Source organism: Oncorhynchus mykiss, chromosome 30 (genome assembly GCF_013265735.2).
Source record: "Oncorhynchus mykiss isolate Arlee chromosome 30, USDA_OmykA_1.1, whole genome shotgun sequence".
In the NCBI taxonomy this organism is placed as follows: domain Eukaryota; kingdom Metazoa; phylum Chordata; class Actinopteri; order Salmoniformes; family Salmonidae; genus Oncorhynchus; species Oncorhynchus mykiss.
In genome coordinates this window covers 40,878,041-41,011,330 of record NC_050570.1, presented here as the reverse complement: position 1 = coordinate 41,011,330, position 133,290 = coordinate 40,878,041, and the positions used below count along the sequence as shown (strand labels likewise).

At 43.6% G+C, this 133,290-nt stretch overlaps 1 protein-coding gene across 8 annotated transcripts; it reads left to right on the top strand.

The window, feature by feature from the left end:
* The first annotated feature begins 15,663 nt into the window (after positions 1-15,663).
* Positions 15,664-130,252, top strand: LOC110521826 (myomegalin). Of its 8 annotated transcripts, none has more exons than XM_036968460.1 (40): positions 15,664-15,883; positions 25,902-25,954; positions 27,927-28,000; positions 56,728-56,838; positions 63,093-63,169; positions 67,519-67,624; positions 67,821-67,999; positions 70,658-70,772; positions 76,696-76,749; positions 100,616-100,753; positions 101,005-101,124; positions 101,370-101,462; positions 101,838-102,047; positions 102,180-102,338; positions 102,445-102,549; positions 102,745-102,882; positions 102,970-103,149; positions 103,368-103,562; positions 103,786-104,053; positions 107,002-107,108; positions 107,298-107,464; positions 108,423-108,792; positions 108,884-109,073; positions 109,199-109,315; positions 109,501-110,011; positions 110,466-110,713; positions 111,559-111,613; positions 120,466-120,719; positions 120,833-120,964; positions 121,196-121,420; positions 122,026-122,268; positions 122,686-122,817; positions 122,930-123,049; positions 125,554-125,743; positions 125,824-126,068; positions 126,313-126,590; positions 126,809-126,949; positions 127,268-127,406; positions 127,882-127,928; positions 128,151-129,610. In XM_036968460.1, the coding sequence occupies exons 1-40, from the start codon at positions 15,840-15,842 to the stop codon at positions 128,397-128,399; spliced, it is 6,579 nt and encodes a 2,192-aa protein (XP_036824355.1). In that variant the 5' UTR covers positions 15,664-15,839; the 3' UTR covers positions 128,400-129,610. The 8 variants fall into 8 exon arrangements, with proteins under 8 accessions (XP_036824355.1, XP_036824353.1, XP_036824354.1 ...); XM_036968458.1 differs by having other exon boundaries at positions 67,519-67,642; positions 128,151-129,609; XM_036968459.1 differs by lacking the exon at positions 15,664-15,883 and adding an exon at positions 23,793-24,138 and having other exon boundaries at positions 67,519-67,642; positions 128,151-129,609.
* The last annotated feature ends 3,038 nt before the right edge of the window (positions 130,253-133,290 follow it).

The following is a 133,290-nucleotide window of genomic DNA, read 5'->3' as shown; positions in this document are numbered from 1 at the left end:
AAAACTCTGTACCACCTTTACTCTACACACAGAGACACGTACAAAGCTCTCCCTCACCCTCCATTTGGCAAATCTGACCATAATTCTATCCTCCTGATTCCTGCTTACAAGCAAAAACTAAAGCGAGAAGCACCAGTGACTCGCTCAATACGGAAGTGGTCTAATGACGCAGATGCTAAGCTACAGGACTGTTTTGCTAAAACAGACTGGAATATGTTCCGGGATTCTTCCGATGGCATTGAGAAGTACACCACATCAGTCACTGGCTTCATCAATAAGTGCATCGATGACGTCATCCCCACAGTGACCGTACGTACATAACCCAACCAGAAGCCATGGATTACAGGCAACATACGCACTGAGCTAAAGGGAAGAGGTGCCACTTTCAAGGAGCGAGAATCTAACCCGGACACTTACAAGAACTCCTGCTATGCCCTCCGATGAACCATCAAACAGGAAAAGCATCAAAACAGGACAATGATTGAATCGTACTACACCGGCTCCGGCGCTCGTTGGATGCTGCAGGGATTGCAAACTATTATGGACTACAAAGGGAAGCAAAGCCGCGAGCTGCCCAGTGACACAAGCCTACAGTGCCTTGCGAAAGTATTCGTCCCCCTTGAACTTTGCGACCTTTTGCCACATTTCAGACTTCAAACATAAAGATATAAAACTGTATTTTTTTGTGAAGAATCAACAACAAGTGGGACACAATCATGAAGTGGAACGACATTTATTGGATATTTCAAACTTTTTTAACAAATCAAAAACTGAAAAATTGGGCGGGCAAAATTATTCAGCCCCTTTACTTTCAGTGCAGCAAACTCTCTCCAGAAGTTCAGTGAGGATCTCTGAATGATCCAATGTTGACCTAAATGACTAATGATGATAAATAAAATCCACCTGTGTGTAATCAAGTCTCCGTATAAATGCACCTGCACTGTGATAGTCTCAGAGGTCCGTTAAAAGCGCAGAGAGCATCATGAAGAACAAGGAACACACCAGGCAGGTCCGAGATACTGTTGTGAAGAAGTTTAAAGCCGGATTTGGATACAAAAATATTTCCCAAGCTTTAAACATCCCAAGGAGCACTGTGCAAGCGATAATATTGAAATGGAAGGAGTATCAGACCACTGCAAATCTACCAAGACCTGGCCGTCCCTCTAAACTTTCAGCTCATACAAGGAGAAGACTGATCACAGATGCAACCAAGAGGCCCATGATCACTCTGGATGAACTGCAGAGATCTACAGCTCAGGTGGGAGACTCTGTCCATAGGACAACAATCAGTCGTATATTGCACAAATCTGGCCTTTATGGAAGAGTGGCAAGAAGAAAGCCATTTCTTAAAGATATCCATAAAAAGTGTTGTTTAAAGTTTGCCACAAGCCACCTGGGAGACAAACCAAACATGTGGAAGAAGGTGCTCTGGTCAGATGAAACCAAAATTGAACTTTTTGGCAACAATGCAAAACGTTATGTTTGGCGTAAAAGCAACACAGCTGAACACACCATCCCCACTGTCAAACATGGTGGTGGCAGCATCATGGTTTGGGCCTGCTTTTCTTCAGCAGGGACAGGGAAGATGGTTAAAATTGATGGGAAGATGGATGGAGCCAAATACAGGACCATTCTGGAAGAAAATCTGATCGAGCCTGAGACTGGGACGGAGATTTGTCTTCCAACAAGACAATGATCCAAAACATAAAGCAAAATCTACAATGGAATGGTTCAAAAATAAACATATCCAGGTGTTAGAATGGCCAAGTCAAAGTCCAGACCTGAATCCAATCGAGAATCTGTGGAAAGAACTGAAAACTGCTGTTCACAAATGCTCTCCATCCAACCTCACTGAGCTCGAGCTGTTTTGCAAGGAGGAATGGGAAAAAATGTCAGTCTCTCGATGTGCAAAACTGATAGAGACATACCCCAAGCGACTTACAGCTGTAATCGCAGCAAAAGGTGGCGCTACAAAGTATTAACTTAAGGGGGCTGAATCATTTTGCACGCCCAATTTTTCAGTTTTTGATTTGTTAAAAAAGTTTGAAATATCCAATAAATGTCGTTCCCCTTCATGATTGTGTCCCACTTGTTGTTGATTCTTCACAAAAAGTACAGTTTTATATCTTTATGTTTGAAGCTGTGAAATGTGGCAAAAGGTCGCAAAGTTCAAGGGGGCCGAATACTTTCGCAAGGCACTGTATCTAACTAGTTCAATTACTTCTATGCTTGCTTCAAGGCAAGCAACATGGAAACATTCAAGAGAGCATCAGGTGTGCCCGACGACTGTGTGATCACGCTCTCCGTAGCCGATGTGAGTAAGACCTTTAAACAGGTCAAACATTCACAAAGCTGCAGGGCCAGATGGATTACCAGGACATGTACTCCGAGCATGCACTGACTAACTGGCAAGTGTCTTCACTGACATTTTCAACCTCTCCCTGATCAAGTCTGTAATACCAACATGTTTCAAGCAGACCACCATTGTCCGTGTGCTCAAGAACACCAAGGTAACCTTCCTAAATTACTACTGATCCATAGCACTCACATCTGTAGCCATGAAGTGCTTTGAAAGGCTGGTCATGGCTAACAACACCATGATCCCAGAAACCCTAGACCCACTCCAATTGGCATACCACCCCAACAGATCCAATGATGATGCAATCTCTATTGCACTCCACAGTGCCTTTTCCCACCTGGACAAAAAGGAACACCTATGTGAGAATGCTATTCATTGTCTGCAGCTCAGCATTCAACACCACAGTGCCCTCAAACCTTCCCACTAAGCTAAGGACCCTGGGACTAAACACCTCCCTCTGCAACTGGATCCTGGACTTCCTGATTGGCTGCCCCCAGGTGGTAAGGGTAGGTAACAACACATCTACCACACTGGGCCTCAACACAGGGGCTCCTCAGGGGTATGTGCTCAGTCCCCCCCCTGTACTCCCTGTTCACTCATGTCTCCATGGCCAAGCATGACTCCAACACCATCATTAAGTTTGCTAACGACACAGCAGTGATAGTCCTGATAACCGACAACAATGAAACAGCCTATAGGGAGGAGGTCAGAGACCTGGCAGTGTGGTGCCAGGATAACAACCTCTCCCTCAACTTGATCAAGACAGAGGATATGATTGTGGATTACAGGAAAAGCAGGACATAGCACACCCCCATTCTCATCGACGGGTTGTAGTGGAGCAGGTTGAGAGCGTCAAGTTCCTTGGTGTCCACTTCACCAACAAACTATCATGTTCCAAACACACCAAGACAGTCGTGAAGAGGGCACGACAATGCCTATTCTCCCTCAGGAGACTGAAAAGATTTGGCATAGGTCCTCAGATTCTCAAAAAGTTCTACAGTTGCACCATCGAGAGCATCCTGATTGGTTGCATCACTGCCTGGTATAGCAACTGCTCAGCCTCCGACCGCAAGGCAATACAGAGAGTAGTGCGTACAGCCCAGTGCGTCACTTGGGCCAAACTTCCAGCCATCCAGGATCTTTATACCAGGCGGTGAATAAGGCCCTAAAAATTGCCAAAGAATCCAGTCACCCAAGTCACAGACTGTTCTCTTTGCTACCACATGGCAAGTGGTACCGGAGCACCAAGTCTAGGTACAAAGGCTTCTTAACAGCTTCTACCCCCAAGCCATAAGACTCCTAAACAGCTAATCAAATGACTACCCAGACTATTTGCATTGTCCCCCCCCCCCCCTCTCATTTTTACGCTGCTGCTACTCTCTGCTTACTATCTATGCATAGTCACTTTACCTCTACCTACATGTACATATTACCTCAACTAACTGAGTCTGTACTGGTACCCGCTGTATATGGCCTCGCTACTGCTTTTTTATTGTTGCTCTTTAATTATTTGTTATTTTTCTACATGCTTTTTTCTTTTTTTACTTCAGTTTATTTTAGTAAATACTTTCTTAAAACTTATTTTTCTTAAAACTGCATTTTTGGTCAAGGGATAATAAGTAAGGGTTTCATGATGGCACATGTGACAAATAACATTTGATTTGTGGGGATGGTATTCTCAGGGTGATGAGAGGTGTTGGGTTTGCGCCAGACATAACATTTTCCTTGATGGCCAAAAAGCTCAATTTTCATCTCATCTGACCAGAGTACCTTCTTCCATATGTTTGGGGACTCTCCCACATGCCTTTTGGCAAACACCAAACATGTTCGCTTATTTCTTTAAGCAATGGCTTTTTTTTCTGTACACTCTTCCATAAAGCCCTGTGGAGTGTATGGCTTAAAGTGCTATGGACAGATACTCCAATCTCTGCTGTGGAGCTTTGCAGCTCCTTCAGGGTTATCTTTGGTCCCTCTCTGATTAATTCCCTCCTTGCCTGACCCATGAGTTTCAGTGGGCAACCCTCTCTTGGCAGGTTTGTTGCAATGCCATATTCTTTCCATTTTTGAATAATGGTGCTGTGTGGGATATTCAAAGTTCCTGATATTTTTTTATATCCCAACCCTGATCGGTACTTCGTCACAACCTTGTCCCTGACCTGTTTGAAGAGCTCCATGGCCATTTGCTTTTACCTTTAAGTCAGTTAAAGAACAAATTATTATTTTCAATCACAGCCTAGGAGCAGTGGGTAAGTGCCTAGTTCAGGGACAGAACGACAGATCTTTACCTTGTCAGCTCAGGGATTAGATCTTGCAACTTTTCAGTTACTAGTCCAACACTCTAACCACTAGACTACCTGTGCCCCTTGATTAGTGGTGTTTTAAACTCTGGGGCCTTTCAGAACACGTGTATATATACTAAGATCATGTGACAGATCATGTGACACTTAGATTTCACACAGGTGGACTTTATTTCATTAATTATGTGACTTCTGAAGGTAATTGGTCACACCAGATCTTATTTAGGGGCTTTATAGCAAAGGGGGTGAATACATACATATGCACCAATTTTCAATTTTTTATTAATTAATTTATTTTTAAACAAGTTATTTTTTTCAATTTCACTTCACCAATTTAGACGTTTTTGTGTATATCCATATAAAAATCTATTTAAATTACAGGTTGTAATGCACCAAAATAGGAAAAACGCCAAGGGGGGTGAATACTTTTGCAAGGCACTGTAAACCGTTGTTTTAAGAGTGAAATGTCACCCACAGTATTATGTCATCAACCAAATTTCAGCATAAACAAACCTTGTATAAATGATGTGGCATTTATACCTTTAAAACGACATCAGATCTTCCGTGTTATGTCCACGATCCGAAAAAAAAACTATATGCTGGGAAGCACCTCCTACTGGAGAATTGATATATTTACAGCAGGGGTAGGAAACCCTTTTTACAGCACTTAAAAACGAAGTAGATTCACCATTGCTATCAGAGCAAATTAAAGGCCTCGGCTTTCAAATTCTGGTTGAATACAATATGCCCAGGGTTTCAAGTTCTGATTGATTACAAATGAAATAATATTTATTGAAAGAATAGGACTGAATCAAATCAAACTTTATTTAAAGTGCATTTAAAGTTTGATTTGATTTATTTGATGTAGTCCTCTTCTTTAACTTAGATTTTTGTTTGAGATGGAGACATGAATCCAACATATCATTTATTAATTTGTAGACACACTGAAATTAAAGCCCGATTAAATCAGATTAACATTTAACATTTTAGTCATTTGGCTGACACTTATCCAGAGCGACTTACAGGAGCAATTGGGGTTAAGTGCCTTGCTCACAGTGATGTGTATTTACTTAATTCTCCGTACTGGCCAATGATTAATATATAAAAAATATATGCCTTAATTTGACATGCTCCTATGAACTTCACATCTTTGTGCTCACGGGTCCTTTTACATGGAAATACCCAATAGGATCTACTTCCCAACAGTCTTAGAATAGACATTATTGGCTTCATGTTAGTCTATTGAGCGATTCCACATCAGGAAGGCCCCAAAATATTTTTGGTATCTCAGATTGTTCAGGCAATTCTCACATAGGAACTAAATTGTGAGGAAGAATGTTTGATATCCTTTTTACATTTGTATCGAACAATTTTTTGGGGGAAATCATGATAAAAGTGACAATTTTAGGCCGCTTTTTAGACCTACACATGTTTCCTGTAAGACCCTATGATCTGTGAAATGTGAATGATACGGACAACATCTTGATGTCATTATACTCCTTATAGTGTGCTCTAAGATATGTATGTCTACATTCTGAAATAAAACAAATGCCATATTAATTTGACATAAAAACAAAAGTACCCTTTTTGATTTAGCTTCTTTTTAGACATAATGTTTGGAACAATTTAATCTCAAATTTCCAGAGTTAATGTATCTAGCTAGACATACTCCATATCTTAGAGCACACTATAAGGAGTATAATGACATCAAGATGTTGTCTGTATCATGCACATTTCACAGATCATAGGGTCTTACAGGAGAAATACGGAGTATGTAAAGAGAGAAAATCTAGCGTTTTATAGTAGATCCCGAATCTACTATACTGACCAGTTGTATCCAATCAGAAAAAGACACATTACCGGGATAGGATTAAATCTACCTAGCTGTTCTGTATGATCTCTGTGTTTGATCACTGTCTAACTCAGGAAGTGAGTATTTCTTTCTCTTTCTTTGAAGGCAGTTCTAGTTTTCAGTAATAGTTTAGTTTCTTCTGGGTTGTGTGTGTGTAAAGCACTTGGTATAAATGGGGGCAATCTCTGAAATAAATATAACTGTCACATCTCGTGCCAGAGAAATTCCCTTTCCAAACGAGCAATTTGGAGCCTATGCCTGCCATGGAAAATCTGCCTTCAATTTGCCACTCTGACGGATTTGCATGCACTCTCACTCTCCGCCTCTCTCTTTTGCTAATACACACACATAGTGTACATGTAGGGGCTCACAGGCGTACAGTGATAAGCACTCACAATCTGTTTCTCTCTCTTCCCTTTTTCTCTCTCCCTTTTTCTCTCTCCCTCTCTCTCTCTCTCTCACACACACACACACACACACACACACACACACACACACACACACACACACACACACACACACACACACACACACACACACACACACACACACACACTGCTCGATTTAGCTGGCTCACCTCAGCAAGTGGACCCCAAAGTTATTTTCTGTCTCAGTTATCCATTTAGTGTAAGTGGCAGGCTCATGAGGAGATGTTTTTTAAATTCTCTTTATTAAACAATTACATTTAACTTAATACCTGATTATATTGCGTGAAACACGTCCTGAAGATAACAATCCCCAACTGATTTGTTTCTTTATCATTGAATGGTAAGGTTACAGTAATTTCCTTTCACTACTACAGGTCCTCTGGACATTTGCTTGAGGGTTGCCTCCTGAACTATGCTGAATGGTACGTTAGAATTCTTAGTTTCCGAACATTTCAGGCCTATTTCTGGCATTAGGCCTAGCTACTTTGTTCAGGACTGAAACAAGTTTTAAATGGCATCCATTTGCAACATATCCACACACACGTGTGAGTGTGTGTGTTATTCACATGTAATATTAACAAGATTAATCAGTACATGGCTGATTTAACACATATCATTGTAACAGCTACAGTGTACATCCATGTGGAAATCATACATTGGTGTGGTCCTATGTATGCATTGAATATGTGGATTAAAATAAATGCATTTCATATTGAATTTGCAGCAAATCATATGGTAACACTTTATATTAAGGTTCCTTAATAAACCATTTATAAACAGTTTGCAAAGAGTTTACTTGCCATTTATTAATCACTGTTCCTACATTTGTAAATGTCAATAAGCAATCTCTAAAGAGTTTACAAACACTATTTAAAATGATTTATGAATGATTTATAAGATCATTAATAAAGGGTTTGATTATAGTAAGTTCACAATTTGGAAATGGTTAATCATGTACTACTAATGTATTTATAAACCAGTTATAAAGGTGTCATTGTTAACTCATGAGACTATAAGCTTGTTAATGGTTGATTAATACGTTGACTCACCATTTATTACATGTATTTATATATGCCATGAATGGCATAGTTATTAATTGTTAATTGTTCATTCTCATTTGTAAATGAGAGTACATGTACAGTTGAAGTCGGAAGTTCACGTATACCTTAGCCAAATACATTTAAACTCAGTTTTTCACAATTCCTGACATCTAATCCTAGTAAAAATTCCCTGTCTTAGGTCAGTTAGGATCACCCCTTTACTTTAAGAATGTGAAATGTCAGAATAATAGTAGAGAGAATGATTTATTTCAGCTTTTATTTCTTTCATCACATTCCCAGTGGGTCAGAAGTTTATTGCCTTTAAATTGTTTAACTTGGGTCAAACGTTTCCGGTAGCCATCCACAAGCTTCCCACAATAAATTGGGTGGATTTTGGCCCATTCCTCATGACAGAGCTGGTGTAACTGAGTCAGGTTTGTAGGCCTCCTTGCTCACACTCACATTTTCAGTTCTGCCCACAAATGTTCTATAGGATGAGGTCAGAGCTTTGTGATGGCCACTCCGAATCATTGACTTTGTTGTCCTTAAGCCATTTTGCCACAACTTTGGAAAAATGCTTGGGGTCATTGTCCATTTGGAAGACCCATTTACGACCAAGCTTTAACTTCATGACTGATGTCTTGAGATGTTGCTTCAATATATCCACATAATTTTACTACCTCATGATGCCATCTATTTTGTGAAGTCCACCACAACAGCATGATGCTGCCACCACCGTACTTCGCGGTTGGGATGGTGTTCTTCGGCTTGCAAGCCTCCCCCTTTTTCCTCCAAACATAACGATAGCCAATATGGCCAAACAATTATATTTTTGTTTCATCAGACCAGAGGACATTTCTCCAAAAAGTACGATCTTTGTCCCCATGTGCAGTTGCAAAAGTGGCTTCTTCCTTGCTGAGCGGCCTTTCAGGTTATGTCGATATAGGACTTGTTTTGCTGTGGATATAGATACTTTTGTACCTGTTTCCTCCAGCATCTTCACAAGGTCCTTTGCTGTTGTTCTGGGATTGAGTTGCACTTTTCGCACCAAAGTACGTTCATCTCCAGGAGACAGAACGCTTCTCCTTCCTGAGCGGTATGACGGTTGCGTGGTCCCATGGTATTTATACTTGCGTACTATTGTTTGTACAGATGAATGTGGTACCTTCAGGCGTTTGCAAATTGCTCCCAAGGATGAACCAGACTTGTGGAGGACTACAATTTATTTTCCGAGGTCTTGGCTGATTGCTTTTGATTTTCCCATGATGTCAAGCAAAGAGGCACTGAGTGAAAACAATTGTTGGAAAAATGACTTGTGTCATGCACAAAGTAGATGTACTTACTAATACATCAGTTGATGATTCATGTAGATCCTTATAAACCATTTACTAATTATTAATACATTTTTTTACCGGTGCTCTTTCCATGACATAGACTGACCAGGTGAATCCAGGTGAACGCTATGATCCCTTATTGACAGGTTAAAGAATTTTTAAACCTTGAGACAATTGAGACATAGATTGTGTCTGTGGGCCATTCAGATGTTGAATGGGAAAGACAAAATATGTAAGTGCCTTTGAACAGGGTATGGTAGTAGGTGCCAGGCACACCGGTTTGTGTCTAGAACTACAACACTGCTGGGGTTTTCATGCTAAACAGTTTCCCATCTGTATCAAGAATGGTCCACCACCCAAAGGACATTCAGCCAACTTGACACTAGTGTGGGAAGCATTGGAGTCAACATGGCCAGCATCCCTGTGGAACACTTTCAACACCTTGTAGAGTCCATGCCCCGACAAATTGAGACTGTTCTGAAGGAAAAAGGGGGAGGGGTGAGTGTGTGCTGTGTTCGTGTATGCCTGCGTGTATGAATGCATGTGTGCATGAGTGTGCACGTGTGCATGGTGAGCGACAGCGCGTGTTTCAGTTCTCCATGGAGTCTTTGCATTGCTCTGAGGGGAGCAGGAAGGAATGTGATGCATTTCCTGTTTGGTGAGTTCTCTGCCAACTCCCAGCCACAGACCTCTGCCACATGACAACCTCCTCACACACGGTTCTCCACGGACACAAGAGAACTGATAAGTAACCAAACAAATTCAATGGAGGGGTATGTTAGGAATGGTGTAATATTAAAAGTCATGTGAAAATGTCAGACCTGTCATATGTGTCACAGTCTATTATGACAACTTCAAACAAACTGCAGGACTGACGGCAGACCAAGGGAAACGTGATATTACAGGCACACACATGCCTTCATGTGCACGCATGCACTCACAGGGCACACACACACACACACACACACACCTGAATTCAATGATTCAGCCCAAGCCTAATAAGAGTTGGAACTGAAGTGAGATGTGAATACCTGTGAATTGTCATTAAGCAATGGGACTTTTCACAGGAACTAACTGCTGACGGACCGTGTTTAAATCCACAGTAATTGGCTCTGCAGCCAGGGCACTGGGCCAATGTATAGAGCAAAACTGCCCTATTATACATGCAGTATACTAGTTGCAGCTGGAAACATTATGAGCTGGGCTCCGGAAAGTATAATAACCCTATGGAGGGGAAATCACTATGTAAGTAGGATATTTGTGTGTGTGTGTGTGTGTGTGTGTGTGTGTGTGTGTGTGTGTGTGTGTGTGTGTGTGTGTGTGTGTGTGTGTGTGTGTGTGTGTGTGCGTGCGTGCGTGCGTGCGTGCGAGTGAGTGAGAGAGTGCTTGGCTTGTGCACTTTGGAATAGTTTATGTTTGAAAGTCTAAAAGTTATGGAGAGAGTGAGAGAGAGCAGAGTGGTCCAGTAATTCCCTGCTCTGTTACAGTTATGTAACCTATTCTCCTCAAGTCTCCTGTTATTTCCCCAGAACCTCTAACTTATTCATATCTCCATTCTTTATGAGTGTGCAGGACGAGGAAAGACACAGATGCTATTTTGGGTTTAATAATAATACCCAAGGACTGCAGCTAGCAATGGATAGAAACGCTTGCAACATCTCTTTGGTTTCAATGTTAGATTATTGAATATTTACAAGCATCAAGATGTGGCAGTGATGGAGTACTTCTTACTCTAATGATAGCAGCACAGCTACAGTATACAGCTCCTATTTGTCACAGTTGAATTGAAACACAACACAATACCTTTGCTTCTTTAACAGAGGTGGTTCGGTGAACCATGTTCACCACACATGTCGTAACCTTGCCAGAGACCCGAAGAAGTGCAATAGCTTCCAGAATAATCCCTAGGATTTAGCTCACTGGGCTAAAATACCTTTGTGGCTACGGGAGACCCAGGTTTGAACCCAGTTGGTAACACTTCCATAGACATAGACTTCTTTCTGTTTTTGTTGTGCAGGTGACTGACCAACTGACCTGATTCCAGTGCCATGGTAATTACTCTGGTGTATTTCCCGTAGGCTAAATCAAATAGCTGTGATGTAAAAATCTATATACCACCGACATCCATCCGCTCCCCGCCTCCACACACATGTTGCTGTTGCCTTCAGTCACTACGCAGGTTTACATCGACCCAGGTTAATTTGACAAAAGCAATGTCACAAAGAATCTTTGCCACATGTGTAATGGAAATGACAGATAAATGTGAAATCTTCCAAAGATCGACAACATTTTTATCCTGTCACGACTTCCGCCGACGTTGGTCCCTCTCCTTGTTCGGGCGGCGTTCGGCGGTCGAAGTCACCGACCTTCTAGCCATCGCTGATCCACTTTTCATTTTCCATTGGTTTTGTCTTGTCTTCCATCACACCTGGTTCCAATCCCATCAATTACATGTTGTGTATTTAACCCTCTGTTCCACCCCATGTCCTTGTCAGAGATTGTTTCTTGTAAGTGCTTATACACGGTATGCTGGTATTTACCGGGTTTTGTTGACGGTGGTTTATGGATATTAAACGACACCGTTGTAAATCAGTTTTCACTCTCCTGCGCCTGACTTCTCTGCCGCCAGTACACACCTCACTACATATCGTTCATCAGGGGTGGATTTTTCTTTTGACTAACTTTCTTTATTGTGACAAATGATGATGGAAACTGTGTTTTTTTTAAATATATAAATTATGATAGCCAAATCATTTTAAAGGTACGCGGGCATTTGACTTATTAAGTTCCACTCCACATTTAATTATAAATGCCTACTGCTTGCAAAATAAAAATGTTCAAATATACAAATTATGTTTCTTTGCAGCACAAGGATTGTCCTGACTTTCAAGAAGACATGAATTGCTTCATCTTGTTTTTCTGGTTGGCTGGCAAGTTTCACCATCCGATTGTTGCAGCCTGGCCTCAAAGACTAGACGATGCCGATGTACCAAGTCTGGAACAAACAGGACCCTGAACAGCTTCTACCCCCAAACCATAAGACTACGAAATAGTTAATCAAGTAGCTACCCGGACTATCTGCATTGACTCTTTTTTGCACAAACTCTTGTGATTTATCACATACACTGCTGCCACTGTTTATTATCTATCCTGCTGCATAGTCACTTTACCCTTACAGTACTGTCACGTTCTGACCTCTATTTCTGTTGTTTTGTATTTATTTAGTATGGTCAGGGCGTGAGTTGGGTGGGCAGTCTATGTTTGTTTTTCTATGTTTTGGGGCATTTCTATGTTTTCGGCCTAGTATGGTTCTCAATCAGAGGCAGGTGTCATTAGTTGTCTCTGATTGAGAATCATCATTATTAGGTAGCCTGGGTTGCACTGTTTGTTTGTGGGTGATTGTCTATGTTGATGGCTTGTTTCAGCACAGTCCATATGATTAGCTTCACGGTTGTTATTTTGTTTACTGGTTTTGTATAGTTTTCAGTGTTCACTACTTTCTTTATTAAAGATTGACCATGGACACTTACCACGCCGCGTATTGGTCCTCAGATCCTTTTCGCCTCTCCTCTTCAGATGAAGAGGAGGACGACCGTGACAAGTGCCTATATGTACATACAGTACCTCTACCTCAATTACCTCGTAACTCTGCACATCGACTCGGTACTGGTACCCTGTGTATATAGCCAAGTTATCGTTACTAATTGTGTATTTATTCCTTGTGTTATTATTTTTCTATATTTTTCTCTTTGCATTGTTGGGAAGGGCCCTTTTAAGTAAGGCAAGGTGACTTAAGCCCAAAATGAAGGAGGGAGGTTGGTCGGGGAGGGTGGGTACCATGTTCAAATCACATCACGGACAACTTGAGGATATTAGCAACTTTGCAAATACGTACTAATTTTAGCTCATTTGCAACTACTTAGCATGTCAACTAACCCTTCCCCTAACCCTAATGCTAACACTAATTCCTAATCCTAACCTTAACTCCAACCTAAACCCTAACCCCTAGCCAAGCTAACATTAGCCACCAAGCCACCTAGCTACCGTTAGACACAACAAATTACAATTTGTAATATATAAGTATTGCAATTGGCATATTGTACAACTTGCAATTCTTAACATATCATACAAATTGTAATTTGGAACATATGAAATGGATGATGGACATCCACAAATTAATACAAACCATAAGAAATGGAACATATCATACTAATTTTAGTGTCACAGATTTACATTTACTGTGTTACGTCTACCCCTAAGTCCAGGTTGCAGCCAACATTAAAGATTTTCCGGGAGTGCACGTTTGTAACGATGTGCGCTGAGAGTCGGGAAGCAAGTTCAGGGAGTGAGTGTTTGAATAAATAAAAGAAACAATGAACACGAAACACAAACAATGCACCAACATGAAAACAGAATCAATAACACCTGAGGAAAGAACCAAGGGGAGTGTCATGACTGGCCTCTGAGGATCAGGTTACAGTGTATCACAGTTCTACAGAGATATCTCTCCTTCCCGCAAGGGGGGAGAGGCATGGTGGGGGGTTTTATGACCTCACACCCATCGAGTCAATAACACTTGAGGAAAGAACCAAGTGGAGTGACTGAAATAGGGGAGGTAATCAAGAAAGTGATGGAGTCCAGGTGAGTGTCATGAGGTGCAGGTGCACGTAACGATGGGGGCAGGTGTGCATGACGATTAGACAACTGGCGACAACGAGCGCCAGAGAGGAGGAGCGGGAGTGGACCTGACAGTCACTCCCCCTCCTCCTCTCTGGCGCTCATTGTCACCAGTTGACTTATTATTACGCACACCTGCCACCATCGTTACACGCACCTGCGCCTCATGAGACTCACCTGGACTCCATCACTTCTATGATTACCTCCCCTATATCTGTCACTCCCTTTGGTTCTTACCCCAGGCGGTATTAGTCCAGATGCTATTATTGTTTTGTATTGTTCCATGTGCTATTTAATTTTAAATTCACCCCCTGTACTTTCTTCCTGACTCCCAGCGTCTGCGTTACAGCACCAAATGTCCCAGATTGGTGTAGCGAAAAATATGTTTTTCTAATCAGGTCCCATGGCTTTAAAACACTCCCGAAAAAACTCCTGGGCTTGGGGAGGTTGAAAACCCTGTCAAGTTGCAGCAACCTTCTACTTGTTCATATGAATTATATTTTTAAGAAAGACTAGGAGGGTTTCCTATACACAGTCAAAGAAAAAACAACATGATTGGACAATAAAACTGACAGGGCTGAGCTTTTCTTAAGAGCGATTTTCAGGATGTCTCCCGGTCTGACAAACACCTCTGGGATTCCCTTCATAATCTGTGATAGTTTGGCAAACCCTGACACATCTGACGAGCGTCAGAGCCGGCGTAGTAGGATTCAGTCTTCGTCCAGTATTAATATTTTGACTGTTTGATGGCTCGTCAGAGGTCGTAGCGGGTTTTATTATAAGCTTCCATATTAGTGTCCCTCTCGTTGAAACCGGCAGCTGTAGCCTTTAGCTCAGTGCGGATGTCAGAGGAAGGCAAGTCATAGACTGCTCTCTGTGCTACCGCAGAGCAAGCAGTACCGGTGCACCAAGCCTGGAACCAACACCTGAACAGTCTCCACCCCCAAGCCATGAATCTGCAAAATTGTTTAAATAATTAACCAATAGCTTTCCGGACTATCTGCATTGACCGTTTATGCACAAACTCTTTGTACTCATCACATACGCTGCTGCTACTAGTCACATTAATCCTACTTACATGTACATATCTACCTCAATTACCTCATAGGCCTACCCCTGCACATTGACTCGGTATTGGTACCCCATATATATATAACTAAGTTATTATTCATCATTGTGTATTTATTCCATTCCTCATGTTATTATTTTTCTATTATTTCTCTTTTTTTCTCTCTGCATTGTTGGGAAGGGCCCGCCAGTAAGCATTTCACTGTTAGTCTACACCTGTTTACGAAGCGATTTGATTTGAGTCTGTGAATGCAAAGGTAGGCATAGGAACACTGAGCAGAGCAGTAAAAGCTTATAGGCTAACATTATTTTAGGAACATAGGCCTAGTACGAAATCCATGTTTGTCAAATGTAAAAGGTAAATCTGTTATTATAATATTTCATTCATAGAATAAACTAGTAAAAAGTAATATCATTCGAAAACCCATGTGATCCTTTTTTGCTCTCTCATGGATGAGTCTTTGTCATGCGCGCAATGGTCCTCACCCGCGCGCGAATGTACTGGGGTCCTGGGTCCGGCTTCCTTTGATCTCGGTGCACGTGCACAGACGAAGTGCATAATATGACGCATTTGAAATCAGCCAGCATTTATTGGACCGTGGGGGCCACTGGCAGCTACCGACCAATTATAACGAACTGAAAGCATCAGCCGCTTTTGTACAACATTTCGCGGATTCCGTGAGATATTCGCTACCTTGCTTGGAGAGATTCGGTTGGATGATACAGTATTAATGGTTAGTAACGGGAAGATTCCAACGTGAGGATTCCCCCGTGATAAATCAGTATGGATTGGACAGTGTCAGAAAGCACTTTGAGAGGAATTGAAAGGTAATGTAGGCTATGCCATCTAATCAGTCATTGCAATGCTGTAAATATATGATTGATGATTCAACTGAGCAGATATTAATTGCATTACAAAGTCATCTGTGAGTGGATTGCAATTAGTTTTTTCATGCAAAGATGCTCTTTTGAAAATGATATATTTTGCACTCTGAAATGCAGAACAATAATGTTCTCCTAATTTAGCAACATTAGGATTGTGCCCAATGTGGTTGTGCAAGTTTGGAAGCTACATGAAGAGTGTTTCCTGTTGTACATATTGACATCTTCAAAATGTGTCCAGTTGACAGCTGCTATCTATCTCTTGCATGTTGTCATTACATTCCTTGTCCTCATCTAAAAAGGTAGACTAGCATAGACTATATTCAAAATAACGTTGCATTATTATACAGATGAATTGTTGTATAAAAGGAGCAGTAATATCGTTTTGAGTGATATAGTGGCTTCCCTAAGCCATATATAGTTTACTGGCACACTGGGCTGAAACACTCAGGTCATGCTGTTCCAATGGTGTATGTGTATTCACTCTGGTGTGGTCAGTACTAGATGGGAGGTTTAAGAACAGGGGTCTTGTCTGTTTGTCTAACCCATGGCCATTTGATTTCTGATGTACTTTGACCTGGTCTGGCCCCTCTACCAGCTAATCTTGGAACCCAGAACCCTAGCCTATCGACTGCTTGCTCCCCTTGTTTAGGGCCTATATCAATCCAGCAATCAATTAGTCGATTGATTGTGGGGTCTATAGGTGATAACTGTCATCAGACTTTAAAAGGAGTATGTTTCCATTAATGACACCCCCCCCCCCCCCATTATATTTAAACCTTATTTGAAAAATCGATCGGTGATACTTATTGAACTGCCAAGCTTACATTTTGACAGTTGGCGCAAACCTTGATGCAAACCTTGTTGTTGTACACGTGTTGTCATCATCGTAGCTAGCACACCCATTACAGCTGTGTGCCACACATTGGAAGTGTTAAAAGCTCTCATTAGCAGCTTGTAAAAACGTGACACAATGAATTAGACAGTCGGCTACATCTCCCCCTCTATCAACACAGGGAAGGTAGCAGGAACAGACCTAGCTGGTTCTAATCAGTAGGCGCCAAGTGAGCCATCCCATCGACTGTTTGTCTGGGCTTCATTCAGTACAGATGGCCAGACACACAGCTGAGCTCAACTCAGAGAAGGATATTATCTACTGTACTCAGATCAGGTGTGTGTGGGCTTGTAGTGAAACATATGATGTGTGTGGGCTTGTAGTAAAACGTGTTTGTGTGCTGCCAACGATGCTTGATGGCAACATATTGGAACTGCACTGTCTGACTCCAGCACATAGAAATATAATAACATAGAATATAATATATTCTGTTTCTATGGTCCAGACCAGAGCCATATATGCAATAGTATTATGGGTTTGGTCCAGACTGTCATTTTTCATGGCAGTGTCACTCTGAATCCACACTTATTAGCTTCTTGAATAGGACCTTGTTCTTTTTCTGGAACCTTTTGGTGACTCAAGGTTTTCTGTCTGTCAGTGGGCTGCTGTCATAGCAGCTGGTTCAGAGCAGCTGTTTAAACACAGTAGGAGAGGTGATGGGGAAGAGGGAGGGGGAAGGAAAGAATGGGGGAGGGAGGGGAGGGGGTTGAGTGGTCGGGGTATTTACAGTGACCTTGTTGTAGTAGAGCCAGACCAATACATTACTCCCTCTCTCTCTCTTTCTCTCTCTCTTTATATGTCTTTATTTCTCTCTCTCTCTCTCTCTCTCTTTCTCTTACGACAGATCATAGGTTGATTTGCACTGTCTGAACTTTCTCAGTGCAATGACTGATCAGTCATTTTGGTCCCATTTATTGAACCGATGTTGGTTCAATAAATCATGATGTCATGTATTTGAGAATCAACCAAAGGTCAGTAGTGTACCTCTTGTCCTGAATTGACCTGACCTGGTATTGGATACTCTTCTCGGAGCTCTGTGTGAGATTTCCCATGGCCAGCAGAAACACTGCAGGCAGGGAGTGTAACCACGATTGGGATGAACTCAATAGTTATGATGATGACGACAATGTTTGCAACGCAAATGACGTTGCCAGTCACGAAAGGAAAGAAAGAGTTGAAGGAAGGGGGAAAACCACAAGACACGTTAAATCACATACACAGTGAGGTGTTTTGATTGTTACATAACATGATAACAGCCCAGCACAAAACAGTGCAAATAAATCACAACATCCTCCTCCTCCCCTGTACAGACATGCAGTGCAGCAGGGGCATAGCTATCTGGAGCCTGCCCAAGCTGCATGTGGGAACCTCCTCTCTTCTCCCCTGTTCCACAGTGGTTAGACTTGTGAAATGCCAGACAGGTATGCGAGTTAGAGAGGGCAGATGCATCAGAGAAGGGTGGGGGCGGGGGGTGAGAGAGAGGAGGGAGACAGACACAAAGAGAGAGATAAGGAGAGCTAGAGGGTGAAGGGTGGATGAGGGGGGCGGGTGTGTGTGTGTGTGTGTGTGTGAGAGAGAGAGAATATTCATAATATGCATAATCTAAATGACTGCTCCTACCCACATATACAGTGAGGGAAAAAAGTCTGTACGTTTGCCCACTGACAAAGAAATGATCAGTCTATAATTTTAATGGTAGGTTTATTTGAACAGTGAGAGACAGAATAACAACAAAAAAATCCAGAAAAACGCATGTCAATAATGTTATGAATTGATTTGCATTTTAATGAGGGAAATAAGTATTTGACCCCTCGGCAAAACATGACTTAGTACTTGGTGGCAAAACCCTTTTTGGCAATCACAGAGGTCAGACATTTCTTGTAGTTGGCCACCAGGTTTGCACACATCTCAGGATGGATTTTGTCCCTTTGCAGATCGTCTCCAAGTCATTAATGTTTCGAGGCTGACGTTTGGCAACTCGAAACTTCAGCTCCCTCCACAGATTTTCTATGGGATTAACGTCTGGAGACTGGCTAGGCCACTCCAGGACCTTAATGTGCTTCTTCTTGAGCCACTCCTTTGCCTTGGCTGTGTGTTTTGGGTCATTGTCATGCTGGAATACCCATCCACGACCCATTTTCAATGCCCTGGCTGAGGGAAGGAGGTTCTCATCCAAGATTTGACGGTACATGGCCCCGTCCATCGTCCCTTTGATGCGGTGAAGTTGTCCTGTCCCCTTAGCAGAAAAAACACCCCCAAAGCATAATGTTTCCACCTCCATGTTTGACGTGGGGATGGTGTTCTTGGGGTCATAGGCAGCGTTCCTCCTCCAAACACGGCGAGTTGAGTTGATGCCAAAGAGCTCCATTTTGGTCTCATCTGACCACAACACTTTCACCCAGTTGTCCTCTGAATCATTCAGATGTTCATTGGCAAACTTCAGACGGGCATGTACAGTGCCTTGCGAAAGTATTCGGCCCCCTTGAACTTTGCGACCTTTTGCCACATTTCAGGCTTCAAACATAAAGATATAAAACTGTATTTTTTTGTGAAGAATCAACAACAAGTGGGACACAATCATGAAGTGGAACGACATTTATTGGATATTTCAAACTTTTTTAACAAATCAAAAACTGAAAAATCAAAATTATTCAGCCCCCTTAAGTTAATACTTTGTAGCGCCACCTTTTGCTGCGATTACAGCTGTAAGTCGCTTGGGGTATGTCTCTATCAGTTTTGCACATCGAGAGACTGACATTTTTTCCCATTCCTCGTTGCAAAACAGCTCGAGCTCAGTGAGGTTGGATGGAGAGCATTTGTGAACAGCAGTTTTCAGTTCTTTCCACAGATTCTCGATTGGATTCAGGTCTGGAATTTGACTTGGCCATTCTAACACCTGGATATGTTTATTTTTGAACCATTCCATTGTAGATTTTGCTTTATGTTTTGGATCATTGTCTTGTTGGAAGACAAATCTCCGTCCCAGTCTCAGGTCTTTTGCAGACTCCATTAGGTTTTCTTCCAGAATGATCCTGTATTTGGCTCCATCCATCTTCCCATCAATTTTAACCATCTTCCCTGTCCCTGCTGAAGAAAAGCAGGCCCAAACCATGATGCTGCCACCACCATGTTTGACAGTGGGGATGGTGTGTTCAGCTGTGTTGCTTTTACGCCAAACATAACGTTTTGCATTGTTGCCAAAAAGTTCAATTTTGGTTTCATCTGACCAGAGCACCTTCTTCCACATGTTTGGTGTGTCTCCCAGGTGGCTTGTGGCAAACTTTAAACAACACTTTTTATGGATATCTTTAAGAAATGGCTTTCTTCTTGCCACTCTTCCATAAAGGCCAGATTTGTGCAAAATACGACTGATTGTTGTCCTATGGACAGAGTCTCCCACCTCAGCTGTAGATCTCTGCAGTTCATCCAGAGTGATCATGGGCCTCTTGGCTGCATCTCTGATCAGCCTTCTCCTTGTATGAGCTGAAAGTTTAGAGAGACGGCCAGGTCTTGGTAGATTTGCAGTGGTCTGATACTCCTTCCATTACAATATTATCGCTTGCACAGTGCTCCTTGGGATGTTTAAAGCTTGGGAAATCTTTTTGTATCCAAATCCGGCTTTAAACTTCTTCACAACAGTATCTCGGACCTGCCTGGTGTGTTCCTTGTTCTTCATGATGCTCTCTGCGCTTTTAACGGACCTCTGAGACTATCACAGTGCAGGTGCATTTATACAGAGACTTGATTACACACAGGTGGATTGTATTTATCATCATTAGTCATTTAGGTCAACATTGGATCATTCAGAGATCCTCACTGAGGAGGGGCTGAATAATTTTGCACGCCCAATTTTTCAGTTTTTGATTTGTTAAAAAAGTTTGAAATATCCAATAAATGTCTTTCCACTTCATGATTGTGTCCCACTTGTTGTTGATTCTTCACAAAAAAATACAGTTTTATATCTTTATGTTTGAAGCCTGAAATGTGGCAAAAGGTCGCAAAGTTCAAGGGGGCCGAATACTTTCGCAAGGCACTGTATATGTGCTTTCTTGAGCAGGGGGATCTTGCGGGCGCTGCAGGATTTCAGTCCTTCACGGCGTAGTGTGTTACAAATTGTTTTCTTGGGGACTATGGTCCCAGCTGCCTTGAGATCATTGACAAGATCCTACCGTGTAGTTCTGGGCTGATTCCTCACCGTTCTCATGATCATTGCAACTCCACGAGGTGAGATCTTGCATGGAGCCCCAGGCCGAGGGAGATTGACAGTTCTTTTGTGTTTCTTCCATTTGCGAATAATTGCACCAACTGTTGTCACCTTCACACCAAGCTGCTTGGCGATGGTCTTGTAGCCCATTCCAGCCTTGAGTAGGTCTACAATCTTGTCCCTGACATCCTTGGAGAGCTCTTTGGTATTGGCCATGGTGGAGAGTTTGGAATCTGATTGATTGATTGCTTCTGTGGACAGGTGTCTTTTATACAGGTAACAAGCTGAGATTAGGAGCACTAGTTTTAAGAGTGTTCTCCTAATCTCAGCTTTTACCTGTATAAAAGACACCTGGGAGCCAGAAATCTTTCTGATTGAGAGGGGGTCAAATACTTATTTCCCTCATTAAAATGCAAATCAATTTATAACTTTTTTTGTTGTTATTCTGTCTCTCACTGTTCAAATAAACCTACCATTAAAATTATAGACTGATCCTTTCTTTGTCAGTGGGCAAACGTACAAAATCAGCAGGGGATCAAATACTTTTTCCCTCACTGTAGCTCCTCCTCTGACCACACCCTAATATTTTGATCAACATTTCCATGGGAATGGCATTCACCCTCTGTTGGAACAAACCCAATGGAATGAACCCCTTTGTCTTCTCAACAGTTGTATCAGTATAGCGTGCTTAGGTGACAGCCATAGCTTCTCTTAGCCCGATGACAAAAGACATGATAAAAGGTGAAGAATAAATTGCAGGTTTTTCACCCGTAAGTTATCTATAGTGAAAGGTTTCTTTAGAGCGACACCAAAGATCTGAAACCTAGTCGGCGCATGACTTGCAGTGGACCATCCAGCGATCACTGTTTTCAGTTGGAGAGGAGATCATCTCCTGATCCCCTGTTTTACCTGCAGCCTCTCTGAACCTGTCTTGTTTCATACATACATACATACATACATACATACATACATACATACATACATACATACATACATACATACAATGGGGCAAAAAAGTAATTTTAAACAAATGTACACTTCAACTGTGACAGACAAAATGAGGGAAAAAAATCCAGAAAATCACATTGTAGGATTTTTAATGAATTTATTTGCAAATTATGGTGGAAAATAAGTATTTGGTCAATAACAAAAGTTTATCTCAATACTTTGTTATATACCCTTTGTTGGCAATGACAGAGGTCAAACGTTTTCTGTAAGTCTTCACAAGGTTTTCACACACTGTTGCTGGTATTTTGGCCCATTCCTCCATGCAGATCTCCTCTAGAGCAGTGATGTTTTGGGGCTGTTGCTGGGCAACACGGACTTTCAACTCCCTCCAAAGATTTTCTATTGGGTTGAGATCTGGAGACTGGCTAGGCCACTCCAGGACCTTGAAATGCTTCTTACGAAGCCACTCCTTCGTTGCCCGGACGGTGTGTTTGGGATCATTGTCATGCTGGAAGACCCAGCCACGTTTCATCTTCAATGCCCTTGCTGATGGAAGGAGGTTTTCACTCAAAATCTCACGATACATGGCCCCATTCATTCTTTCCTTTACACAGATCAGTCGTCCTGGTCCCTTTGCAGAAAAACAGCCCCAAAGCATGTTTCCACCCCCATGCTTCACAGTAGGTATGGTGTTCTTTGGATGCCACTCAGCATTCTTTGTCCTCCAAACACGACGAGTTGAGTTTTTACCAAAAAGTGATATTTTGGTTTCATCTGACCATATGACATTCTCCCAATCTTCTTCTGGATCATCCAAATGCTCTCTAGCAAACTTCAGACGGGCCTGGATATGTACTGGCTTAAGCAGGGGGACACGTCTGGCATTGCAGGATTTGAGTCCCTGGCGGCGTAGTGTGTTACTGATGGTAGGCTTTGTTACTTTGGTTCCTGCTCTCTGCAGGTCATTCACTAGGTCCCCCCGTGTGGTTCTGGGATTTTTGCTCACCGTTCTTGTGATCATTTTGACCCCCCGGGGTGAGATCTTGCGTGGAGCCCCAGATTGAGGGAGATTATCAGTGGACTTGTATGTCTTCCATTTCCTAATAATTGCTCCCACAGTTGATTTCTTCAAACCAAGCTGCTTACCTATTGCAGATTCAGTCTTCCCAGCCTGGTGCAGGTCTACAATTTTGTTTCTCGTGTCCTTTGACAGCTCTTTGGTCTTGGCCATAGTGGAGTTTGGAGTGTGATTGTTTGAGGTTGTGGACAGGTGTCTTTTATACTGATAACAAGTTCAAACAGGTGCCATTAATACAGGTAACGAGTGGAGGACAGAGGAGCCTCTTAAAGAAGAAGTTACAGGTCTGTGAGAGCCAGAAATCTTGCTTGTTTGTAGGTGACCAAATACTTATTTTCCACCATAATTTGCAAATAAATTCATAAAAAATCCTACAATGTGATTTTCTGGATTTTTTTCTCATTTTGTCTGTCATAGTTGAAGTGTACCTATGATGAAAATTACAAGCCTCTTTCATCTTTTTAAGTGGGAGAACTTGCACAATTGGTGGCTGACTAAATACTTTTTTGCCCCACTGCCTCATACTGAATTGCCTGTTTGGTCGGGAGTGTGCTGGAACAGATCTGTCTTTCATGCTGAACCAGAAGCGCACACACACTTTACCTCTTCCTCCCTCTCTCTATCTGAGTGTTTGTGTACCTTTGCTCTGGTGCTGTTTTCCACTACTCCTCCCTGTGTGTGTGTGTTTGTGTGTGTGTGTGTGGGGGGGGGGGGGGGGGGGGGGGGGGGTGCTTCACTGGAATCCTGTCTTTCTCTGGCTGGCCTGCCACGTCAAATGACATGTCCTCAGGGAGCTGTGTGGCCGAACAGCCTGGCTGCGGTCTCTAGTCTGGGGGTCTGTACAGGAACAGGACTGGCTCTTACTGAGGTCTGAGGAGGACAACACTGATCTCAACTGAACTGGAGTAGCCATTGAGGAGATACTACTGCTCTGGAGGAATCTTATGGGATACCTTGCTTCTTGAATCCTGTGGAATCGTCCTAGTGCTTTTTTTAGTCTGTTTTATTTAGATTTACTGTGAACCGTTGGTTGGTTGGTTTGGCTTGGATATGAATGGTTTTCTGTACAGGGGCAGGTAAGGTGTTCACTCTGCTGCCAATGATATACACTCCCCTACGTATTTATTTGGAGAGGGAAGCTAAAACTTTGAATTTGCCTCATAGAATATTTTTCTGAACACTTCGACATTAATGTGGATGCTACCATTATTACGGATAATCATGACTGAATCGTGAACAATGATGAATGAGAAAGTTACAGAGGCATAAAGATCATACCCCCCCCCCCCCCCCCAAAAAAAAAAATGCTAACCTCTCACCGTTACCAATAACAGGGGAGGTTCAATATATTGATGGGCTATGATCTTTATGCCTGTAACTTTTGGTAGCAACCACATTGATGTAGAAGTTTTCAGAAACATATTCTATTCTTATTTACAATAAGTGACTCGAAATTGACACAATCAATTATTTCCCAATAATTTATATTGGGCACAACATAATCCGAAACACAACCAAAAGAAACGCCAAAGGTATCCAACAAGTTTGAAGACTCGCAATCAAATGGGGGGACTACATACATAACGTGCGTACATTTTTTAACAGTAAAACAGATAGGTATGAAAATACCCTCAAATAAAAGGTGACATTCTGTACTGTCGCCTCAAATAAAACATTTCATCTCAAATCCTAAATGCTGGAGTATAGAGCCAAATAAAAATGTTCAAATAAATATGCAGGGGGGGGGGGGGGGGGTACAGTACATGTGGACTTGGCTGAATAACTAGTTGTAGGTTTAAGTCGTGTGTAGCTGGTATGTGTTTTTTAAAGGAAAATCAAAATGTATTTTTACAGTTTGTCTTTGAGCAGCTTGGCGTGCTTCTGTTTGTTTTGAAGTCTTTGTGTTGTTGTGTTAATCTAAGGCTATCAATATACTGTATTATGTAATCAAAGTAATCACTCTCATGGGAGAACAGACAACCCATATCATCAGATTTTTTTGGTTAGTCATTAGTCACAACACTGATTGGATGATTCGTTTCATCTACTGGGAAAGTTTGTTCCTATAGGAAGGACTACATTGAATGACAAATAGAAACACTAGTGGCAGCAATACACATGGGAAAATCCCAAATTGTATTGATGTAATCATAATGAAATGAAATGATGTATACTCATTATTTTGATCACCGTGTTGATTACTCTGACTTCCCTGTTGGTCCCCGTGGCAGGTGCTGATGAGTAAGGGCTTAAGTTCAGCTTTGTGGGAAGACCTGCTGTTGTTGTAGTAACAGTGACCTGGTGGTCTGTCTGTCTGAATAGTTATTAGGCTTCTTCCACGGCTAGAACTAACACACACACACTCAGATGCTGCCTATACAGGCCAGCTGTTCCCCCAGGCGCAAGGTTAGGAGAGGTGTTGGCCTGGGTAGGCCGTCATTGTAAATAAGAATTTGTTCTTAACTGACTTGCCTAGTTAAATAAATAAATACAAATAGAAGTGTGTGGTTTAAAAATCAGAAAGTGTAATGTTCAGTATGTGCTTGCTACATGTGTGTGAACACATTCAGCTCAACCCAGTCTCTACTCCACTGCTCACTGTGTTCCACATAGTTTAATCACTAGTGTTATTTCATTAGTAGGGAGTAGGCACAATAGTTTTTCCTGATCACATGACCCGAACCAGGAAATACTTTCTGGCCCTACTCTCACCTCAAACAGTTTTAGCACTTTTTTTGTTAGTTTTGGATGTGAGTAAAACTATATTCCAGTCTATCCGAGGTAATAAAAACCGGATGTTCGATGTTATGTGTGTTTGACTAAAAAAACTCTGTTTCAGGCACTATGCTGGTGATCGGCAGGCCCGGACCAAGAGTATAGGACACATGACTGGTAAGTGGAGATTCACACTGGCTCTGTCATTTACACACACACACAATATTCCATTCACGTTCTGTGACTGTCTCTCTCTCTCCCCCTCTCTCTCTCTCTCTCTTTCTTGCACTAAAATTGACTTTTCACCCTCTCTTTCTATCCTGCTGTTTTTCTCCCTTCCTGTTTGGTCAAACACACCTCTTACACCTCTCACTATATAACTCTTTTTAACTCTTTATTTATTAACCCACCCAGCCCATACAAGGACATGTCTAGACCATACGGCTGTTATTAAAGACACTTAACAACTATTGCCTCTGTGAATTACTCTTGAGTACAAAAAAAAAAGTGTTAGAATGTGTTTGGATGTGCCCCCTTCCTAGTTCCTGTGTGTACACGTTTGGCACAGTGCAGTCGTCAATCATATGGGTGTTGTATAATTTCTCGTAGCCTGGCCTGGCCTGTGTACCAGCAGTTACACTTTAGGCCCGGGTCCAGGACATCTTCTGTAGCCTAGCCTACACTCTACACAACGCAACGCTCTTTAATAATCTGTAATGAGCTCCTACTGCGATTTTAAAGAACTGTCAGACGTTTCAGCTCTGCCAATGGTTCTGTGATTAAGCCCCTCGGGACCTAACCCCGCATCTCCCCACTCATTCTATACCCCCCTCCAAAATCTGCCAAACACCCATTCTCAAGGAACAAAACACACATTATTGTATCCCTGTGTGGTTTTCCTGGGAATGATCCTGGTATTTAGTCGTTTTAAAGAGAAGTTTGGCATTAGGCCGTTTGGAGCAGTTTCAGCTGTAACGGACCATACCATGTTGGCTAAGTACTTAACAGGGCCCAGGGGTGATACAGTGCATTCCGAAAGTATTCAGACCCCTTGACTTTTTCCATATTTTGTTACGTTACAGACTTATTTTAAGACGTATTAAATTAAACATGTTCCTCATCAATCAACATACAATACCCCATAATGACAAAGGGAAAACAGGTTTTGAGACATTTTTGTACATTTATAAAAAATATAACACAGTTATAGTGCTGTGGGGATGTTTTTCAGCGGCAGGTACTGAGAGACTAGTCAGGATCGAGGGAAAGATGAATGGAGGAAAGTATAGAGAGATCCATGATGAAAACCTGCTCCAGAGCGTTCAGGACCTCAGACGGGGGCAAAGGTTCACCTTCCAACAGGACAATGACCCTAAGCACACAGCCAAGAAAACGCAGGAGTGGCTTCGGGAGAAGTCTCTGAATGTCCTTGAGTGGCCCAGCCAGAGCCCGGACTTGAACCCGATCTAACATCTCTGGAGAGACCTGAAAATATCTGTGCAGCGACGCTCCCCATCCAACCTGACAGAGTTTGAGAGGATCTGCAGAGAAGATGGGGGAAAGTCCCCAAATACAGGTGTGCCAGACGTCATACCCAAGAAGACTTGAGGCTCTAATCGCTGCCAAATGTGCTTCAACAAAGTACTGACTAAGGCATCTGAATACTTATGTAAATATGATATTTCCATTCTTTTTTTTATCAGCAAAAGTTTCTTAAAACTAGTCTTTGCTTTGTCATTATGTATCGTGTGTAGATTGATGAGAAAAAATTTCAGAATAAGGCTGTAACGTAACAAAATGTGGAAAAAGTCAAGGGGTCTGAATACTTTCCGAATGCACTGTATATAAAACACTAATAGGAATTTAATGAGACAACGTAAGTTCCACACCGTTACTAAGGCCGGGATTCAAGTAATTGCAGATTGTGACTTTTCAGGATAGCTGCAACACACATGCTGTTGTTTTGCAAGTCAATCACACTTCTGCAAAGTGCAAATCAATTCACTTGATCCTAACAACCCTGTTAAGAGTTCTGACTGAGCGATGGCCTGGTGAGAATCCAGAGGTGTTTTTCTTAAAACTAAATACGATTTTTTTTTTTACCTGACAATTATTGCAGCTTTCAGGTGTTTCATTTTATTTTTTCCAGATTTCTTGTGTAATGAGACAGAGAACGGCCCTCCTCCTCCTCTCCAGACCCACAGCCTCAGAGAGTTTGAACAGGTAAGGGCTTGTCTTCCTCTCTCCTATTCTTATGGTCTGGTACAGTGTGGTAGTCAGTGGAAAGAGGTGTTCAGGCCTGTCAGAATTGTCTGACAACTTGTTTTTAGGTGGGTTGGTGATGATCATGTGGTAACGGAACCTCTGACTATGAGTCAAGAAGACTATGGGTAAAAAAGATTCCGGTCTCCTGTAACTTTCCCCAATCCATATCTTTGCTCTCCTCACCTTATCCTTCCTGCATAATGGCCACGTAGAACTGGACTGTAAATAGCCCATACACTCAAGCACACAAGTAGAGGAATCTAAATATATGATATTGTGTTAATGATGCAGTGTAGCGCTGGTATACTACTATACAGTAAGTGGTGTTTATGGTTGTGGATGGAGGAGGTTGGTTTCTCTCTCCTCTAGTGCTCAGACATTGTAATAGGTTCTGGGCTAAGCGCCAGGCTATTATGGTTCTGATATAACTCTAGAGGTGCTTGCTTCAATTACCATCGTCTTGGCGAAGGACAGGACTCCAGGGGAGGGAGGAATGGGGAATCTGTGATTTGATATGGGGGTTAGGGGGAAAACGTGGTAGTGGGGGCTGGATGGTTGAAGTAACGTCAATAGGGAGGGATAACAGTGTAAGGGTGATTTTGCCTGGAGGTTACAGGGTCGTGGTTTGTTTGGGGGTTAATCATTTTGGAAACCAGGAAGCCATCGCCTGCAGTCTGATCACTCGGTGTAATCCAAGGCTCGCTTTCCCCAACGAAGTCGACCGTGTAGCAGAGTCCCCAAACCAATCTAGTACAACGCATTGAATCCTGGGAAGTGACGTGGGGGCTGACTGATCCAGTGTGTTGGCTTCTGGAGGCGACTCCGGCTGCCTTTTGAAGTCTGTCTGCAGCCTGCAACTGGCTGCTTCATAGAGGGGATAGGATTAATCACGCGATGCAGATGCTCGAAAACCAAACCCTTGGCAACGGAGACTCTTAAGCTAGAGCATTTGAAAAGCAATGCGGGCATCTAGAGAGACTACTATACAGATACAGACCCAGTTACTGGGAGGAGAACTATGCTAACTCGGTCTCAGGCTGGACACACACTGGTCCTGCATTTGGACTGGAGAAGATAAAAGTAGAGACAGAGAACAGTGGGGACAAATTTCAGTTCAGGGAATGTAATTTCCTGAGATAATCTAGATAGGAAATCTTGTACCATATGCTCTGGGTGGTAACAATGGATTTTGAATGCCAGGGTTTGGGTTGTCAAGACGGTTGCCTCCACCATTGGGGTTTTGTTTGCATGTCATTTCATATGCATAATATTGACAACAGAAACCACTGATTCATAAAAACGGCTTCACTATGTCAGTCATAGTAACAGCAGGTTCAATCTGTTAAATACACCTCTTTCTCTAAATATATTTTTTTTATCAAACTTTCTGTGTCACTGGAGGTGCTATAGCAGTGATGGTGATTTAATATAACACAGTATCTCTGTTGAACTGAATGTGTGTTTTTTTCCCCACTAAGCTCCCTGTAGAGCAACAGAGACTAGTGCTGTTGTCTTAGCGGAGGGATCTGAGAAAATATATGTCAGGTTACAGAACGGCCTGTGTGTGTGTGTGTGTGTGTGTTTGTGTGTCCATGCGTGCGTAAGTTTGTCTTCTTTCCAAATTTGTGTCAGTTTAAAGAGTCAATCTTTCCCCTTCTAGCTCAAAGAAACATGAACCTGCCAGACTAGCATTTGTAACTGTCAAACATCTCTGGACTACAATCCTGAGGTTTCAAGGGAAAAAAAGTCAGAAAGTCAAAATACCCTTTCTCAAATAGCATTTATTAGTCCATTTGAGAAATTGAAGGCATATGCCTGCCTATAAATGTGAATTCAAACCGACCACAGAAACACTTAAATTGATATAAGTGTTGGGTATAATTTAAACCATTAAAACCTCACGACAAATTACAATTGCTAATCTGTTATGTTGCCCTTAGCCTGAATGTGCCGTACTCCAAAACCACATTATATGAAAGGTCTTTTAAAGTAGAATTACTGTAGAGTGGAGTGGCAGCCGTATACAGTCTGTCTGCCATACACCCAAACAATCCCACCCAGACCCACAGCCCATAGAGTTCAAGGCGGCAGAATTCGGTGCCTTATTTTTCATTCTTAATCTCCATAGCTTGTTTTCTCTCTCTCTCTCTTTCTCTCTCTCTCTCTCTGTCTCTCTGTCTCTCTTTCTCTCTGTCTCTCTGTTTCTCTGTCTCTCTGTCTCTGTGTCTTGGTGTAGTTTTTGTTTGCCTTGTGAAAATAGGTCAGTGTTCTCGGTGACCAGCTAGCTGGCGCACGGCTCATATCAGCCCCCAACTTGTCGGATGGGAAGCCATCGCATCGTGAGCCAGTTTCTCTAGCTGCTCATTATAATGCTGTAGAATTTAGAGTGAAACACTGCTTGAAAGGTTATTGTTTAGTAGACAATGTTAATCACGAGTGACCTTCATATTTACAGTACACTCTAACAAAAAAAGGTGTAGGAGAACCCTTTGAATAACAATTTTTGGTTCCAGGTAGAACCCTTTTGGGTTCAATGTTAGAGCCCTTCTACATGGAACCCAAAAGGTTTATTCTATGGCGACAGTCGAATAACCCTTTTTTTCCCTAAGAGTGTATACAGCTGATTATATGATTATGACAAATGTTTTTATTCTGCTCTTGAATAACACTGGGGGAAAAAATATTCTCGAGGTTAGTAGTGTATTCACGTCAGTCTGTCTGTGTCCTGATTGAGCAGACCGGTCTCTCAAGTTGTCCACATGTTTCCCAGACGAAACAGTTAGGGAGAGTTTGTACGCATATTATGACGACATTTTGGGATGTTTTTGTTAGTTTTGGACTCTGGTAAGGTTTTTTTGAGCTGTTTGGGCACACACAATTTTTTTCTCGAGGTAAGCCGAAGTCTGTTTAGCTGAAGTCTACGCCCCTTTGTTAGTGATTGGTCAACAGAATGTTTGTTTTTTTATAAAGACTACTCGTTTTCATGCAATTTTTTTCAATGACAAATACTCCACCAAACATTAGTTATATGTAAAATTAAGCGACTAAGATCTCCTCTGCAAAATTTCAGAATTAATGACCGATTTCTTGAGTTATCTTAGATTAATTCAGTCTATTTTGAGGTAGTGTATACTAGCTATGGCGTCTCCATGGACAAACAGTAATATTGCTGCTTTTTTCTTGTTTTACAAGCAAAGGTCTTTTAAGGGAGTATGTGAGCACACTCATTTGGTTCGCCTAGCCGAGTTCGGCTAGCCGAACTGAAGCATGCTCACCCCTATAGTCTTCCCTCCACTGATTAGGCTAGAGTTGTGTTCCCTTGCGCAGGCGAGACGACGCAACAACCAATGGGTAATTTCAAGTGTGCATCCAGGTATACTTAGGTCAACTTATTTGAATGACATACTCTAAATAATATGATTTCGTACGTGATATAAACAAAGTGTGCTCTATTTGAAGTAGAAATGGACAATATACTTTATTACGTGAAACAAAACATCTAATAATTTTGAGACTGGTTGACTGCTATGTTAAACAACTGCTGTCATGGTTGCTTTGGTTGTCAATAGCCTTCTGGCTATTGTAGTCTTTTGGCTGTAGAAAAACAGGAACTTCCCAGGTGAGACAGGCAGGAGCAACTACGGCTGCGCAATGAACAGTCTGGGGAGGAGAATGCACACTATGTCTTCATTCACACGTCGATATGGATCTCAGACCCGGTTCGCCCTTGGTAATTGGTGTGCTTACGACAGATGGATCAGGTTTCTGTGGAGCAGCAGCAGCACTCTGGCTGTGTGGCACAAGATCGATACATAGAGCCCAAACATCAGCTCGGCTCACCTTTCCAGCTCCCCGTGCTACATCCTCTCTCTAATATGTATGGTTCGCTCTTCTTCCCTTTTCTCTCTCTCTCTCTCTCTCTCTCTCTCCCTCTCTCCCTCTCTCTCATATAATAGAGAAAGAAAGAGAGAGAGGCCTACATTACCGTAGAGTGTTTAATAGTTCTCATGCCAGAGCTGTAAATCTGTGCTCCTCTCCAGTGGGTCAGAGACGTCATATTGAGCTGATCAGGATGTCGGTCATGGAGGATAACTGCTGCCTTACACTAATCTGCCTCCTCACTCCCATAATGTTACTGTAAACGTCCTCCTCAGTACCATACTGTAGGTAATGGAGGTGGAAATAAACTGTTGTTTACTGTGGAACTGTACCACCAGTTCAGCTTGGCTGTAAAATGGTGATCTTGAATACCTGTATGCTGTCCCAATGACTGTGATGAGGATTGGTGTGTTGGTCTGTACCCTGTATGGTTTTTGTGTTGTTGTGCATCCTGTGTCCGCTATCACAGTTCCGACATGGCTGGGTGAAATCAGCTGTAGGCACTGCACAATGTGTTTGTGTCACGAGAGCGTGGTTGTGGGTGTGTGTGTGTCGTAGAGCATGACATTTTGTCAGCCGGTTATTGTCATGCAAATGAGTGCCGGTCTCACGGTAATTGACCGTTAATTAACATAAACATGTTTAGCATCTCCAGGCCACCACGCGTACAAGCCGCTGATGCGTGCCTTTTGGAACATCTACGCTTTAAAAAGTCTAATAAATCCATTTAATATACACCATCACAAGAAATCCATTTATTTATTTTAGGCATGCAGATTTAAGAAACATTATCATATGAAGAAAATGTATTTCAGAAGAGTCGGCCTATTGTATGTTATCTGGCTATGCGCCATGTAGGCTAGTTCACTTAGCAGACAAGATGTGCTTATAGGTCCTGTGTCATTATTTTATATTATAAGATTTTATTGTAAGAATAACATAATGGAACATAGCTGAATAAAATAGAAAATGTATTTTTCCCATTCCAGATTGAGTGCTCAAATGAAGTGGCTATGTTGAGCGTAAAAGGGATAATTTGAAACAGGTCCTGTATGCCAGATTTAGAGTTATTTGGCAACTTTAGTTGTGAATGATACAAACCTTAAAATGTCTTAGAGATCCAAACATATATGGGTTGCATGGTGTGACTCTAGGCTATTGACTATTTGGAAAGTCGCAATAAAAGCAAGCACTCCTGTACCTTGTCTCCGGCTGCAAACCCTGTTCTTTCATCAAGTGATAATATTTTCAGACTATTCTCAATTTAATCTTGTCTATACTGATATGTACAATTAGTTTAGATTTAAAATGGCCCATTATCAAATAGGTAGGAACAGGTTCAGGGGAAAACAGTAATCCCAATGCACTTGAATGGCGAATGGAGGCTACTCCAGTTTTATAGCGACTGCAGCTGAGAAATAAATATAGATCACCTGGGGATCCTCCTCTTTTTAGTGGCAACCATCAAAACTCTGCTTTCACATGGGATTGAATATAGAAAATGTCTGGGCTTATAATAACATTTATTTCACTTCACGAATCAACCACTGTTTGAGGAGCATGCAGCCTCTCGCTGCGTGACAGTTGATATTCCGCCCAAGTTCTGTATGCCGTGGGCTCTCCAAACATGTGCCTGCAGCTACCCAGTGCTTAATTCGGGAAACCAAGTGAAATCTGTTCGGGAGAATCGATAGTGACATGTTTTCACAATGAAACATATTTAATTAAACTGTTGATAGCCCCTATCACTGATCTCTGGAGAAAGGAATAAAGGAGAGAGGGGAGGAGATGGAAACACACAATGATGAGATATTCTGTAGCTAAAGGTAATGTGTCTATTAATGATGAAAAAAAATACAAATGCCATATTACTAGGCTATTCAAACTCAAATACAAATTCACTATAATTGTAGCCGTCCTGCACAATCAGTGAACCAGCAGTATCGCCAAGGGCTATACATTCTCTCCCAGACTCATGGATAGAAAGTTTGAAGTGTAACATAAGGTAAACAGTCCATCCAGTATGCATAATAATATAGCCCATACTCAGCCCATACTCGATTATTAGAATTGGTTTAATTTTGGAGTGTAGGCTAGACCAATTATGTACCAAAGACATCTTTAATCTATTTTTTTAAAATGTTTTTCTGCCATGTGTAAAATGCGATAGGCTATAAGGCTTTGTATTGTATAAAGGCACAATCATTATTTTAATTCCGTTTTTTGGGGGGGCTTGTGCGCACATACTTAGTGGACAGTTTATTAGGTACACCCATCTAGTACAGGGTTGGACCCACCCTTTGTCTCCAGAACAGCCTGAATTATTCGGGGCCTGGATTCTACAAGGTGTGGCATTCAAACGTTGCTCAATTTGTATTAAGGGACCTAATGTGTGCCAGGAAAACATTCTCCACATAATCACACCACCGCCACCAGCCTGTACTTTTGACACCAGGCAGAATGGGGCCATGGACTCATGCTGCTTAAGCTAAGTTCTGACTCTGCCATCAGCATGACGCAACAGGAACCAGGATTTGTCGGACCAGGCAATGTTTTTCCACTCCTCAATTGTCCAGTGTTGGTGATCACTGGAGCTGCTTCTTCTTGTTATTAGCCAATAGGAGTGGAACCCGGTCTCTTCTGCTACCATAGCTTCTGCTACAACAGCCCGTCCATGACGAGGACTGACGAGTTGTGCGTTCCGAGATGCAGTTCTGCACACCACTGTTGTACTGCGTCGTTATTTGCCTGTTTATGGCTTTCACGATTCTTGCCATTCTCCTTCGCCCTCTCATCAACGAGCTGTTTTCGCCCACAGGACTGCCGCTGACTGACAGGATGTTTTTTGCTTGTCGCGCCATTCTCGGTAAACCCTCGACAACGTCATGCCTGAAAAGCCCAGGAGGCCGGCCGTTTCTGAGATACTGGCACCGACAATCATACCACGCTCAAAGTTGCTTAGGTCACTAATTTTGCCAATTCTAACATTCAATCGAACAGTAACTGAATGCCTTGATGCCCGTCTACCTGCTTTATATACAGTGCATTCGGAAAGTATTCAAACCCCTTTTACTTTTTGCACATTTTGTTACATTATAGCCTTATTCTAACATTTATTAAATCCTTTTTTTCCATCATCAATCTACACACCATACCCCAAAATTACAAAGCAAAAACAGGTTTGTAGAAATGTTTGCAAATGTGTTAAAAATGTAAAAACAGAAATATCACATTTACATAACTATTCAGACCCTTTACTCAGTACTTTGTTGAAGCACCTTTGCCATTGATTACACCCTCGAGTCTTCTTGGGTATGACGCTACAAGCTTGGCACACCTATATTTGGGGAGTTTCTTGAATTCTTATCTGCAGATCTCTCAAGCTCTGTCAGGTTGGATGGGTAGCGTCGCTGCACAGCTATTTTCAGGTCTCCAGAAATGTTAGATCGGGTTCAAGTCCAGGCTCTTGCTGGGCCACTCAAGGACATTCAGAGACTTGTCCTGAAGCCACTCCTGCATTGTCTTGGCTGTGTGCTTAGGGTCGTTGTCCTGTTGGAAGGTGAACCTTCGACCCAGTCTGAGGTCCTGAGCGCTCTGCAGCAGGTTTCATCAATAATCTTTCTGTACTTTGCTCCGTTCATCTTTCCCTCGATCCTGACTTGTCTCCCAGTCCCTGCAGCTGAAAACATCCCCACAGAAAGATGCTGCCACCACCACAGGGATGGTGCCAGGATTCCTAAGACGGGACGCTTTGCATTCAGGCCAAAGAGTTCAATCTTGGTTTCATCAGACCAGAGAATCTTGTTTCTCATGGTCTGAGAGTCCTTTAGGTGCATTTTGGCAAACTCCAAGCGGGCTATCATGTGTCTTTAACTGAGGAGAGGCTTCTGTCTGGCCACTACCATAAAAGCCTGATTGGAGGAGTGCTTCAGAGATGGTTACCTTATGGAAGGTTCTCCCATCTCCACAGAGGAAGTCTGGAGCTCTGTTAGAGTGACTATTGGGTTCTTGGTCACCTCCCTGACCAAGGCCCTTCTCACCAGTCTTGGTGGTTCAAAATGTATTCCATTTAATAATGATGGATGCCACTGTGTTCTTGGGGACCTTGAATGCTGCAGAAATGTTTTGGTACCCTTCCCCAGATCTGTGTCTCGACACAATCCTGTCGCGGAGCTATAAGGACAATTCCTTTGAACTCATGGCTTGGTTAATGCTCGGAAGAACCCTGAAGAAGGCACAGTGATGCCGAAACGTTGGTGATTTACCCAATAAATGGCTGGGAATTTATATATGGTGTGCGACTCTCTTTATTTTTGTAGCTTTTGGTTTCTGCTCTGACATGCAGTGTCAACTGTGGGACCTTATATAGACAGGTTTGTGCCTTTCCAAATCATGTCCAATCAATTGAATTTACCACAGGTGGACTCCAATCAAGTTGTAGAAACATCTCAAGGATGATCAATGGAAACACGATGCACCTGAACTCCTGAGCTCAATTTCGAGTCTCATAGCAAAGGGTCTGAATACTTATGTAAATAAGGTATATTTGTTTTTATTTATAATACTTTTTCAAAAAACCTGTTTTCACTTTGTCATTAGGGGGTATTGTGTTGGGTATTGATTAAAGTTTATTTTTTATTTAATCAATATTAGAATAAGGCTGTAACGTAACAAAATGTGGAAAAAGTCAAGGGGGGGTCTGAATACTTTCCGAATGCACTGTAACAAGCCACTGCCACGTGACTCACTGTCTGTAGGAGCAAACCATAATAAGACGGTCATCGCAACTGCCATAGCTTATGCGTGTGTTTCTGTGTGTGTGTGTTTTCACACTCTGAGAGAGGATATTTATGTTGTGTATTTCAACATTTATTCATATAGGAATTATTACAAACAAAAATGTAAAGAAAAAAGTATTTTATAAATCGCTCTGGTACTTAGTGGCTGGCTGGGTGGGGCCTGCAATTACTCTACAATAAAGTCAACTTTCTTTACCAGGGTCTGAGAGACAGAAAACCATATAGACTCTACAGTCAAGTCAGTTTGACCAATCAGTATAGCACACTCAATCAATCAGACCTATCAAAACAGTACACTCAGTAAATCTGACCAATCATCTTCCAACAACCGATGAAAAACTAGAGTTAGAGTCACATCTGCCGATCTTTAACGAGACACGGGCTATTGAGTGACCTGTTGATGATGACACCCGAGTAACGGACACAATTATGGTAGTTTGTTAGTTAGTGGAGAAAAACCGTCAAGCTTTTGAAATACTGAAATACAGCGTCGTATGACTAATTGAATCTTGTGTGTTTGCACGCCAGCTGTAATATATCACAGACCTCTGAATAAGAGCGTAAGTATATCACAGAGCTGCGAGGGCCGACTGCTGGCCTGGCTAACTAAGCACGGACTGTTACACTGTGACCTGGATACATTTTGCTTGGACATCTAGGTATCAGAAGGCTCTCTATCTAGACTTTATTGGTTAAAGGAGAAGGAAATATCCAATGCAAGATAATACATGATATCCTATAAGCTCTCTGATGTACCAGAGACAAATATGTGCTTTTGTGTTATTTCAGGGAGGCACACACCCCGTGGTTGTGTCGCTAGCAATGTTCCCTGGACGTTGTGATTATTCTGTACGACTTCCAGCCCACGTTTGCTGTGGACACAGAGGCTGTACCCACTTTAAGTTACAGTTTTGACCGTGGCCATGTAGGCTACTGTGGCTATTTGATCATAATTTAGGCCTACCAGAGTGACCTACCATTAAAAAACAAACAAAGGAGAAAATGCATCCCATACCATTATAACGTGGAAATAGCTGTTCTATCGTTCAAGCTACAGTAGCAGCCAATGTGTGGTGTTCACTGTAGGCCGAAGTTCCATGAGTCTTTTGACATTAACCTGTTTATCCACTTGTCCTTCAGACAAGGTGACTGAAAATGTTGTTTGATGCAAGAAACCACTTTACAAAATAAATGCATTATTATTCCCACAATTATTACAGAAAAACAGACAAATTATGCTACCCTCTGCCGATTGGTTATTTAGCTTATTCAAGCCTGTCTCAAAATACAACACTGCCCCTTTCAGACAAAAGATGCTCTTTACCTGACTTTTCAAAGATGTCTAGAATGGTATGCATTTTGTGCTCTTGTAGGAAGCAATCACTACCATATTGCTGACTACAAATGATCTATAACTGGGCTAATAACTCACTAACTAGTAAAGGATATTAACAAAATGTGCACACTGGCTACATGCAGCTCTCTTATCTCAAAACAAGCGCATCTACTCACGACCGCTCATGCTGTTAACAGTCCAGTTCAAAGTAAATGGCACAGATCCGTATATAGCGATGGTCAATTTGCATATAGGCCTACTGCGTCTCTGATTGTTTATGCTGCAGGATCTGTGTAGAGTACGGGCTGCATAGCGCGTGTCAATGTAATAGAGTCCTACTCTATTCTGCCTACAACAAAATATCTTGCATAGTTCGTTTTGTTTCGGTATGTTGCATTGAAAGTTGCTAATATTGCGTGTATTAAAAAACGTAAACCTATGCAACATTAACCAATTAAAACAGTACTGTAGCAATGAGGTTTGTGTAGTAAGCTGTAGGCCCAATACAATATAACCGCATATTGGTTTTGCTTGAATTGCCTTTCCAATGCATTGTTGTTCGGGCCATTTAAAAAAATATATATATATATTAAAAAATTTGAGGCAGTCCATACGATCACATCTGTAATAGATCTGTTGTTGTATTACTTGTGAAGCACAGCTGAGTGAGCATACATTTAAATAATTGACTTTTAAATAATATTTTACTGGGTTCATGGTGCCTGCATCTGATGGTCAGTCTCAGCGGAGGGAGAGAGCAGAATCCGTCTCTCAACATCCCTCCGCTCTCCCTTTCCCCCACTCACACTGACCAAAAAGTGACACGGTCTTTCAGATGGCGAAACTCGAGTCGCATCGCATTATTTCTGCCTCATGCACAAATTCATGTTGTCACTACCATGAACAGAGAAAGTGAAATATTCCTTGATATAAAAAAAGACCCAAGTCGCTAATAATAACAACAACACAAGCCAATAGACTTCCCTGCTCATTCATTATTGCTGCAGTGCTTGTTGTAGGAAGAACGTGCATTTTATAGCATATGAAAGTGTTGAATACAAAGTGTTGACAGTGCTAAGTAAGAGCTTAAATATGAACACACTCATAAAAACAGCATATCTTTGCTGTATTCGTTGACAGTCTATCTCTAGTCATGGTTTTAAACGTTTAGAAATCTCACAGTATCATCTTTGCCGTAACCTTATTTTACGCATGCTACGTTATTCCAGACACGGTCATCTGAGCCATTCGATTGGCCAGAGGTAGACCTATAGAGATTTGCTCTCTGGGCCTACCGGGAAGGCAGTGTTTGTAACTTCAGACACATGAAATGGTTCAGAATGGCAACGGTTTGCCTACCCGGCGCGCATTGCAGCTGAATCGGGGGCACCTACCGACAACAGCCCGAGACAAAAAATAATAATAAATAGTAACACAAGGCTTTATCGTTGGTGTTTTTGCGGAAATGTTTGGCGATTGACTAGGAATGCCTTGAAGATCGACCTGCTGATCGCGATGACTGGTTGGTGACCACTGCTCTAGAAAGTTGAGTGAAGTTCAATCTGGTGCTTCTCTCTGTGGGTTGATATTTCTGCTTGGCAGTCTCAGGGCTACTGCGTGCACGCTCGCAGAGGGAACAATGGTCTCTAGTTGGGTTTTAGATCAATATGCCGCTTGTACTAACACATTACTGATGGACTGTTTGATGCTCTCCATTTGTTATTCCTTTCTATAGCTAGTCTCTGTCGCTGGGCTGGTAATGAACAGATCTGTCTGTAATCAAAGACAGGTCTGGGATCAGATATATGCTCTGAGTGTTGGGTTACACATGTGCACAACAGGCCTCTGACAGACAGAGAGAGAGACAGAGGGAGAGAGCTAGCGTCAGTGAGCGAAAGACTTCGAGAGGGAGAGAGACAGAGATAGAGCCCCTCTCACGCCTTCTCCAATCCTCCTCACATACCAGAGAAAACCCACACGCTAGCCAGAGAAAGGACAGAGAGAGCGAAAAATAGAGAAATTGAGAGAGTAATACAAAGAGGGAGAGAAAGGAATTAGAGAGTAAAAACCTGGAACATTGTGCATACCATTTATTCCCAGTGAGAGGTTCCTGAAAGATTAGAATGCTGTGGTGTTGAAATAGTGGGATAGTGCTGGTATGACAGACAGCCCACTGGGCACAGACATCAGTTTGACGAGTTATCAACGAACGTGAATTCAACATGAAGTCAACAAAACATTTCACCATGTTATTTGGTTTTAGGTACAAAAAAAAGGAAAGACGAAATGCTCTTATGTTGATGACTTTTTGCAAATCCAATCCCTTTTCTACATTAATTCAACGCCATCATATAGATTCTTTGTTGTTGAAATGATGTTGAAACAACGTTAATAATATATATATATTTTTTTAAAGTCGATTCAACCAGTTTTTGCCCAGTGGGAGGTGCTTCTAGGTAAAGGAAGCATCTATGACTGATTTCTTAGGATCCTGCAGTGTATATTGTGTGATTGGTTGCAGAGAGAAAGATGAAGACCGGGAGCAGAGCAATACCTGACTCTCATCAACATCCGACTCCTATCCATCCATCCACTCACTCACTCACTCACTCACTCTTGTTCCTGCTCTCCTCTCTCTCAGTTCTCCCCTGTCAAGACTCTTCAATAACAACCAGGACTTTGTTTTGAACCAAGGAATTATTGCACGACCAACCAACCAACCATCCACTAATGTAATTATTTCAGCAGGAAGGAACATTGTGCTCTATTGTTCTTTGTGGGTACATTCCAAATGGAACCCTGTTCCCTATTTAGTGCACCACTTTTGACAAAGGCCAATAGGGGACCGATTGTTGGGACTTAACTTGTTTCTCTAGACTGTCTGTCTGTCCAGAGTGACTCAGACCCATACTGCAGTGCTGACTGAGTGAGGTCATATGTAATGGCCCTACATTTAACTCACAGGACTTTTTAAATCCTGCATGGGGATACTTAAGTGGCATGAGCTCATGTTTTTCTGCAATCCTTCTCCCCGACCGGGTCTTGTGAGTGAGTGAGTGAAATCACTGGCCTGTGAGTCTCCGAAATGGCAGTTATCCCATTTTAAAACATATTTCGAAGTTGAACTTTTTCTTTAACAACTTTGCTCAAGTAGCCTCCACCCCTGTGAAAATATTTTCACTGCCTATGAAACATTAGAATTGAACCAGCAAACTCCTTGTTAAAGAGAATGCTGAGCCCCTGCTGTGGATGTTGTGTAGGGCAGGGGTGGACTGAATTTCTTATGGGTAGGTGCAGTATATAACATATCTGACCCAGTCCAGTCCAGCTCAGCTCAGGGTCGTGTTCAAAAGGCACAAAACGTAAGAAAGCGGTTGAATCGGGGACTTTCCATTTGAACTCATCCAATAAGAAAAGTTCATTGTGGTTTTTGCTACGTGTGCCCTAATGAACACAACCCAGCCCAGGCCATGCAGTCAGAATTGGGTAATACTGTTTGTAAATAACAGCCCAATTATCCCTAACGAGGGCCTAATAGGAACCAGATGAATGCTTATTTAATTTGTCAGAAAAAAGTTAGGGAAGGAGAAAAGGAAGGCCAGCTTTCCCCAGAGCTCTGCTCCCGGTAGGATTAAACATTGCAGGAGGAATAAAACACAGGCCCCACTGGGCACAGATGTCAGTTCAACGTCTAGTTTTGATTTACATTTGGTTGAGTTGTCAACGATCGTGAATTCAACGTGAAATCAACAAAAATATCATTGGCTTTTAGGTTAAAGGTTTGGTGAAAAAAGACCCATTTCCCTCATGTTTATGACTTTTTTCAAAGTCAATCAGTTTTCCACGTGGAAACAACATTGATTCACCAGTTATTGTCCAGTGGAGCATGCCAATTTGTTGCGTAACGTTTATCCTTTTCATACCATATATACAACATAGACAGACATTTCACAAAGCAGGGGATGTACAGACCAAATATGTTTGAAATTAAAATATTGTACAGTAGGCTATTTCTGGAAACATTTTGTGCCAGTGTCCCTTATTACAAATAATGTGCTAACCAAATGTTTTTCAAACCATAAAATCTCAAACATTCAGAACATTCAAAGCCACTAACTGTTCATTGGACGCTGTGTCCTAAAGTGGCCTAACTCCCAGATTGTACTGTTCTTAACTTAATCATATGGTGGCCAGGCAGCAACACACAGAGAGAGTGACTAATTGTTGCTTTGACAGCACAGCAGTGGATCAGAGGTTATGAGAACAGGTTTAAAGAGATTCTCTGGTACTTTTGTATACTTTTTAGCCAGTAGTTATAAAAGTAGCACTCAAGCAAAAAGTGGTCTCTGAAAATTGTATACTATGTCACATACAGTAGCAGTCAAAAGTTTGGGCACACCTAATCATTCAAGGGTTTAACTTTATTTTTTAAAACTATTTTCTACATTGTAGAATAATAGTGAAGACATCAAAACTATGAAATAACATATGGAATCATTGAGTAACCAAAAAAGTGTTAAACAAATCAAAATATGTTTTTTCCTTTGCCTTGCTGACAGCTTAGCTGTCACACTCTTGGCATTCTCTCATCTCTCATCAGCTTCACCTGTAATGCTTCCCATAATTGCTGAGCACTTGTTGGCTGCTTTTCCTTCACTCTGCGGTCCAACTCATCCCAAAACATCTCAATTGGGTTGAAGTCTGGTGATTGTGGAGGCCAGGTCATCTGATGCAGCACTCCATCACTCTCCTTCTTGGTCAAATAGCCCTTACACAGCCTGGAGGTGTGTTGTGTCATTTTCCTATATAAAAACGAAATTATAGTCCCACTAAATGCAAACCTGATGGGATGGCGTATTGCTGCAGAATGCTGTGGTAGCCATACTGGTTAAGTGTGCCTTCAATTCTAAATAAATCACAGACATTGTCACCAGCAAAGCACCCACATACCATCACACCTCCTCCTCCTCCATGCTTCAAAGTGGGATCCACACGTGCAGAGATCATCCATTCACCTACTTTGCGTCTCACAACAACCATTGCTCGTCCATTGCTCATGTTTCTTGGCCCAAGCAAGCCTTTTCTTCTCATTGGTGTCCTTTAGTCGTGGTTTCTTTGCAGCAATTTGACCATGATGCATTTATTTGGGCTGCAATCTGAGCTGCAGCTAACTCTAATTAACTTATCGTCTGCAACAGAGGTAACTCTGGGTCTTCCTTTCCTGTGGCGGTCCTCATGAGAGCCAGTTTCATCACAGCGCTTAATGGTTTTTGTGACTGCATTTGAAGAAACTTTCAAAGTTCTTGATATTTTCCGTACTGACTGACCTTCATGTCTTAAAGTAATGATGGACTGTCATTTCTCTTTGCTTATTTGAGCTGTTCTCGCCATAATATGGACTTAGCCATATTAGGTAAAAGGCCATCTTCTGTATACCACTCCTACCTTGTCACAACACAACTAATTGGCTCAAATGCCTTAAAAATGAAAGAAATTCCACAAATAACTTTTAACAAGGCCCACCTGTTAATTGAAATGCATTCCAGGTGACTACCTCATGAAGCTGGTTGAGAGAATGCCAAGAATGTGCAAAGCTGTCATCAAGGCAAAGGGTGGCTACTTTGAAGAATCTAAAAACACTTTTTTGGTTACTACATGATTCCATATGTGTTATTTCATAGTTTTGATGTCTTCACTATTATTCTACAATGTAGAAAATAGTAAACAAAGAAAAACCCTTGGATGAGTAGGTGTGTCCAAACTTTTGACTGGTCATTACTCTCTCTTGTCTTTTGAGCCATTGGGCCCATCCTGCAACATCATTGGATTTTATTTTTTACCAGGTAAGTTGACACATTCTCATTCACAGCAACGACCTGGGGAATAGTTACAGGGAAGAGGAGGGGGATGAATGAGCCAACAGTAAGCTGGGGATGATTAGGTGACAGCTTGGGAATTTATCCAGGACACCGGGGTTAACACCCCTACTCTTACAATAAATGCCATGGGATCTTTAATGACCTCCGAGAGTCAGGACACCCATTTAACAACCCATCCGAAAGACGACACCCTACACAGAGCAGTGTCCCCTGGGGTATTGGAATATTTTTTTTTAGACCAGAGGAAAGAGTGCCTCCTACTGGCCCTCCAACACCACTTCCAGCAGCATCTGGTCTCCCATCCAGGGACCAACAAGGACCAACCCTGCTTAGCTTCAGAAGCAAGCCAGCAGTGGGATGCAGGGTGGTAACGCTGTGCAGGTGACTTGCTTGCTTTCACTCAAATGTAAGGGGCTGAAGCTCATTAGCTAGAACTCAAATTGCTAGGGGGCTGGCCCATGTGGGGGGATATGTACAATATGGTGCAATTGCAGACTGCAATTGGGGTCGTTCCTTGATTTCAATAAATGCCCATTGGTGCCTGCCATTGGTCAGTTCCAGTGTTATAAGACTGATGGTTTCTTGACAAAGATTCGTTTTTTTACATAGCAGGTTAGGATAACTAATGTGGCAGGTTAGGATAATTAACATGGCAGATTAGGTGAATTAGCGTGGCAGGTTAGGAGGATGAGGTTAAGGTTAGGACAGGATGTAACTTCTGCTTCTCAACATCAACACAGAGATTGCTGAATTCCTAAGACAACACAGAGGAAATTCTTGGATACAGTTGATAAGAAGAGTCACTTCGGGGACTGGGCCGCAATACATAACTTGACATCAAGAAAAGGCAATATTAGAAAACACCTCTAATTGAGGTCTGCATTTACACCCTTATCAAAATGTAGGGAAAATGGCGTGGCACAGCTTCAAGAAAATGGTCGCTTTCAAACTAGGGATTTCGTGGCTATTTGAGGAAGCTAAGACAGTAATTCTGCTCATAGATTATGTATGTATGTACTACACATTGACATGTCCACCCCCCCCCCCCCCCCCCCAAAATAAAATAAATAAATACTTTCTTAGACGCCAAAGTACCGGAGCATGCCATTAATGTTAGTGAACCGCAGCTCCCAGAAAGACCGACCGAGAGAGGCTTGATGTTAGTGAACACAGCTCAGCGAAAGACACACAGAGGAAGAGATTCCCTCCTCTCTGCCTGCCATGACTGTACACTTCCAGTTACATAAGAGGTCTGAAGAAGAGAAGTTAGTGGAAAGCAGCAGTAAGCTGTGTGTCTCTGTTAGAGGAGTTAGGGATGCACCCCAGAACAGGGTTTCTTAACATTTATAGGGATCGGCAAAGCTTTGATCCTTCCTAATAATAAACTTGAGTCTTTGTTTGAATGCTGTGGTTAGGTGTGTGTGTGTGTGTGTGTGTGTGTGTGTGTGTGTGTGTGTGTGTGTGTGTGTGTGTGTGTGTGTGTGTGTGTGTGTGTGTGTGTGTGTGTGTGTGTGTGTGTGTTCAGTCATTGAGTTCTACAGATGTGCCCTTTATGGAAAATAATGGGAGCAGAGACCATGCCTTTAACCCCCCTTACTATTCCACCCTCTCCCTCCACTCACCCCAGGCCCCTTTACACAGTAACGTTACAGTCCCATCCTGCCAACTGATGGTTCAGTGCAGTCAATGGGGCCCTCGGGCACAGCTCTGTGTCCCTTTGATTTATTTGCATAGACAACAAAGGAGGTCATGGTTCCAGCACACACACACACACACGCGCATATAGTATACATCAGATAGATACTGGACACGTGTCTACGCATGCATTACTGTAGAGTACTGTAGAATAGAGTCGAATATTATGTGTCGCTTCACTTACTGTCCATCCGAAGATGATTACATCACAGCACACGTCATATATACACAGCACACGTTCATCCATCCGTCCATTGGTCCATGATGAATCTGACATCTGTGCTTTACTACCAGACCTTTTCATACTGTACATTACATGGCATACTCTGCACACACACGCACTGTATCTTAAACATATGCACACATACAGCCCATCCATTTCAGACACCACCGAGGTCAAGTTCAGCCAGGCTCTTCATGGGTTTACATATTTTAAATTACAAACCCCCCTGTCTCGTTACACACACAACACAAGCCACACATGTTGTCGTGCTAGCACGCATGTTGATCAGAGAAGGTGTTTACAGCGTAAATGTGTTTGTTTACCACGCTAATTACAGGGGTGAGACTGTCGTGCCCACCACATGCCACCATACAGTACCACCCATTGCCATCTCTTGGATCTATTGGGCGTTGCACTCTTCAATGAGAAGCACAGTTTCTACTTGGTTTGTGTGTTCAACCACAGTCACACACACATCCACTCACACGGACGCACACACTTGTTTTTTTTTTACACTGCTGCTACTCACTGTTTATTGTCTATGTCACTTTATGTACATATTACCTCAATTACCTCAACTAAACCTGTACCCCTGCACATTGACTTGGTACCGGTACCCACTGTATATATAGCGTCGTTAATGTTATTTTATAGTGTTACTTAAAAAAAAAACTTTCGTTTATTTAGTAAATATTTTTTTAACTATTGTTTTTCTTAAAACTGCATTGTTGGTTAAGGGCTTGTAAAGTAAGCATTTCACTGTACTTCACCTGTTGTATTCGGCGTGTGACACATTTAATTTAATTTCACACACACACACACACACACACACACACACACACACACACACACACACACACACACACACACACACACACACACACACACACACACACACACACACACCTATATATACACACACAGGTATATGTTTATGGCCCTGGTACCCCATCCCTAATCTGTTCTGTTTGTCAGCTGGGCTTCATTCACAAAACTGTTCCGCCGGCGGCGTTTCCTCCCTTCGATTTCTATTTGGGGGGCGAAAACACATCACTTTGTTCCATCAGTTTATGTTTTTTTTTTTCTTCAAAACTGCTCTCCCTGTTCGGCCGAAATGAATTTGAGCGAAGAGAGAGAGACTCTGGGAAAGATTGGGTTACACGTCTGCGAGAGACAAAAGCGGCCGGTGGGAGGGGTCATGACAGTTGGCAGTGGTTTGGAGAGAACTCGATACCATAATTTAGACCCTCCATAAACACACTGAATCAGAGACAGATTTACTCTGTGATATATGGCTCTGGGAACAGCGGCACCTTTCCACAAAGCAGACCTTTCCCTGTAACATGAAATGCATGCTTTTATGATTACGTGCAATGTGTTTATGGTTGCTTACACAAACCTATGGAACGTATTTAGTTGAACGTAACAGCACGGACTGTGTAGATGAACTGTCATGAATTAGAAACAAGAGCAGCTATTGACTGTCTAGCCTGAAAGATTGTGATGTAATCAACTCTATTTCGAAATAACATGTTAGAGTTAGTAGGGTAAGGGTGTGTGTGTGTGTGTGTGTGTGTGTGTGTGTGTGTGTGTGTGTGTGTGTGTGTGTGTGTGTGTGTGTGTGTGTGTGTGTGTGTGTGTGTGTGTGTGTGTGTGTGTGTTCACCTTGTACATATATATCCTGTTTCGACCCTCAGACTTAGCAAAAGATGACCTAGCGAAAGAGTAGCTTAGTGAGATTATTTCCTGACGCTCCAGCAGAAATCAAGCCTTTTCCAATCAGACAGCCAATAGTCAGCAGACAGCACAGCACAGCAGCAGCATGCAACTACAAACGGTTAGCTCATCTTCTCTCTCTCTCTCTCTCTCTCTCTCTCTCTCGCTCTCTTTCTTTCTCTCACTCACCATATTACCTCATCTTCTCCCTATGTATTTGTCTCTGTCTCTCCCTCCCCACCCTCCACCCCACTCTCTCTGATCCTGCCTCCCAGTGGAGAGTAAGGGGAGCTGGGGTGAGGTGTTTGGAGGCGGAGAGGCTCAGAAGGTTCATTTGTGGACTGAGATTCACACCGAAAGCTATTGATTGGAGCAGCAGGAGAGACAGGGGTGGGGGTTGAGTTGTAAGTGTTTCCGCTCCTCTGATTCATATATGATAGATTACTATGTGTGGGTGTGATGTGTGATGTGTGATGGAGGTTGTCAGAAAGGTTGGACACGGAGGTGGGGGGGGGGGGGTTACTGCTACCGCCAAAGTGATTACTGATAATATCACCTGGATAATTGACCTACAATGGCTTCCTAATCACTCCCAGTTGCATTGTGTCTACAGCCAAAATGACTCTGAGGGAATTCCTCAACTAGGCCATCAGAGAGCCATTGAGGATCTATTTGTTTTCTTACCTGATTCATTGATGGAGTCACTCTTTCTCCTCCGTAACTGCCTATTGTCCTCCCAACTCGCTATTACTACAGGCAGATGATGCATGACTATGTATGGAGGGGGATGATTGAGTGGAGGAGATGCAGAGATGGAGGAGCTCAATCAGATGTTTCTAGGATTTGAAGATGACTAACTTCTTCTTAAGTACACTGTAGTCATCCTTTTGTTCTGCAAGTGAGTTTATGATGAAGGTAACATATCCCTCCTTGTCTGCCCAACTCCTGCCCCCCCTCCCTCCCATACACCTCTCTGTTTGGCTCCTAGGCCTCAGCTGCTGCAACAAGTCTTAATGGAATAGAGTGGTACTTAGTGCTCTCTTTTTCTCTCTCTCTCTCCCTCCCCCTAACTCTAACTCTAACCTCCCGATCCCCAATATTTTCTGCTTTAATCTTAGCATTGATGTTGAGTGCCTCCCCCCCTTTCCCTCCCTCCTAGACTTAGGTAATTTCCTGTCTGGCTGACTCACAGCAGTCACACCTCTGAATGGAGGGCGTGTTATGAAAGAGTGGATGGAAGGAGCGCTAAAGAAAAGCGTGTGGTATGTCAGATCTGTGTCCATACTAGTCCACGTTGGCCTCAGCCTCTCTTTATCTCCCCCTCTCTCTCTTTTATACACACACACATACACCGCCCTTCCACAGACACACACGCAGACAAGTATCTCTCTCATCTGCTCGTTGTCCCTTTCGTCTGTCTAATCGTGTGACAATCTTGAAATTTGCAGATGCACACAGGCAGGGTCCATTTGCCCAGAACTGAGCTGGCAGAGTTCCTTTCCTGTCTAGTCCCTACCCAGTAGCCGTAGTGTTAGCTACATCAGCTGCCTGAGTCAGGGCACTGCTGCCCTCTCTGGGAGTATCACTCTGCGCTATTGACCAGAGCTCCAGGCTAAGGGCCATCCGTCACAGTCTGCCCAGGGAAAGGCTCACGTCCGGGGGTCGGGTATCACAGACAGCCTGGGTCAGGAAGACCGGCGCTGAAACTTTTGATCCCAGGCCAAAGAACGCTCCATGAGTCCGGATTCGGTTCCAGTTTATTAAGTCACCCGTTCAGTAAATAGTACGGTCTGGGACATCTGAGTTCCACCTGGTGAGAATACGCCATCCAGTACCTAGCAGGGGGTTGATATAAAGCATGAGGTTAATGTGGCGTCGACAGAGAGGTGGACTTCTCCATTCATTGATTACACCCAGTAGTTTAGCATCCAGCTACAGAAGATGTTGTGAGACCATGCTGCCCTGCATTAGTTACACTATTTATTACTCTCTCCCCCCCACAAAATACATGACATCAGCTGTGTGTGTTCTACTCAGAGAGAAGCAGTAATTCTAACAAGAGCAGCCAATAGCCTCTTTAATCTAGCATCAGTCTCTGGTCGTATGAACTACAGCGTACAGATACCAAGTGTTTGTGTTTCCTGGGTTTGTATAAATCCTGCTTTATTCGTGCTCCTTTCCCACTTGGCATTAACAAGCCCAAACAACAAATGTACAAGTACTGTAAATACCCATGGAAACGCAGCGATGCCTGTAACCAAACACTGCCTGCGGCGGCGAGGGCTCCCTAAGCCCTAGAGTGTGACCCGCTCTTTTCCACCACCGCTGGGTTCTGCCCCTGTCTAGGCCCAGTGTGTGTGGGTGTGTGTGAGTGTGTATGTGTGAGAGCTATAGGTGTTGTGTTGCAGGAGCTGTGGGCAGCAGCATATGGGTTAGTGTTTGATTGGGTCTGTTTTTCAGGTCGTCATTGCGAGCAAGGAACGTGACTTGCCATAGGGGCTCTTTTTGGAGCACAGTGGGGTTGTCAGGCGGGCTGGAAAGTGTACGTACCCCTGATGGGAGGCTGGCACAGGGAGAGAGCCTCCCTCCTACCGCCTTTCCCCCCCACCCACCACCCGTACACTACTTCATCCTCCACTCACATACCACTGGCACCCTGCTCTGCCTCCTCATCTGGGATGGATTTAACAGAGAAAAGGATGGCGAGAGGGAGAGATGTAGAGAGGGGGGAATAGGGAAGAGATAGGGAGGGGGCCTGATGCTTGATGAGAGAGGGGGAGAAGTAGAAATTGAAAGATGATATCCACCCCTCACCCTCTCGGTGACTTCCCCGTGTTACCATGGCAACATAAGTCGACTGACAGATTGAGGCAGTGAAGAAATGGTTGATCTAGCTGGTATTGGATCAGTGATGGATTATATGTACGTATAGCCCGTAAGGATCTGCACGTATTGCATTGCATTGGGGTTGCTGATTCAGAGTGCTGTCACAGGTTCCGTTTTTTAAAATTGTTGTTCCCTTGTGTTACCGCTGGAGGGCACCCTTGCCTCGTGTTCTAGTTTCCGGATTACCCTAATTATTACTTATTGGTTTCACCTGGTTTTGATTACCTTCTCTATTCACCTGGTTGCCTTGCTATTTAGGTTCCTCTGTTGCTTGTATCTGTGCTTAGGTCTTATGTTTTGTTTAGTGCACTCTTGTGCTGTTGCTTTGTTTTTGTCAAGACTTTAAGTAAAGAGCTGAATTTACCTTTACCTCTGCTTGCTGTGTTTCTTTGCGACTGGGTTCGAGTTCGTACAAGCATCCTTGTAACAGGAGATCTAAGCCAACAATGGACCCAGCAGAGATTTTTCAGTCGTCTGAGGAACATGCTGAACTCCGCCATTTACGGTCGGCTGTCACCCACCATGGAACTGTGATTGGCCGCCATGAGGCGTGGCTGCAGGCATTGTCGGATGATTTAAGAACTCTTGTGCCCACTCTTCACTCAGCCTTTCTGAACGGACTCAGGGAAGTTCTCAAGGATGAACTGGCTTCCCGGGACAACCCTGACACTCTAGATGAGCTCATCGTTCTGGCCATCCGGATTGATCCGGACATTCAGGAGGCTAAACGCATTCAATCCCTGACCAGCTCGTTGGGCTCTTTTCTTCACTCGGTTCAGATTCACAGTATCTTACCGCCAGGGTTCTAAGAACGTGAAGCTGGATGCCCTGTCTCGCCAGTTCCTCAGCTCCAGTGAGGATCGGCCACTTGGATCCATCATCGCCAAGTCGCTCATCCTCGCGCTTGTGTCCTGGGGTATAGAGACTGTAGTGAGGGAGGCACAAGGTAGGGGGGCAGTTCCTGATAAGTTGAGGGACTATCGTGTGCAGTTATATACTATTTGTTAATGCTACATTTGAAGTTAATTAGCTCAATTAAAATATTTTATTCTCTGTACTGCACCCATTCAAGCATACATACTCATGTGACCGACCAGAGAAATATAGAGAAATGGTTACTTGTATAGTGGAGTATTTTGTTTAGACATGTTGCTAGCTTGCTAAACAATTAACCATTATCCCAACTCATACCATTACTACCCTGCATGAATCTGCAGGTACTTAACCAACCAGGTTCAATGTTAGCTAGTTAGCTTACATTAGGCTATAACTAGCAATGCAAATGGCTCTGAGATTCGAATAATATTACAACACAGATCAGTAACTCTGATCACTCTTAGCTATGATGTGGGCGTGCCCCAAGGGTCAATACTGGGGCCCCTCCTGTTCAGCCTGTACATTAATGATCTGCCTTCTGTCTGTACTGGGTCTGAAGTTCAAATGTATGCAGATGATACAGTGATATATGTGCATGAAAAGAGCAAACAAGCTGCACAAGAACTCACTACTGTAATGGTCCAGGTTAGAAAGTGGCTCAGTGACTCGTGTTTGCATCTCAATGTGAAAAAAACTGTCTGCATGTTCTTCACAAAGAGGGCAACAGATGCTACTGAGCCAGATGTCTATGTCAGGGGAGAAGTTCCAGGTGGTATCTGATTTTAAGTACATTGGCATCATACTTGATTCCAACCTCTCTTTTAAAAAGCATGTAAAAAAGGTAATTCAAATAACCAAATTCAACCTAGCTAATTTCCGATTTATACGAAATTGTTTGCCTACAGAGGTAGCAAAACTGTACTTCAAATCTATGATACTCCCCCACTTAACATACTGCTTGATTAGTTGGGCCCAAGCTTGCTGTACAACATTTAAAACCTATTCAGTCTGTCTACAAACAGTCTCTCAAAGTGCTTGATAGGAAGCCCAATAGCCATCATCACTGTTACATCCTCAGAAAGCATGAGCTCCTGAGTTGGGAAAATCTTGTGCAATACACCGACGCATGTCTTGTATTCAACATCCTAAATGGCCTGGATCCCCCTCCACTCAGAAAAAAACAGAAAACCCAAACATTGATTTATGTTTATATCCCTTGATATAAACAGCTTGATTTATATCCCTTGTAGATAATCTACAAACAGAACAGTGGCATTTATGCTTGTCAGCCCAATTTTTATACGCATAATTATGAGCCTTGCGGTGTAAGATTGGAAAAATTGAAATAAACAGAAGCGGTGTCCCAGATTTTCTTTGAGTATTTTACATGGTTGTTAAACATTGATATTATTAACTGGTGTTTTTGTTAACAGTGTGAGAACAGTAGCACACATTTCCTTTTGCATATTATTGCAGATATATTGGCAGTTGGAAAAATCCACATCAGACTGTATAACTAATTTAATGATGAGGATTTGGAGTGAAAAGTGTTTGTTACTTCAGTATCCTCTCTTCCAGTGCTGTGTGGTCTGACTTTATTTGGTTCATATTCAGGGGGTTGTGTCATTCTACTTTTAGTGTTGGCCCTCCAGAATGACATCTTAGAACTAATTTAATAGGATGGACAAACTCAACGAGCTAGTTTTACATGGCTCAGTTGGTTGAGCATGATGCTTGCAACACCAAAGTTTGCGGGTTTGATTCCTGCTGCGCCCGATTTGGATAAAAGTGTCTGCTAAATCGCACACACACATATATTAGTGTTTCCATTCACTCAGGTGAACAGAAAATGAGAATGAAGCTATAGCAAAGCAGAGTTACAGCCATAACTTTACTTCCTCTAAGGTCCCTTTCCCCTTCCCTCTACTTCTCCTTCCTCCCAAGCTCTTCTGTGGTTAGTTCTTGGTCTCTTGTTGCACATTCAGTTTGACAACAACATCCTAATTAAAGCACCATGGAAATGCGCAGCACGCAGCCCGGCTCTGCTTGGCGAGGGACGTCACCGTTGGAAAATGTTTATGAGCTGTGGCTGGTGTGACGTAGGAACCTTTCACTACCCGGATATTTATCTGCACGTCTTTAATCCAGTCTGATTGTAATAATGGATGGTTAGATACACCCCGATAATATAAACCAGTGGGGTACAATTTAGAAGTTGGTACGGGAGTCTGGAAAATGTCTGGATGTGCTTTTTTTTCTCCTGATGTGCTAGAGCCACTAGACTATGAGCGGACGTTAGAAAGAGAAAGTAGTGAGAGTGAGAGAATAGGGATGATTTAATTTCACATCCAGCTCGTTTGGTAATAAATGCAATGATTTCTTCTGAATGAGACCTAATTGGGTTGTAATCGGTTATGGGTGTACTGTTGTTCTCTCCAGCTCTGCCGTAGCCTATCCAGTATGCTGGAATACTTTGTGTTTTTTAAATGTTTTATTGAACCTTTATTTAACTAGGCAAGTGAATTAAGAACAAATTCTTATTTAAAATGACGGCGTAGGAACAGTGGGTTAACTGCCTTGTTCAGGGACAGAACGACAGATTTGTACCTCGTCAGCTTGGGGATTATACATAGCAACCTTTCGGGTTACTGGCTCAACGCTCTAACCACTAGGCTAGCTGCTACCTGCCGCCTACCTGGACTGGACTGGGGTTCTCTACCTATTCAGTGTTTCCCAACTCCAGTCCTCTAGTACCCACAACAGTAAACATTTTCACTGTAGCCCTGACAAACACACCTCAATCTACTTGTCAGCTAATCATCAAGCCCTCGATGAGTTGAATGAGGTAAGTTTGTCCAGGGGTAAAACACACATGTGTACTGTTGGCGGTACTCCAGGACTGGAGTTGGGGAAACACTGACCGATATGATGGAATACAGTGGTACCACTGGCGATGATCATTCTCTGACCTGTTTGTGTCTCAGCTACTCAGTCACTGGCCTGGCCTAGCCATTGCAGTCTTGTTTGGTTAAGGTTTGTGTCTGCTAAATGGCATATATATATATATATCCTCCTGTATATATATATACAGTACCAGTCAAAAGTTTGGACACACCTACTCATTCAAGGGTTTTTCTTTATTTTTTACTATTTTCTACATTGTAGAAAAATAGGGAAGACATCAAAACTATGAAATAACACATATGGAATCATGTAGTAACCAAAAAAGTATTCAACAAATGAAAATATATTTTTGATTTTAAATTAATCAAAGTAGCCACACTTTGCCTTTATGTCAGCTTTATACACTCTTGGCATTCTCTCAACGAGCTTCATAAGGAATGCTTTTCCAACAGGCTTGAAGGAGTTCCCACAATTGCTGAGCACTTGTTGGCTGCTTTTCCTTCACCCTGTGGTCTAACTCATCCCAAACCATCTCAATTGGGTTGAGGTCGGGTGACTGTGGAGGCCAGGTCATCTGATGCAGCACTCCATCACTCTTACTTCTTGGTCAAATAGCCCTTACACAGCCTGGAGGTGTGTTTTGGGTCATTGTCCTGTTTAAAAACCAGATGGGATGGCACATCACTGCAGAATGCTGTGGTAGCCATGCTGGTTAAGTGTGCCTTGAATTCTAAGTAAATCACTGATAGTGTCACCAGAAAAGCAACCACGCATCATCACACCTCCTCCTCCTCCATGCTTCACAGTGGGAACTACACATGCGGAGATCATCTGTTCACTTACTCTGCGTCTCACACAGACACGGCGGTTGAACCAAAATTCTCAAATTTGGACTCATCAGACCAAAGGACAGATTTCCACCGGTCTAATGTCCATTGCTTGTGTTTCTTGGCCCAAGCAAGTCTCTTCTTGTTATTGGTGTCATTTAGTAGTGGTTTCTTTGCAGCAATTCGACCATGAAGCGGTGATTCACGCAGTCTCCACTGAACAGTTGATGTTGAGATGTGTCTGTTACTTGAACTCTGTGGAGCATTTATTTGATCTGCATTTCACTGCCAATTTCTGAGGCAGTGAACTGTAGCAGAGGTAACTCTGGGTTTTCCTTTCCTGTGGCGGTCCGCATAAGTGCTAGTTTCATCATAGCGCTTGATGTTTTTTTTCTGACTGCACCTGAAGAAACTTTAGAAATTTGTCGTATTGTCTTAAAGTAATGACAGACTGTCATTTCTCTTTGCTTGTCACACCACAACTGATTGGCTCAAACTCATTAAGAAGGAAGAAATTCCACAAATGAACTTTTAACAAGGCACACCTGTTAATTGAAATGTATTCCAGGTGACTACCTCATGAGGCTGGTTGAAAGAATGCCAAGAGTGTGCAAAGCTGTCATCAAGGCAAATATAAAATGTATTTAGATTTGTTTAACACTTTTTTTGGTTACTACATGATTCCATATGTAGTATTTCATAGTTTTGATGTCTTCACTATTATTCTACAATGTAGAAAATAGTAAAAATAAAGAAAACCCTTGAATGGGTAGGTGTGTCCAAACTCTTGACTGGTACTGTATATATCAGTGTTTCCACTCACTCGGGTGAACAGAGCAGGAGAGTGGAGCTATAGCACCTCCTTATGGTCATAAAGCATGTAGTCACTCCGTAGTGTTGATATTCATATCTCAAATGCTTCACTGGAGATATACATGCACGTACAGAGTTGTTTCAGTATTTATGGTTCCAGTTCAACTTGTTTAGGTGCTTTGCCTTTTCTGCCTGTATGTCTACTGGTATGAGGTGGAGTGTTGGGAGTTCTTGGAAGCAGCTGTTGTGCCTAGCTCAGCGAGGGTTAGGGCACTAACCATCAACTTGTCTCCTAGATCAACACAGTATGTGATCTCAAACTAGTTAGCAACCTATTTCTTTCCATTACAGTTCCAGATCAAATTGAAGGCTACTGCCCAAGTGTAATCGCATACAGTATGTTTTCCCTATCAGCTACAGTAGCAGCACACCACTTGTGTCTGTGGTCTGTCTGTGCCACTCTCCAGCCCATGTCAGATCCTGGGATAACTTCCCAGTGTTAAAAAAAGAAACTCTGACACAACTCTTTATCAACACCCCCCCTCCCCCCACTGCCCATGCCACCCCCCACAGCCCCTCCTCAATGTTGAAAAACGAGGAGGCAGCTCTCCACTCCGGTTGTGATTGTCATTCACTTCATTCTTGATTGTGTGTTGGACATCAGTGTTGTTGTTCTACAATTAGACAGCAACTACTATTCTACTGATAGATTTTGAATTATTGTTGTTTATGTTAATACGTTTTTATTCAGTGCTGCTTTAGGATTCAGGACTGAATGGGGTCTCTGTTGCCGCCTGTGAAAAACATGGCACCATGTCTAACAGTTTCCGCGGTTACCACACTATTTCTCAGCACCTGAAAGACCTGAAGAAGGAGAACTTCAGCCTGAAGCTGCGGATCTACTTCCTTGAGGAGAGGATCCAGCAGAAATACGAGGACAGCAGTAACGATGTCCACAAGAGGGTGAGTCTCACTGGGGCACTGAGGGAGAGGGGGTAGGAGCAGGGATGTTGTCCACAAGAGGGTGAGTCTCACTGGGGCACTGAGGGACAGAGGAGAGGGGGTAGACAGGCATTCACTACCATTGGACATTCAGAGATACTCAATCTTTCTACCCTTTTGACAGCTTCCACATAGGAGACTCTCTGAACTGCTCCGATTTTGGCAATCTCAGTCTCTTTCACCCTAATCGGGCATTCCAAGGACTTCACTTCATGGTCTCCACTACAGTTACAGCACTTTGCTCCTTCGCCATTTTCTTCTGCTACACATTCACCTTCATAGTGGTTTGCCCCCCTACACATATCCCACACCTTGGCTTCTCACTTCGACAGACAATACATTGTAAAGGCCTGTATATAGACACTTTGATAGGGCAGTGTACGCACCCCAGCTGCACACTGATAGGGAGAGACTCCACATAAAAAAAAAACACAAGAACAGACAAACTTTTCTCCTTCATGCCTTTTATCACATAAGCATCGACCACTCCAGCCGTGTTTTTTTAACAGAGCAATGGCGACTTCTTTCGAAACTCCTTAAATGACAACCTTGACAGGTAGATCAGGGACGGACAACTGGTGCCCACTCCCCCCCTTTTTGTAGGCCCGCGGATCAATTTCCCCACGATGAACTCTTACTGTTGAGAGATAGAGTAGAGGAATACACAAGGTGCAATTTCGAAATGTGGTTGTGCATCAGCAGTTTTTTTTATCTTGTTATGTCAGTCACTGACAGTAAATCAATTAGCCCATGTCAGCTAACATTTCTTTGATTGTTAAGTTAGTCTAGCCAGCTATCTAAATTTGTAGTAATCACGGTTGAATTGGTCACTCTCACTCAGATATCATATTAAAAACTGCAAACATTTCTCTCCACCCTATGGAATAATGTATAGAATTGCATTAGATTAGCTGTAAGCACTAATCCTCAGCACTACCAATTTCACTTTACTTAAAGAGTTCTTCAAAAGTTTTTGATGGATTCACCAAGGCATATATCTGTTTTCTATAAATCGTACTCCTACCAGATACGATAGTCCATTCGTCCTTGTTTCCACCGCCATCAGATTTTTGTTCACCATCCGCTTCTTCCATTCGTTCGCGTCCATCCACTTCCCATAGTCCTCCATTCCGGAAACCGTCATGACTCCAGAAGTCTGTCTTCTTCTTTTTTGAGATTGGGTTGGTGGATCGCACCCAACTTTTAAGGTGCGTACACTTCCACCTGCTGTACTGAATTGTGAGGCCAGTCACGGCCTACCTACATGTTCCTCTTAAGAAAGTGAAATAGAGCCCTAGACACTACTTCCCTTCCCTTTCCTCCCCACGACACCACCCCAACCCTGTCCAGCCTCTCTAACCCTTTCACACAATCTCCCCATCTACGTCATACAGTTCACAAAATATCAACACGTGCACCGTTTCCTCCACTAAACACTCATCACACAGACCTGTTTCATGTCTCCCTATCATCCACAATGTGGCATTCAAACCTGTGTGCCCAAACCATAGTCTACTCCACCCAATTTCCTCTCTCCTACATCCCAGACTACCAACCCTTTTTCCCTTAACTGACGGGTGCATGCGATTAAAATTGCATCCCACTCCCTTTGCCAAAGATCGAGCCCTTTTGCCCGGATCAAGGACTTGACTTCCTTGCGGCCCAGCGGGACCTGAATATCTACCAGCTCTCTCCTCACTGTACTCTTAGCCACCACATCAGCCTTCTCATTACCTTCCACACCCACACGGGTGGGAACCCAGCAAAAGCTTTCCACCACTCTCATCCTCTCCAATTCCATTAGTGCCAAGAGTGTGCAAAGCTGTCATCAAGGCAAAAGGTTGGCTATTTGAAGAATCTCAAATATAAAATATACACATTTTTGGTTACCACGTGATTCCATATGTGTTCTTTCATTGTTTTGATGTCTTCACTATTTTTTTACAATATAGAAAATAGTAAAAAATAACGATAAACCCTTGAATGAGTAGATGTTCTAAAACTTTTGACTGGTAGTGTACATGTACATATTACCTCAATTACCTCGACTAACTGGTGCCCCCGCACATTGACTCTGTACCGGTACCCCCTGTATATAGCCTCGCTACTGTTATTTTATTGTTGCTCCTTAATTATTTGTTATTTTTATTAAAACATTTTTTTTACTTCAGTTTATTCTAGTAAATACTTTAACACTTTTTTTTTACTTCTTAAAACTGCATTGTTGGTTAAGGGCTTGTAAAGGAAGCATTTCATTGTAAGGTCTACTACACCTGTTGTATTTGGCGCATGTGACAAATACAATTTGATTTGATGACTCCTTTCTATGCGCACCAAAATTACGACCAGTTTCTCTAAATTGCCCTGTGAAAGCCTTCCACTGTAAGATCTTATTTTATAATTTAGCTAGTCATGTAGGCAATAGATCAAACTTTCAATTGATGCCCACCTGCCCAGATAGTGATTTTTGTAACGGCACGATTTTTGGATTGCGTAAAACAACAACAGTAAGTGTGCTTTCTCTAGTTCCTCAACGCCACAGCTAGGAGAGCTCCAAAAAAAATCATCTTATAGTTGAAGACACTTCTTTGAGTCATAAAAGTGCACTGAAATGATTTAGGTACTGGGCACACTTTGTAGAGGTGTGTGGCCACTTGGAGACATTAGTTAGTCCTCTTACTCAAACCCTTGTAATTGTTTTGTCTCATGTTGCATCTGCCCCACACTTTCCAGGAATATTCTTATCATGTTACTAAATGTATCCAGATATATTTTTGAATTGGTTAACAAAAAAAATGCGCCGAAATGTACAGTTAATGTTTAGATTCAGTCTTGTGATCTGTCGTGTCCTCAACTCTGGTCTAATCATTTCCCCATAATCTTCAACGTGTTTTTCATATTTCTTATGTAAAAAAAAAACACATTTCAATTTAGCCATATCGATATAGGCCCACGATAAAGGGTTAACACACACATTGTAATCCCAAAACTCATAAATAATCATCAATCCCAATTACTTGTACTTGCTGACAAGATCTAATTATATGTCAGGACCACAGGAGAAACTTAGGTGAATGAGGCACTGCTGAACTCCTATAGTGTACTACCTTAGTTTTGTCTACATTGATTCTACATTGATATTCAGCTTTGATTGTTCACACCAGTTAAAAAAAACTTTATTTTTTATTTTTTTATGTATTGAAGCTCATCTTCAGGTTCAGAGATCAATACAATGTCATCTGCATATAAAATAATTGTTTAGACAGACACCTTTTCCTAGCGCTTTGATTGTTTAGACAGACACCTTTTCCTAGCGCTTTGATTGTTTAGACAGACACCTTTTCCTAGCGCTTTGATTGTTTAGACAGACACCTTTTCCTAGCGCTTTGATTGTTTAGACAGACACCTTTTCCTAGCGCTTTGATGACCAGAGTGAGATCATTAATATACATTGAGAACGGAATGGGTGATAATGCAACCCTGTTTCATACTAATGTCAACGGGAAATCAGTCAGTCAGGCGGCCATTGACTTGAACACAACATTTCACATCGTCGTACATGGAGATGAGCCATTTCAGGATGTTACCATTTAAACCAACTGGCCCCAACTTGTCCCATAACATATTTCTGTCAATGTGCTCAAAGGATTTAGAGAAATCTATGAAAGAACAGATGGTTTATTTTTCTTCCCTCCCATGAATCTATGTTTGTGGTTTAAGGTGGGGATGTGGTCCGGGCAGCTTTCTTTTGTTCTGAAAACATTTAGCTCATCTGCTCTGATATTGTTGGTTTTAGCTCAGTAAGAAATGCAGTTCAACAGAACACAACAAAATAGTTTATACACAGCAGTTCATGGGGACCCTTTTGTCTCCTGACTTGGGCGTAGGGTTGATGACGCCGTATTTCCACATGTCCAGAACAACGCAATAACCAAAGAGCTTGTACAGTTCTGGCCTTACAATTTTTCATAACTTCAGCAGGTAACCCATCATAGCCGTATGCTTTACCATTCTTAGTCGGATGCTTTACCATTCTTAGTCGTATGCTTTACCATTCTTAGTCGTATGCTTTACCATTCTTAGTCGTATGCTTTACCATTCTTAGTCATATGCTTTACCATTCTTAGCCGTATGCTTTACCATTCTTAGCCGTATGCTTTACCATTCTTAGTCGTATGCTTTACCATTCTTAGTCGTATGCTTTACCATTCTTAGTCGTATGCTTTACCATTCTTAGCCGTATGCTTTACCATTCTTAGTCGTATGCTTTACCATTCTTAGTCGTATGCTTTACCATTCTTAGTCGTATGCTTTACCATTCTTAGTCGTATGCTTTACCATTCTTAGTCGTATGCTTTACCATTCTTAGCCGTATGCTTTACCATTCTTAGCCGTATGCTTTACCATTCTTAGCCGTATGCTTTACCATTCTTAGTCGTATGCTTTACCATTCTTAGTCGTATGCTTTACCATTCTTAGTCGTATGCTTTACCATTCTTAGCCGTATGCTTTACCATTCTTAGTCGTATGCTTTACCATTCTTAGTCGTATGCTTTACCATTCTTAGTCGTATGCTTTACCATTCTTAGTCGTATGCTTTACCATTCTTAGTCGTATGCTTTACCATTCTTAGTCGTATGCTTTACCATTCTTAGCCGTATGCTTTACCATTCTTAGTCGTATGCTTTACCATTCTTAGTCGAATGCTTTACCATTCTTAGTCGTATGCTTTACCATTCTTAGTCGAATGCTTTAACATTCTTAGCAGACTCACTAATTGGCTCATTTAAAGGAGAGACAATGTGCCTTGAGCCACTAACACTGTCCTGGGGCTTTGTTGTACTGTAATGGGCTGTTTGGAACAGACTGGCAAAGTCATTTCTCCGTATGTCTAGTACAGTGTGCTTATGATTGCAAGTTTCCTTTGAGCCCTAGCACTTCCCAGGGGATTAACTGTCGGCGTTCACTAGACACACCAAGTTTGTTAACATGTTGCCAAAAAGCCTTTGGGTCAGATGTCTCTAGTTCTTGAATGTTCTCCTGTTGATGCCGCCATTGGTGTCATTTCCACAGTAAGGTGAGCTCATTTGACCACCAGGCCTTTTATTTTATTTTTTACCTTCCTTCTCTTATTAGACCTGCCAGGCTTAATCTCAATGTCCCTGTGGGGGATCTGGTCCCCCATCTCCTGCTTTACTGTATCACAGAATGGAGTATAGACAGAGTCCACAGTCTGCTGATTAGCAACCGTGGCCTCCAGCTGGGCAACACAGTCATTCAATGCTGCTTCACATACATTACTTGTCATAAAATGCTCTGGAATACTGGACAGGTTGAATTTGGTGATGGTAGAACCTTCCATGTCTCATTGGACAGTGGGATGGGGGGGTGAATGCTGGAACTGGGAGAGCCAGCTCCAGTTAGAGAGTGGAAAGGAGAGCAGACAGATGGGGCTTTCTGGCATTATAAGGCATGGGACCCTACGGCGTTCACAGAGCGCTTTGTACACCAAACTCCCAGGGCCTTCACCTCCTCCCTGTAGGCTGTCTCGTCATTGTTGGTAATCAGGCCTACTACTGTTGTGTCATCTGCAAACTTGATGATTGAGTTGGAGGCGTGCGTGGCCACACAGTCATGGGTGAGCAGGGAGTGCAGGAGGGTGCTAAGCACGCACCCTTGTGAGGCCCTTGTGCTGAGGATCAGAGAAGTGGAGGTGTTGTTTCCTACCTTCATCACCTGGGGGCGGCCTGTCAGGAAGTCCAGGACCCAGTTGCACAGGGCGGGGTTCAGATCCAGGGTCGCGAGCTTAATGATGAGCTTGGAGGGTACTATGATGAACAGCATTCTTACATAGGTATTCCTCTTGTCCAGATCGGATAGGGCAGTGTGCAGTGTGATGGCGATTGCTGAAGGGGGTGGATTGGGGGTTGGAGAGAACTAGTGCTCATATCCCTCTCTTCTATTTAGAAACCTGCTTCACTCTCAAATCCCACATATATGGGTCGGCAGGTGTACTTGGGGAGACACTCATTTTGCATACTGTATTATGAAGCTTATCTGAGTCAATTCATGCCTCATACACATCATTTACAGTTACATTATTATTACTATTATATTGAAATTGAACATGCATCTAATGAACATGCACAGCAAAAACGTTTCTATGTTACATATTATTGATCTGTGGTGTGACGTTACCTTTTGTTTTTATGCAGAACATCGAATTGAAGGTAGAGGTGGAGAGCTTGAAGCAGGAGCTCCAGGAGAAACAGGAGATTCTGGACAAGGCCCCGTGAGTATACTTCCATGGCTTGTATTGTCACAGTGTCCTTGCACAGACAAATACCACAATACAGCCTACTCACTTCACAGTTTATCTCTATATTCAGACTAAGTTCTCATACCCCCTTTACAGACCTTCTGTACTGTATACAAGGGGTCGGCAACAGCCCACAAGTGATAAAAAAAAAGAAAGAAGAAGAAGTTTGTGGTAAAAAAAGACTGTAAAATCATTAGGAATTCAGCTAAAAATGTAATTTAGGAAATCTGTTTCCAGGTATTCTCACGAATAAAAAAGAAATGTGATTGTGTCTCAATGTAATCAAGTTACAGATGTAGGATGTTAATTTGATCACTATTTTGTTGCTGAGTATGAAATGCAAACTTGTAGTGTATTTAAGGTTTAAAATGCTTCTAATTTTCACTTGATTTGCCCTAATGAAAAATGTATCAACCTATAATGTATCAACCTATTCAAAAAAAATCCATTAATTATAATGCACATAATATTTAACAGTGCATTCAGAAAGTATTCAGACCCCTTGGCTTTTTTCACATTTTGTTACGTTATAGCATTATTCTAAAATTGATTCAATAAAGAAATGTCCTCATCAATCTACAGTCGTGGCCAAAAGTTTTGAGAATGACACAAATATAAATGTTCACAAAGTCTGCTGCCTCAGTTTGTATGATGGTAATTTGCATATATTCCAGAATGTTATGAAGAGTGATCAGATGAATTGCAATTAATTGCAAAGTCCCTCTTTGCCATGCAAATGAACTGAATCCCCCCAAAAACATTTCCACTGCATTTCAGCCCTGCCACAAAAGGACCAGCCGACATCATGTCAGGGATTCTCTCGTTAACACAGGTGTGAGTGTTGATGAGGACAAGGCTGAAGATCACTCTGTCATGCTGATTGAGTTCGAATAACTGCCTGGAAGCTTCAAAAGGAGGGTGGTGCTTGGAATCATTGTTCTTCCTCTGTCATCCATGGTTAGCTGCAAGGAAACACGTGCCGCAATCATTGCTTTGCACAAAAAGGACTTCACAGGCAAGGATATTGCTGCCAGCAAGATTGCACCTAAATCAACCATTTATTGGATCGTCAAGAACTTCAAGGAGAGCAGTTCAATTGTTGTGAAGGAGGCTTCAGGGCGCCCAAGAAAGTCCAGCAAGCGCCAGGACCGTCTCCTAAAGTTGATTCAGCTGCGGGATCGGGGCACCACCAGTACAGAGCTTGCTCAGGAATGGCAGCAGGCAGGTGTGAGTGCATCTGCACGCACAGTGAGGCGAAGACTTTTGGAGGATGGCCTGGTGTCAAGAAGGGCAGCAAAGAAGCCACTTCTCTCCAGGAAAAACATCAGGGACAGACTGATATTCTGCAAAAGGTACAGGGATTGGAATGCTGAGGACTGGGGTAAAGTCATTTTCTCTGATGAATCCCCTTTCCGATTGTTTGGGGCATCTGGAAAAAAGCTTGTCTGGAAAAGACAAGGTCAGCGCTACCTTCAGTCCTGTGTCATGCCAACAGTAAAGCATCCTGAGACCATTCATGTGTGGGGTTGCTTCTCAGCCAAGGGAGTGGGCTTACTCACAATTTTGCCTAAGAACACAGCCATGAATAAAGAATGGTACCAACACATCCTCCGAGAGCAACTTCTCCCAACCATCCAGGAACAGTTTGGTGACGAACAATGCCTTTTCCAGCATGATGGAAAACCTTTCCTTAAGGCATGGCCAGGAACCTCCCAAGACCTTAATCCCATTGAGAACTTGTGGTCAATCCTCAAGAGGCGGGTGGACAAACAAAAACCCACAAATTCTGACAAACTCCAAGCATTGATTATGCAAGAATGGGCTGCCATCAGTTTGGCCCAGAAGTTAATTGACAGCATGCCAGGGCTGATTGAAAAAGAAGGGTCAACACTGAAAATGACTCAATAAAAGCCATTGACACTTATGAAATTATTGTAATTATACTTCAGTATTCCAAAGGAACATCTGACAACAATATCTAAAGACACTGAAGCAGCAAACTTTGTGGAAATTAATATTTGTGTCATTCTCAAAACGTTTGGCCACGACTGTACACACAATGCCCCTTACTGACACATAAAAATATATATATTTTTTACCTTATTTAAATACAGTACCAGTAAAGAGTGTGCTGTCACCAAGGCAAAGGGTGGCTAATTTGAAGAATATAAAATATATTTAGTTAATTGAAATTGCATTCCAGTTGACTACCTCATGAAGCTGGTTGAAAGAATGCCAAGAGTGTGCAAAGCTGTCATCCAGGCAAATATAAACTGTATTTTGATTAACAATTTTTTTGGTTATTACATGATTCCATATATGTTATTTCATAGTTTTGATGTATTCACTATTATTCTACAATGTAGTAAAAATAAAGAAAAACCCTTGAATGAGTAGTTGTGTCTAAACTTTTGACTGGTACTGTAAGTATTCAGACCCTTTGCTTTGAGACACGAAATTGCGGTCTTATCAAACCAAGATTGAACTCTTTGGCCTGAATACCAAGCCTCATATCTGGTGAATACCTGTCACCATCCCTAAGATGACGCATGGTGGTGGCAGCATCATGCTGTGGAGATGTTTTTCAGCGACAGGGACTGGGAGACTAGTTAGGATCGAGGGAAAGATGAAGGGAGCAAAGTACAGAGAGATCCTTGATGAAAACCTGCTCCAGAGCTCTCAGGACCTCAGTCTGGGGCGAAGGCTCACCTTCCCACAGGACAACGACCCTAAGCACACAGCTAAGACAATGCAGGACTGGCTTCATCACAAGTCTCTGAATGTCCTTGAGTGGCCCAGCCAGAGCCCCGACTTGAACCCGTATGTTTGGCTTAATGGATGTATTATTTTACTTGTACTAAACCCCATGGCGCCCCCCTACTAGCACTGACCTTGCTGACAACCACATATCAGTCGTAGTAAGTACATTTCCCCCCAATAAAGTAGTTATCTTAAGATAAACTGTAAGTCACTCTGGATAAGAGCAACTGCTAAATGAGTGAAATGTAATGTACTAGCCCTTCTGTTTGTTGTTCTCAAGAGTAATAATGTAACACGACTTGACACAAGAACAATAATGTAACACAACTATCTACATATGCAGGACCTTAATTTGAGCCCGTTTGCTACAGCATAATCCTACAGCATCAGGAAATGGGAATTATTACGTGGGAATTATAATTAATGGACATTTTTGTTGGGGTTGATACATTTTTCGTAAGGGAACACCATGTCTGTAATTTCAAAGTGGAAATTACAAACTTCGGAAGCATTTTAAACCTCAAATACACGACACGTTTGACTTTTCCTGTATTGCAGGAAGGTTCTTCATGGCGATCAAATTAAGATCCTACATCTGTACCAATCAGCACCTGATTTGATACACGAATCAGCCTGTGAACAAATAATTATGTTAATTAATCAGCACTGTATACAGAGAAGTAATGACTTAATAAATCAGTTAAGTGCTTCGTCAAGACACGTTCGCCCTGAAGGAGTATGGGTACAGGGTCAGTCCCTCTAGACCTCCTGAAGTCTAGTTGACCTGTTGTGGTTCAACAAGGGTGCCAGGGCCAAGTGGTGCTCTCCCGGATTCATAAATAAACAGCTAGCTCTGTGATTGTCGTTAGAGTTCTAAAAAATACTATGACATATAGAGGGCCACAGGGGACCAGCAGTTAGAGCGACACTCTCTTGAGAGAAGCGGCCCTGGGCTAACTCTAATGGTACTGTTAGGTGGTGAGTGACAAGCAGTGATGGGCGCTCGCTGTAATAGTGAGAACTGTCAGAGGGCCACAATAAATGTCAGAGGGCCACAATAAATGAGAGAGAAATTATGCTTTTTTGCCTAGTTAGATGTAGAGAGCAGGGGCCAAGCCTCAGTCCATGGCTTACTGTTTATCATACATTATCACTCTCCAGGGAGAGAGCTTGTTGGCTTTTAAACTTTGGAACAGTCGATACATAGACTCCAGCAAACGACTAACCCTGCAGTACAACAGTTAAAGCGTCTACAGAACCATGTATCATGTTTTATTTACGTATGTTTTGTAAATAGAGTTAAAAAATATATATATATTTTACCTTTATTTAACTAGGCAAGTCAGTTAAGAACAAATTCTTATTTTCAATGACAGCCTAGAAACAGTGGGTTTAACTGCCTGTTCAGGGGCAGAGCGACAGATTTGTACCTTGTCAGCCCGGTTACTAGTCCAATGCTCTAACCACTAGGCTACCCTGCCGCCCCAGTTACAGGATGTGATATTCTCATTCTGCACTGTATCATACTCAAGCCTTGTCGACGTGTTCATGTGCTCTGATAGGACGGCGGCGGAGAGACTGACCAATCAGAATGAGGAGGAGCTGCAGCGTCACTGTGAGGAGCGGCAGCAGGAGATCAGCCACATTCAGGAGATCCTCGAGACCAAGGTCGAGCTGCTGCAGGAGGTCACACGCGCACACACACACCACACACACACTAATGCAGGTGGTCACACAGTTTTGACAGAAACTAGTATTATTCCAATGTTGATGATTCCAATACACTTTGTTTCTGTGCTCAGTTTCAAATGCTGTGGTTACATTTGGAACATACACTGACACTCCTGATGCATTGTGTTGTCAGGAGGCCCAGTTAGCGCGGGGCGATGCTGAGAAGATGGCCTATCTAGCAGAGGCTGAGTCCCAGTGCTGCTTGGCCCTGGAGAGAGAGATGATGATGAAGATGGAGGAGGAAGAGGAGAAGTGTGAGGGCGGGTCACTGGGATCCAGGCTGCAGCAGGGGGCCCTGGCAAAGAAGGACAGGTTAGCAGGAGGACAGGTGCTGATCGAGGTGTGACTGGCATGTCAGTGTGTTGTTTCTCTCAGAATGTGTGAATTTAATGCCAGATCAGAGTTTAATGCCCGGTCAGGGTTCCATGGCCGCAGGCAGAACAGCAGAAACTGGGTCTGCAGCACGACCAGGTGGACTCGGGACGGGGACAGCCAGGGGTCATCAGGCCAGGTAGTCCTGAGACATGGTCCTAGCACTCAGGTCCTCTGGGAGGGGAGAGAGACAGAGAGATGGGAGAATTAGAGGGAGCATATCTAAGATCACACAGGACACCAGATGAGACAGGAGAATTACACCAGATACAGACTGACCTTAGCTCCCCGGCACATAGAATATTGCAGCATAGATACAGGAGAATGAGACAGGGGGGATCGGAAGTTACTCCCGGACAGGGACAAAAAAGCAGGATATAACCCCACCCGCTTTGGCAAGGCACAGCCCCCACACCACTAAACGGATATCAACAGGCCGCTAATTTACTACCCTGAGACAAGGCCGAGTGTAGCCCACGAAGTCACATTTCAGGCTTCAAACATAAAGATATAAAACTGTATTTTTTTGTGAAGAATCAACAACAAGTGGGACACAATCATGAAGTGGAACGACATTTATTGGATATTTCAAACTTTTTGAACAAATCAAAAACTGAAAAATTGGGCGTGCAAAATTATTCAGTCCCTTTACTTTGAGTGCAGCAAACTCTCTCCAGAAGTTCAGTGAGGATCTCTGAATGATCCAATGTTGACCTAAATGACTAATGATGATAAATACAATCCACCTGTGTGTAATCAAGTCTCCGTATGAATGCACCTGCAATGTGATAGTCTCAGAGGTCGTTAAAAGTGCAGAGAGCATCATGAAGAACAAGGAACACACCAGGCAGGTCCGAGATACTGTTGTGAAGAAGTTTAAAGCCGGATTTGGATACAAAAAGATTTCCCAAGCTTTAAACATCCCAAGGAGCACTGTGCAAGCGATAATATTGAAATGGAAGGAGTATCAGACCACTGCAAATCTACCAAGACCTGGCCGTCCCTCTAAACTTTCAGCTCATACAAGGAGAAGACTGATCACAGATGCAGCCAAGAGGCCCATGATCACTCTGGATGAACTGCAGAGATCTACAGCTGAGGTGGGAGACTCTGTCCATAGGACAACAATCTGTCGTATATTGCACAAATCTGGCCTTCATGGAAGAGTGGCAAGAAGAAAGCCATTTCTTAAAGATATCCATAAAAAGTGTTTAAAGTTTGCCACAAGCCACCTGGGAGACACACCAAACATGTGGAAGAAGGTGCTCTGGTCAGATGAAACCAAAATTGAACTTTTTGGCAACAATGCAAAACGTTATGTTTGGCGTAAAAGCAACACAGCTCATCACCCTGAACACACTATCCCCACTGTCAAACATGGTGGAGGCAGCATCATGGTTTGGGCCTGCTTTTCTTCAGCAGGGACAGGGAAGATGGTTAAAATTGATGGGAAGATGGATGGAGCCAAATACAGGACCATTCTGGAAGAAAACCTGATGGAGTCTGCAAAAGACCTGAGACTGGGACGGAGATTTGTCTTCCAACAAGACAATGATCCAAAACATAAAGCAAAATCTACAATGGAATGGTTCAATAATAAACATATCCAGGTGTTAGAATGGCCAAGTCAAAGTCCAGACCTGAATCCAATCGAGAATCTGTGGAAAGAACTGAAAACTGCTGTTCACAAATACTCTCCATCCAACCTCACTGAGCTCGAGCTGTTTTGCAAGGAGGAATGGGAAAAAATGTCAGTCTCTCGATGTGCAAAACTGATAGAGACATAAAGCGACTTACAGCTGTAATCGCAGCAAAAGGTGGCGCTACAAAGTATTAACTTAAGAGGGCTGAATAATTTTGCACGCCCAATTTTTCAGTTTTTGATTTGTTAAAAAAGTTTGAAATATCCAATAAATGTCGTTCCACTTCATGATTGTGTCCCACTTGTTGTTGATTCTTCACAAAAAAATACAGTTTTATATCTTTATGTTTGAAGCCTGAAATGTGGCAAAAGGTCGCAAAGTTCAAGGGGGCCGAATACTTTCGCAAGGCACTGTACATACTGTCCTCTACTGAAAGAGTGGTATGGGTCACAGATATCAGTCCAAGAGGTGTTGCAGAGCTTGTTTCATTTGGAACTTCAGCCCAACAGTTATAAAATGTACAAGCCTTGTTTATCACAGTTTTAGTGGTTAAATTCAGTCAAGCCTATACTTTCCACTCTCTCTCCCTCTCGCTCTCTCAATTCAATTCAAACGGCTTTATTGGCATAGGAAACGTATGTTTACATTGCCAAATGCAAGTGAAATAGTTAAAGAAAAGTGAAATAAAGAATCAGAAAGGAACAGTAAAATGACACTCACAAACGTTTTAAAAGAATAGAGACATTTCAAACGTTATATTATGGCTATGAACAGCGTCGTAACAATGTGCAAATAGTTGACGTTCAAAAGGAAAACAATATATAATATAAATATGGCTTGTATTTACTTTATTTGTGCTTCACTGTTTGCCCTTTTGTGGCAACAGGTCACAAATCTTGCTGCTGTCTTTCTCTCTGCCTCTCTCACTTTCTTGCCCTCCCTCGCTCTCCCTCAGAGTAATAGAGGACCTGACTGAGGAGAGGAGGTTGCTGAGACACCGGGTCGGAGAGCTGGAGGTCAGAGTTCACGACCTCATGACTTCCCTCCAGAAGAAAGACAGGGATGCAGAGGTAAATGAAAGTCCAGTTTTTTTTTACATAGCTTATTACAGTGTATAACATCGGTATTGTAAATACAACCCCTCAGCCTCTCTCTCTCACAGTTCACTTAACCTTTTCATACGTGAGTTCGGTCGCCCCAGCATGAGTTTTTTTTATTCACATATTCACACAGAATGCATTCACAGTTCCAAAATGTGATTATTACGCAACAGGACAGTTAACACACGCGGCCAGTTAATTATCGATAGGCTATGTTTCAACTTGTCAATTTCAAATGATTTTCTAACAAGTTGTATTTTCTAACAACAGTTTGAATTGAGGTGTGTTCCTCATCCTCATTAAGTAGCATAGAAGGAGCTCATTTCAGCGCTGCGGACAATTTGTTTGAGGCTTTACTGAGGCTTTACTGAGCCGGACAAACGCACTTCACCAATGTTTCCGCAGATCAAGTATGCAGGCTTGTGCAGTTTTGCACGAATTGTCACATTGTCTGGCTGGCGCTCGCATTGTCTTCCTTACAGATAATAACTTTGGACATGTGTGCGTTCCTATCAAAGTAAGTGCCTTATTTTCTGGATACCGTGTTGCGTTTCTACTGGAGCGTACAGGATGTATTGTAGCAGGCTCAAGGTGGTGGGGTTTCCATGTTACCAAGTTCAAAAACCAAACATGAACACGAAGCACAACTAGAATACAAATAGGTCATTTATTAGGGAGATTTGCATACTGTGGGAAATGAATTTCAAAATCAAATTTTATGAGTCACACGCGCTGAATAAAACGGGTGTAGACCTTACAGTGAAATGCTTACGTACGAGCCCCTAACCAACAATATGGATAAGTAATTAAAGAGCAGCAGTAAAAAAAAGAACAGTACATACAGGGGGGTGCCGGTACAGAGTCCATGTGCGGGGGCACCGGTTAGTGGAGGTAGTATGTACATGTAGAGTTATTAAAGTGACTATGCATAGATGACAACAGAGAGTGGCAGTGGTGTGGAGAGGGGGGGCAATGCAAATAGTCTGGGTAGCCATTTGACTAGATGTTTAGGAGACTTATGGCTTGGGGCTAGAAGCTGTTTAGAAGCCTCTTGGACCTAGACTTGGCGCTCCGGTACCGCTTGCCGTGCGGTAGCAGAGAGAAAGGGGGGAATTCAACCATCAGTTCACAGTCCACAATCCGTTCTCATTGTCTGGTTTTCCAGGGGTAATCCTACAACTCGGATCCTTAGCCAAACCGGTTCGGTACACAGTGGGGGTAATCACACAATTCTCTCTCTTCTCACACATTTTCCTCTCAGTCCTCTTCCCGTTTGTGCAGCCCGCTTCCTCTTTTACCCCCAAGCACTCCATGGCTAAATGATCCAAAGGCTTGCCTCGTTGGGGCAGGAAGTCCATATAAGGCTCAGGGGTGGAGCCAACGGGCTGCAAGATATCTCCCTTCAAATCGCCACTCCCCTCACCTCTCCCTGCCTTCTGCCACACACCCTCCACCCTCATCTCCTACCGGAAGGGAGGGGTGGTCCAGCTCCCTAGAGCATTCCTCCTGGAGAGGGCATCGGCATTTCCATGGGCTGCACCTGATCTGTGGACGACAGAGAAATCAAAAGGCTGTAAGGCGAGGAACCAGCGAGTCACCCGGGCGTTACTGTCCTTATTCCGTGACATCCAAACCAGTGGTGCATGGTCCATTACGTTAAGTGCCGTCCCAATAAATAATATTTCAGCGTCTACAGCGCCCATTCTTTCTCCACAGTGGAATATCTTTGTTCCTGCGGCAACAGCTTCCGACTAATGTCTTGCTTCCGACTGGGTGTTCCTCACCTTCTTGTAGCTGTGATAGGACGGCACCCACCCATTTCGGGCGCATCGGTCTGTACCACCAGTGGTTTGGAAAAGTCCGGGGTCACCAGCTTGACTCCAGAACAGTGCTCCCTTTAAGTCCTGGAAGGCTTTCTCTGTCTCCTCGGTCCACGTCACCTGGACGGGTAGACAGCTCCTGGTCAGATCTGTCAGGGGACTGACTAGGGAGGCAAAGTGGGGAATAAATCTCCGGTAGTAACTAGTCAACCCCACAAACGTGCTTCTTGGTGAGGGGGCGGGGCCAGTCCCGAATTGCCTCCACTTTCTTCACCTGTGGTTTGACACATCCCCTCACGACTGTGTACCCCAGGTACTCAGCCTCCCACAGGCAGAGCCGACATTTCCTTGGGTTAGCTGTTAGCCCCGCCCCCTGTAAGGCCTGCCTCGCTCCCATTGATCACAGCATCACCGAAGTCAGACGCTACGTACTCACGATGGGGACGGAGAATCCGGTCCATCAACCTCTGGAAGGTGGCCAGGGCCCCGTGCAACTAAAAAAGGACAGCTTCTTGTAGTGGAACAGCCTGACAGGGGTGGCGAAAGCAGTTTTTTCCCGTCCCTTTTGTCCCCCAAAGGGCACCAATAACCCGTCAAGTCGAGCATGCTGATAAATCGGACGGTTCCTAGCCGTTCGATTAGTTCATCATTTCGGGGCATGGGGTAGGGGTCGAACTGACACGCCTGACAGGAAAGGTGCTAGCATGCTGGCCCATTGCTCATGGGGCCATTTCTCCCTAGCTTCCGTCCTCTCGAAGGCTTGGAGGTAAGCCTTGATGTCGTCAGCATCTGTCTGCATCAGTATAAACTAACTGGGTTTGGGACAAGAGACTGCTGCGCCTGCAGACATGCCGGCCTGGGCGGCTGTCAGCTGGCTGAGTTTAGCTCGCAGGAGAGCAGTCTGCTGACGCTGGTCCTCCAGCAGCACCCAATGCATAGCCTGCTACACTATGTTCGCCTCCACCAGTCTGTTTCGTTATTGAGCTTGGTTTGCTTTGCCCGCATTCTCCATCACATGTAGCAGGCTCAAGGGGGTGTAGTTTCCAAGTCACCAAGTTCAATAACCAAACACACACACACGAAGCACAACTAGAATACAAATGGGTAATTTATTAGGGAGATATGCACACGGTGGGAAAGGTGGGAATTCAGCAACCAGTAATCCGTTCTCATTGTCCGTTCCTTTCTTAAGGGGTAGTCCCATTCTCAAAACTTGTGGCCACGACTGTACTATTGTTTGTTGAACGTGGTACCTTCAGGCGTTTGGCAATTGCTCCCAATGACGAACCAGACTTGTGGAGGTCTTTTGATTTTCCCATGATGTCAAGCAAAGAGGCACTGAGTTTGAAGGTCGGCCTTGAAATACATCCACAGGTACACCTCCAATTGACTCACATGATGTCAATTAGCCTATCAGAAGCTTCTAAAGACATGACATAATTTTCTGGAATTTCCAAGCTGTTTAAAGGCACAGTCAACTGTAAAAATGATTTGTTTCATGCACAAAGTAGATGTCCTAACCGACTTGAAAAACGCGTTTTAATGGCTCCAACCTAAGTGTATGTAAACGTCCGATTTCAACTGTATGTATGTATGTATGGAGCATAATGTATTTACATTTTATTCACGTTTTCAAGTTCTGGTGACAAATAAATCATTCCGACTATTGCATAGATTGTAATGAACACCTATGATGTGTGTAAAATACTTTTTTGAAGGTTGTACTGGTTATAATGAGGCAATGCTAAGCTATTTGCCAGCTTTGTGCCGCACCATTTTTGTTGACATAATACAATGCCTTCTGTGTGTCACGTAAATGTCTGTCAGACCGAAGATGTTATAATGAGGTGAAGGAATGGTTCACTCATCTTTCGGGTAAACTTCTGGAAGTGAATGATCGTAGACGACACACCCCCTTCAACATGCATACTGCAAACAGACCAAACTCATCTTGTCTCCTCTTATTATCTTTGGTTGACGCTAAAAACAATTATATTTCAATCAATATTGAGCTGACCCGTGATGTGATGAATTATAAATAGTATTTGCTATTAGCTGATTCATATTGTGGTTTCTCTCATCCGAGAGTTATCTAAATATGACCGCTTGTGTTACGTCAATCTTTCCTCAGTTAGCGTTAGGACCAATATAGCTTACATTTTCCGGTTTGGATGATTGTGTTATGCTGTAGCTACTTCTGTGAAAGTCTGAACATTGCATCCAAAAATAAACTGGTCACATTCAGGACATTAACTTTTTAAGGACTGTGTTTGTGCAAAACGTTTCTGTGAAAAAAGTGTGGCTAGCTCAAATGCTGATTGTTTCGTCAATCGAAACTGGTCGTTCTAAATAAGCGTTCTAATCAAACCGGTTTGATCGTATGCTCCAGGGACCACTGTAGAATGATCACACCCGTTCGTTGGTACGTGTGAAAAGGTTAAAGTACTCCTGAGTGGCGCAGTGGTCTAACACGGAACCCAAACCGGCTGCGCGCGTGCACTATCGTGCATACATTTATTTTGCCCCCCCCACACCAAACGATCCCGACACACAGGTTAAAATATCAAAACAAACTCTGAACCAATGACATTAATTTGGGGACAGGTCGAAAAGCATTAAACATTTATGGTAATTTAGCTAGTTAGCTTGCACTTGCTTTCAATCACCCACGTGGTTATAATCAATGAGGAGATGGCACACGGGTACCTGTTTCTATAAACCAATGAGGAGATGGGAAAGGTAGGACTTGCAGCGCGATCTGCGTCAGAAATAGGAATGACTCCTATTTTAGCCCTTGGCGTCGCAGACTGCGATCAGTGTGGGTGCAATAATTGAATAACATGGGTTTCTAAATGTATTTTGCGACGCTCGCGCACGCGACGTTTCCGGTCTGGTCAGCATGTAAGGCACTGCATCGCAGTTGCTAGCTGTGCCACTAAGGATCCTGGTTTGAGTCAAGGCTCCGACCGGGAGACCCATGGGGCGGCGCACAATTGGTCCAGTGTCGTCCGGGTTAGGGGAGGGTTTGGCCGGCAGGGATGTCCTTGTCCCATCGCGCTCTAGCGACTCCTGTGGCGGGCTGGGCGCATGCATGCTGACATGGTCACCAGGTGTACAGTGTTTCCTCCGACACATTGGTGTAGCTGGCTTCCGGGTTTAGCGGGCATTGTGTGAAGAAGCAGTTCATCTCGGGTGGTTCGTGTTTTGGAGGACGCATGGCTCACGACCTTCACCTCTCCCGATTCTGTACGGGAGTTGCAGCAATGAGACAAGACTGTAACTACCAATTGGATACCACGAAATTGGGGATGAAAATTGGTAAAAAGTAAAATAAAATAAATAAAAGTAAAGGTTAAAGTATATAATAATTACTACAGTCACAAACAGATTCTACACACACCTTCTCACAAATCATAACCTATCCACATATACAGTATGACATCAGGTGACACTTAGTTTTGTGACTGGAGGCCTAGTACTGGTTGTAATATTTGATTGGGCACGTGAGGGCCAACTCTAATGTACTCACTGCTAGCTACTGACATATGGGTTAGTCACACTGTACACAGGTTAGTCATACCTCTCCTGCCCTCCGTCCTACCCCTCCCTTCCCTCCCTGTCCCCCTTCCCAAGGGAATGAATGAACAGCTGAACCCAGATTATCGGGGGGGGGGTTGAGATACCATTACCATATCTGTCCTGTATTTATAAACATGTTGAATGTACAGTAGGTCAGTGGAACCCTGGCACCTGCTCCTATGCTAGGCTAACATACCTCAGAGCCACCGTGATGATGCAAAACACAGATGGCTTTTATGGGCTACATGCAGCAGGACTCACATGAATGCCTCCATGTCTATTTTGAATCCAAGAATGTAGTTGGTTCAACGGTACCTCTTAAATGATAGTGAAATCTATAATATCCTGGCTCAGAAAATATTTCATGCCATCATGCAATCGTGTCATTCATATATTTGTTTTAACCGTTTTCTGAGGAACAAAAGATTGGGTTCATTATGAGTTTATACATTTTTTTATTGTTATTTACCACCCTTATTGTCTTATGTCCACAGTTGCTGCGGGGTGAGATGGGTCGAGAGAAGAGTTGTATCCAGCCAGAGATGCAGGTATGTGTGGCAGGAGTACTGCCATCCTATAGTATGTCTGTGGTTGTGGGAATCTGATTCCATTGGCTTAACATAAGCTTTTGGACCATGCACACACAGACAGGGACACTGTAGTGGGGAAGTGGGCTACAATACATTAGTTTGCATGTAAGTGATGATAAGCTAAAGTTTGCTGTTTGAGAAATTTAATTCAAGGCCTGTAGCCAGCATTGCCTGGAGTAGTGTGTTTGATAGCAAGGCAATGGTATATGAAAGCCCTCCCAACCCGCTCCATGCTCCCTGGGACAAATGGTCGGAGGTTGCCCTCTGTAGGAACCAAAGGAAAACTGCATGTAAGATAGCTGGACCACACATTCACAACACCACACACACACAAACACACACACCATTCACAACACCACACACACACATTCACAACACCACACACACACATTCACAACACCACACACACACACATTCACAACACCACACACACACACATTCACACACCACACACACACACACAACACATACTGTACACAAATGAGGATCAAAATACTTGGTGCATTCATTCGGGTCACTCAGATATATTGCTCAGCACTAAAATCCCCCCCCCCCCCCCCCCCCCAATAGTACTGAGGATATCTTGCTGGGTTCTATTTCAAATATATAGTTTCGATGTCTCACTTACAGTTTTTCCAACTGCTTACACAAGTTTTCAAAACGGTCTCCTTTTTTTCAAAACTCTACACACAATTCCCAAAACTGCATACACAAAAAGCAAAATGCCTCACATCTCCTTCAAAATGTAATACTGCATTCAAAATGCCATAAACACATGTCAGAATGAAGCATTTGCATCAAATGGCCAACACTGCTTTCACAATTGTACATTTTTGGGTATTCCATGTAAACACTGTTCTTCTAAATCTAAAGCTCTTTGGTCTTTCATAGGCTTATATCTACATTTCAATACAATGTTCTACAGTGAAAGTAATCTGCTGAGAGGGGTAACAAGTACACTGTAAACACCAATGCAATGTAGAAACAGAAAATATTTATTAGGCCAAACATTACTGTTGTATACAGCAGCATACAACAAAACCATAAACATATGTAAACCAAAAGTATATTCTTTAGAATACAGTAAAGAACACAATTGTGTGTGTGGGGTCCCGGGGGGGGCAGTCCAGGAATTGGTAGGATGGGTGGCAAACCAGTTTTGGATCAGAACAGCCCGGTGAACACTAACATTGTCCCATAAAACCACAAATCTAGCAGGCTCCTGATCTGGATCGGGGACAAGCATTGTGTAAATTGCATCCAGAAAAGTGAGCACATGGCCGGTGTTGTAAGGACCCAGTGTGGCATTGTGATGGAGGAACCCGTTTTGAGTGATGGCAGCACACATAGTTATATTACCCCCATGGACATTGGTAATTGCCCTCTGTCCTATTACATTTCTTCCGCGGCGCCTGGTTTTGGTGAGGTTGAAGCCAACCTCATCCACATAAATAAATTCATGGCGAATTACATGGGCATCCAGCTCCAATACTCTCTGTAACAGACAAAAGGATATACAGATGAGTAAATATGGTATGTCTGAAGTACTGCAAGTAGTGTTGCATACATACCTCTACAAAGTCATGTTGCATATTCTTGACTCGGTCAGAGTTTCTTTCAAATGGCACCTTGTAAAGTTGTTTCATCGTCACTCGGTGCCGTTGGAGGATGCGTTGTATGGTCGACAGGCTTACAGCATTGATGTTGTTAAATATGGTGTCATTATTCAAGATATGCGCTCTTATCTCTCGAATCCTAATTGCATTGTCGGCCAAAACCATATTTATAATTGCAGTCTCTTGTACATCTGTAAACAAGTGTTCTCGTCCTCCATGATGTCTTTGCCTTTCCACACTGTAAAGAATTCAAACACAGTATGTGTTCAGCATAGGAACTGTAAACAATGTACAAAAACATGTAGTACAGCATGATAACCAACCTCATTCATTCAATGCAGTGCAGTAAATGGATGGCTTAGAGTTACAAATGTTTATGCAATATTATGCAGTCATACGTATTTTACAGTACATTACTGTAATGCTAAAATAGTAATTAGATAGTCATTAGATAGTTGCATACCTGTTCTCATTTCTGAAGGTTTGAATTATGGACGCCACTGTAAATTGACTCACGTTGGGCTCTCAGTCCAGCCTCTCTCATGGTCAAACCGTGGTTGATCACATGATCAACAAGTGTTGCCCTAATCTCATCAGAGATGGCTCTCCTTCCTTCTCTTCTTTGCCCTCGTCCTCTTCTTCCTCTTCCTTTCCCTCCTACACCTCTTGCTCTCTGTCCATTGTTGGCATCCATTGTTCAAAACAGGTAATCTGACCTAAATCAGTGATTTAAAAAAATAATAATAAAAAAAAGGAATTTTTACCCCTTTTTCGTGGTATCCAATTGTTTTTAGTAGCTACTATTTTGTCTCATCGCTACAACTCCCGTACGGGCTCGGGAGAGACGAAGCCGCACTGCTTCTTAACACACGCATCCAACCCGGAAGCCAGCCGCACCAATGTGTCGGAGGAAACACTGTGCACCTGGTAATACCACGACGGCCCTCAAAGAACTTCACTGGACTTTGCGCAAACTGGAAACCACATATCCTGAGGCCGCATTTATTATAGCTGGGGATTTTAACAAAGCAAATTTGAGGAAAACGTTACCGAAGTTCTATCAACACATTCACTGAAGTACTCGCGCTGCTAAAACACTCGACCACTGCTTATTCAACTTCCGAGATGCCTACAAGGCTCTCCCCTACCCTCCCTTCGGCAAATCTGATCACGACTCCATTTTACTCCTCCCTTCCTATAGATAGAAACTCAAACAGGAAGTATCTGTGCTAAGGACTATTCAACGCAAGTCTGACCAATCAGAATCCATGCTTCCAGATTGTTTTGATCACGTGGACTGGGATATGTTCCGGGTAGCCTCCGAGAACAAAATAGACGAATACACTGATACGGTGACTGAGTTTATCAGGAAGTGTATAGGAGATGTTATACCCACTGTGGCTATTAAAACCTACCCTAAACAGAAACTGTGGATAGATGGCAGCATTCACGCAAAACTGAAAGAGCAAACCATCGCATTTAACCATGGTAGACAATCGCATTTAACCAACAGACAATCACGGAACACAAAGGAAAACCAGCCATGTCACGGACATCGACGTCTTGGTTCCGGACAACCTAAACACCTTTTCACCCGCTTTGAGGATAACACAGTGGCCCACTTCCAAGGACTGTGGGCTCTCCTTCTCCGTGGCCAACGTGAGTAAGACGTTTAAGCGTGTTATACCTCGCAAGGCTGCCGGCCCAGACGGCATCCCTAGCTGCATCCACAGAGCATGCAAAGACCAGCTGGCTGGAGGGTTCACGGACATATTCAATCTCTCCCTATCTCAGTCTGCTGTCCCCACATGCTTCAAGATGTCCACCATTCGTCCTGTACCCAAGAAAGCAAAGGTAACTGAAGTAAATTACTATCACCCTGTAGCACTCAATTAGGTCATCATGAAATGCTTTGAGAGACTAGTCTAGGATCATATCACCTCTACCTTACCTGACACCCTAGACCCACTTCAATTTGCTTACCACCCCAGTAGATCCACAGACAAGGTAATCGCCATCGCACTGCACACTGCCCTATCCCATCTGGACAAGAGGAATACTATGTAAGAATGCTGTTCATTGACTATAGCTCAGGATTCAACCCCATAGTTCGGGCTCCCAAGTGGGCTTCCAAGTGGCGCTGCATCTCAGTGCTAGAGGCGTCACTACAGACCCTGGTTCGATTCCAGGCTGAATCACAACTGGCCGCGATTGGGAGTCCAATAGGGCGGCGCACAATTGGCCCAGCGTCTTCCGGGTTGGGGCTTGGCTGGGGTAGGCCATCATTGTAAATAAGAATTTGTTCTTAACTGACTTGTCCAGATAAATAAGGGTTAAATACAAAAAAATTGTACCCTCCAAACTCATCATTAAGCTCGAGGCCCTGGGTCTGAACCCCGCCCTGTGCAACTGGGTCCTGGACTTCCTGATGGACTGCCCCCAGGTGGTGAAGGTAAGATACAACTCCTCCACTTCGCTGATCTTCAACACAAGAATGCGTGCTCAGCCACCTCTCCTGTACTTCCTGTTCACCCATGACTGCATGTCCACGCACACCTCCAACTCAGTCATCAAGTTTGCAGACGACACAACGGTATAAGGCCTGATTACCAACAATGATGAGACAGACTACAGGGAGGAGGTGAGGGCCCTGGGAGTGTGGTGCCAGAAAAATAAGGAGCTGATCGTTGACTTCTGGAAACAGCAGAGGGAGCTAAAACCCTCTCACAAACTTTTACAGATGCACAATTGAGAGCATTCTGTCGGGCTGTATCACCGCCTGCTACGGCAACTGCACCAACCGCAACCCCAGGGCTCTCCAGAGGGTGGTGCGGTCTGCCCAACGCATCACTGGGGGCAAGCTACATGCCTTCCAGGACACCTACAGCCCCCGATGTCACATCACAAAAAGATTATCAAGGACATTAACCACCCGAGCCACGGCCTTCACCCCGCTATCATCCAGAATGCGAGGTCAGTACAGGTACATCAACCTGGGACCAAGATGCTGTTTTTCAGCCTCTATCTGTTAAATAGCTATCACTAGCACATTAGAGGCTGCTGCCCAGTATACATAGACTTGAAATCACTGGCCACTTTATAATTTTTCTCAATCGCTTTGGCTCATTTTTTGAAACAGTCTTTACATTCTCTAAAAGCTTCTTGTGACTCCCCATCCCGGATCCGGGAGCGTAATCATCGACTGACACTAATTAGCATAACGCAACGGACATAAATCTTCCTAGAAAATCTTCCTATTCATGAAAATCACAAGTGAAATATATTGGAACACAGCTTAGCCTTTTGTTAATCACCCTGTCATCTCAGATTTTCAAAATATGCTTTACAGCCAAAGCTAGACAAGCATTTGTGTAAGTTTATCGATAGCCTAGCATAGCATTATGCCTTGCTAGCAGCAGGCAACCTTGTCACGAAAATCAGAAAAGCAATCAAATTAAATAGTTTACTTTTGATGAACTTCAGATGTTTTCACTCACGAGACTCCCAGGTAGATAGCCAAAGTTCATTTTCCCCCAAAATATTATTTATATAGGCGAAATAGCTCCGTTTGTTCTTCACGTTTGGCTGAGAAATCGCCCGGAAATTGCAGTCACGAAAACGGCGAAAAATATTCCAAATTAGCTCCATAATATCGACAGAAACATGGCAAACGTTATGTATAATCAATCCTCAAGGTGTTTTTCAATTATATATTTGATAATATATCCGTCGGGACAATTTGTTTTTCAGTAGGACCGATTGGAGTAATGGCTACCTCTGTATTTTACGCGAGAGTCACCCTGGGAGCCATCGGCTATTCTTCAACATAAATGCGTACAACTACGTCACAATGCTGTAGACACCTTGGGGAATAGGTAGAAAGCGTAAGCTGGTTGATAGCACATTCACAGCTCAATAGGGACTCATTGGAACGCAGCGCTTTCAAAACCTGGGGCACTTCCTGATTGGATTTTTCTCAGGCTTTCGCCTGCAACATCAGTTCTGTTATACTCACAGACAATATCTTTACAGTTTTGGAAACGTTAGTGTTTTCTATCCTAAGCTGTCAATTATAGGCATATTCTAGCATCTTGTCCTGACAAAATATCGGGAACGTTTTTTTTTCCAAAAATGAAAATACTGCCCTAGAGTCGCAACAGGCTAAACTGTGAGTGCAATTGTCACAACTTTTTTATGGGACGTCACAAATCTATTGCATGTTTGCAAAATGTAGTAGCTCACCCAAAACATTGAATTCATGCTTCAAAACTTTTTTTGTGTCAGTAAATTGGCCAATGCCACCAAAATGAAAAGTTTTTTTGTCATCGTGTGAGCCGCGCTGGTCAAAATGTTAGGTGTTTTTTCGCCATGGCAGTCAACCCTGGAAATGTTTGTTAAAAACAAATTTCAGTTTTGTTCTACTTTTTTGTTGACACTGAATGCTTACTGTACTAAACAAGAATGTCAGTTTTGTCCAGCTGAATGCTATTGTGTATCACACTGAACTTTTTGGATACCAATTTCAGCAGTAGGTAAACGTTTACTGGGAAAAGTCAATACTTTACAATACTGTGGTACACAGAAAAAGGATATGCACAATTGTATGTATTCAGTAACTGTATTTTTGTAGCAATATGTTACATGTAAACAGAATGTCAATTTTTACATATTTCTAACAGAGACATCTGATCTTGTGCCCGATAGTCATATACTTTCCACCTCCATCCTGAAAAAAATGATTCTATCAGATTCAGGAATGGGGAGTACGGTGGAAGGAACTCCATTGTTTCCCTTTCATGCGCAGGAAGGACAGGAGAAGTTGGGGGTTATAGGGCCCAATGTGTGGAATATGTGTACTCATACCATTCTCAGAAATGGCAGCACACATTGTAATATTGCCGCCACGTTGGACTGGCAAATCAAAATATAAAGTTAGTTTTACATAGCCTATTCTAGAATCAGACAGTTTAGCAAAGTAGACATGTTTTCTGTTCTTATGGTATCTACAGGCATAATTGAAGTAAAGTAAAACTCCCTGTACAATATACCATGTGCACACCAATGGTTTACCTGGACATACTGCTACCGCAGCTCCTTCACTCTGTCACTATTCCTCTCAAATGGCACCTTGTAGAGTTGTTTCAAAGTCATTCGATTTTTTTTCAAAACTCTGTCTATAGTGGAAATGCTGACAGAATTGATATTTGCGAAGATAATGTTGTTGTTTATGATTGCATTTTGGATCTCTCTTAGCCTGATGGAATTGTTGGCTATGACCATGTTGCAAATGTCTTGTTTTTGCTGATGGTTGAATACTGCTGCTCTGCCACCAGCATGAGGTCGTTGTGCAGTCCTGTATATGACATGTAGAATTCGCCAATAGCTCGTGTTACAAATCGCCAATAGCTCGTGTTACAGATAGTATATTGTGTTCAAATTGTGCTGTATTACTGTATTACTGTATATTCCTCATACATATCTTATGGTACATTGTGATTTTCAGACTTGCATTTACCTTTACAATAGTTGCTGTATGGAATGTTTGCACAATTGATGACACTGTGGACCTGTTTACGTTAGGCTGCACTCTCCGACCAGCCTCTTCCATTGTTAAGACCATGGTTTATGACATGGTCCACAATTGTGGCTCTGATTTCATCAAGGACTCTTATTCTTTGCCTTCCACCTCTATTACGTCTTCCCCTAACACCACCACCACCACGCATTTTTACACATCTTCTTATTTCTCTTCGAGCATGTTGCTGCTGTTCAGGGTTGTGATGTTCCTCAATGTTCAAAAAATGGTAGTGATTGTGCTGTGGGCAAGCTCCATTTATATGCTTTCAAACTTGATTGGTTGATTGTGATTCCTATTTCATTACTATGTCACCTGGCAGGTAATTTGCCAATTTGGCAGACATCGCAGACATTCCATGTCATAGATATTTATGAATATCGGAAGTTTACATACACTTAGGTTGGAGTCATTGAAACTCGTTTTTCAACCACTCCACAAATTTCTTGTTAACAAACTATAGTTTTGGCAAGTCGGTTAGGACATCTGCTTTGTGCATGACACAAGTCATTTTTCCAACAATTGTTTACAGATTATTTCACTTATAATTCACTGTATCACAATTCCAGTGGGTCAGAAGTTTGCATAAACTAAGTTGACTGTGCCTTTAAACAGTTTGGAAAATTCCAGAAAATTATATCATGGCTTTAGAAGCTTCTGATAGGCTAATTGACATCATTTGAGTCAATTGGAGGTGTACCTGTGTATTTCAAGGCCTACCTTCAAACTCAGTGCCTGTGCTTGACATCATGGGAAAATCTAAAGAAATCAGCCAGGACCTCAGAAAAAAATGGTAGACCTCCACATGTCTGGTTCATCCTTGGGAGAAATTTCCAAACGCCTGAAGGTACCACGTTCATCTGTACAAACAATAATATAAACTATAAACTATAAACACTATGGGACCACGCAGCCGTCATACCGCTCAGGAAGGAGACGCATTCTGTCTCCTAGAGATTAATGTACTTTGGTGCGAAAATTGCAAATCAATCCCAGAACAACAGCAAAGGACCTTGTGAAGATGCTGGAGGAAACTGGTACAAAATTATCTATATCCACAGTAAAACGAGTCCTATATCGACATAACCTGAAAGGCCGCTCAGCAAGGAAGAAGCCACTGCTCCAAAACCGCCAGGAAAAAGCTACGGTTTGCAACTGCACATGGGGACAAATATCATACTTTTTGGAGAAATGTCCTCTGGTCTGATGAAACAAAAATAGAACTGTTTGGCCTTAATGACCATCATTATGTTTGGTGGAAAAAGGGGGAGGCTTGCAAGCCGAAAAACACCATCCCAACCGTGAAGCACAGGGGTGGCAGTATCATGTTGTGGGGGTGCTTTACTGCAGGAGGGACTGGTGCACTTCACAAAATAGATGGCATCATGAGGTAGGACAATTATGTGGATATATTGAAGCAACATCTCAAGACATCAGTCAGGAAGTTATAGCTTGGTCGCAAATGGGTCTTCCAAACGGACAATGACCTCAAGCATACTTCCAAAGTTGTGGGAAAATGGCTCAAGGACAACAAAGTTAAGGTATTGAAGTGGCCATCACAAAGTCCTGACCTCAATCCTATAGACATTTTGTGGGCAGAACTGAAAAAGTCTGTGCGAGCAAGGAGGCCTACACACCTGACTCAGTTACACCAGCTCTGTCAGGAGGAATGGGCCAAAATTCACACAACCTATTGTGGGAAGCTTGTGGAAGGCTACCCAAAATGTTTGACCCAAATTAAACAATTTAAAGGCAATGCTACCAAATACTAATTGAGTGTATGTAAACTTCTGAGACACTGGGAATGTGATGAAAGCTGAAATAAATAATTCTCTCTACTATTATTCTGACATTTCACATTCTTAAAATAACGTGGTGATCCTAACTGACCTAATACAGGGAATTCTTACTAGGATTAAATGTCAGGAAATGTGAAACTGAGTTTAAATGTATTTTGCTTAAGGTGTATGTTAACTTCAACACTATATATACTGTATTCTATCCTATTCTACTGTATATTAGTCTATGCCGCTTTGACATTTTTCGTCAACATATTTATATATTCTTAATTCCATACCTTTACTTTAGATTGTGTGTATTGTTAGATATTACTTGTTAGATATTACTGCACTGTTGGAGTTTTGCTAAACTTGCAGTAACATCTGCTAAATATGTGTGTATGTGACAAATAAAATGTGATTTGATTAATCCACTCTTGCTTAATTGCCATGGCATTGTGGGAAAATGATGCAATGTTGTCTGTCTTGGCTGTAATGGATCTTGCATCTCGTACTGCGGGTGGTAACTGTAAAAAGTCTAAGCTTTACCCCAGGATACCCTTAACTGGCGGTAATTAGCTTTATTCACATGAGGGGAATTTAGTGAAAAGTTTCAGCCTATTTGCAACGCACATCCTTGTTATTGGATTTCCGTTTTCGTGTGTTCCACTTGAATTCAGCAGCGTCTTTGAATCACATGATTATGAAGGCATAAATATATGAAAGTGTGTTTTCTTGTTTTACATTCATGTAGTTCTGTCTTTGTGATGTACTTGTCTAATGTTCTGTATTATGTAATGTTTTCTGTTTTGAGTGGACCCCAGGAAGAGTAGCTTCTGCTTTAGCAGTAGCTCATGGGATCCTAATAAAATACTAAATACTAAATATTGAGATTTAGTCTTCTATTCTATTCTTCTATTTATGTTTGCTTGCATAATGTTTTACAGAGCAAATCAAAGAGAAGAGGTCATGTTTATGTAAATGTGTGACACAACACACACACACACACATTGTTATTCCAAAGGTTAAACTGGGTCTCCTGACTGACTGACGCCAGCTCTAATTACAATCAAATCACAGTCTGCCACTTTGGTCTTTTTTTTGGCCTTTCTTTACTCTCTTTATGCCACTTTTCTTATTTTTTCTGTCATTTCCAGATAAATAAACAGTGAAATAATCAGTAAAAAGACTTCTGTAATTCCCACTGATTAGGATTAATACAGTTTTGATTGTGTTGATCATTAGGGTTGATTGCTGTTATGGCATCTCGTCTACAGGGTTCAACTATTACATATTTTTGGGTGACAGATGTACATTAGAGGTTTGTTCACTGAGTTCCAAGGTCTGCACCCCCTGGAGAAAACAAATCACATATCATCATGTTGTATCAACATAAACAGCACTCATAATGAAAGATGGGGTACTAAAGGTGGGGAAGATTCATGTTTCCACTGCACGGGAAAGGCTTGGAGCTTGAGAGGCAGGATTTGGGTTAAACTCTCATCCCTGCACACAGCATCATGTGATTGGAAGGGAGCAGGGACCCTCCTCCCCTTATCCCCCTTGTTTTTTGCTGAAATGTGGGCCTGTGTGTGTGAAGGCCAAAAGCCTGAGTGATGCTGGGAAATTCCTGCCTCAGGGAAGAGATGAACTCATTCTTACATAGTAGCTTATGACTTCAGCACAGTAGACAGAGGAACGTTTCAAGCAAATGAACATGAAATGATGGCCTAATTCTAAGTTTCAAGTACAAACACACAGTGCCCAGTTCAGAAGTATACGTTTAGATGTTATTTTCTATTCGGCTATGCGTTTATATTTCTATTATGGATTATAATAACAGGACATGCCGATAATGACAGTACCATACTTTTTAGACCTGCTTTTCTACCTGCTTGACTATCTATAAAATGGGAGAGTAAAAACTGAAGGGATAATAATATAAAAGTATTTGGGAGGGAAGTATAAAGGGAACTCTATATGGTTATATAATGTGATGTTTTTTTTAGACAGACAGGCTGGCATATTATGCTCAGGAGAGGAAGAATATATCACCCCTGTTTCGGGGAAATGGTACATTCCAGTGTGTCAACAGGCAGGGGAAATGGTACATTCCAGTGTGTCAGTCAGGGTTGCCATGTGATTTGTTTTCTGGAAAATTGGTCTACTTTGAAAATGATGTTGCAGGGCGAAATGTATTGGTCGCGGGTTGCAGGTTTTTGGTTTACTTCTAAATTGTACCACGGCCGCCATTGGCATTTCTCATAAAATAGATAGACATTGAAAAAATATCTAAACGCAACATGTGAAATGTTGGTCCCATGTTTCATGAACTGAAATAAAAGATCACAGAAATGTTACATATGCACCAAAAGTGTATTTCTCTCAAATTTTGTGCACAAATTGGTTTACATCCCTGTTAGTGAGCATTTCTCCTTTGCCAAGATAATCCATCCACCTGACAGGTGTGGCATATCAAGAAGCTGATTAAACAGCATGATCATTACACAGGTGCAACTTGTACTGGGGAAAATAAAAGCCAACTAAAATGTGCAGTTTTGTCACACAACACAATGACACAGATGTCTCAAGATCTGAGGGAGTGTGCAATTGGCATACTGACTGCAGGAATGTCCACCAGAGCTGTTGCCAGCGGATTGAATGTTAATTTCTCTACCATAAGCCTCCTCCAACGTTGTTTTAGAGAAGTTGGCAGTACATCCAACTGGCCTCAGAACCGCAGACCACGTGTAACCAAGCCAGCCCACGGCCTCCACATCCGGCTTCTTCACCTGCAGGATTGTTTGAGACGAGCCACCCGGACAGCTGATGAAACTGGGGAGTATTTCTGTCTGTAATAAAGCCCTTTTGTGGGGATGAACTTATTCTGATTGGCTGGAGCTGGCTCCCAAGTGGGCCCACCCATGGCTGTCCCTGCCCAGTCATGGAAAACCCTTAAATTAGGGCCTAATGAATGTATTTCAATTGACTGATTTCCTTCTATGAACTATAACTGAGTGAAGTCTTTGAAATTGTTGCATTACTGCGGTCATATTTTTTGAACGCAATATGCAACAATTTATATATATATATATACACACACGCACACACAGTTGAAGTCAGAAGTTTACATACACTTAGGTTGGAGTCATTAAAACTTGTTTTTCAACCACTCCACAAATTTCTTGTTAACAAACTATACTTCTGGCAAGTCAAAATATACTCTTGTGCATGACACAAGTAATTTTCCCAACAATTGTTTACAGACAGATTATTTCACTTATAATTCAATGTATCACAATTCCAGTGGGTCAGAAGTTTACATACATTAAGTTGACTGTGCCTTTAACCTCTCTAGGGGGTGTGGGACGCTACCTTCCCACCTGGCCAACAAATTGCAGAGCGCCAAATTCAAAAACAGAAATACTCATAAAAATTCATAAAACATACAAGTGTTATACACTGGTTTAAAGATTAACTTCTTGTTAATCCAACCGCGGTGTCAGAGAAATACTCCAGATATAACAGACTGACCCCAGCCCCCCGACACATAAACTACTGCAGCATAAATACTGGAGGCTGAGACAGGAGGGGTCAGGAGACACTGTGGCCCCATTCGATGATACCCCCGGACAGGGACAAACAGGCAAGATATAACCCCACCCACTTTGCCAAAGCACAGCCCCCACACCACGAGAGGGATATCTTCAACCACCAAGCCTCCAGCTGTTTGCTTAGAAATTCTATGGACAGTTAGGAGGCCTGCGTCTTGTGACCGTAGCGTACGTGTAGGTATGTATGGCAGGACCAAATTGGAAAGATAGGTAGGAGCAAGCCCATGTAATGCTTTGTAGGTTAGCAGTAAAACCTTGAAATCAGCCCTAGCCTTTAACAGGAAGCCAGTGTAGAGACGCTAGCACTGGAGTAATATGATCACATTTTTGGGTTATAGTCAAGATTCTAGCAGCCGTGATTAGCTTTAACTGAAGTTTATGCAGTGCTTTATCTGGGTAGCCGGAAAGTAGAGCATTGCAGTAGTTTAACCTAGAACTGACAAAAGCATGGATTCATTTTTCTGCATCATTTTTTGGACAGAAAGTTTCAGCTTTTTGCAATGTTACGTAGATGGAAAGAAGCTGTCCTTGAAACAGTCTTGATATGTTCTTCAAAAGAGAGATCAGGGTCCAGAGTAACGCCGAGGTCCTTCACAGTTTTATTTGAGACGACTGTACAACCATCAAGATTAATTGTCAGATTCAACAGATTCAACAGTTTGAGTTTAAAAGTAGAACATTTGCAGCCATCCACTTCCTTATGTCTGAAACACAGGCTTCCATCGAGGGCAATTTTGGGGCTTCACCATGTTTCATCGAAATGTACAGCTGTGTGTCATCTGCATAGCAGTGAAAGTTAACATGTATCCGAATGACATCACCAAGAGGTAAAATATATAGTGAAAACAATAGTGGTCCTAAAAGGAACACCGAAATGTACAGTTGATTTGTCAGAGGACAAACCATCCACAGAGACAAGCTGATATCTTTCCGACAGATAAGATCTAAACCAGGCCAGAACTTGTCCGTGTAGACCAATTTGGGTTTCCAATCTCTCCAAAAGAATGTGGTGATCGATGGTATCAAAAGCAGCACTAAGGTCTAGGAGCACGAGGACAGATGCGGAGCCTCTGTCTGACGCCATTAAAATGTAATTTACCACCTTCACAAGTGCAGTCTCAGTGCTATGATGGGGTCTAAAAACAGACTGAAGCGTTTCATATACATTGTCTTCAGGAAATAGGAAATATTTTCTGGGTCAAGGTTTGGCTTTTTCAAGAGAGACTTTATTACTGCCACTTTTAGTGAGTTTGGTACACATCTGGTGGATAGAGAGATGTTTATTATGTTCAACATAGGAGGGCCATGCACAGGAAACAGCTCTTTCAGTAGTTTAGTTGGAATAGAGTCCAGTATGCAGCTTGAAGGTTTAGAGGCCATGATTATTTTCATTGTGTCAAGGGATATAGTACTAAAACACTTGAGTGTCTCCCTTGATCCTAGGTCCTGGCAGAGTTGTGCAGAGTCAGGACAACTGAGCTTTGAAGGAATACGCAGATTTAAAGAGGAGTCCGTAATTTGCTTTCTAACGATCATGATCTTTTCCTCAAAGAAGTTCATGAATTTATCACTGCTGAAGTGAAAGCCATCCTCTCTTGGGGAATGCTGCTTTTTAGTTAGCTTTGCGACAGTATCAATAATACATTTTGGATTGTTCTTATTTTCCTCAATTAAGTTGTAAAAATAGGATGATCGAGCAGCAGTGAGGGCTCTTTGGTACTACACAGTACTGTCTTTCCAAGCTAGTCGGAAGACTTACAGTTTGGTGTGGTGCCATTTCCGTTCCAATTTTCTGGAAGCTTGCTTCAGAGCTCGGGTATTTTTTGTATACCAGAGAGCTAGTTTGTTATGACAAATGTTTTTTGGTATTTAGGGGTTCGACTGCAACTAGGGTATTGCGCAAGGTTAAATTGAGTTCCTCAGTTAGGTGGTTAACTGATTTTTGTACTCTGACTTCCTTGGGAAGGCGGAGGGAGTCCGGAAGGGTATCTAGGAATTTTTGGGTTGTCCGAGAATTTATAGCATGACTTTTGATGATCCTTGGTTGGGGTCAGAGCAGATTATTTGTTGCGATTGCAAACATAATAAAATTGTGGTCTGATAGTCCAGGATTATGAGGAAAAACATTAAGATCCACAACATTTATTCCACGGGACAGTATGACTGTGGCAGTGAGTAGGTCAAGAGGCATGTTGGACAAAACCCACTGAGTCGATGATGGCTTTGAAACCCTTTTGGAGTGTGACTGTGGACTTTTCCTTGTGAATATTAAAGTCACCAAAAATTTGAATATTATCTGCCATGACTACCAGGTCCGATAGGAATTCAGGGAACTCAGTGAGGATCACTGTTAATTTCCCAGGAGGCCTGTAAACAGTAGCTATAAAAAGTAATTGACTAGAAGCTCAAAAGACGAAAAATTGAAATTTGCTATCATAAATGTTAACAACACCTCCGCTTTGCGGGATGCGCGGGGGATATGGTCACTAGTGTAACCAGGAGGTGAGGCCTCATTTAACACAGTAAACTCATCAGGCTTAAGCCATGTTTCAGTCAGGCCAATGACATCAAGATTATGATCAGTGATTAGTTCATTGACAATAACTGCCTTGGAAGTGAGGGATCTAACATTAAGTACCCCTATTTTGAGATGTGAGGTATCACAATCTCTTTCAATAATGGCAGTAATGGAGGAGGTCTTCACTCCAGTGAGATTGCTAAGGTGATCAACGCCATGTTTAGTTTTGCCCAACCTAGTTCGAGGCACGGTCTCAATGGGGATAGCTGAGCTGACTACACTGACTGTGCTAGTGGCAGATTCTACTAAGTTGGCAGGCTGGCTAACAGCCTGCTGCCTGGCCTGCACCCTATCACCCTAAATCATTCTCTCTACTATTATTCTGACATTTCACATTTATAAAATAAAGTGGTGATCCTAACTGACCTAAGACAGGGAATTTTTACTAGGATTAAATGTCAGGAATTGTGAAAAACTGAGTTTAAATGTATTTGGCTAAGGTGTATGTAAACTTCTACTTCAACTGTATATACAGTGGGGAGAACAAGTATTTGATACACTGTCGATTTTGCAGGTTTTCCTACTTACAAAGCATGTAGAGGTCTGTAATTTTGATCATAGGTACACTTCAACGGTGAGAGACGGAATCTAAAATAAATATCCATATCACATTGTATGATTTTTAAGTAATTAATTTGCATTTTATTGCATGACATAAGTATTTGATCACCTACCAACCAGTAAGAATTCTGGCTCTCACAGACCTGTTAGTTTTTCTTTAAGAAGCCCTCCTGTTCTCCACTCATTACCTGTATTAACTGCACCTGTTTGAACTCGTTACCTGTATAAAAGACACCTGTCCACACACTCAATCAAACAGACTCCAACCTCTCCACAATGGCCAAGACCAGAGAGGGTGTAAGGACATCAGGGATAAAATTGTAGACCTGCACAAGGCTGGGATGGGCTACAGGACAATAGGCAAGCAGCTTGGTGAAAAGGCAACAACTGTTGGCGCAATTATTAGAAAATGGAATAAGTTCAAGATGACGGTCAGTCACCCTTGGTCTGGGGCTCCATGCAAGATCTCACCTCGTAGGGCATCAATGATCATGAGCAAGGTGAGGGATCAGCCCAGAACTAAACGGCAGGACCTGGCCAATGACCTGAAGAGAGCTGGGACCACTGTCTCAAAGAAAACCATTAGTAACACACTACGCCGTCATGGATTAAAATCCTGCAGCGCACGCAAGGTCCCCCTGCTCAAGCCAGCGCATGTCCAGGCCCTTCTGAAGTTTGCCAATGACCATCTGGATGATCCAGAGGAGGAATGGGAGAAGGTCATGTGGTCTGATGAGATAAAAATATAGCTTTTTGGTCTAAACTCCACTCGCCGTGTTTGGAGGAAGAAGAAGGATGAGTACAACCCCAAGAACACCATCCCAACCGTGAAGCATGGAGGTGGAAACATCATTCTTTGGGGATGCTTTTCTGCAAAGGAGACAGGAAGACTGCACCGTATTGAGGGGAGGATGGATGGGGCCATGTATTGCAAGATATTGGCAAACAACCTCCTTCTCTCAGTAAGAGCATTGAAGATGGGTCATGGCTGGGTCTTCCAGCATGACAACGACCCAAAACACACTGCCAGGGCAACTATAAGGAGTGGCTCTGTAAGAAGCATCTCAAAGTCCTGGAGTGGCCTAACCAGTCTCCAGACCTGAACCAAATAGAAAATCTTTGGAGGAAGCTGAAAGTCCATATTTCCCAGCGACAGCCCCGAAACCTGAAGGATTGGGAGAAGGTCTGTATGGAGGAGTCGGCCAAAATCCCTGCTGCAGTGTGTGCAAACCTGGTCATGAACTACAGGAAATGTATGATCTCTGTAATTGCAAACAAAGGTTTCTGTACCAAATATTAAGTTCTGCTCTTCTGATGTATCAAATACTTATGTCATGCAATAAAATGCCAATTAATGACTTAAAAATCATACAATGTGATTTTCTGGATTTTTTGATTTTTTTAGATTCCGCCTCTCACAGTTGAAGTGATCCTATGATAAAAATTACAGACCTCTACATGCTTTGTAAGTAGGAAAACCTGCAAAATCGGCAGTGTATCAAATACTTGTTCTCCCCACTGTATACATGTGAAATGTCAGAATAATAGTATAGAAAATGATGTATTTCAGCTTTTATTTCTTTCATCACATTCCCAGTGGGTCATAAGTGTCTATGTCCCGGAAAGTTGGCTGTTGTATACAACGTCATTCTAGTCACATTAGCGCACGTTAGAAACAACTGTCCCGGTTTAGGGACACCGATCCCGTAACACGGTAGAACTGATGCTCATCCAGAAATAAAGGCGACAAAGCACGGGAAAACGACATTGGGCGCACTAGAGCAAATAAGATTATTCTCTCCTCAATGTTATTCTAACAAATAATCCTGATAGGTATCAGTCTGGTGTTTTCTGTAATGACCTTAGTGATCACTGTTTTACAGCTTGTGTTTGTAATTGCTGCTCAGTAAAACGACCTGTCCTGATTTGTCATAGACACTTGCTAAAAAACTTTAATCAGCAAGCCTTCCTTCCTGTGCTTGCCTCTGTAAAATGGTAATGAATCAGCTTGATCCCCTCTGTCAAAGACGCTTGGGCCTTCTTTTTTTTTCTTTTTTCAGTGGTATTGTTAACAAACACGCCCCCCATGAAGAAAATGAGAATTAGAAACAGATTAAGCCCCTGGTTTGACTGTGACCTTGCAGAGTTATACTCCACCTCAAGAATTGCATTTGGCGAAAGGCTCGGTACACGCATTCTCAGGCTGACTGGCTCTCGTTCAGGCAAATGAAAAATAAGTGCACCCAGGCTATCCGGAAGGCCAAAGTTAGTTACTTCAAGGATCAGTTCTCTCTCTGTGGGTCTAACGCCAAGAAGTTCTGGAAAACGGTTAAAGACCTGGAGAATAAACACTTCTCCTTACAGTTGCCCATGTCCCTTAATGTTGATGATGTGGTTGTTACTGACAAGAAGCACATGGCTGAGCCCTTTAATCACCACTTCATTAAGTCAGGATTCCTATTTGACTCAGCCATGCCTCCTTGCCCGTCCAACATTTCCTCATCTTCCACCCCTTCTAATGCTACTATCCCCGATGCTTCTCCCTCTTTTTTCCCCAGCCCCGCTACAAAGTTTCTCCCTGCAGGCAGTCACTGAGTCCAAGGTGCTAAAGGAGCTCCTGAAACTTGACCCCCAAAAAACATCTGGGTCAGATGGTTTAGACCCTTTTTTCTTTAAGGTTGCTGCCCCTATCATCGCCAAACCTATCTCCAATCTTTTCCATTGCTTGGAAGGCAGCCACGGTTCGTCCTTTATTTAAAAGGGGAGATCAAGCTGATCCTAACTGTTATAGGCCTATTTCTATTTTGCCCAGTTTATCAAAAGTGTTGGAAAAACTTGTCAATAATCACCTGACTGGATTTCTTGATGTCTATAGTATTCTTTCTGGTACGCAATCTGGTTCCCGCTCAGGTTATGGATGTGTCACTGAAACCTTAAAGGTCCTCAATGATGTCACTATTGCCCTTGATTCTAAGCAATGTTGTGCTGCTATTTTTATTGACTTGGCCAAAGCTTTTGATACGGTAGACCATTTCATTCTTGTGGGCCGGCTAAGTAGTATTGGTGTCTCTGAGTGGTCTTTGGCATGGTTTGCTAACTACCTCTCTCAAAGAGTGCAGAACATCTGCTGTCTCAGCCACTGGCTGTCACCAGGGGAGTACCCCAAGGCTCGATCCTAGGCCCCCCACTCTTTTTAATATACATCAACAACATAGCTCAGGCAGTAGCTCACTGCAATCTATAGCTCACTGCACTCTATACTCCTCTGTAAACTGGTCATCTCTGTATACCCGTCTCAAGACCCACTGGTTGATGCTTACTTATAAAACCCTCTTAAGCCTCAATCTCCCCTATCTGAGATATCTACTGCAGCCCTCATCCTCCACTTACAACACCCTTTCTGCCAGTCACATTCTGTTAAAGGTCCCCAAAGCACACACATCCCTGGGTCGCTCCTCTTCAGTTCGCCGCAGCTAGTGACTGGAACGAGCTGCAACAAACACTCAAACTGGACAGTTTTATCTCAATCCCTTCAATCAAAGACTCAATCATGGACACTCTTACTGACAGTTGTGGCTGCTTTGCATGATGTATTGTTGTCTCTACCTTCTTGCCCTTTGTGCTGTTGTGTGTGCCCAATAATGTTTGTACCATGTTTTGTGCTGCTACCATGTTGTGTTGCTACCATGTTGTTGTCATGTTGTGTTGCTACCATGCTGTGTTGTCATGTGTTGCTGCCTTGCTGTGTTGTTTTCTTAGGTCTCTCTTTATGTAGTGTTCTGTTGTCTCTCTTGTCGTGATGTGTGTTTTGTCTAATATTTATATTTTATTTATTTTAATCCCAGCCCCCGTCTCCGTAGGAGGCCTTTTGCCTTTTGGTAGGCCGTCATTGTAAATAAACATTTGCTCTTAACTGACTTTCCTAGTTAAATAAAGGTTAAATAAATAAAAAATATATTTATATCAAATTCAGTGATTGAAATTATGACCCCGTCCTCAATAGCCTATTATGGCAAGCTACTGGGAAACACAAGCGCTTCTTACCTCGAAATTGAATTAGTCTGTTAATTTGATCTAAACCAGCTGCTAAATCGTTCAGTTTAGATCTTGACCACATCTTGCCTAGGCTACTGTAGACTATCTGAAATAAAAATGTAGGCCTATCAGGGACTATAGGCTACCTTCACCTATCAAAGCAAACCATGGCAAAGTTGAATTCCAATCATAAACCCGGATTTTAGTCTGTAGCCTATGCCTATTGAAATGACAAGTCAATCTCGCAAATGGGCTATTTGTACCTGTTTGTTGTCTTAATATCTGGCACATAATAACTGCACAATTGCCAGAACATAGCCTAACATTTATTTTTTTCTTCTTCCAAGTGTTTCCTGCTCAGAGATTGAGATCCTCTGTTCAACTTTCATCACTCAAACTCATCTTTCAGGTTTTAGCTTTAGTTATGCAGATGCGCAAAAGGGATTTATTTACAATTATAAACCGGGTTTGAGGCCTGATACTGATTAGCTGATAGCCGTGGTATATCAGACCTTATACCATGGGTATGACCAAACATGTTTTTTTTTACTCTTCTAATTACATTGGTAAACAGTTTATAATAGCTATAAGGCAACATGGGGTTTGTGGTATATGGCCAATATACCATGACTAACGGCTGTATCCAGGCACTCCTTGTTGTGTCTTGCTTAAAAACAGCCCTTAGCGGTGGTATATTGGCCATGTACTGTACCATAACCCCTCATGCCTTTTTGCTGAATCAAAGCAGTCATCATAGAGTTAAATCGGCATCCAATGTTGGAAAATTATCTGGGGAGTTTAATAAGGGAAAATTATATTTTATCTTGCAATATATTCAAATGTGTTTATTACCTCATATCATAGTTTGCAATAATTATTATTTTGATAATCCGAATTTTGCTTATTGGTTCTTTAACATTATGGAAACATTATTTATTGTATAAATGTGGCAACTCCTCTTTTGCTGTGAAAAAAATAGGTCGTTTTCAGGCCTTTTGGGCGGGTTTTGTTTTGTCATTGGTTAGAGTATTTGCGGAACCTGGCAACCCTGATCAACGTTTCCATCGCGCCCTGTTCTGATACACGTGAAAACCCCGTGGAAACCATCGGTTCCATCTTCTCCTTTCCTCGTCACACGGTCCGCTAAACTGCTATCAGGGAGCTGAAAAATAACTGGACACCCACATATTTTTATAAGGACGTCTCCACTACAGTCTTTTTCTTTCGGGTGGTGAATTCCGTGTTAGTGTTGAATTAGCTGAGATGAGACAGCGCAAATGTAATTTGTTGTCTTAGATGAGCCGTGTCAGAAAAAGCAGTATGAGATGACATCCGCAGTGAAACGAATAGCATGATATATTTGGTTTAGATGTGAATTGAGCACTATTGATAATGTATCATCTGTTTGATGACATTTTGTGAGGAACTTAAAGTGTTTCGACCGATTAGACGCAGTGTCGGTGACACTGACAACGACAACGGATTTAGGCGCTTATCACAAATGACAGACGTTTCTTTCTTATTACGCTATATTCCATATACTGACCATGTTTTATTAGACTACAGTCTATATTTTTAGATGGTCTTGATGAGTTTTCATAACGGCAAATCGGCACAATGTACTAGTAACTAGTCTATTAGGCTACTATTTATTTTGAATACATTTTTATAAAACATAGAAGAAAAGTAAATGAACATTGCACAGCTAAATAATTTAAATAAAATCATGGATTTTATTTAATCATGCTCAATACATGTTATTTTATTGCCTGAACAATCTGAACAGACCCAATTCCCCTCCAGTAAAACTGAGAGCAGAACTTCTCTGTGATGTTGGACATTAAAATGAAGGAGGCGTGTCGGATCTGCGCCCGTGAGCTCTGCGGTAATCAGCGGCGATGGATCTTCCACCCAGCCTCCAAACTCAACCTGCAGGTGCTGCTGTCCCACGCCCTGGGCAGGGAGCTGACCCGTGATGGCCGTGGGGAGTTTGCCTGTTCCAAGTGTGCCTTCATGCTGGACCGCATGTACCGCTTCGACACAGTGATTGCCCGCGTGGAGGCTCTGTCCCTGGAGCGCCTGCACAAGCTGCTGCTGGAGAAGGACCGGCTGAGACAGTGTATAGGAGGCTTGTACTGGAAGAACAACACAGAGGACCAGACCCAAGATCAGACTGGGATGGGAATGGGGATAGGGCTAGGGGGTACTGGGGCTGGAGGGCTAGGGGGTACTGGGGCTCCACCACAGGGGAGTCGCCCTCAGACAGCCCACCACTCTCTGTCCAGTGGTGGGCTGTCTGAGGGTGACTCCCCTGTGGTGGACCTCTCAGCCCTGCAGGAGGCCAGGTACAGCTCCCTGCTTCAGGGCGACCTGGCCAATTCTGTGTACGAATCCTGGGCCGACCACGAGGACCAGCAGAGTCCGGCCCCGGATCACCAGCACCACACCCAGCATCATCACCCTCAATGCTCAGGATCAGAGACTCTGTCTGGGCATCGCTCCAGGCGGTGCAGAGGGTGTGCGGCTCTCCGTGTGGCCGACTCTGACTACGAGGCCGTGTGTAAGGTACCTCGGCGGTTAGGCAGGAGGAGCACGTCGTGTGAACCCTCCACCCGCTACTCAGGCAGTGCCATGGGGGGTGAGGAGACCTCCACAGGGTCAGAGTCCACGCCTGTCCCCTCAGAGTCCTCTCCCTTGGGGCCAGAGAGCGACAGGACCCTGTGCGATGGGGACACAGAGAGGATAACCCTCAGCCCGGGCTCATCGATAGAATCTCAGGACACAGCCGTGGACGTGGCTCAGCCCTGTACCGCTCACCAAGTTGGGGAAGAGGAAGAGCAGGGAGAGGGAGGAGAGAAGGACCCAGGGAAGGATCAGAGGCGAGACCCTCGTCTCCAGGGGGATGATGCCCCCAGGGAGGGGTCAGTCTCTGGGTTGACCATGGAGCTGGCTCTAAGTCTAGTGAGGATCTGGGAGTACAGACCTCTAAAGTCCCCTCAAGGCAGCAAGCTCCCTATCCTGGTCAAACCCAAACTGGAGACGGGCCTCTCTGGGCTCCCCCTGTCCCTCAGAACCCCAGACTATGACCTCTACTCCCACCCTGGTATGCCAGAGTGGGTGACCCCCAGCAGTCAGCAGGAGCTGCAGACAGAGCTGTTAGAGATGGAGGAGCAGTGGCTTGATGACTATGTGCAGTGTGGCCCCTTCTGCTTCCAGCAGGTACCTAGCAAGACCACCACCAGCCCCTGGATCATAGAACAGACACACTGGAACTAACGAGACCAGATAGAGGGGCTTGAATTTGGGAGGAGATGGGATGGTATCTACTGGCCTGGAAGGGTCGTGATTCTACAGACAATCAAACCACTTTTTCCCCATCGTTATCTTAGCAACACGTCTGTAGCCATGGCAATGGTTGCTATATGAACAACGATGCCCCGTGTTAGGCATGCTCTCCACTGTTTAATCCACCTGCATAGCTTCCTTTGTCGTGTTAATAATTAGCTAGCCTTGATACATGGCTAGGAATGAGCGTACTGATATTCTGAAATAATGGCCACTTGATAAGTATGACTCAGGGAGTTTAGTGGGTTGGTTTTTCCACTGAAGTTTGATTCACTGAACTTATAGAACAGCATGTAATCATTAGAGCCCAGCTTGAGTCCTGTGTGTGTATTAGTGTGTGTGTTCTACCGGTATTGGGTTTACAGCACATTATGTGGGAGCAGGATTGGTTGATCTTTGAAATGAAATGACAAGGATATTTTGAGTTATTTCACTATCCCTGACTACTAGAGACTTTACAGACCAAAACAGCCCCTCACAATCACAAAGATAGCTCTATAGAGCTGAATTTACAAAAAAAACAGGAAATAAATGCCACTCTGCCGTGGAAACAGGGACTACTTTCTCAGGAAGTTATAGTGCAGTGAACTGACCTCATCACTTTCCACTCTCACACAGGGGCATGGGAAGTGTGTGTGTGCTTGTGTGTGTACATATACGTGCATTTAAAAAAAAAAGAATGTTATAAACCTGAACCTATTTGTGCGTGTTGTGTGTTTCAGAGGCTGCTAGATGAACAGCAAGGCCAGCTTCGTCAGTATGAGACTGCTGCAAGTCAGTGTGTTACTGAGCTCCAGAAGGCCCAGCTCCAGGTCCACTCTCTACAGGCCAAGATCAGAGAGAGCGAGGCCGGGAACCAGGTACCACTTCCCCCACAGACTTTCACCATTCCTCCTTCTGAAGCAGTTCCTATTTTTACTCTACTTGACCATAGCATACAGTAGACATGCATCCAAGGCGGATTATTTGTTAAGTCTTCAGACAATTAACACTAAATTGAACTATTAATTCAAAGGCCTGCTTATAAACAATTTATAAAAATAAAAAAAAACGAACTACAAGTATTCGATTTTTAGCACTTCTCTGATGTGTCTGTGAATGTGATGTGTAGAAGCTGCAGGTGCGACTCGGGGACATGGAGTGCGAGCTGCGCCTGGTCAGAGAGAAGGCCCAGAGACAGGAACGAAACGTCCTCAACCTCACCGACACTGTCAACAGCAAGGAGACTGAGGTACAGAGGGAGAGAGGGAAGAGGGGGGAGAGGGAATGAAGGAGAGGCAAAAAGAGTGCGAGTGAGAGACGGACTAACAGAAAGCGAGAAAATGAGAGACGAAGAGACTCTGGTAGGAGAGAGGGAGGTACACAAAGAAAAGCCGGAACAGCAGGCCACTTTACACGGTATTGTGTCCAACCAATGATGAACAATAGGCTACTTTACTCATGTATTTTTGTGTGTTTCGTGTGTCTCCCTCTCAGGCAGCAGAGTTGTACCGGGTCATAGAGGAGCAGAATAACGTGCTGTGTTCTTTGAAAGAGCTGGCCAACAGAACCCAGCTCCAGACACTACAGGTCAGCCCTCCTCTGAACCGTGCACACACCTCACACACACACTTCGTACTAAAGTCTGAGAACACTAAAATGCTCTTAAATCTACAGCTGATGTGACGACACCGTCATTTACGGTTTGTGTAGTGTGTTACAATTTTTTATCAACATGATAATTGAGAGTAATAGGAGCTTGGCTTTCTCCATCTCTAATAGACCTTGTATTAATACATACGCTTGATAGGATCCTTTGTAATGTCCCACAGTGCTAGTATAGAGAAAGCACAGCTGACCCCAGCACACAGCACATAGAGCTATCTGTAAACCGCCTTCACTCTCTGGCTCTCTTCCACCCACACCCTCCTCATCTCCACTCCCTCTACCCCGTCTCGGGTGCAGGTGTCTGGGGCGGAGTTAGTGCGAGGGCAGGGGGAGGTGCTGGCCCTCCAGGGCTCTCTGTTCCAGGCCCAGCTGGAGCTGCAGGAAGGCCAGAGAGCCCAGCGTCAGGCCACCAGGAGGGAGGAGGACCTCACCAGAGCCCTGCACCGCCTGGAGAAAGACCTACAGGGAGTCATGGATCACAGACACAGTACTGAGAGACACAACCAGGTGTGTGTGTGTGAGGGGGGGGGGTTATATATAGCCTTGCAATGGGGTTATATTTTCATTTTGCGAGTATGTGCATGCGTTTGCTTGTGTGTAAACATTGTAGGAGACTGTGCTCCTACCTGTCTGCTCTAGGACTTGCATCTGGTGCTTGAGAAAGCTCGATCAGAGCTGCAGCGGAAAGAGGAACAGCTGAAAGAGAAGAAGGGAGAGAGACGGAGAGAGGAGGAGGAGAGGGAGAAGAGCATCCGAGAGCTGAGGACCTCACTACAGACCAAAGAGCAGCTGGTGCAGGTCAGAAACAGACAGACACTCACACACGCATGCGCGCACACACCCCATTCACACACCACCTCCCTCATCCACAGCCGTCCCAACACACACTGTCCCTGTCTCTCAGGAGTACTCCGAGTTGTTGGACCAACAGCAGGAGCCCAGGGAGAAGAGGGACACTCTCCTCACCAAACTGAAAGATCGCATCAAGGACAGAGACAGAGCACTGGAGGTGAGAGTCATCGTCTAGGAGAGAATGAACCTCAACGAGAACATATTACAGATATAAGAGGCGGGCAATCAAGCTCGTGATCCAGGACTGCATGGGTTGCATGGACAGCAGTGGTGATTGATGGTGGTGACTGACAGCTGTGTTCCATTAGAGATGCATTACATTGTTCTATTCCGTTGTGTTCCCTCCCATCAGCGAGCGGTGGATGAGAAGTTCCGATGTGTGGAGGAGAAGGAGGGAGAGATGCGTCGGCTACAGCTTCTTCTCAGAGAGAAAGAGAGAGACCTGGAGAGACAACGCTGTGTACTGTCCAACAACGAAGAGACCATCACGGTACTGATGAGCACACACACACGCGCGCGCACGCGCACACACAGACACTGGTTACTGAGTTCCTTCTATCTTGTGTGTGTGTTAAAGAGCCTGGAAGTGCTGGTGCGTGGGAAGGGTTTGGAGCTGGAGCAGGTGTGTGAGGCATGGAGGAGTGTACAGCGCCACCATGAGGACAGGGAGGAGAGACACAGCCGCAGCCTGAGAGAGAGAGACACGCTCATCAGCCAGCTACAGAACACCCTGCACACACGTACCAGTGAGGCTGAGGTGACATGCCCTAATTATACACTTGCCACAGTATTCATATACTGTACACCAGCACAAATAGATTTTTGCTGATCAGTGGCAAAATATTTTTATTCTTGATTCTTCACACTATTTGCAATTTCTTGTCTTCTCTCTCTCTCTCCCTCTCTCTCTCTCTCTCTCTCTCCCTCTGTCTCGCTCTTCCGCTCTCACATTATCTCTCGCTCTCTGCATCCCAGGACCTGACTGGAGCCCTGCTAGATAAGGTGAAGGCAGGTCCCAGTGAGGTGGTGGATGAGCTGAAGGCTCGCCTCTCTCTGAAGGAGAAACTGTTCCAGGAACTGCTGTCCGACCGCAGCCGCCAGGCCCAGGAGCACCACTCACAGGTCCAGGACCTGCTCAACACCATCGGTACTAGAGACCAGTACATCCAGGTAACAAAACCACACTGGCCTGAGAGCTGTGGTGTGGTATTGTCTGAGGGACTGATTGGGTAGAGAGAATGAGAAGAGAAAGAAAGAGTGAGAGAATGAGAGAGAGAAAGAGACTTCTGCCACAAAGAAGCTGTATCGAGTCAGATCTTTTAATCCTCAAAAACCTCCATCCTTTCCTTCCCTCTCCCTATCCTCCCCTCTCCTCACACTTCTCCCCCTCCAGGAATCGGCAGGTCGTCTGGGTGAGGTGATGAGTGAGCAGACTGTACGTCTCCAGGAGCTCCGCAGACAGCTAACCTCTTGCTCCCTGGCCTACGGGTCCCAGCTAGGCCTCCGGGGTCCGGACTTCCAGGGGACCAGCCAGGACCTCTGGGCCTTGCAGGAGGAACTGCGTCTGGCTCTGCGGAGGGAGAGGGAGGCCCAGGCTGAGCTCACAGCCCTCAGGACCCAGGGCACTGCCAGGCCAGCTGACAGGCAGGCAGAGTTTGAGGGTGGGCATCAGAGGAGCATGGGGCTCTGTCTGTAGTGGCACCTTTTTTGGGTGATGATGCTAACCATAGTTAAGACTTCACAATGTTATTTATACAGTATATCAGCTAATAGTTTATTTTATTTTATATATAGTTTTAGCTTTTTGTAAAGCTTTGTGCAGTTCTACATTTGTATGTTTTAATTGTGTAATGCATTAGATTATGTTTACAGCAGCTTAGGTATCAAATGCTTCTTTGAATGTATAACCAGTAGGCAAAGAAACAGAGGGAAGATATGACTTATGTTGACATACAATGCAAGGATTTTGAACTTTGTATGATAGTGTCGATAGCATCACATGTTTCATGTTATGACTTCTATTTATACTAATAACATGCGTGTGCCTTCGCATGTTCAACTGCATGATTCATGGTGGTTATATACCATGTAATGGTATTGCGTGTTGCTATAGCGGTCTCTGCAATTTGTATGGACTATCTAATAACGACTGCTGTCTGAAATGTGCGCTTCAAGTGGATTAGAGGTGATGTTTTGCTTTTGCCAGAGTACGGTACATTTCAACGACCATGAATTATTCTTATTCGTTTTAGCTCATTGTGTGTGTGACATCTATAAACCGTTGTCTGAGTGTCACGCTATAAGATTCCACGGTATGTAAAAAATAAAACGTAGTTTTCTGACCTTGGGAATCCTCCTCTCTTCGACTAGAGGTTTGTCCCCCCCCGGAGACATTACCCGGCACGCGTGCCTGAAAGAGAAACCATTTGTTCTGATAACGTGGCAGAAGCTGCTTTGCTCCGGTCTCTACCATCATCATCAATGGAGCGCGAACCCTTGTGTTGAGCTGAATAAACAAACCTTGTGTTGATGTCGTTGGGTTTACATGGTGTTCGTGGTGGGCCTGGCTCCACTGTCCCTCCCTCCTCACCTCCCTTGCTTCCTGCATGAACATAGTCTACCTGAGTTGTACACTGTTCATAAACGTATCTGTATCCAGTTACGTTAAGGTCAATCTCTGTTAACACGCCTGGTTCTCTCCACTTCCCAACCTGTCACAGTTGGTTCTACTCGGAGTAATAGGTAGTATCAGTTGAGGCCATTTGTGGATAAAAGGTAAGAAACCCACCTAGACGTCCAGTGTGGATGCATGACTGCATGAGCGTGTGTGGGTATATATATACACAACCCCCCCCCCCCCCATTTCAACACTAAAATGCTCCAATGGCATCAGTCTATTCGATTGTTTGAAGGGCAGTGCTCATTACATAGAAACAAGGGTAGACTTTCCTAGTTGCATGTTTTACATGCCAATCAGATTCATCCTGATTAGACCCAATGAGCAGAGAACATACCTCCTGCTGGCCACACCTCTTCTTAAAGTCTGTGTCACTCGTCTCTTGTTGCACAAGCCGCCAAAGTACAGCGTCTGTGGGAAAGAGAATATTGTAACGCTCAGGTCTCTTAGCACTCACTCTGCTGTCTGACCGCACAAGATTACAGGCAGCTAGTGCTTAGACGTGCTTTTGAATGAGTTTCTATTTGAATAGAGTGTATTCCTGAAGTCCAACACTGAACAGATTGCATAGAGGTCTAGACAAAATGATGGACTATTATATTAGCCAAAGGCCTTATGCTTTTTTAGAATGTGCATCCTGCACTGTTTGACACATTTTAATACTCTGCCCTGGCCAATTGCACCTCGTATCACATCATCTACTATTACGTAGTTATACGTCATAAACCTGTAGATTTGATCAATGAAACATTTTGATGATATTCGTTTTAAAAGCATTGAGTGTTATGCGAACTCCTTACAGTACATTTAAGCTATCTTCTAGTGTCACGTTCTGACCTTAGTTCCTTTTTTATGTCTTTGTGTTAGGTTGGTCAGGGCGTGAGTTGGGGTGGGTAGTCTATGTTCTTTTTTCTATGTTTTTATATTTCTATGTGTTTGGCCTAGTATGGTTCTCAATCAGAGGCAGGTGTCGTTCGTTGTCTCTGATTGAGAATCATACTTAGGTAGCCTGTTTTCCCCATTTTGGTTGTGGGTGTTTCATTTCTGTTTAGTGTCTGTTCGCCTGGCAGAACTGTTTCGTTTTCTCTTCGTTGTTATTTTGTGTAGTGTTCAGTTTTTCATAAAAATATGACCAACACTTACCACGCTACATTTTGTTCCTCCTCTCCTTCCACCAACGAGAATCGTTACATCTAGTCCCCCGCTATTGTGTAATTTTATTTGACTGTAAAATGACTAATATATATATATATGTGTAAAACTACTCCAATAGCCTTACAGTAAACATTTGAACATCCTCTCCTAGCCCTCTAGTCTGCAATACCGTTGCATGTAACTCGACAGAGCCGTGTCTGTAGGTTTGTATTTATTGTATTTACTGTTAGCAGTTAAAGTATCTGCTCTTACTGTATACTAATGGTATATCTTACAGTTTACCTTACCGTATATCTGCCCGTACAGTAGTATATCCCAGTACAGTGAGATAGATTCCCTCAGAGGAAAATAACGTGTTTTATGTTTGAAGCTTCTCTTCCTGTCATTACTGAGAGGGGGAGAGGTTTCAAGGGTGACCACCACCATTACTGAACGTGGGAAGCGTCGTTTTGTCGACACGTTCACATCAGTTTGCTTTTTTGGTGGAAAGACTTTGACACGCAGAAAGGCCAGGATTGGGGTAGGCTATGTGTGGTATGAAAATGTACCGTATTAAAATGCTTGTTGAATTGTACTCTGGCAAAAGTAAAAAGTGTCAAGGATTTGTATGTTTTAATCGATCTGTTGCCACAAATGCAAAAGAGTAGTACTCTATGTCAGTGTGATATTTTCTTTTCGGGCTTTTCTTTTCATGACTTGTGTGTGTATGTATGTGTCCATGTTATTGCTTACGTTTCAAATAAGAACTGCATTCTGGGGTCTCGGTTCTCTTTCTAGAATTCAGCTCAGAGGACAACGATAATGTTGAGGTCAACAGTAACTATGCAGACAGCATGGAGGAAGAGGACCCCAAACTGACAGCTCGAACCCTAGCCACCATGCAGGTAGGCCCTGTGCTGTACATATAAAATTGAAATAGTGGTAGATTATTTTGTCTTAATCATGTCACATTTGAATCTTTCCTAACCACCACTCATATTTTAGTTATCAGCCTGGGTGATCCAAACACACTGTGGCGATTTTGCACACTCAGCGTTCTCTCGCTGTCATTTTTGCCACTCTCCTACAATCAGAACTCTGGAGGACCTGGGAAGGGGAAGCTGTCCCAAGAGGCAGTGGGAGACGCCCAGGGGCTGGTGGAGGTGAAGCAGCTGGTGCAACAGAAGAGGGTAGTGGGGAGAGAGCTGCAGGAGCTCAAGGCTCAGCTGGAGAAGTCTGGCTTCTCCCTGACCAGGATGAGGTAACACACGCTGACTGCATACATGTTATTATGAAACGTGATATAGATACAGTATACACTGAGAGTACAAAACATCAAGGACACCTTCCTAATATTGAGTTGCACCCCCCTTTTGTCCTCAGAACAGCCTCATTTCATTGGGGCATAGACGCTACAAGGTGTCGAAAGCGTTCCACAGGGATGCTGGCCCATGTTGACTCCATTGCTTCCTACAGTTGTCAAGTTGGCTCGATGCCATTTGGGAGAGGGACCATTTTTGATACACACAGGCAACTGTTGAGCGTGAAAAACTCAGCAGCGTTGCAGTTCTTGACACAAACCGGTGTGCCTGGCACCTACTACCATACCTTGTTCAAAGGCACTTAAATATTTTCTCTTGCCCATTCACCCTCTGAATGGCAGACATACACAATCCGTGTCTGAATTGTCTCAAGGCTTAAAAATCCTTATTTAACCTCGTTACACTGATTGAAGTGGACATTATTTTTGTATATATTTAAAAATAAAAAAAACGTTTTACCCCTTTTTCTCTGCAATTTCATGATATCAAATTGGTAGTTACAGTCTTGTCCCATCGCTGCAACTCCCTTACGGACTCGGGAGAGGCGAAGTTCAAGAGCCATGCAATTGAAATGGATTTAACAAGTGACGATCAATAAGGGATCATAGCTTTCACCTGGATTCACCTGGTCAGTCTATGTCATGTGAAGAGCAGGTGTCCTTGATGTTTTGTTCACTCAGTGTATATATGAATGAACGTGAATGAGAATAAATGAAGTAAACGAAAATATATCCTTGTTCATGCAACTATTTTTGTATTTTCTGACAATTACTGTGGTGGACATACGGAGGTCCCAGCTTCTAGGTTCACAAACGCCTGTGGTTTTCACCCTGGTTCGAGCAGTGGATATGAGAGGTGCTAGTTGAGGTGTGTCTGTCTGTCCTCTCTCTCACACAGGAAAGCCCTCTTCAGCCTACGCATGGAGAACACGGAGTTGAAGTCTCACCAGACAGAGAGACGGTCAGAGACGGACCCCAGGGATGAGCAGGGATTCCTGGAAGAAGGGGGGAATGAAGAAAAGCTGGTTGTGGAGGAGGAGGACGAGCAGCTGTGTGGGGTGGATCTATCTGGTGGCTGGGAGGATGAGTGTCTGTCCCAGGGGAAGTGCTGTGCCCCCAGGTCCACCTTGAGAGACCCTGGCCTGGGGAAGAGACACTGCACTAGGCCTGTCTCTTTGGACCTAGGAGACCTGCTGTCCCACTCCACAAAGGAAGGGGAAGACATCACACCAAATTATACTCTAGTAACGCGTGCTACTGTATGTATGGTAGGTCAACAGTGAGAGGCCCCATCGACTGATTACCTCAAGAAAGGAATATCATTCTAAATATTTATGTGACTCTGGTCCTGTGTTGCAGGATGATTATGTGGAGGAGGCAGGAGGAGGAGAAGCTGGAGACAGGAAGCAGAGCCCCACAGAAACAGTGATGGTTGAGAATGCTGTGCGGCTCCGGCTGGAGAGCGAGGAGCTGCAGGAGAGACTCATGGTTTCTGAGGCCACCGTGGAGGCTCAGGAGGAGCAGCTCAGAGACTACAGAGATCTACCGAGTGAGTCAATACACCCTCACCACACATACGCACACATGCACACATACTGTTTGTCTATCACACACACGGCAATATGCTACATGCGTTAATTATTCAAATGTATTGTTCTCTCTCTCTTTCTCTAGTGGAGACGTCTGTGCAGCAGGACAGTAAGCAGGTCCAGGTGGATCTACAGGACATGGGCTATGAGACGTGTGGTCGCAGTGAGAACGAGGCTGAGAGGGAAGAGACCAGCAGCCCAGGTACTATTACTATTGACGCTACAAATGCCAGCATTTTTTTTTACACTAAAGTATTGCTGTACTCTGCATTACTTGAGGGTTATCGGGAGATTTAAACAATCTGCTATGGTTTAGTAAAGCCACAAGAGGGCAGTAGTGTATTTCAGTTGTGTAACCCACGTCCCCTCCCTTTCTGTTCCCCGCAGAGTTTGATGATCTGGAGATGTGCACTTCTCTGGAATGCGGCGGCTCCCAGTGGTGGTCAGGTGTTGTGCATCCTGGGAAGGCCGGTCCTCCAACATCAACCTCCAAGGCTGATGACTTCACATCTCTCCAGCGATTGGTTGAGGACCTGCGCTCGCAACTCTCCCGCTCCCAGACGGTGATCCGGAGCCTCCAGGGCCGCCTGTGCTCCCTCTCCACCTCCAGTGACCCCTTCGGCCCCTCCAACGGCCCATCCACCCCCCGCAAGGTCAATTGGGCCATCCAGTTCCAGTCCTCGCCCTCCCAGAGCGGCCTGGATGAGGACGAGGGCTGGGAGTCGTCTGGTGGGGGTCTAGGGCCCTCCCCACATCACCCCATACCCGACAAGGATCTCCAGGAGCTGGTGTTTCGCGTGGGAGCCCTGGAGGACCAGCTGAGGAAGGGCAAAGGGACCCAAGCAGGAACTCCAGGGCTCCCTGCAGAGGGAAAGGCTTCCATCTGGCCTGGGCCTGGGTAGGTAGCACAACCACTAACCCTGGTCCACATGTTAGAATGTATACAGCAGATTCATTTACAGTAAACACAGTATATGTGACCCATGGAATGGAATGGAATCCACAATCCTCTTGTTGCTAGACAATCCACTGACCCGTGGGAACCAGTTTGTTTCATATTGACGCTTCCTTCTTCATCTGTCTCATGTTGACTCTTCCTTCTTCATCTGTCTCATGTTGACTCTTCCTTCTTCATCTGTCTCATGTTGACTCTTCCTTCTTCATCTGTCTCATATTGACTCTTCCTTCTTCATCTGTCTCATGTTGACTCTTCCTTCTTCATCTGTCTCATGTTGACTCTTCCTTCTTCATCTGTCTCATGTTGACTCTTCCTTCTTCATCTGTCTCATGTTGACTCTTCCTTCTTCATCTGTCTCATGTTGACTCTTCCTTCCGCCTCTGTCTCCTTGCAGGAAGTTTGATACCCTAATTCAGGCGCAGGCCCGTGAGCTGTCGCACCTGCGCCAGAGGATGCGAGAGGGGCGTGGCGTGTGCCACATCCTGACCCAGCACCTGGGCGACACCACCAAGGGCTTTGAGGAGCTGCTGCGTGCCAATGACATTGACTACTACATGGGCCAGAGTTTCAGAGAGCAGCTGGCGCAGAGCAGCGCCCTGGCACAGCGAGTCAGCACCAAGATCAGCGGACGTGAGTGGAGAGGTGAACACACATGTAGACACATAAGATGTGCACCATTGCACACACATAGCACTTACTGGACCCCAAAAAACACACAAATTCATTCGCAATTTACATATAGCGCTGGCAAAATGTTTGTAACCTATAATTGTGGACAATCACCTTGATTTGATTTGACCATGAACAAAAAATGTGTTTTGTCAAAGTTGTCTTAATACATTTATTTCAGGAGAAGGGGGGGTTTAACTTCATCTGCAAGTCGATGTAGTTTTCCCCATAGCAGTTGTACATTTTGACATGAAGTGGGTGAAGTTTGTAATCATTTTAAGGGCAGAACGGCACGGTCGGAATGAGAAACTTGATTTCCAAAAGTTGCACGCTGTCAAATCCATTTGTTTTTGAGACAGGGGTGTCAATGTCGTATTTAATTTTCAAAGATGCCTTATGGTGCATTACAAGCTCAAAACATTTTTCGACAAAAATGACAATTATACCAATAAACGTGGCCATTTGCGTGACATTTAATCCTTACCCAAAATGACATAATCGTTACAGCCCTAATTACACGATACCCATGAGCTAACAGGTAGCTAATACACTCAATCTTCAACATCTTTTGACTTTACAACAGACATTTGCAAACACAATTTCTCAGTCATGTCCATTCATGCCCAGCAAGACATAGCATGAGTGTGTGTGACCGTGCTTCTACACCTGCACTGCTTGTTGTTTGGGGTTTTAGGCTGGGTTTCTGTACAGCACTTTGAGATATCAGCTGATGTACGAAGGGCTATATAAATACATTTGATTTGATTTGACCTTGTATGTGTATTTTCCTTATATAAAGTGCTAATGTCTCTCTTCAGGGGATCATCCAGAGATGCATGATGACAAGACTGGCACAGAGCTGCTCGCCATACGGTATGCGTCTGCCAATTTGCTTTCTGTGTGCGTATGTGTGTGTTTGCAACAGTGTGACATGAATGCAACAGTATTTCATCCGTATCAGTGTCGTCTCTGGTTGCTATTGTTGGTAACTCTTCTTAATAGCTGTAGACTTGGGCAGTTGGAAAACATTGATTGTTGGGGGCATGTGTGTCCTCCGACTGGGGTTCTCTCTCTCTCTGGTTTGTCACTTGATCAGTGATCCACACAGAAAATCAACTAGTCTGATTAACTCACTGGTAGACCAGCAGACTGGACAGTTGGCTGTGAGTTGCTCATGTCGCTGACGACATCGGATCTCAATCCGATACACCACTGTGACTGTGATTGTTGGGGTGTAATCTCTTTGAAAACTACTGAGAGACAGATCTCTCCATTTCCCTCTTTTCCTTTCCTAAGTCTATCCACTATATTTCTCTGCCTGTCTTTTTTCGCTCAATCATCTTTGCCCTCTCTCTTTCTCAACCTCTCTAGTCCCTTCGCCCCCATGCTGGTAGAGTGGCTGGTTTTATAGCGTTAGCAACATTAGCGTTAGAGTCAGGGCCGTGTGATGTCACCACTGCTAACCAGCCCCATGGTGACAGTAATTGGAGAGGAGCATTGTGATTGGATGAACCCACTGCCCTCCCTCTGCCTCCCTCTGATCGTTGTGGCAGCAGCCTTAGACCGCCACGGGGGGGATTTGGTTGCTGAGAAGGCATCCTTTTTTTCTTTCCATCATGTGTGTGTGTGTGTGTGTGTGTGTGTGTGTGTGTGTGTGTGTGTGTGTGAGAGTGAGAATTAGCCAGTCATCCAGGCTACAGTGTTGTGGGCACGCGGACAAGACTCACGCTGTCTTGTGTTTGGGTTCAGACTCGGAGAAGGAGGAGTGTGTGAGTATGAAAGAGGGAGAGAGAGAAAAACACAATGAACAGAACCTGACAAACATTGTATTCCTGTTTCAGCTCGTACGGTACTGTATGTTTTTTATCTCGTCATCCCTGAGCTGTGCTCATCTCGTGACGTGGTCCTCATAGAGTCGACTGGTGCTGAATAACCTCTGAATAACTACAACGACTGTCCTGGTTTGTGGGGTCATACTGTGCGGCCTGGGGCCTGTCGGGTCAGCCTGTCTGCTGGACGGCCCTGGTATCTGGGTGCATCTGATTACAGAGTGTCCCAGCCAGTTAGAGGGGCAGGCAGTGACAGACAGGGGCAGGCGGACAGAGACTTACGGACCAGAGCAGAACATTAGAGCACAGCAAGCTGCTAGCTATCTCTGGTCCAGGCTATTGCTGAAAGAACAGTCTCTTGTTCCCTCTTCTGAAGTAGTGGCACAGGCTGCATCTGAGATGACACTATGTCCTATTCCCAATACTGCACTACTTTTGACTCACATGCACTACATACACTACTCAATTACTATTTGGTAGCATTGCCTTTAAATTGGTTAACTTGGGTCAAACGTTTCGGGTAGCCTTCCACAAGCTTCCCACAATAAGTTGGGTGAATTTTGGCCCATTCCTCCTGACAGAGCCAGTGTAACTGAGTCAGGTTTGTAGGCCTACTTGTTCGCACATGCTTTTTCAGTTCTGCCCACGATTTTTCTATAGGATTGAGGTCAGGGCTTTGTGATGGCCACTACAATACCTTGACTTTGTTGTCCTTTGCCACATCTTTGGAAGTATGCTTGGGGTCATTGTCCACTTGGAAGATGCATTTGTGACCAAGCTTTAACTTACTGACTGATGTCTTGAGATGTTGCTTCAATATATCCACATAATTTTCCTACCTCATGATGCCATCTATTTTGTGAAGTGCACCTGTCCCTCCGGCAGTAAAGCACCCCCACAACATGATGCTGCCACCCCCGTGCTTCATGGTTGGGATGGTGTTCTTCGGCTTGCAAGCCTCCCCCTTTTTCCTCCAAACATAACGATGGTCATTATGGCCAAACAGTTCTATGTTTGTTTCATCAGACCAGAGGACATTTCTCCAAAAAGTACGATCTTTGTACCCATGTGCAGTTGCATACCGTAGTCTGGGTCTTTCATGGCGGTTTTGGAGCAGTGGCTTCTTCCTTGCTGAGCGGCCTTTCAGGTTATGTCGATATAGGACTCGTTTTAGTGTGGATATAGATACTTTTGTATCTGTTTCCTCCAGCATCTTCACAAGGTCCTTTGCTGCTGTTAAGGGATTGATTTTCACTTTTCACACCATCTCTAGGAGACAGAATGTGTCTCCTTCCCAAGCAGAATGATGGCTGCGTGGTCCCATGGTGTTTATACTTGCGTGCTGTTGTTTGTACAGATGACCATGGTAGGTACTTCAGGCGTTTGGAAATTGCTCCCAAGGATGAACCAGACTTGTGGACGTCTAAATAAAAACATTGGAGGTTTTGGCTGATTTGTTTTGATTTTCCCATGATGTCAAGCAAAGAGGCACTGAGTTTGAAGGTAGGCCTTGAAATACATCCACAGGTACACTTCCAAATGACTCAAATGATGTAAATTAGCCTAGCAGAAGCTTCTAAAGCCATGACATCATTTTCTGGAATTTTCTAAGCTGTTTAAAGGCACAGTCAACTAAGTGTATTTAAACTTCTGACCCACTGGAATTGTGATACAGTGAATTATAAGTGAAATAATCTGTCTGTAAACAGTTGTTGGAAAAAATGACTTATGTCATGCACAAAGTAGATGTCCTAACTGACTTACCGAAACTCTAGTTTGTTAACAAGAAATGTGTGGAGTGGTTGAGAAATGAGTTTTAATGACTCCAACCTAAGTGTATGTAAACCTCCGGCTTCAACTGCAAGTGCACTACAGGAAATAGGATGTCAATTCATGTCAGATGCAGCCATGGCCCGAATAACTCCCAGGCCCAGACCACAGCTTCAGAGTCAGCAGAGAAACCCACCTCTGTGCCGTGCAACGCTGTTGGGGGAAGTATACAATAAACACAGAGTAGCAGTAACTGTGTCCCAGCTCTCCTCTGTTTCTGCCCCTTTCCTCGGCTAGAGTTCTACTCTCATTTAAAGCATCAATGGGGAGATTCTGATTTTGGAGGACTACTTTCCCCTAGAGTTCCTGTGCCCTTACAGGGTTGAGAGCAGGGTCAGCTATTGCATTTTGGGTAATTAGAGGTGCCTCTCCCTCTCGCTGTCTTATAAAAGAGAGAGGATGGAGAGAGAGAGAGAGAGAGTAGGATGTAGAGAAAGAGAAGCAGATCCAGGGGATGTATCCCTGCAGTACTGCCACACAGATGGCCAACCAGATGCGGGGGACTTAAATGTGTTTTATTGCCATTTGACTCATTTTGGACAAGCCCTTAATTGAGTGAGTGAAAAGAGGGGATTTGTATTGATTTGATTCCCTCGCATGTGCCTTCTCGCGAGAGTGAACTGAAATAGGTCAGGAGCATCTAAATCTACAGAGAGAGAGAGAGAGAGAGACGCAGAGTGGAACAGAGAGAGGGAGTGCGCACGAGAGCATCACTTTGCCCCACAAATAGCAAGAGAAGAGCAAAGCCTAGTGTAGAGCATGTTCCAGCACAGGCTCAGCTTTTCCATTTCTAAAACCACAGGAGCACTACGGAGCATCAGGACTCTATTACATGTGCAATGGTGGATTCTCTGAACACTGCATTTGATTCATACTAAGCCCTGGGACTTTTTAAAGGGGGGACTCATTGACTACAGTACTTGGACTTCTATTTTGGACCTTAACCTTGTGCTTGTAGTGGATTTTAGACAAATGTTTTGTTCCTTTTTTTGAAGTATACAGCCTCTTCAAAAATCCAGTTTGAGGTAAAATGTAATAAACATTAACATGTTGGGGTGAGGAACAGATGCTCCCCTCACTCACACTGCAGAACCTGCAGACAGAGGAGCTTAGAAGAACAACATTTGACAAAGGGGCCGGATGGGGACAGTTTTTTTGGGCCAGCGCTGCAGTGTGGGTTGTAAAACACACTGAAGGCTGACTAGGGTTATCTGACTCTTTGTGTTTGACCATTCAGCCCCGGATACACCCGCCTAATATCCCGCTCTGCTCTCTCCGTCTCTGGAAAAACACCACTCTCTCCGGTCGCTCTGTTTTGTGTTTGGCTGCTGGTGGGAAAAGAGGGAAGAGGTTTTCTGGAATGCAGGATCGGATGCTCTCTCTTCTTCCCCGAGGGACACAGAGTGAAAGAGGGAGACAGAGCTACCTAGACAGAGCTACTGCTCTCCTCAATGTGAAGAACTGTCCTCCTTGCTGTACCAAAACACCAGTGCTTCTTTAAAGCAAATATAACTGGCATCATTGTGCTCGCTTAGCATAAATCGCTCTACCTCACCAACAGGATCCAATTCAATTGGCAACATTTCAAGCTAGTTCTTATCACAAAAACAGAGGAAACTGTATTTGCTAGACCTCTTGTTTAAAGAGGTGGAAACGCCACCTGATCTAAGTTACTGCACAGCAGATTTGGTATTTGTGGGACATTGATGGGCTTGTCTGTACTGGACTGGCCTGGGTAAGGTGCTGCTTACGAGACTGCACTAGTCATAGTCACAGCCCACACACACATTTGCGCATCCGTATCCTCATTCTATGTGTGTGTGTGTGTGCTGTGTGGCGGTGGTGGAGACAGCCAGCAGATCGGCCTACTCCCCTGGACGTCTCTGTCACCAGGCCTAATCTGAGGATTTACTCTGCTTTTCACCTGATTGCTTATGACCAGTCATCCCTCTATCCCTGTCTCCATCCCTCCCTCTGGCCCGTTCCCCCTTTCCTAACCTAACTAACACTCCAGGGATCACGTCCTTGGCAGTAAGCTAATGAGCAATCCTCGTTTAACGTGGGGACCCAGCTGAGAGGCGTTACCCCGGCGACGACCCCTCACGACGAGGACAACGACTGTCTCGCTGGTTTGGAGGAGCAGGAGGAGGAGGAGCAGAGAGGCCAGGATCGCGGCTCTCTGGCCCAGGGAGAAGGGCCTTTGGTGGGGCAGGCTGGCCAGGTGAGCAGGGGGCCCGAGCCCATAGCTCCACTCTGGAAGGCCATGCTGTCTAAGAGCAGCCCTCTGTACAGAGACTCTCTGTTCTCCTTCTCTCTGTGGGAGAGCCGGGCCCAGGAGAGAGAACTCGCCCTGCATAGAAAACACACTGAAAGAGAGAGAAGGGCCCTGCACAGGCAGCTGGAGAAGTAAGAATCTTACATTAATTGATTTAGTAACGTGAGAGTGATAGTAATCGTTAACTGTGTACTACATAGTAAGTCCTTCAGATGAGAAGCCAGTGCTGAACTGCATAATGTATGCACAAGTCCGCTGTGTGTGTGTGTGTTAGTGTGCGTGTGTGCGCGCGTGTGTGTGGGTGTGTGGGTGTTTAGAGGGATCAGCCTGGCACTTTTTTAGATTGGTGAGATGAGGTGACCTTCACCCTGCAATCAGGATGCTGCTATCAATTAATTAATTCAGCTGAGGGAGAACAGCCTGTGTGTTTATTTCTATGTGCGTATGTGTGTGTTTGCAACAGTATGACATGAATGCAACAGTATTTCATCAGTATCAGTGTCTCTGGTTGCTATTGTCGGTAACTCTTCTTTATAGCAGTAGACTTTGGCAGTTGGAAAACATTGATTGTTGGGGGCATGTGTGTCCTCCACTGGGGTTCTCTCTCTCTCTCTGGTTTGTCACTTGATCAGTGATCCACGCAGAAAATCAACTAGTCTGATTAACTCACTGGTAGACCAGCAGACTGGACAGTTGGCTGTGAGTTGCTCATGTCGCTGACGACATCGGATCTCAATCCGATACACCACTGTGACTGTGATTGTTGGGGTGTAATCTCTTTGAAAACTACTGAGAGACAGATCTCTCCATTTCCCTCTTTTCCTTTCCTAAGTCTATCCACTATTTCTCTGCCTGTCTTTTTTCACTCAATCATCTTTGCCCTCTCTCTTTCTCAACCTCTCTAGTCCCTTCGCCCCCATGCTGGTAGAGTGGCTGGTTTTATAGCGTTAGCAACATTAGCGTTAAGGCAAACATGTTGAGTCAGGGCCGTGTGATGTCATCACTGCTAACCAGCCCCATGGGGACAATCATTGGAGAGGAGCGTTGTGATTGGATGAACCCACTGCCCTCCCTCCGTCTCCCTCTGATCGTTGTGGCAGCAGCCTCAAACCGCCACGGGGGGATTTGGTTGCTGAGAAGCATCCTTTTTTTCTTTCCATCATGTGTGTGTGTGTGTGTGTGTGTGTGTGTGAGAGAGTGAGAATTAGCCAGTCATCTAGGCTACAGTGTTGTGGGCACGCGGACAAGACTTGCGCTGTCTTGTGTTTGGGTTCAGACTCTGAGAAGGAGGAGTGTGTGAGTATGAAAGAGGGAGATAGAGAAAAACACAATGAACAGAACCTGACAAACATTGTATTCCTGTTTCAGCTCATACCGTACTGTATGTTTTTTATCTCTTCATCCCTGAGCTGTGCTCATCTCGTGACGTGGTCCTCATAGAGTCGACTGGTGCTGAATAACCTCTGAATAACTACAACGACTGTCCTGGTTTGTGGGGTCATACTGTGCGGCCTGGGGCCTGTCGGGTCAGCCTGTCTGCTGGACGGCCCTGGTATCTGGGTGCATCTGATTACAGAGTGTCCCAGCCAGTTAGAGGGGCAGGCAGTGACAGACAGGGGCAGGCGGACAGAGACTTACGGACCAGAGCAGAACATTAGAGCACAGCAAGCTGCTAGCTATCTCTGGTCCAGGCTCATGCTGAAAAGGTAGTCGCTTTCTCTCTCTGGTCCAGGCTATTGCTGAAAGAACAGTCTCTCGTTCCCTCTTCTGAAGTAGTGGCACAGGCTGCATCTGGGATGACACTATGTCCTATTCCCAATACTGCACTACTTTTGACTCACATGCACTACTCAATTACTATTTGGTAGCATTGCCTTTAAATTGGTTAACTTGGGTCAAACGTTTCGGGTAGCCTTCCACAAGCTTCCCACAATAAGTTGGAAGAATTTTGGCCCATTCCTCCTGACAGAGCCAGTGTAACTGAGTCAGATTTGTAGGCCTACTTGTTCGCACACGCTTTTTCAGTTCTGCCCACAATTTTTCTATAGGATTGAGGTCAGGGCTTTGTGATGGCCACTCCAATACCTTGACTTTGTAGTCCTTTGCCACATCTTTGGAAGTATGCTTGGGGTCATTGTCCACTTGGAAGTTGAATTTGTGACCAAGCTTTAACTTAATGACTGATGTCTTGAGATGTTGCTTCAATATATCCACATCATTTTCCTACCTCATGATGCCATCTATTTCAATTGGCAACATTTCAAGCTAGTTCTTATCACAAAAACAGAGGAAACTGTATTTGAAAGACCTCTTGTTTAAAGAGGTGGAAACGCCACCTGATCTAAGTTACTGCACAGCAGATTTGGTATTTGTGGGACATTGATGGGCTTGTCTGTACTGTACTGGCCTGGGTAAGGTGCTGCTTACGAGACTGCGCTAGTCATAGTCACAGCCCACACACACATTTGCGCATCCGTATCCTCATTCTGTGTGTGTGTGTGTGTGCGTGTGCGTGCGTGCGTGTGCTGTGTGGCGGCTGTGGAGACAGCCAGCAGATCGGCCTACTCCCCTGGACGTCTCTGTCACCAGGCCTAATCTGAGGACTTACTCTGCTTTTCACCTGATTGCTTACGACCAGTCATCCCTCTATCCCTGTCTCCATCCCTCCCTCTGGCCCATTCCCCCTTTCCTAACCTGACTAACACTCCGGGGATCACGTCCTTGGCAGTAAGCTAACGAGCACTCCTCGTTTACCGCGGCTCTCTGGCCCAGGGAGGAGGGCCTTTGGTGGGGCAGGCTGGCCAGGTGAGCAGGGTGCCCGAGCCCATAGCTCCACTCTGGAATGCCATGCTGTCTAAGAGCAGCCCTCTGTACAGAGACTCTCTGTTCTCCTTCTCTCTGTGGGATAGCCGGGCCCAGGAGAGAGAACTCGCCCTGTATAGAAAACACACTGAAGGAGAGAGAAGGGCCCTGCACAGGCAGCTGGACAAGTAAGAATCGTTCATTTTTGTTGTTGTAGTAAGAGATTGATAGTAATCATTAACTGTGTACTATACAGTAAGTCCTTCAGATGAGTATCCAGTGCTGGACTGCAAACGGATACACAAGTCCGCTGTGTGTGTGCGTGTGTGTGTGCGTGTGTGCGAGTGTGTAGAGGGATCAGCCTGGCACTTGTTTAGATTGGTGAGATGAGGTGACCTTCACCCTGCAATCTTGATGCTGCTATCAATTAATGAATTCCACTGAGTGGGAACAGCATGTGTGTCTTTTTTTTTTTAACCCACTGTGAATATTTCTTATTTTTCAATATTTTATGAATTTGTACCTCTTTAATACGTGTTCTATTTATTTTGTTTGGTTTCGTCCGGTCCTGTTCACTCTTGCAATGTGTATGCCTCTTGGCCAGGTCGCTATTGTAAATGAGAATTGGTTCTCAATTGACTTATCTGGTTCAATAAAGGTGAAATCGAAATAAAATAAATGAGACCTTAAGTGAGCTGATGTGCCAGTCTGTCTGTATCAGCCTGGTGATTGGTCACCTCTGTGACTCTGTTGATCCCTGTTCGTCTCTCTGTGGGCAGTAAGAAGCATCAGTGTCAGGAAGGATAGGATCATCAAACATCATTCTTTGTCTGTACGGGCAGGACAGTAGGGTGACTAGGCCAGGACGGAACAGATAATGGCTTGATCATGCTTTGGTTGTCCCTCTGTCACTAGAGAGCAGATGTATGGCCATATGTGGGCAAGGACAAGATCACTGAATGTATCCCCGTATGTTTGTGTGTGTACAGGCTGAGTAAGGAGCTCCAACAAAAGGATAAGGTCATTGAGTCTCTCCAAGCCAAACTCAACCAGCGCCAGCCGCGCTCTGACACACCCTGCAGTAGCCATGCCCTCTCTGACACCACTGACCAATCAGACCGCATCTCATTTGTGTCTGATGATCAGGGCTCCACCAATGAGGACCTGGAGCTGTGCTCAGACATAGACGCAGCCAGCGAGTATGGCCAGGAAGACAGACGTGCCTCCCCTAGAGCCAGTACAGGTGCAGTAAACAATAGACACACACACGCACACGGACACACACCCATCCATATTTCGAATGCATGCCCAGTAGTGCACAACTTAACGGTCTTCTTTTCATTCATCATCTCTCAGATTCCCACTGTAACAGTGTGCCCATGTCACGCCACCCCTCCACCCCTCCATCCAACACTTCATCCCACAGACACCAGTCCTCCATCAGCTGTCTCAGCATGCAGCCGCCAGAGGACACACAGACCCAGACAGGTAGGCAGACAGACAGGAAGAGAGAGGAGGAGTGGAAGTGACTGCATTATTCAACACATTGTTATCATTGTCATTGTCATTGTATCCACATTCTGTACTTTATCATGTCCAGACATTGTGAAGTGTTTTCTTCCCTCATTCCTCATACGTCTCCCGGTCCCACCCCTCTTTCTGTATCCCTGTCGTCTTTTCATCTCTATTTTCACCTGTATTTCTCCTCCATACCTCCAGGCCTCTACAGTGGGCCAGTGTCCCGTCCCCTCCCCACCCCTCCCCAGCCCCAACCCCAGCCTCTCTACCACCCAGACCTCTCCTCTCAGAGAGCCCCTCTGCTCTTTGACCCCTACACGGGCACCCTGCGACCCCATTACCATGGCAGCGGGCCCGTGGGCTTCTCCCTGGCAGAGGTTCACCGGGAGCTGCAGATGTTACAGAGACAGCTGGGAGATACTGAGCGTGCGTCACTCTGCTTGCACCTTGTGTGTGTGTGTGTGTGTGTGTGTGTGTGTGTAGGATGGAGTGGCTACATTTGTTACGCTTTAAGCACTACATGAGGTTATAAGCTTTAAAATGTACTTTTAAAGTTTTGTATTACAGTTATAGTGTAATCTGGCACGGGGATAGTAGTATTAGTATCGTCGATAAACTTGATGTACAGTAAGTGAGTTTCACATTCAAAGCTCTGAACTATGCCCCATGGTAGTAATGTCAGACAGGACTGCAGGTGTATTGTCCTGTTGAGATTCCAGACGAGCAAGAATAAACATGTGAGTGTGTGTGCTAACCCACCACCCATTAGGCTTTTCCTCTGAATGAGGTAGGACGTGTCACATTGGCCTCTCCAGGCCCAAGTGTAATTGAGCAAGTTGATGTGCTGTATGGCTTTGAGCTAATTCATACCCAGCCTAACCCCACTCCTACAACGTAACTCTCCACCATCCTAACATCCCAACACTGGAGGTTCTGATAGTGTTTGGACGCTCTCTGAGGTATCTCTCACAACAAGCTGTCTGGCCAACCTGTTTATTCATGCTTGGGCTTTTCTCTCTTTCTTACTGCAGGTTTTTCAGTTCCTTCAGCCAAGCCGTTTGTTGGCTTCCAGATGTCGGCAGATCCCTCCAGTTACCTGGCCCAGCCTCTGCCCTTCCACCCGTCTCCTCACAGTGGCCCCATGAAGGTGGGCACCAGCCTCCTGGAGAGCAGTGCAATGTGGGATATGGCTTACGGTGCTCAGCCAATTAGAATTGGCGCTGCTGATTTGTCATCAGGGTCGTCAGGATACCAGTCTGGCACCAGCCATACAGGTGTGTGTTTATCTGAGTTTTAATGTAAACGTGTGTGTGTGTGTGTGTGTGTACTTGTTTTCCTACATTCTCAGGACCCCAATGGTCAGACAATTCACCAGAATGCCCTGAAAGAGTCAGAAAACAATAACTTTTTTGAAAGGTTAGGTTTAGGGGTTTTGGGGTTAAGGCTGGGGTTAGGTTGAAGGTTTAGGGTTAGGGAAAATATAATTTTTAATGGTCAAAATTTCTACACTCCATAAAGTCCTGAAATGTAACAAAAACAAAGCTGTGTGTGTGTGTTTATGTATATGTTTTTTGGATGCCCTTTTAATAAATAAATAATTGTGTTTATATATATATATATATATATATATTCTATACACATTTTTTAGGTTGTGAAATGTAACCAGTATTTTGTTGTGTGGTTTGGTGCAGGTTCTGACCTATTGAAGGAGCAGCTGAGGGAGATCAGGAGTCTACGTCAACGCCTGGAGGATTCCATCCAGACCAATGACCGCCTCCGACAGCAGCTGGAGGAGGGACTGGTCAACCAAGCCAGAGACAAAGGTACTAGACCACCAACCCACTGTTACTCAGATGTTGATATATTTTAGACATCCAACTTTGCAGTCACTAGTGAAATGTACTATCTCTCCTCATCCTTCTTCTTCTTCCTCAGGTGCCCCCACCAACATCTGCATCCAGGGCTTGGACTCTGTCAGCCAGCTTTCCAGTGAGATCAGAGCTCTGAAAGAGGAGAACCTCAGCCTGCAGGACCGACTCCAACAAGCCAGCAGAGGTAACTAACCGCCCCGGCTCCGAGTACTCTCATTACTCCCTAGTATACTCCTAATACACAAAATACTCTCAATACTCTTACACAGTGAGGGAGTTCGATTAAGCTGACGTGAGCAGGAAAAAGCGGCGAGGGAGGAGCGCACCTTTCAAATCGAACAGTAATCTGCGCTGCTCGGTCATGTTGCCAATAAGGCAGCATGATGCATCGTTCAGAAACATATCTTTTCCATAGAATATGCACTACCGTTCAAAAGTTTGGGGTCACTTAGAAATGTCCTTGTTTTTGAAAGAAAAGCCATTTTTTTTGTCCATTAAAATAACATAAAATTGATCAGAAATACAGTGTATACATTGTTAATGCTGTACATGACTATTGCAGCTGTAAATGGCTGATTTGTAATGGAATATCTACATAGGCATACAGAGGCCCATTATCAGCAACCATCACTCCTGTGTTCCAATGGCATGTTGTGTTAGCTAATCCAAGTTTATCATTTTAAAAGGCTAATTGTTCAATAGAAAACCCTTTTGCAATTATGTTAGCACAGCTGAAAACTGTTGTTCTAATTAAAGAATCAATAAAACTGGCGTTCTTTAGACTAGTTGAGTATCTGAAGCATCAGCATGTGTGGGTTCGATTACAGGCTCAAAATGGCCAGAAACAAAGTGCTTTCTTCTGAAACTCGTCAGTCTATTCTTGTTCTGAGAAATTAAGTCTATTCAATAGGATAAATTATTAAGAAACTGAAGATCTGGTACAACGCTGTGTACTACTCCCTTCACCGAACAGCGCAAACTGTATCTAACCAGAATAGAAAGAGGAGTGGGAGGCCCCGGTGCACAACTAAGCAAGAGGACAAGTACATTAGAGTGTCTAGTTTGAGAAACAGACGCCTCACAAGTCCTCAACTGGCAGCTTCATTAAATAGTACCCGCAAAACACCAGTCTATGTTTTGTGGGTACTATTTAATTAATAGTTTTTATTAATAATACTATTAATAGACCAACTTTACTCCACAAACAGAGACACATACAAAGCTCTCCCTCGCCTTCCATTTGGGAAATCTGACCATAATTCTATCCTCCTGATTCCTGCTTACAAGCAAAAACTAAAGCAGGAAATACCAGTGACTTGTTCAATATGGAAGTGGTCAGATGACGCGGATGCTGTGGTACAGGACTGTTTTGCTAACACAAAATGCAATATGTTCCGGGATTCATCCAATGGCATTGAGGAGTATACCATCTCAGTCACCGGCTTCATCAACAAGTGCATCGACGACTTCGTCCCCACAGTGACCGTAAGTACATATCCCAACTAGAAGCCATGGATTACAGGCAACATCCGCACCGAGCTAAAGGCTGGAGCTTTTAAGAAATCCCGCTATGCCCTCAGACGAACCATTTATCAGGCAAAGTGTCAATACAGGACTAATATTGAATCCTACAACACCGGCTCTGACGCTTGTCGGTTGTGGTAGGGCTTGTACACCGTTATGGACTACAAAGGAAAACCCAGCCCAGAACTGCCCAGTGACGCGAGCCTACCAGATGAGCTAAATGCCTTTCATGCTCGTTTCGAGGCAAGCAACACTGAAGCATGCATGAGAGCACCAGCTGTTCCGGACGACTGTGTGATCACGCTCACCATAGCCGATGTGAGGAAGACCTTTAAATAGGTCAACATTCACAAGGCCGCGGAGCAAGACAGATTACCAGGACGTGTACTCAGATTACCGAACAGTACCATGTGAGATTATACATTATGTCTACCTCTGAAGGTACATTATGTGTATTTTATTTCAATATTTTTACCCCTTTTTACCCCTGGGAACAATACTGTACCCTAACCGTACCCTTTTTTTCTGGGAGTGTGATTCACGAATGCAGTCAATGCTAACCCGGTTCAACCAGGGCATTAATCGAGTCCCCAGGTTCCGGCGGCCACGGCCTGACAGAGCTGCAGCGCCTATGGCGATGCGCCTAGGGGAGGGATCTCCTCTGGGCCCCGACGGATGGGACGGAAATTGATTCAGAGGAGCAGGAGGAGGCGAGTTTGATAAGGACTCACCCCGTTCCTGTACAAAGGACCGAAGACAGCCTTTTAACAAAATGACTTTTTAACATGTTTTCATGTCTTAAAAATGTTTTACCTTTGTTAAATAATTTGTTCACATTTTAAATGGCTTTTACAGAATTGGATGTTTTTACAAGAAAAAATACTTTTATTCCTGGTTGTTTCTATTGTTTTTAAATAAGCAACATGTACTTTTTAACAAATTTAAATGTAATATTCAAATGCCGTGTTTTATGCTATTATGCATATGTATAAAATGACGTACAAAAAATGAGCTGTTTTTAAAGGAAATGCAACAATCTAACTTTTTTTTAAGTCACCTCAATGAGAGAAGAATGATAAACATTAAGTGTTATGCCTCATTATACCATATTATTCCTTGTAATTTCTGTCTTGGTATCTGAGTTCCTCTGTACCCTCCCCCTAGACAGCAATAAGGAGGCGGAACAGCTGCGGGAGGCGTTGCTGTTGGGGCGTGCCCGTGTGAAGGAGGCAGAGTTAGAGACCGAGCGGTGGGCGGAGCCGGGCAGGAAACTGCAGAAGCAGACACAGGCTCAGACCCTGGAGATCACCCAGCTGAAACAGGACAGGCATAACAACCAGGAGGCCATCAAAAGGTAGGAGGTGTGTGTGTGTGTGTGTGTGTGTGTGTGTGTGTGTGTGTGTGTGTCTATAACTGTGTTGTGTGCGTCCCCAGGTTGCAGCACGAGGTGAATGTCTTTGAGCAGCAGGTGTGTGAGAGCCATGGCCTTATCCACTCTCTACAGTATAAGCTCCAGATGTACCACAGAGTGTGTGGCGTCCCAAAGAATACACATACAGGTGAACGGTCACACTCAGGGGAGTCTGCACCCTTTGACACCAGGGACCTGCATGTTCAGCTGGGGCAGCAGTTGACCTCTGCGACATGCCCTCCTGCAGCGAAGAGACAGCTCTTCCACGGTGAGAGCGAGGGAGTGCTACGCTGCATGCATTCTGGGATACGGTTACCATTGTTACCACATATTCTACCACACTTATTGGCACTTAACAAAGTGTCCGAAATTGCACTCTATTCCTGCCTATATAGTGCACTACTTTTGCCCAGAGCCTAAGTAGTAGTGAACTAAATAAGGAATAGGGCAACATGCCATTTGAGATTTACCCCAACTCTAACACTGATTCTCCACTCTTCCTCTCCTCACAGACCCTGCTCTCTCTCCCACTGTCCGAGAGACTGAACTCTTCAGCCCTGCTTCCCCTCTCTCCCCCACACTGGATCCCCAGGAGACTGACTCTTCTCTGGAGGGCCAAGACCCAGACGTCTCTTTTACAAACCGTAATGGCCGCTACGCTGTAGGGCACGTTGATGACTTCCATGCCCTACAGCAGCAGATGCTGGAGGGACACGTCCTCATCGGCAAGATGGAGGCTGCCCTCCAGGCCACTGCCAACCATGCTCTCCTGGAGCTCAGCCTGGATAAGGTGAGAGGTTAGGGGTCCTTTAGAGGTTAGAGGAGCAGCAGACATTTTACAGAGGAGTTAATGATCCCGAGAGTAACTTTTAGATCATTGGTTGAAATTCAACAAACTATAGCTAGTTAAACTGAAAATATGTCACACTTTTGTATTGTTATCCTGTGTTTTAGTTAGATTTGTTTAGTCAAACTGTCTCTGTGCATGTATCTTTCTCTGTGTGTCAGCCTGCGGATCCTGGCTTCGCGAATAGACTGCTGACCAGCACTAAGACCCTGCGGCAGATCCTTGAGGAAGCCAACTCCTTGCTCAGAATGTTCTGGAGGGCAGCCCTGCCCAGTTGTGAGGGGTACCCTCAGAGCACCAAGGTCAGAAACACATACTCTTTATAAAGCATTCATAAAGCATTCATAATGCCTTCATGTGCATGACATACAGAGACACTGTCCACTCTTTATGTTCGTTTGCAAAGGTTTACGTTAAGGGGATTTGCTTTCTCTGTTAGCATGTTGCGCGTGTGAAGTTACTGATCATTGTTTAGAGTTTGTGTGCTTTAGTGGTGACTTTGTTTATACATTTGTCACGTCACTCCAGGTGAAATCACTGTAACCTCACTGCTCTTTACAGGTGTGTGTACATGTTTGAAATGTGACAGTGTGTTTTTTTGACAATCTGTGTGTGTCTAGGAGCTGTCTCTAAAGGATGAGGTCCACACGCTCCGTCAGCGGCTCTCACAGCAGGAGGAGGCTCTAAGGGACGCCATGGAGACCCTGAAGAGCTCCAACCGCACCAAAGACAGCATGGAACACTTCATCGTCAGCCAACGTGAGTGACTCTCACTACTCTCGTCTCAATTACTCGTGTTCTCTTCCCCCACTATTCACCACTTTACCTCTCCCCTCCCCTCCTCTGTTTTCTTCTTTCTCTCCCCCTCTCCTGTCTTATTCTATTATTTTCATATTGTCCGCCTCATATGCACAGTCATGTATCTTCCTGTTTGTTTATTCCTTTGTTCATAATTTCTCCCCCCTCATTCCTCTCTCTCGCTCGCACACCCGTTGTTTCTCTTTCTTTCTCTTTCACTGCCCTCTCCCTCTGTCGTGGACCGACTCATCTCTCTCCAACTCTTTCTTTCTCTCTCTGTCTCTTCATAATTGAATGTCCTTCATCCTCTGGCCCTCAGCGCAGACTCTGTAATGGCTCAGTGATATGACTCGTTTGTGTTTGCATGTGTGTGTGCTGAAGTGATGGGCGACAGTCACAGATGAATCAGAACTGTTTTGTCCCTGGTTGTTTACAGTGTCGACAACAAAGGATGTCTTGAAGAAGGCACGGACAAATTTAGAGGTGAGCTCACTCTTTTTACAGGGTCTGGCTTATTTTGTTCTTCTCGTACCCTCTATAAGGCTGTTGTTTGACTCATTTCTATGTCATGCACTCTTTAGAAAAATCACTGTTAGAGAAAAAGAGCAGATGGAATACCTATCTCACCTGCCCTCCTCTCTCACCTCACCTGCACTTTATCTACCTCTGTCTCGCTCCCTCTTGCTCTACCTTGAGTTATTCCAGGAGAACAAGCAGAGAATGTCCTCCACTTCTCCCCCCCTTCCTCCTCCTCTTTGTCCTCTTCCTCCTGTCCCTGGGTTGGTAAAGGTACTGCTTCCTGGCTTGCCGTGCCTGTCAGTGTGCCTGTATCAGATTCCTGTAATCCACCCTTCCTTTAACCACCATCTAGAGGTCTTCATGGATCCACCTGTACCCGAATACCCGAGACCTGATCTGGGACCCGAGTGGGTCCAGATCCAGAATTCTAAATAATGTCACGGGTTGGGGTCGGATTTATTATGACTGTATGGGTAATTTTAACTGACTTGTCCGGAATGGGCCGTATAGATCTGAACTTGACTGCTACAGTAGAGAGAGAGAGAGAGATTTTTAAAATGTATGCTCCTGCTCTTGCTTTTCATGAGAGTGGAGTGTGGTGCGTGTAGCTTGTTGTTGGCCAATCATGAGTCATCAATGCGGCAATAGGCTACAGTCATAGAGCTCACTCCGTGTGTGGCAAAGGTTAGGAGATATATAATCAATGGAAGATGGAATTACAATGACAGAATTTAAAGTTAAAGGAGAAGGATAGGCTACAACGACCAAGAGCCAACAGGTAGGGTCTACTTAATATTCTGAATGGAGTTGTTGTTATTTTTAACTGTACGATTAGAAAATGTGTGCACTGCAGCCTGTTAGCCTAGCTAGCTAACATTAGCTAGTTTAACTAGCTTCTCGCGGGTTGGTGTAGTCAAATCAGGTACTACGTAATCATATTTTATGATAAATAACCTACCTATGGCAATTATTAGTCTACTATAGTGTGAGTCGGCTTGGTTGGTTGCTGTCTCATCTCTCGCTCCCTCCTCCCTGTTTCAATCGCTCACAGTACAGCCCCTCCCTGCCTGCTAGAGTGGCACCTCTCTCCCTCCTCTTGCGCTTTATCAGCTCTGGTTAGTAAAGTAGCTCAAAAAATACATTTTCTGCTGCTTCCCTCACTCAGGTCAGATCGAGTCTGGATCCAACCAGATCTATATACGAAACAGGTGTAGTTGTCCGGGTGGCAAAGCTCCAGGTCCATTTCGGAACCTGCGAAGACCTCTACCACTATCCTTTAACAGTAGAACGCCCCCTACTGGCATTAAACAGCAGTACATGATCCCCTCTTTGACTCTCACTTAGTTAATGTTTTTTTTTGTAATACCATTGTAATACCATTGTACAGATAACATCTTCTAACACCTCCTTATTGGGATCATACTTGTTGTAGGCCTACCATCAGCAGATTTAAGTTACCCTAATTTAATTTGCTAGTGTCTAAGTATGAGTGTATTAATATTACACTGGTTAGGAATTAAAGAAGTATGTGCATTATTTTAGTAATTTTTGTTAAAAATCTTTAATGGAGGGTTTTCATTGTCTTACTTCAGATAGCGCAATGACTCAGCATAACATAAGTCATGACATTACATAGTAACATGAACTATAAGTATGCTGACCCTTCCTCCTTTTGCCTCTTCCTCCCACTCAGGTGAAATCCCAAGAGGCTTCTGTGAGCTCACCCATTCTGCTGGTTCGGGTGTTGTGAAGCAACAGATAAAGGCTCCATCACCCAGAACTCCTACCGTGGCCCAGTAATACCCAGGGTCTGACCCAGGGGGTTAACAGACTGCACCCCCCACAGCCATCCTCTTTGTGATGCACCAGCTTCAGCGTCCTCCTAATACTGGGAGACAGGACAGGACTCTTCCTGTTTTAAAGGAAACAAAGGTCTCTGGTTAAATAGGGGGGACACTACAGTTGAGGGGAGACAGTCTGATAGTCAGTAGAGGTTCAACCAGGTGTTCTCTGTGATGTCGACAACTGTCTATCTCAGGTGTTATGTATAGCTTTTGTAGGTGCTACGAAGGTTTCTCAACTGAAGTGTTTCCCCTATTTTACCTGATATACAGTACCAGTCAAAAGTTTGGACACACCTACTCATTCAAAGGTTCTTTATTTGTACTATTTTCTACATTTGAGATAATAGTGAAGACATCAAAACTATGAAATAACACATATGGAATCATGTAGTAACCAAAAAAAGTGTTAAACAAATCAAAATAAATTTTATATTTGAAATTCTTCAAAGTAGCCACCTTGCCTTGATAACAGCTTTGCACACTCTTGGCATTCTCTCATCCAGCTTCATGAGGTAGTCACCTGGAATGCATTTCAATTAACAAGTGTGCCTTGTTAAATGGTCATTTGTGGAATTTCTTTTCTTAATGCGTTTGAGCCAATCAGTTGTGTTGTGACAAGGTAGGGGTGGTATACAGAAGATAGCCCTATTTGGTAAAATACCATGTCAATATTATGGCAAGAACAGCTCAAATAAGCAAAGACAAATGACAGTCCATCATTACTCATAGTCACGAAGGTCAGTCAATCCGTAAAATGTTAAGAACTTTGCACATTTCTTCAAGTGCAGTCACAAAAACCATCAAGCGCTATGATAAAACTGGCTATCATGAGGACCGCCACAGGAAAGGAAGAACCAGAGTTACCTCTGCGGCAGAGGATAAGTTCATTAGAGTTACCAGCCTCAGAAATTGCATCCAATTAAGCCTTCATGGGAGAATTGCTGCAAAGAAACCACTACTAAAGGACATCAATAAGAAGTAACACAAGCAATGGACATTAGTGGTGGAATATATATATATAGATAGATAGATAGAAAGAGTACCAGTCAAAAGTTTGGACTCAGCCACTCATTCAAAGGTTTTTCTTTATTTTTACTATTTTCTACATTGTAGAATAATAGTGAAGACATGAAACCTATGAAATAACACATATGGAATCATGTAGTAACCAAAAATGTGTTAAACAAATTAAAATAGATTTTAGATTTGAGATTATTCAAAGTAGCCACCCTTTGCCTTGATGACAGCTTTGTACACTCTTGGTATTCTTTCAACCAGCTTCACCTGGAATGCTTTTCCAACAGTCTTGAAGGAGTTCCCACATATTTGACCCGATTCAGGAAACTAGTCGTATGTCGCAAGTCACGACTTCACAGGAGAGCCATTTAAAAAAAATCAAAATGAGATTTTTGACAGAAATGCTTTCTCGAACATGTGAACTTTCATGTGCCTTAGTAACCAACTTCTATGCCATCTGTAAATAGGAATACAATTGTTAAATTAAGAGCCTTGTTGGTTAAGCCACAGAAAAAGTCAGCAACCTTCCCACTAGCCGTGATTGGTTGAGATAATGAGTGGGCTGGACATGCCGAGCCATATAGAAGGCTTCTTTCTGTCTATTTGAGCTCGACAGTCTGTGTTGGTAATCCTGTCAAACGCAGCTTTTTTTATGCATTGTGTAGTGAAGCTGCATAAGTGTTGCTCTCCACTTTCTGGAGGATCAAGTTTTGAAATCAGTGGAATTAGAGTATGATAGCTACAACTAAGGGCAACCGTGCATGATGATGTATACAGGTAAGATAGTCTAGCATTAGCTTGCTACTGTTTGCTAACCCCATTACATACACATTTGCGCAACCGCGGCAAACAAACAGGGCTGCAATGAAAACTAATGGGACTGTAGCGATTGTGTTGGCCTCACAATCTGCGGTGTGAACTACATTTCTATTCAACCATTGTATGACATGGTAATGGCGCGATAGTTTTGGAGAAAAATTTAAAAAACGGATCCTCCGACCATAGCCGGAAATCCCAGGGACACGACCACCCCATCCTGGGAAAAATATGATTTGTCCCCCCGAATATATCACTGTAAACATAACTATGTAATTTAAATAATATTATAATAATAATGAAAGCACTTGTGCTGATTATAAACACTTAATAGCGCGTTTTTAAGTTTCAAAATATTGCGGACCCCCCCCGCCCTTTGCCTCACAATGGTTTGATCCACTTCCTCCCACCCTCAACAGTGGCACATGATGCAGGTACTGTGCATGTGTGGGAATCTGACAGAGTCTGTCATTGGTGGCTGACCTCCAGTAAGTAGTTCAAACAAAGGATATGTTAGACATTTCTTTACTTCTACCACTCAATACAAGAAAACACATTTAGAACCGTCGCCAGTCTTCATTTTTGCTGCTTTAAATTACAGGTCACTCTCTATGTTAGCTAGTGGTTAGCTGATGTTTGCTAGCTACCTACAGTAACATCAACCAGTGTTTGCAGCTATTTGAATTTGAGTCAATGAGAGAAGCTAGCAATGCAATGTAGTGTTCCTTAGCTGGCGAGGTGACAGAGGGTTCGTGTCTACCATCTAAAAGGCACTCAATGCACGTAACTAACGTGAGGTTAATCCAGTCAAAGATGCACATTTGACCACCCTGAAATCCCCATGTCCAACAAGGTGGACTGTGTGGAATACTGCTATTAGAGCTGTGCTAGGGCAGTATGAGCAGGTACTAAGCAGCCTAGAGGAGATGGCAAAAACTGAATCCAAGACAGCTTCAACTGCCAGTGGCTTATTTGAGCACTTCAGCAAAGGCAAGACTGTGTTGGGCCTCACACTTGCCTTTGTTGTTATTGGAGAGCTTGAATGACTAAACATTTCACTGCAGAAGAAAACTCAGACTGTCTCTGGTATGCAGGTTGCAGTCGAGTGTGTGCAGTCATCTCTTAGGGGCAAGAGAAATGATGAAAGCTACCTTGCACTGTATGCGAAAGCAATAACATTGATTGACACCATTGAACTCATTGAGACACACCCAAGACGATTTGCTGGCAAAACAGTGTATCACTATTGGGCACCAAGTGTTGGATGGTGTGGAGGTTCAACTTGGTGACCATCCTGCAAAAGTTGGAAAGAGCGCTTCTCACGGGGGAGTTGGATGAGTCTCTAGATCAGTACCCTGAGATGAACATAGATTATCTTTCAGTGCAGTTGCCTCTTTCGCAACAAATACAGCATTGGAGAAGCAGCATAGGTCCTCAGGAGGCTTCCAGTGGAGGTGCAGGGGTAGTTTGACCAAGTTGAGGTGCTGATCAGAATTTTGATTGTGTTGCCAGTGTCTTCATGTGAGTCTGAGAGGAGTTTCAGTGCACTCCGCAGTTTAAAGACTTGGCTACGGGCTAGCATGGGCCAAGAGAGACTGAACTGCGCAGTTGTCTGTAATGTACATAAAGACAGGCTGGACAGTCTCGAG

Bases quoted from the DNA above. Each gene is read 5' to 3' on its own strand.
- LOC110521826 (XM_036968454.1), top strand. From the start codon at position 98,379: ATGTTGGACATTAAAATGAAGGAGGCGTGTCGGATCTGCGCCCGTGAG. The intron at 108,793-108,883 runs GTAGGTCAACAG...CCTGTGTTGCAG, and splicing joins CGCGTGCTACTGTATGTATG to GATGATTATGTGGAGGAGGC. The intron at 126,950-127,267 runs GTCAGAAACACA...GTGTGTGTCTAG, and splicing joins GGTACCCTCAGAGCACCAAG to GAGCTGTCTCTAAAGGATGA.